The sequence below is a fragment of the Ursus arctos genome, unplaced genomic scaffold (assembly GCF_023065955.2).
Source record: "Ursus arctos isolate Adak ecotype North America unplaced genomic scaffold, UrsArc2.0 scaffold_15, whole genome shotgun sequence".
Classification (NCBI taxonomy): Eukaryota; Metazoa; Chordata; class Mammalia; order Carnivora; family Ursidae; genus Ursus; species Ursus arctos.
In genome coordinates, this window is record NW_026622819.1 from 27,210,371 (window position 1) to 27,354,549 (window position 144,179).

A 144,179-nucleotide genomic window follows, 5' to 3' on the forward strand; every position below is an offset into this window, starting at 1 on the left:
GGCTTTGAATGACACACTGGACAGGATGAATTTAACAGACATATTCAGAATATTTCATCCTAAAGCAGCAGAATACACATTCTTTTCGAGTGCACATGGAACATTCTCTGTAATAAATCACATACTGGGTCACAAATCAGCCCTAACAAGTACAAAAAGATTGAGATCATACCATGAATATTTTCAGACCCCAACACTATGCTACTTAAAGTCAGTCACAAGAAAAAATTTGGAAAGACCACAAATTCATGGAGGTTAAGGATATCTCACTAAAAAGAATGAATAGGTTAACCAGGAAATTGAAGACGAAATAAAAAGTACAGGGAAGCAAATACAAATGAAAACACAATAGTCCAAAATCTTTGAGATGCAACAAAGGTAGTCCTAAGAGGGAAGTATATTATAATACAGGCCTGGCTCAAGAAGCAAGAAAAGTCTCAAATATACAACCTAAACTTACATCTCAAGATGTAGAAAAGGAACAGAAAATAAAGCCTAAAGCCAACAGAAGAGAGAAAATAACAAATATTAGAGCAGAAATAAGCATAGAAACAACAACAACGACAAAACAGTAGAACAGATCAACAAAACTAAGAGCTGGTTCTTTGAAAGAATTCATAAAATTGATAACCCCCAGCCAGACTTATCAAAAAAAAAAAAAAATAGTGAGAGAAAGAGAAAGGACCCAAATAGATAAAATCACAAATGAAAAGGGAGAGATCCCAAATAACACCACAGAAATAGAATTATAAGGGGATATTACAAAAAACTATATGCCAACAGACTGGGAAATCTGGAAGAAATGAACAAATTCCTAGAAACTTACAAACTACTGAAGTTGAAACAGTAAGAAATGGAAAATTTGAACAGACCCATAACCAGCAAAGAAATTGAAACAGTAATCAAAAATCTCCCAAAAAACAAAATTCCAGGGCCAGATGGTTTCCCAGGGGAATTCTACCATACATTTAAAGAAGGGTTAATACCTATTCTTCTCAAACTGTTCCAAAAAACAGAAATGGAAGGAAAACTTAAAAACTCATTCAATGAGGCCAGCATTACCTTGATTCTAAAACCAAAAAAAGACCCCACTTAAAAGAAGAATAACAGGCCAATATCTCTAGTGAACATGGATGCAAAAATTCTCAACAAGATCCTAGCAAATTGGATTCAACGGTGCATTAAAAGAATTATACACCGGGGGATGGGCTAGATGGGTGATGTGCATTAAGGAGGGCACTTGTGTTGATCACTGGGTGTTGTATGTAAGTGATGAATCACTGAACTCTACTCCTGAAACCAAGATTACACTGGATGTTAACTAACAAGAATTTAAATAAAAATCTGAAGAAGAAAAAAAAAGACTCGGAAGACTTGGCACACAAATCATGTTTTGCAACTTGTGAGTGCCCTCAACTCAGCTTCACGGCATGGTAAATACTCATTTGTATGACTTAATAAGGAATCTTTTCTGAATTAAGGACAATAATAAGGAATATAACATTCTCCAAGCAGTATAATTTTATTGTTTACAATATCAAGGACACGTGTTTACAGGGGCTAGGATGACAAAAGTGTTTCCTGATCAAAGGACATTTTTCATAAGGTTGACTTTTTTTCCCATGAGCTAACATCCTTAAAATTACAATGAACCTTACAACTAATGTCATCTAGATTTTTGAATTGCAGTAAATAAGAACAACATCAAATTCACATATTAATGTTGTTGGTTCTAAAGCAATCGTAAGGACTCATCAAGTAAGTTGTGCTCATAATTATACCCTCTCAGCTTTCTTTGTGTTTTTTTAACCATGTGTTGCCCTAAGAAGTGTTTTATGCATTGATAGCAACTAATTAAACATCCCTCTGGGTTACCTAACTTGCTAGACTTCTAAAATACTTGATGCCACAGTAATGAAACTTGCTTTAAAGGCAATTTTTAACAGATATTGTCTGTTTCTATCCCGGCCTGGAGCCTGACTGGCTAGTCTTATAATTCTACCCAATTCCACTGAATGGATTGCAATTCATATTTCATTGTTTTGGAAAGAGGGGGCTTTGTAACCTCAATTTTTTTCTTCCTTGTTTTCAAATGATACATAGATGTGTATTGTGAGAGCTGAACTCCTTACACAAGTAGAATTGTGCTTAGCAGGACACTGACCTGACCTACTTTGATGAGAATGTGCTGCACAATTGTAAATCACTTACTGACACTGGCTGACCTATTTTCAATTATGTAAGTCTTCTCTGAAACACTTACTGAGAAGGAACATGAATTAAAATCATTATGGAATTGCCTCTTCAATCGGATCGGAGTAAATTACAAAAAAATACTACTACAAAATCCTATTCTTCTATGCTGTTCAGATAGCAACATCTTTTTCTGTGTTCTTCTTTTTAATCCTTGAGTGTTCTTAATTCATTAAAAATCATCCTTAAGAACCAAACTGCTCCTTTAGTCAATTCTTACCTTCTTTTAAGTGACCAGTTTAATTCATCTTACTAGAATAATGACTCAGATCTGAATAAAATTTTTTAAATCTCTGAAATAAAAAGCTCTTTGCAGGACTTGATCAAATTATCTGGGAAGTTTTTCTTTTTCTTTTTCTTTCCTTTTTTTTTTTTTTTTTTTTTGGAGTATCAGGTAAGACGTTGCCTGGATATCACATTTTTGATACTGAATATTGTTGCACGTTAAATATTCTTTACTGAGGACACATGGAAATACAACTCAACTCAAAATGGCACTAGATGAGATTTTGATGGGTCTAGTGTTTATAAGATCCAGAATTATCCAGAAGAGAAAACATCTATCCATTCATTTTTATACAATTACCAAAGTGCTAATTACATGTATTTTGGGTGTTCCCTTATTGGGGAAAATGTTTTTAACACCTGTAAACCACAAGCAGAGTGTCAGATTAAGCAAAGCCCTTTGTTCCCACAATTTGTTCAAGAACAATTTGTATCTGTAAGCAAAATTTGATATCAACACGGTTCTGGCCTGAAATGCTGACTGAGTCCATAAGTTGTCTAACAGCTTAAAAAGTAACAGGTTGATAGATACAAAAGGATTTAGGATGAACTGGGCTTCAGAAACCAAGCAGAACAGGGGTGCGGGGGATCCTTTTAACTTTCTTTCAAAATAGGCTTAAGATTTTTATTGTGTTTCTATTGTCTGGAAAAAAATCAAATCCTACTCATTTGAACACTCTTACGGCACACAGCTACTGCTAAGGGACTAAAACAAAATCAACTTCGGATGCATCACAAAAATAAAAGCCAGCGTGTCAAGATAGAACTATTGCCTTCACTAGGTAAACAGGAAAACCTAATCTCTCTAAAATTTCCTACCTGAGCACCTTTTTTTGTTGTTCAGCAAGCATGTTGGTAAATCACTGGGACACAGCAAGATTGCCTGCAATTGTTAAGATACTGCTTAGCACAGTAACTCACCACAAGATAACAAGGACAGAAATAGCTGTAGCCAACCAGAATGAGGCCAGCTGTTTGTTATTCGCCAAGAAAAAGGGGAAAGGGACCGAAGAGAAAGAAAGACGGGCAAAAACATATTTAAGACTACAGCTTGCTTTCGGGGCACCTGGGTGGCTCAGTCAGTTAAGCGGCCAACTCTTGATTTTGGCTCAGGTCATGATCTCAGGGTTGTGGGATCCAGCCCCTCCTCCAGCCCTGTGTGCAGCTCTGTGCTCAGCGAGGAACCTGCTTGAGATTTTCCTTCTTCCTCTCCCTCTGCCCCTCCCCCCACTCTCTCTCTCTTTCTCTCAAATAAGTAAATAAATCTTTTTTAGAAAGGACTACAGCTTGCTTTCATTGAGAATTGATCTTAACTAAACAGGAACAGGAAAACAGGGAGAGACACTGCAGAACCATTTTAGAGACTTTATAAAGGGCTGGGAGGTGGTGCAAGAATAAAAACATGGAGGATTTGAGATTTTCGTATGTCTTAGTAACGTTCTCCATGTATGTGAAGGCTTTTCTGCAAACCCACGAGTAGCAATTCTTGATGTCTACTGACTTCAGCAAAAGAAAATGAGGCTAGGGTCACCTGGGCGGCTCCATCGGTTAAGTGCCCCACTCCTGGTTTCAGTTCAGGTCCTGATCTCATGGCTGGTGAGCTCGAACTCTGCATCGGGCTCCACGCTCAGCAGAAGTCTGCTTGGAAATTCTCTCCCTCTGCCCGTTCTCAGTCTCTCTCTCTCTCTTTCAAATAAACAAATTAATTAATTAATTATTTTTAAAAAAGAAAATGAGCCTAAACTACTCCATGAATTAACTTAATTTTCAAGCTTCCCTTATTCAGCCAACTTAGAGAGGTACAGATGACATCAGAGAGAATTTATAGAAATGGTAGAGAGAACCTGGCTATGCAAGCCACTCCTCTGAATCTCAGTTTTCTAATTTTAAAAATGCATAAAAGAATGTTTTTGCAAAGAGATGAACCCTAAGGCATTTAGCAGGAACCTGACATATAACAGATATTCGGCAAATGGTGACAATTACTACTGGCTGGGCTCTCAGATCTGCTTTTTCTGTTGTCTTCTGCACCAGAAGTTGATTTTGCTACTTGGCTTCCTCTGTTTGATTCCATGCAAACCTGGACTCATTCTATGAAATCCACAGAGTCAGGTGATTTAAAATAAAAGCAGGCAAATTAATCTTCGGGGATCACATAATTCACTGAGCCTTTCCCTTTGCAGCCTTCTGGTCTATTGCTACATAGAGGCAGCCCTTGAGTGTTATCTCCCAAGTTAACCTGCTCCTAGGAGGATGGAGGAGATGGGTGGCCAGGGAAGAAGAAACAAAGTTGCCCACTCCCTGGAATGGTATTAAAAACTCACCATACTGATGAAAGGAGGCTGTAAGGTAAGCAGTCCTCACTACAGTTTGCATTTATTGCAACACTTTATGGTAGACAAATATTCCCTTCACTTGGCAAAAATAATAATAACGATAAATGTTTTTCATGGTCAGTTTTCTTGTACATAGACATCGGTCGTGTTTTTCCACACCCACCTTGTGTTCCCATCTATTTTTGTTCACTGCTGCATAGCACTATTTTTTTTCCTTTTTGGTCAACAAAATGATAATTCATCACTGGGTTTCACATTTCCAAATGAACTGAAAAATGAAATCCAAAAGTATATTTTGCAATATTTAAAATTATTGTTATTTGGAAATTTTTAATTTCATCACTTGGAAAATGAAATTTTAAAGTTTAGTCAAGATAATGGAAAAGGATGTTAGAAGTATATACTAAATGCTAACCACCAACTCCAGACAAAGACTTCATCAACACGAATCGTCTCATTTCTTCAAATGTTAGTCATAAGGCATCACTTTCAGTCTTTCTCTGATTAACACTGAAAAAAGAAACCACCCCTTTCCCTCAACTTTCTAGGTAGATGTTTTATAATTACAAGAAATGTTTGTTTATGAAGCAATTGAGGGAATGAATGATGCAAAATAAGAATCCTTTATGAATTCCAGCAGTTAATTAGGAATTGATACAATCATAATTGGGGGTGGAGGGGAGGAAAGAAGGAATCCTGAGAATTTTTATCAAAAGAAAAGTCTGAAAGTTCTGAGTGGTGAGTGAGAAAAAGCCCAAGTAGGAGAGAAAAATACAGCTCATAGTAAGAAAGCTACCAGTGAAAAGCAGTCCACTGAAGGGCTGCATTGTAGTGAGGGAAGGGCACTTCTGAATAGGCTTGAAATTAGCATTATCTCTGGAAAGAGCCAAGTGAGTAAATGCATATTCATGGGGCTCACTACCCTCCAGCATTATCATCACCACCACCGTTAATACATGCCGAACATCTTGTTTGATCTCATTTGATGATGACAACAACCTTATTTAGTAGGAAACTCAGACTTTGAGATGTTGAATACCCTCTCCAGGGTCACACTGCTGTGTTAAGAGCACAGATCTATAGGATTCCAAACCCATTGTAGTAACTGCTATACCAATCTGCCCCAAAGAATACAATTTAAAGTCGATATACCTTGGAAGGAGTCAAACTCTGAACATCTAACCACCATTCATTCAGCCACACATTAATCTTGTCCAATCTCTCAGACCCAAAAAGAACACCTCATGTCCTATTAGTCAAACATGCTTTCCACTACACTTGCAGCTACCATGAAATAAAATGCAGTTTCAAAGCAAGAGATTTCTGTGCTCTGTACATATCTGTGAGCTTATCACACAATGTGAAATAAGAGATTTTCAATCAGTCTCATTGGAATCCCACTAACAGCACACAATTCTTTAAATCACATCATCCGAACTATGAGTCATCTTTTCCTGTATTTGTACTATCGTTCTAGCTAACCATACTAAAATACTAAAGTATGACTCTTTTGTTAGTAATACTTTCCCTAACCAGATATGGGACTGTAAGGGATAGACTCACAAGGTATTGACCTCCCCTCTTCTCTCCATGATTTTCTTAAAAATATATACCTTGATTAATTAGACATTTGAAGAGATCAACAAAATTTACAAAAGCCTTTAAACTAAGAAAGAAAAAGATTCAAATTGCTAAATTCAGGAATGGAAGAGGAGATTATAATATATATATAATATATATATTATATATATATAATATATTATATATATATATATCATAATCTCTTACAATAATAAAAAGGATTTTAAGGGAATACTATCAACAACTGTTTGACAACAAATTAGATAATTGAGGCGATAAACAAATTCCCAGGAAGACACAAACTACCAAAACTGACTCAAAAAGAAATAGAAAATCTGAATAACCTTAAACAAATAAAGAGATTGAATTAGTAATTTTAAAACTTCCCACAATGAAAAGGCCTGGGTGGCTTCACTGATAAATCCTAGCAAACATTTAGAGAAGATCTAATGCTAATCCTTCACAAATTCTTCCAAAATATAAAAGAGCTTGGGAAACTTCCCAATTTATTCTAAGATGCCAGTATTACCCTGTGCCAAAACCAAATAAAGACATCGCAAGAAAAAACTACAGACCGATGTCCTGTATGAACACAGATGCAAAAATGCTCAACTAGCAAAATTGAATCCAGTAACATAACAAGGTCATGACCAAGGAAGAGAGGTTGGTTTAACATCTGAAAATTAGTACAAGTCATGTACCCTATTGGTAAAATAAAAGACAAAACATACATAATCACCTCAATAGATGCAAAAAGCATTTGACAAAATACACCACCTTTTCATGATGAAAATACTCGACAAAGTAGGGATAGGAAGGAAATTCCTCAACCTGATAAGAGGCAACTAACAAAAAACAACAGCTGATATCATGTTCAATGATAAATGGCTGAATGTTTTCCCCCTACGATCAGAAACAAGACAAGAGTGTCCTCTCTCACCAGTTCTACTTAGCATTGTGCTGGAAACTCTAACCAGGGGATTTAGTCAAGTAAAAGAATTAAAAGTATTCCAGATCAGAAAGAAAGAAGGAAAACTACCCCTCTTCAAAAATGACATGATTTATATACAGAAATTACTAATCAATCCATAAGGGAAAAAAAAGCTATTAGAACAAATGAGAAAGATTATAGGCTATAAGATCCATATTCTAAAAGCAACTGTATTATTATACCAGAGCAAATAATATGAAAAGGAAATTAAGAAGACAAGACCCTTTACAGGAGCAGCAAAGGGATTAAAATATCTAGGAATAAATGTAACAAAATAGAATGTGAGATGTGAAAACTGAAATCCATAAAACATTGCTGAAGAAATTAGTGAAAACCTTAGAAATGGAAAAATGCCCTGTATTGATGAATTGGAAGGCTTAATATTGTTTATATATGAATACTCCCAAAACCAATTTTCAGATTTCATGTAACCCTATCAAATTCCAGCTACCTTATATGCAGAAATTGGCAACCTGATCCTAAAATTCACAGAAATGCTAGGCACCCAAAATAGCCAAAACATTCTCGAGAAAAAGAACAAAGTTGGAGGACTCATACTTCCTGATTTCAAAACTTAACCTGGGTGGCTCAGTTGGTAAAGCAGCTATCTCCTGATTTCAGCTTGGGTCATGATCTCGGGGTCCTGGGATTGAGCCCTGCATTGGGCTCTGTGTTCAGGAGGAAGTCTGCTTGGGATTCTCTCTCTCCTTCTCCCTCTGCCCCTTCCCCCTCCTGTTCTTTCTCTCTTTCTCTTTCTGTTTCTCTCTGTCTCAAATAAATAAATAAATCTTTTTTAAAAAACTTAACTACAAGGCTATAGTAATACAGGCCGTGTAGTATTACCATGTACAGTAGTACCATCTCTATTCTACTCTCCAGTGCCCTAGAGGTTAAGGGAAACCTGTGGGATGGCTACCTCCCAGCATGCTGGTGAGAAGTGAAGCGCAGGTCCCCTCTACTCTTTCATCCCCCAAACCTATGTTAGGACCTTCTCCCTCACCTTGGATTTATATCTTAGTGCAGGGAGGTGTTAAGATGCTGGGGTCCACATCATGAGTGCTCACCAGCACTCGACTCTCTCTTTCCTACTCTAACTCCTGATTTCCCTCCCGTTCCTCAGTTAGAAGCTCTTTATCTAGTTATGAGAGAAAGAGAGGGAGAGAGGGGCATGGGTAGGAGTGGGTGTGTGTATCGAACTGGCTTCGGGTGAGGTAGGGAAAGGAGAACACGCCTTACCTGAAAAACAATTGTTCTAAATTTCCTCTACCTTTTAGAGTGTGGCTTTGACATTGAAAGCCAGAAATGTGAAGTCTCTGTTTTCTAGTATCACAATTTTCATTTGGGGCCAATAGAGACCTCCTGGGGGAGGGTTTCTGGGTAAAAGCTAATGACTGGAGAGACACATGGTTTAACATCGTACACCAGCTGCCACTTTTTTTACCCTCTTGATGAAAGCAAATGGTGGAGAAAGCTTGCCTGCACCAAATACTGAGGTGACAGGCACTGAAGCATGTACTTCAACCATAGAGTGACCCTCAGAATTAAATATTATTCCCCCATTTTGCTGATGAGAGGCATTTGCTGAAGTAGAATTACAGCCCAGGTGTGATTCCAAATCCATGCCCTATTCACTAGAATCTAGAGATTTTTAATTTTTACGTAATAGATCTCATTTTTTTTCCAAACAAAATCCTATACAGAAAGCTACATTATAAAACAGATTTTAAGCAGGAGGAAGGTTACTTTTCTCCTGGTTCAGAGTATTCTCTCATTGGTTCCTTCAGCCCCTCCCTCAAGTACAGTCTGTCCATGTTGGGAATAAGAAGAGAGAGGGATTTTCTTTTCCCTATTTCTAGCCCCATCTGAATGGCCATTCTCCTCCAGGACTTAGCAATTATATGACACTTTGTTGGGAGGGAAAGCCAGATCATATTAGAGCATTGTCCTCTTTGGGAAGTTGGAGGGGAAGTTGACAACTGTGGTGAAGTGAAGTCCTCACCATTTCCTGTGGGAAGGATGGCTGGCAGAGCCCTCAATTATGGCATTGTGTAGGGTCCCCCAGAGTGGAGAGAAGGGGCTCTGACTCACCTTGCAAGGAGATCCCAAGTGTTGGCATATGGTTTGCAGCTGTGGGCTCCATTCCTTCCCACCTGAGCTCTCCCAGGTGCTCCCTGTCGACCTAGGAATATGCCCTCTTTCCCCACCCTCTCTCTCCATTCTCCTCTCCCTCAATGTGGATACTCATCTAGACTGAGGGACGGAAAGAGTGGTATTTGAGGGGGCAGAGGAGTTGAGAATCCTCTCCTTTGTGACCCTATTTATGCCCCTCTTCTCTTTTTTTTTTTTTTTAAGATTTTATTTATTTATTTGACAGAGATAGAGACAGCCAGCCAGAGAGGGAACACAAGCAGGGAGAGTGGGAGAGGAAGAAGCAGGCTCATATCGGAGGAGCCTGATGTGGGGCTCTATCCCATAACGCCAGGATCACGCCCTGAGCCGAAGGCAGACGCCCAACCGCTGTGCCACCCAGGCGCCCCAACCCCTCTTCTCTTTTACTACCTCCAAAGCTCAGACTTTTGAATTCAAAACCCAGGAAGAGATGCTCTTCTTAAATGTTTTCAACTGGCACCTTTTTTCCCTGAGTGAAGAGTTCAGAATGTCTCGCTCTTGTATGAGGAGTGGGGGATGCGAAGAGCCAAAAAGGGAAGGAAACCCCATGGGTAGGAGCAGGGAGGAGACAGTGGTTAATATTTCCCAAATATCACCATGCAGGAGCTAGACCCACCACACGCTGGCTCAGCTTCCTCCTCTTCCTTCCTACATCCTCTGGTGGCCCTTAAGGCCTTGATGAAAGACACTGTGAAAATCTGGGCACAAAACACTGCCCAGAACACCTAAGATTTTACTTAAAATGGGATTTTGCCTTTCTGAAAGACATTGTAAAGTAACCAGCGCAGGCAAAATTCAGCTTCTCATAATAAACTGCAAAAATTGAGTCCTTTCAGTGAAAACACAAGTACAAGATGTCCGCTGGTAGAAAGTCTGAAGTTCCCTGCTTGCCCCTGCCACCTTTATTATTCTGCACTTACCCAAAATAAATCCCCTCCTTGCTGCTTCTAGTAATGGAAGAGAGTTTAGCTGAGAAAACACACAACTCGGGCTGAAGTTAGGGAATAGACGGTGCTGTTTGTAGAGAGGAAAACGGTTGCTTTGGAAAGTCCACAAGCAGGGCCTGGACAGAAGAAAATGGTGAGGGGCCTCCCCAGGAGTAAGGCCAACCCCCTTCCAGTCAGTGGGGGTAGAATAAGAAAGGACAGCCTTATCTGCTCCAGAGTAGGGAAGGTAGAGCCAGGACAAATATTCAATGTTTGTACTGTTAGACATACCTCCCCTCACCTGCCAAGACTGACGTGAGAGAAATAGCCAGGAAACTCAAATCAGGAGTCTCAGACCCAGCTGCCTGCGTCTCTACTGGTCCATGGTCCCCCTGAGGACAGCTCGGCTACTTTGTCATGGTGTCCCCCCTGGGTCAATGTACTGGATTTTAAAATTTTGTGTCACAGTCCTTTCTGAGGTTCTAATAAAAGAAAAAACCTTTTATCCTCATATATTGCTTAGAATTTCAAGAGATGCATGGAGTACCCAAATTTGGAACCCTAGCTTTACAGTTTTAATTTTCATTAAAGCCCCTTGGGATCAGAGACCTGAGATTCGAGAAAATGGGCCTGATATGAATATTAAAAGTCTTACTTCCGCAGGGGGCAAGTGCAAACTCCATCCTGCCCAGATCTAGGTCCATTCGCCTGATAAACCACTTCGCATTCTTTAATCCCGAGATCAATGCCTCCTCTCTCGTCCCGCAGATGGAGTGACTACTTCTGCCTGTGTTCTTCGTGATACGTACTTGTGCATAACTGCTGAGGATACAACCCTTGCAGAATCCATTTCCTCTCCCCAACATTCATTCTCCCCTTCTTCCTCCTACTAATAGATTTTCCAATTTAAGTTGTAGGCACAGTTACTGCTTTTCAGACTACATTTTCCTTTCTCTCTTGCAGCTAAAGCGGCCGTGGTGACTATTTTCTAGCCAGTAAGACAAGACTAGAAGTCATACATGCAATTTCCAGATCAAGTTCTTAAAAAGGACGCTGATTCCTCTTCACTTTCTTGATGTATCTGCTTCCCAAAGGCTGGAATAAGATCACGGTGCTGGTCAGCTGACCTTAAATACACAGACAAGAGCAACATCCTAGTAATTGAAAGAGTAGGCGGGGTGCCTAACTGAATGAACGCACGAAGCTGCCTAACTGCCGTGGAGCAGCTCCTCTGAGAGAGCATCTGCACCTTTGTTAGAGCCACTGTATTTCCAAGTCCCCTTGTTTCAGCAGAATAGCCCAACGAATACACACAGAAACAAACAAAAGTCCTATAGAAAATTCCACAGTCTCCTGAGACTGATCCCTAAAAGCATCAAAGTTTACATATCTGTAAGCATAGTAGGCAGTACTTATTTATTTTCTTGAGAAGTATCTGGAAGAAACTGTTGTATCTTAAATATGTAGTGCAGTCTCATATAATCTGCCAACAGACAGACGCCTTGCTCCTTCTTTTCCACGAACACCTGCCCACTCTATGTGGCATTTCCGTGAACAATATCACTCAGGGTCACTTTTCATGTTGACTTTGCTTATGTGGGTATTTAGCTTAGGAAATGATCAGACGCCAGTGCTGGTCTTGGGGACTTAATTTGCACAGGTGCTGGGTTCTGAGAGGGCAGGGAAGCCTGAGAAGTAGAATTGAGGGCCCTTACCAGTTTTCCCAGTTGTCTGGATTTGGATACAGGCGTGGCAGTCGGCACTGCAGGCCCTTGGAAAGTGTTCTGCAGGCACATAGGACCTTCCCTGCAAGGACCGCTGTACAGAGAGAGTCACAGGCCAGGGCCCAGGATGGTGTCACTTAATCCAGACTTTTCTGCAAAACACTACAAGGCATTGCCCCTAGAGCTGTGAGCAGGAGCCTTCTGTGACCTGTCAGTCGGGAAGGGCCCGAAGGGAGAGACAGACCCACACCTTGCCCCGGCTGCCCACAGAAGCACCAGGATCCGCAGCCATTGGGTACCACTTTCCCCGAGGATTGACACTCCGGTTCACGTTTTTATCAAAATTTGAGCATGTATTGACATCAAAACACCCTCTGGCAGACATGTCTTTAGCAAAGAGTGAAAAACGGGCACTCAAAGGCTCCGTTTTGGTTGTACCCAAAGACAGAGACTAAAACCTTGTCAGGGCGACACAGCTCTGACATTTCAAACTCCGCTCAGAACGAACTCGTTGCATGACATGACAGCAAGGTACAGGCTGAAGACACAGGGTAAGGAGGAAAGGGAAATGAAAGAAGAGCCACAACAAGGAAAACGCTGTGCTCCTGGAAATGAAACTTCACGATGTTGGGACTCCCCCTTAGAGCCCTAGGGACTGACTCAGCACACACCGATAAAATGCTAAAGACAATTCATTTAGGACTAGAGCAAGATTAGGTCTCCCTACAGTCATCCTCACCTACTTGACACCCCAGGGGGTTTTCCTCTTTTTCTTCATAGTTCCTGGGGGTCCCCCGTCACTCCACTGAGCTGGCCTGGATATCTTTCTTCGAGGAGAAGGCAGGTGCCCAAGACTGTTTCCCATCTTATGGATAACATCTTACTGTTAATTAAGGAAGGTAAGAACAGGGGGAGAAGCGCACTTTAACCGATTTCATAGAACGTGTTTTGGAACTTTCTGAGTATTTTTTAAACATCAGATTTTGCCCGGGATATTCCTATAGCAACATCTACTGCTTATTGTTAGCATTATAACTGCTGTTCCCTTTTATTGTCCTTCAATATCCAATCACAAGGTGAGTAGTTTTAAATCTTTCTCATTTGAGACAAATTACTAAATGTTAACAGCTATTTTATAAACTTCATACAAAAACTGACTCTGAGAAGTGCTTTTGTCTTGAAACAGTGTGTTTCCCAAGGGTGCTGAAAAAGATAGCGCATCGGTGCCTGGCACACTACATTTAGGTTTGCTGTCAGGGATGGAAATGAAATTTCTGGTCCTAAGAGATGAGTTCAGAGAGTGAGGATTAGTAATGAGATTCTCAGCCTGAATTTGCCCAGGAAAATCTTTGTCCTTACAGACTGGGACAAAGAGAGAAAACCTAGGGCTTCCTGGAGGGGATTTTTACCAAGAAAACAAACAACAAACAATCAAGTAAAAGGTGCACACACTCTTCTAACCCCACTATCCAGTAATCTCCAATCTGGCTAAAAGGTGAGTTGTCGGAGCTCTTCAAGACTCTACTTGTTATATACAAAGTTATACACATAACTTATTACAGTAGGAAAATAAAGGAAAATCATTCTTGCTTTCTCTGTTTAATAAATAGTCTGAATGATCACACACACACACACACACACACACACACACACACAAAGGAAGAAAAGAAAGTTGTGACCAATTGATACTGGGAGTCTTACAAGGTCATTGTGTTCTGCTTGTATATGAGAACAATAAAATGCCTTTCCTTTTCTATGATTCACCACATCATAGGAACGCATGAGACTAAAAGAAGACACCATATAAGAGAGGGAAGAGAGAAGGTAGTGATGGAAGGAAATGATGGGAGCAGAGAAGGGTGGACGTGTGCTGCAATCAGGATCTGCTTTGTCCTCAGTCCACTGCTGGGGTCCTGACTTTGCAGGTGAAGACTCAGGTGTCCTGAGCATCTCTCCTGATCTGCTTTCCTTAGCTCTCCACTTCTTTCACAGAGTAATGACAAAGCAACATAGTGAATGTCTCCCATCTGGGGCAGCAGGTGGAAGCAACTTCTTCCTAAGTTTCCAAAGGCCTGGGAAGACCTAGGTGAATAAAGTAGAGAAGGCGCCATTGCTCTCCCAGAATCTCTAGAAGGACTAGAGAGGCTTCTCTTTTCTTTGAGCTCCCCACACTATATCTAGGTTTCTCTCTAGGTCCTTCGGCATCTCCTGCCCCACCCAAAAAGAGTAAGTACACCAGTGGAAATCCCCTGAGCAAACTAGCACATGCTGTACCAAAATATTGTGTCTTGGCTTTGTTCTTTTACATCTTCACAACTAAAGGAAAGAGATACAATCAAAATGATAGTCCACTAAAATGATAAACAAGAGAATTTAAAGAGACACAACCCAATTACTCGCTCATGGAGTGAAAATCTGAGCAATTCATGAGACCTGTGTTGGTGGAAAGATATAATTCGTGATTCCTTCTCTAACACTTACTTAGTTTATGGGAATTTATAATTATATCTTCCTTGAAAGGATATTCAGCTCAATGCAAAAACATACCAATTTTTATGAATCAGACTCATGATTTTCTAACCAAGCTTTCAAGACAAGATTAGAAATGAGGGCACAAATTATTATCTGATGCACAAAGTTATCACTCTTTGAAATATGTTTGAAAATGCCAAAAGAGGGGCGCCTGGGTGGCGCAGTTGTTAAGCGTCTGCCTTCGGCCCAGGGCGTGATCCCGGCGTTCTGGGATCGAGTCCCACATCAGGCTCCTCCCCTGGGAGCCTGCTTCTTCCTCTCCCACTCCCCCTGCTTGTGTTCCCTCTCTCGCTGGCTGTCTCTGTCAAATAAATAAATAAAATCTTTTTAAAAAAATGCCAAAAGAAAACCTCAGCAGATGGAGGAGACAGACTATGTCCGTGCAGTTGGCTTCTTCCTCTGAATGTCCCTTGAGCTTGCAGTGCAGGATGCGATCTTATGGACAGGGCACCCTACCTCTGTCCCTGGATCTGCCTTGACAATGAAGACAGGCTTCCAGAGATTGGTACAGATGCCCCGCTTCTTCTTTTCTCATTTTATGAGATTGTCGCAATAACTGTAATGATGACATAAGTGAACTCGTGCCGCCATCAAAGACTCTGTTGTACGCTTCAGCGGTGTTGTTCATTTTTGCTAATTCAGCCATTTTTACAGCCCTGTAGGACCAGTATCTACCCAATGTCTGTGAATCAAACAGAAGTTCACTACTGGCCGTCCACTCGGCATCTCAGTACTCATCACTTTGTAATTTCAGTCTTATGGCTTTTTTCTAAAGAGAGTTGTGTGGTGTTTTAGAGCTCGAATCCAGGTGATTAGCAAGTGGAAGACCTGAGCAGATCTCTGTGTTTCATTTCGGAAGGAAAACATCGTCTGTCTGTTGATAACAGGATTGCTATCAACCTGCACCTTCATTTGAATACTAATAGTGGTTTAAAGAAAAAGACACAATTACCAGGAAGTCGGTTAGACTTAACAAATATGACTACTTTAACCCAGGGGCCATGTTGGGAGCAGTTTTGATTGGCAGACAATGTAGGGAACGTCTGAATTATCTTGGCCATTGTCCCAAGCTTCTGCTCCATATGTATAGGTAAGTACCAGTGGGGCTCGCAAACACTGCGTGTTCCTGAAATGTTGTGTGGCTATCCCATTTTCACAACTATAATCCTATTAAAAACACACTGAGAAAATAACTGTTTTATCCAATAAACAAGGGATCCACAGTTTTTTTTTGTGAAGGACCAGAGAGTAAGGACTTTACATTTTGTGTGCCCTACGGTTTCTGCTGTGGAGCCTCATCTCTGCTGTAACTGTGTTCCAAGAAAACTTTATTTCCAAGAATAGAGGGTGGGCCAGATTTTGCCCTTTGGCCATAGTTCGCCAACTCCTAGATTAAATAAATAATTCTTCAATGCCTACTTTGATGAGCAAGGTATAAGTAAGTACTAGGGATACACAGAAAACCAAACAAGATTGCGATTCTTATGAAGCTCTCTAGTGTGTATGTTCAGAGATTGGAGGTGAACTCTTCAAAATAACTTGCAATACATTACTTCATAAAGCGCAGAATCTTTCCTTAAAGAGAAACTCACCCCAGATAATCAACTGATCAGGTGTCTAAATTTAGAGTTTTGTCTTGTGATTTTTTTTTTTTCTTTTGACCCGAAGCGTATTCACACTCTGGTCTCAGGTAGTTTGGGGCTGGATTTGAATGTAGTACCTTACTCTGGAATAAGCAGAGTAAGTTTGGGGGCTGACATGTATGCCAAAGAGGTACAATAATTCAAAAGCTCTATCCCTTCATTTCCTCTACCTCTGCTTACAACAGCAATACTTTTACTCAGACTTCCTGTTTCTGGCCCTTGCCTTCTTTTTTGCTGTGTTTATACTTCCCCCTGTCTGTGGTTAAGTAAGTATAAAGTGCTAAAGCTGTAGATCTGTCTGTCCCTCTGTCACTGGTTCTCTCTCTCTCATTCATTCCTACACATAGGCTCACCCACCTCCTCTCTCCTTTCTTTCTCTCTCTCAGAATGACGATTCTGGGTACAGCTTTTGGTATGGTTTTCTATTTACTTCAAGCCGTTTCTGGAGAAAGTGGCTATGCACAGAATGGTGAGTCATTTCTACCTTTTCTTTAGGATTTCAAATTATCTCTAGCATATGCTTCAGGTTACCCAGATCCCTAACAGCCCTGATCTGGACACTGGGTTGGAATGGAGTTCGAGAACTTACCACATACTCAGTCATTCTGAGTGTTCTAACCACCAGGACAGGGGGTCTGGGATAATACTGTGGGTGGTTTATAAAGTCTTAGAATTGTCAGAAAGAATGCATTTGACCCTCTAAATGGGGATCTTAAATGTTGGTCAATGCCTGCACTTTTACAAAAAGAATACTCTGGTAGACACAACGGTTGAGCTTATTGGAGAATCTTCAAGGCAGTTTTACCTTGTTAAGAAAAAAGCTAGATTTGTTTTGCTTAGCTTTTTAGGAGGTTCCAAAAGCATGACTTTCATGATAAAATAATTTCTAGAAAGAACAGCTTTGTCTGCACTCACCAATGCCATATCTCTAGCACCTCAAAGAGTGCCTAGAACATAGTAGACATTCAATATTTGAATTGAGTATTTCAAAATTTCTTCAAAATACTTCAGTTTTGACAGATTTATGTGAGATTCTTAGTGAATAACTGAACAGAGAAAGAGCTGAAAGAGTTGTCTCATTGAAATATATTTAATTTTCTCCATATCGACAAATTTATCATCAGATAATAATTCTCTTTGGGATCCTTGAAATCTTTAGCACCTAGAAGCCGATGCTGCCTACTTAGTAAATACGTTGTGATTACAACAAAACTGTAGACAAAGGCAGAACAGCAGCAATAGGAGCCATCTGGGAATTTGGACCAGCCAGTTGTTCCTGATAATTAAGCCCTTTCACTTTAAGAATTAAAAAGGATTTTCTTATCAAGGTTATCAAACACATGTCTAATGATTCAGCTTAGATATGTTAAGTCATGTAATTACTAAGGGTGGAAATCCCTAGAATATTTTCACTAAGGGAATTGGCAGAGGGCTGACATTTTTCACAGTGTGACCATGTAAGAATCACTTTGTGGGGATGATTATTATTCGAAAGGGTTGCCTTATGTTTGCACAGATAGCTGGTTGGCAAGTAACACCTAATTCTTACTCTTCAGAGTGTAAACTATTCCCTCTATTTCTCCCTGGGGGACCATACTTTTTTTTTTTCAAAGAAATAAGAATTCTAACTGAAAGCTGAGTTTTCACTTCAACTTTTTAAATTTCAGATTGATTTAGGAGATCTAACCACTCATTCACATTGATCCACCTCAAAATACTTTTCAGTTTGGGATGTATAGTAATTAGCTGCTATTTGTTGAAAGATTAGTTCTTTGAAAACACAAGGATGAGCAAGAGAAGAAAGAGATGTTTTTTTAAAAGTCCAAGACATTTATACTTTTAATCAACTAATTCCTTTCAATGGGAATATTTCTAAACCACACAGCCTTGTCTATAATACATATTCTAAAAATTAAATTTTTATAGAAAAATATGCCTAGAGAGTGAGTGTCTAAAGAATAATACGTTAATTCACCATTCAAAAATTCTATGTAATTTCAAAGCCTTAGTAGTAATACCTTTGACATAGAATTCTTTTTCAAAGGAGTCCCAAAGGTTTCACATGTGTTTCAGAATTAGAATTCTTATTTTACCTTTCCATTACTTATTTCTCAAAAACAAAAAAAGACAATAGTGATAGCTAACCCTTCTTGGGTGCTTACTGTGTTCTAAGCTAAGCCTTGCACATATTTTGTTCAATGATTCCTCAAAATAATGTGAATTTCCATATTGAAACAATGAGGCATAAAGAGGGACCACAGCTAAAAAGTGTAACAGCAAGAATTTAAACCCACATCTGTCCAGTTCTGGCACTGGAGGTCTTAACCAATGTGTATATTACCCTTAACAAAGAATTTTTCAGCTTAGATCAAGTGTAATATTCTCTTTGTAAAATGCCTTGCAATTTTGCAAGTTGTTGAGGGGATCTTTTCTTAGTTACAAAGCAACTTTATTGGCTAAAGAGCCAATGACCTGCTTCTCAGAACATAGCCACTTTAATTGTATGACCAGTGCTTTGTATATTGTATGAAAATATACATCAGACTCGCTCCACCAGACTGGATGGCTAAGGGTGATGGGAGTGCTTTGTTCTACTGGTACACAGCATCTGCTAGACTGTGCTCTCTCTGGCTTATATTGTACGTTGAAGAATTTTGGAGACAAAGCTGATCCACGGAAGTCTGAATTCAAGTAGTAACATGGGTTCTGTTGTATAGGATTGCTTGAAGATTCAAAGAAGAGAAAACATCAAGACAGAGTGAGGACTGTTGAGTAAGGGCCGGCTAAAGCCACCTAGAACCGTTCCACTGAGAAAAGAGCCAGCTCTTAGGAGATAAGATCTTAGTCCTATAAGGTTAGGAATGAACATGCTTTAAAATGTGAGTCCTAAATGTGGGTTTCCCCCTCATTATTTATCCCCTGTCATCAGGAAGAGGGTTATACCCTACTGAAATTACATAAGAAGTCTTTGCCAGTGGCAGAATTGTGAACCTAGTGGGTTCTAGGAATGGTCAGAAAGAGCGGTGCCCACAGCTCTTATCTAGATCTAGCTTTTCAAGATTTGTGGCTTTGACTGAACCAACCTGTCACTCAGCTAGTCGGTCCACTCACAACCAGCTTTACTAACTTTCCCACAGACCTACTTAGTTATTTAAGAAAAGAAGATGCTGTTTCTACATTTCATTGCCTTCAGGACACTCAGCTGGGGTTTAATTTTAGTACATTCTATATCCAATTTAAAACCCTAGGAACTTCTAATTTCTAGTATTGACGGGTCAAAGTAATTTCTCATACTGATGGAACTGGAAGCCATCACAGGCTCACACTTGAGCACTCTGAAAATGGCTTCAGTTATGCTGCATTTTCTCAGGTCCCAGTCCAAGTATATTTGCTAACAATTTTTTTCTATTAAATATTGTGAAATAGATGTACAAAATGTCTACTTAATCCTAGGGGCCTCAACCCCATTTAAGAAATTGAATACATCTGTGACAGACTGTATTTCCCAAAAGTGGCTGAAAAAAAAATTCTGGTTCCCTACATAGGTCTAGAATTCTGATGTCTTTAAGATACAATATCTATAGAAGAAGGATCTCTTCAGGCAGAAGCAGTACCTATAGGATTCATGTGAAGGTGCACTAGATCTGAATCCTGGCAGATCTAATTTTTTCTAACCACATTTGCCTTAGTAGCCTAAGACAAATTGCTTTAAATAAATATTCACACAATGGAGGTAATCAATTGTGCTTTTCGTTGGGATGCCTATTAAGGCAAGAAAAAGCTATCCCTTAAAAAATGAACTTCTGACTGTAAGATAGTTCTCATCTTCCTTCATTCAAAAAAGAAATACTTGGGAGGAAATCAATGCAGATTAGTGATAAAGTCAAAGGCTAGATTAGGTAGCATTTGAATAATGGAGATAAAATATCTCTTACTCGAAATTACCAATTAACAGAAGAGATTAACAGTGTAAAAAAGAAAGTGTATTTAGTATCTTATTCTAGATCTCTAATGCACTAACGCAATGGCAGAAATATTTAGAAATATTTGGAGGTTATTTATTAATTGTGATGATTTTTTTTTTTCTGTTAGAAAATTCTGTGCTCATTAGACGTCGATTTGGTTTTGTTTGGGGTCTTTTCGGTTCGGGTTTTGGTGTTGGTTCTTCTGTCTTTTCCCTTGGGCTTTTCTTCTTAGATAACCTATAATCACTCTTTCATGTCTCCCCAAAGGCTGCCATTTCATTGATGTCATTCCAGGTTTCAAAAGGTTGCACTTGTTTGCTTCATTAACAGCTGCAGGTTTGTTCTTCCCTAGGAGAGTTTGAAGATGCCGAGCTGGATGACTATTCATTCTCTTGCTACAGTCAGTTGGAAGTGGATGGAACCCAGCACTTGCTGACCTGTGCTTTTGATGACCCGGACATCAACAGCACCAATCTGGAATTTGAAATATGGTGAGGAATGCTAGCTCCTATGGGTGCCTAGAAATCCTGCTCTCCTTTCATGTACTGCTCAGCAAAGGAGGGAGTGTGGGGCCTCATTATCAAGTACTAAAATGGAATGGATTCCAAAAACTTCCTGAAACTCCCCGTTCTTCACCAAAAGACTCCAGCAGAGATTCTCTCATGGGTTCATCTGTCAGGACTTGCTACTACAGCAAGCTGATGGTATGGAACTTGGAGACCTCACAATCCTTCTGACTTCATGGCAGAATTTAAATCTTGCTTTCCTAGGACTCCTCCCCCAGATTTCTTTGTCCAACATGAGACAATCTAGTGCCTTGTTGCACTCTGGAGCCCGGTTGCCTGGTTTCTAATCCCGATACTGCGTGGACTTGGATTTTTAACCTAAAGCAAGTAATGTAACTCATCTATGCCTCAGTTTCTTCACCTGTTAAATGACATGTACTCACTCATAGGGAGGTTGGATGATTAAATACTTTAATACTTAAATAATTTAATTAGAAGACACATCCAGTATATAATAAATAATGGGAAGAAGCATTAAAATAACGAAATCTATGAGTACAGGCCTAATTTCCACCGTCCTGACACAGTTTGATTTCACATGATATCCTCAGTATCAATTTTCCAAAAATCCACAGGAATAATCCAGCTCTTGGTTTCATGAGGTCGCAGAGAAAAGGCAAAGGAAAAAAGAAAGTTTCTCTCTGGTTTGAAAGTTTGGTGAAGACTTCAGAGAGTTTTCTTCTCCCTCCACAAACCATCTCTTGTTGCTGAGGGTTACTGTCTCTGATGACTGGAAAAAAATACTCCAACGTGAAATTGTAACTTAGGGCTATCTCCAAATTCATTATCAGATGACCTAATTAGTTTCCTCCTAAGAAAAGTGAGTCAAGATCAACCAGTCATAAAAGAGGACTTCTTAAACTCAGTAGAGCCTCAGCCAAGCCCGTCTAATACATAGTCTAGACAAGCTCTAAACCACACGCGTTACATTAAATTACAGGAATTTTCCCGCATCTGTCCATGCAGTGCTTCCTGACACAGTCATTGGAGAAGGATGGTCTTGGATTTGAATTCCATAGCACATTCTCACTCTGCCTCTGTAGGTTCACTTCCCTAACACACTTTCCAGAAATAAAACATTGGAAGAATAGGAATCTACGATGTCCAGAATCTATACGGCAACTAGACTATACCAACAGAGCCAAATATCTCATTCATACCACATTCTCATTTTGATGAACAGAACCCCCTCTAACAGAGGTTTGACTTTGGGTTCTCCACCCAGCTCTTTGGTGGACTGCAGTGCTCACGTAGTTTCTCCTTGGGAGGCTGACATGACCTTTCTGTCCACTTTCGCTCACACCACTTCCTTGCCCACTTGAACAAACTTGCCCACTTCCTTTTGCAAGTCTCTTGATTTTTCCTGTCATATTGTAATCTATTTGCAGCTTCTGTTGGGGGTTTTCAATTGGATTTAGATATTTCAGTTGGAAAAGGATTGTCTTAAGACACATTTTGGAGTGAAACAATAAATATGAGGAGGTTAAGGTGTTCCTGGAGAGCAGCTGTGTTTGTGAAAGTGTACCTCGAGGGGGATTTTCACGCAACGCCTAGGCCCAGGGGGGACATTGTTTCTCAAATCAAAGTCACCTAGTGTGCTATATTTGCTGGCAGGGCTCGATTGCTTTTCCAATAGAACTAGCTTTATTAGAACTTTCTGTCCCTTTAACATGTTTATAAAGAAGAAATTGGAAATGACTGAAAAATGTGCTTTCTGATGAAGTCTTTACACAGGTCAGATTGTTGATAGAAACCAGGTGCTATTTCCCAGCTTACTAGGGGCATTTTCCTAGGTGAGTTTATCACCTGCCGACCTGGCCACCATTCTCCCAGGGTTAGACACCAAATTACTTAGTGTTCAATGAGAGGATCCACCTCTCAGGAATGGACTTGGATTAGCCAGAATCACAGGATTGGATTTCCAGCATGCCAACTGATGATTTCGCATTGGTAGATACAATTACTATAGATACCCAGATATTCATGCTGGGCTCAGGACCTATGGGAGTCGGTGTTGGGGGAGAAGAGGAACAGAGCGGGCCAGTAGGGCGTATATTGATATAAATCCACTCGTACTGGGGAATCTGAAACTTTTTTATTCCCAGAACATTAATCAGCTCTCAGGTACCTGGAATTACAAAACAGAGGCACCGAAGTAGGCACCTGGGTTAGAAACCCAGTAGTAACACTTAAGGAGCTCCATGACTGAGGAATTTCTTAAGCTCTCTGATCAGAACAACTACCTTGCATTGGGGTAGTTGGCATATGGTCAGTACCTGTAAATGGTACTGAATTCTCAATGTAGACTGATTTTCATTAAAAATGTGGTCAAAAGGCTGTTTAGTAAATACAAAGCAAAACAAAGGGAGTTTGTTTGTTGACTTTAAGATGACGGTTATTTGGTTCAGATCTCAAAGTGCCTATTAATTTTGTAGGATTGGCTGCCAGCACTTCAACATGTAGGTGCTCTCTTTAAAAATCAGATTTGGTAACAGTGGTTCCATACAGCAAAAGTACCTGAACGGAATTCCAGCTGCTTCTGTGGGTAGACAATTAGATCTCAGTCCTGAAGTTAGGCGCACTTTCATAGACACCATAGGCACTTGAATTGGGAACCCTGCTTTTTAGATGTTTGTGTAAGTTCCAGAGTCAGCTCTCAGAAGATTTCCTTTGTTCCCACATTCTTGGGGGCACCATAGTCCCTCCCATGTGCTACCTACAGATATCACTTCACATATGTCATTCTTGGTTTCATCATTTACCACCCGTGTCACAGGCACCCTGCCAAATCTACCTCATGTTCTAGAATTACCTAGCAGTATCTGTCAGGTGTGATTAATTTAGTCCTTCTCCAGTAAACCATACTAACTTTCAAAGTTGTTAGATATTTTTGAGATAGATTCTTTCAAGGTCAAATGAGGAATAAAAGCTACAGCTTGTTTTTGTTTCTGTTTTTAATATATCCATGTAGATTCCTGTCTGTCCCATCAGGAGAAATGCATTTATCAAGCTAAACCAGACACAGTTGCAGGAAATATAGGAAGCTGGAGACAGGGTAAAGGAGCAGACGCTATGGTCTCCTCAGCAGTCTCTCCCTGTTTCCAGAAAAAGAGGGTTTGTGTCAGTGGCTTAGAGTTGATGTCCCCTGGGAAGGTCCTACAGGCCCAAATTTGTTAACCTGTAGTACTACTTGCGGTCAAAAGAACATTAAAAAAAAAAAAAAAAAAACCAGAAGAAAAGCCAGCAAATCACTGAAGTAGTAATTTGTGAAAGTTTATTGCGCATGTACCACAAAGACAGTTTGCAAACCAGGAGCACTTAAACTAAAATATGGAACAAGGCTTAGAGGTATGTTGTTATAAAGCAGCGGATATAGTGTAAAGGCAATGAGTGTTTATTCTTTACAGTGATTGGCTATAGTATTAGAATTGTCTCAACTGAAAGGAAATTGGTTAGTGGTTACCTCCTATCAATTTTGGCAAACGATTTAAGTTTTGCTTATGATTTTCAGAGGCATAAGCAAGAAGTCACCCAGGTTAAGTTGATCTTGCTTGTCTTGCAAAGTAAGCTCAAACATTTGCTTATATGACTAACTGATTTAGTCTGCCCAGGGAATTTTCAATTGTGATCTCTGTTTAATTTTAACACTGGCTACTTGCAGTGCTTTTTGTCTCCCCCTAAGATGCCCTAAAATGGCTCTATCCAATAGAAATACAGTGCAATCCACATTTATGTGTGAGCCATATACATAATTCTAAATTTTCTAGTAGCCACATCTAAAAGAAGGAAAAATAAGTAGATGAAATTAATTTAGTTTAAATTAGCATGCTTAATATAATAATATATTTAATTTAATAATATATTTTATTTAACCTAATATATCCAAAATAGTATCATTTCAACATGTAATCAACATGAACAAAAAATATTAATGAGATATTTTACATTCTTTTTTGCATGCTAAACCTTCAAAGTCTGTCGTACATTTCAGAGTTAGAGCACATCGCAGCTTGGCCATATTTCAAGGGTTCAATAACCACATACTGGGTAGCGGCTATTGTATTGGATGGAAATTAGAATATTTCTAATCTTGGCAGTACATATTTAGCAACCAAGTAAATTGTTTTAACTTAGTTAAGTTAGTTGAAATGAACTGGATTGACTTGAGTTGAACTACTCATGGGGAAGACACTAAGTTTCCTCCAATCACCTGAGCCCAGGGTCACCTGCACAAAGCAAGGTTGTCTATTATAGGCCACCGGTTTTTCTTAGCTCCTGGCATGATTTCCCCTCCATATAGGGCGGCCCCTGGAGTTTAGACCCCTTAAAAGGATGCCCAGGCTCACAAGCCAACCATATGGTGATCCTTTATATTTCATTGGGTATTAATCTCATTCTCCAAAAAGCGGGAGTGAACCAAGAATACCATTTTAGGTTCTTCTTAAACTTCCAACAATACCAAGACCTTGCTGCCTGTTAAGGATTTATAATTGAATATTCCACCATGCTTTACTTACAAATATATTCCAAACTCAAGGACTGAAATAAAAGCCATTATCTTTCTAATTTCTCCACATCATATGTCTTACCTAAAATTCAGAAATGGAATACTGCTCCAATTCTCTCCTTCTATCCTTACTCATCCAATTATGACATGTTGCCATCTTCAGAACTTTCCATGCGGTGCTGGTCGCAAGTTTGTCCCCTGATATCCATCTGACCTAACTTAAAAATTTGCTTTTAATATTTACTCCAATCCAAGGGGAAAAACCCACTTAGCCCAATGAGAGACACACTCTCTAGAAACTCCAACACACACACACGCACACACACACACACACACAAAACCAAAACAATTGCATACCCTAAAATATAACAGTTAACAAAAAAACTATAATTCAGGGTGAGACAATTTTAAGAAAGGTCTCACAAATAGTAAATATAGCTAGCCAATTAATAAACTTAAAATGTCTTCACCCATCTCTATCTTTGTTTGAATGCAGAAGAGTAACCAGTCACTCAAAGACCACAGCAGCCCAGAGCTGGGAGACTCTGCACGTAAAGCAGAGGATCCTCCTCAGATTTTAACCCCACATCCAGCTCACCTCTAACCATACACTTGTGCTTTCTGCTCAGAGTCCAGGAACAATCCTAGAAAGCACTTACTTGAGCACATGCCGAGAAAAATATACGCACGTCCAGTTTACCAAAGAAAACCAATACCTTCTGGATTGTAGGTTGTAAAGGACCTTTTTAGAACATATTCCTTATGATCTTTTTAAAAATGTCTGGTTAATGTGAAGAATTCTTTCCATGTAAGCAAACCTGTACAAAGCCTTTTTTTTTTCCACAATTCCCACTTTGAATTCGAGCCAGCTATCCCTCTTTTCAGGGCTATTTGGCTAGAAGAGCATGTAGGAAAAACAAATTGGTAATCATGTTTATCACAGGAGAGGGAAGTTAAATGGAGGGTTGAGAAAGGAAGAGAAGTGAGTGCTTTTATTTTTATTCTTCGTTGTTTAATTATTTTTACAATGAGAATACATACTTTGCTTTCTTCTTCAATACAGAACATTTCTTTCACCCTAGAAGGATGCCTCCTGCCCCCTTTCAGGCACTCATCCCCGGTGAGCAATCCATCACATCTTAGTTTTGCCAGTTTCCAATAGTTCTTATAAATGGAATAACACACTGTTTACTCTTTTCTAAATGAACTCTCTCACACACCAAATGTTTTCAAGAATTATCCATGTTGATGTGTGTCTCAGAGCTCATCTTTTCAACTGCTGACTATTAATTCCACTGAATGAATATATCACAAGCTTTGAATACTTTCTCCTTTTGATGGATACTGGAGTTTTTTCAAATTTGAGACTATTATTTTTTTAGTTGCTATTAAATTTTTTTTACTGATCTTTTTGTTAATACACACTTTCATTTCTCTGCAGTAAAAACCTCAGAGTGGAATCGCTGAATCATTAGGGTAGGTGTGTGTTTAACTTTATAAGAAACTGCCCAGCAGTTTTCCAAAGAGGTTATAGCCATTCTACTCTCCAACCAACAAAGTGTGAGAGTTACACATCATCTCTGACATTCGGCTTTGAAATAGTATCTCGTGATTTTTCTTTACATTTCTCAAATAACAAATAATGTTGACCACCTTTTTGAGTAGTTGCTGGCCATTTATATGCCTTCTTGTGACAGGTGTCTGTTAAAGCCTTTTGTCTTTTTTACTGAGTTATTTATCCTTTTATTGTTGATGGGTATGAATTCTTTATATGTTCTGGATACAATTCCTTTGTCAGATATATTCATTACAACTATTTTCTGCCAATGTGTAGCTTGCTATTTCATTTTCTTAATGGTGTATTTTAATGAGGAAGTTTTCACTTCAATGAAAGTCCAATATGTCTTTTTTTCCCTCTTTTATGTTTAATTTTTGTGTGTGTCATTACTATCTTTGTCCACTCCCAAAATCAGAAAGATATTTTCCTATGTTTTCTCCTAGATATTTTATAGTTGTGGATATTCCTGTTTTGTCCTTAGCAAAGGGGGAAAATGTTCACAATTTCACCATTAATATATTAACTATAGACTCTGTAAATTTCCTTTATCAGGTTGAGGTAGTGTTCTTTTAATTGTCTGCTGAGAGTTATTATCATAAGTGGGTGTTGAATTTTGTCATATGTCTATCTGTATTACTTGAGGTAATCAGATTATTTATGCCTTTTGTTCTTATAATATGGTGAATTGTATGATTGATCTCTGATTGCTGAATCTACCTTGATTTCCTGGGATGTGTAGTAACATCATCTCTCTTTCTCATAGTAGTAACATCAATGTGTTAATATTTTCTTGAGGAAATTTCAATATACATTCTAGGGGGACATTTTTCTGTAAATTTCTTTTCTGTAGTATTTTGCCGGCTTTTGGTACCAGGGTTGAGCTAACTTCATAAAATAAGTCAGATAGGGTCTATTTCTATTCTATTTTCTGAAGTAATTTGTGTAGAATTTACATTATTTCTTATATATTTGATAGAATTCACCAGCATGGAACTATCTGGCATAGAGTTTTCTCGACAGGGAAGTTTGTTGATAATAAATGTAATTCCTCTGAGAGAAATGAGCTATTGAGATATTCAATTTCTTCCTTATTTGTACTTTTGGGCAATATCTTTTTCTTAGTAATGCTCTAACAGTTACAATATTCAACCTTCTCATAGTTTACTTAGAATTAATATTGTACTATTTCATATATAAAATAGAAGAAACGTGCAACAATACAACAATATAGCTCCACTTATCACATCCTATCCTATGCACTATTGTCATATATTTTTACTTCTACCATACATTATAAATGCCACAATAATGTTATACTATTTGTTTTCAGCAATCATTTATCTTTAAATAATTTTAAAGAATGAAATATATATTGTCTTTTATATTTACCGAAGTGTAGCTTTTCTGGTATACCTGGTTGCCTCCTGTAGATCTGCAGCTCCACACGGTATCATTGCCCTCTGGTCTAAAGAAGTGTTTAAAACAAATTATCTCAATTTTTATACATCTGGAAATATCTTCACTTGACCTTCACTTCTGAAGAATATTTTGTGCATGTAAGAACTCAAGGTGAACATATTTTTTTCTCTCTTTCAGAGTTTTAAAGAGATTATTCCAGGGTCTTTTGTGCCCATAGTTTCTGATCAGAAGTGATATTTTTCTCTAGATGCTTTCGAAATTTTCTATTTGCCTTCGTTTTCAGCCATTTAACTGTGATGTGCCTAGGTGTGGTTTTCTTTGGATTGATCCTGCTTGGATTTGCTGAGTTTCTTAAACCTAAAAATAGACATTTTTGTTATATTTGGGAAATTTGGAGCCACTATTTTTTATCTATTTTTTAATCCAAATTTATCTTTTCTTATTCTGGAATTCTAATTATGTATTTATTTATCCCCTTGATATCATCGTATAGGTCACCGAGCATTTCTGTTATTTCAGACTGAAAACCTGCTATTGCTCTGTCTTCAAGTTCACTGACCCTTTCCCCTGCCATCTTCAATCTGCCATTAAGCCCATCCAATACAGTCTTTATATTTTACAAATTTTAGATTTACTTGTAGGTTACAGTATTTTCATCTTGTTCTCTTTTACAGTTTCCACTTCTCCACTAGCATTACACATCTATTCAATCATTATGGCCATATTCTTTGTTTAGCCCTTGAACATATTTACAAAAGCTGCTTTAAAGGCTTTTTCTGCTAATTCCAACATCTGCTTACTTTAGAGTGACTGCTTTACATTGATTGCTTTTTGTCTTGACTATGGGTCTCATTTTTCTTTCTTTAGTCATTTGTAGTAACTTTTGAATGTAGGAAAGAAACTACTGGTTATAAGTTTCCTGGAGTCTGTTAACTTCCTCTGCTGATTGTTAGTTTCAGCCCTGCTAGTTGGTTAACAGTACCACATTAATCTTCAAATTCTCTTTTCTTTTGAGACAGCGTGTAAATCTGCGCTCAGTTCTTTCTAGAGCCATCTAGCTATTGCTAGTCCATGGTTTCCTTACAGTCTCTTCCACATTTGACAATTAAAGGGACATATAATGATATGAGAAGAGTTTATATGCAGATCTGGTATCTTACATCTCCATAGATTCCTCATTTCTAGGCTTTTCCCCATTAAAAATATCTAGCCATGCAGGCGTCCCTCTAACTTCTCAAGACAATGAAATTGTGGCTTTCCATTAGATTCTAGATGCCTATCACAGTGTGACCTGAGGAATGACATCAAACAAAGAAAAAAAAGCAGAAACAAGGATCTCATCCACCTTTTTTTTAAAGGATAAAGTTCCCTGTCATTTCTGCATACTTTTGGTTACTCTCTAAAGCTTTTAAATAGGATTTCCAAAAAATAGTTTGTCCAAGGTTTATAACTGTTATATGTTAGAGGACTAGTATGATATAAGTTGTTCTGCTACTACTGGAACTCAAACTTTTACTTTTTATTTAAAAAGTACAATGTGGAGTTTTCTTAAAAAGATTTTATTTTTTTGAGAAAGTATGTGTGTGCATGAGTGGGGGGGGAGGGGCAGAGGGAGAGGGAGAAGCAGACTCCATGCTGAGCAGGGAGCCTGACACAGGGCTCAATCCCAGGACCCTGGGATCATGACCTAAGCCGAAGGCAGACGCTTAACCGACTGAGCTCCCCAGGTGCCCCAATGTGGAGCTTTTGATGTTAGTTGTACAGGAGGCAACAATCTCTCTTCCTCAGTTTCCTGAAAGTCTGATCCTAATTGGGGAGAGGAAGTGACAAAAGTGACAGAGTTCAATTCCTAGAGTATGGTTATTGTGTGTTAAGCTAGGGAACATGGGAAGAGGGTTGATTTTAAAGTCTGTTGATGAGGTAAAAGTGGAGCACAGTCAAAATTACCTTTGAAAAACCCATTAAGTATGTATGGTTTTATGTATACAATTCTTTAGACTATTGTATCATTTCCTTTATTTTTTTGGTCGATGTTTCTTTACACGTTTTATTTTCTCAATTTATTTCTGCAGGACATCAAAAAGCAATTAACTTCTCACCTAAACAAAGTATTTGTTTTTCAATGATTGATTATTAAAAAATAAGTATTTTCCATCTTTTTCATGAACATCCTCTGACCATTTCAGATTCAGGTGCATCTAATGCCTGAGATATCATCACTAGGTATGACGGTAGCAAGAAGACACATTATTTAATTCCCTCTCTCTCTCTCATAAGCACCTGGCCATCCACATACCTATGGACAGAGTTGAAGTCACACAACTGAAATGTAAATGTAATGCTATTCTATTTTGTACAGAAACTCCTACTTGATTAAGATGAATTCCCTTTTTGTTTCTACAGTGGAGCCCTTTTGAATGTAAAATGCCTGACTTTTGATAAACTGCAAGACATGTATGTCATTAAGACAAAGAAATTCTTACTCATTGGAGACAGCGAAATATATGTGAAGCTTGGAGGAAAGAACATAACTTCCAAGAAATTGAACATAGTCGAGATAGGTAAGAAGTTGTATATAGGTTTATGTTGCCATTTGGGGATATATGAGGACACTGATTCTTTCTGGATATAATGTTAAAAGTAGACAAATCTTGAAAGCTATTTTTAATAGAGAATAGCAAATTCCCTAATGGAAGGAATTTTCTAAAGAAATGAAAGTTGTGAAGCACAGGCCACTAATTCCTATTACAAGAGAATTCTGAGGGTCTTCAGACTCAACTATGAAAGATGATGATTGCAGGAGGAGTTCATCTGTGTGAAGCTGCACTGATTCTGAGCCTCTGTCCTCCACCAATGTATGTCCTTTCCTTCCTCATCTTACCTTCTCCTGAATTCCTTGTAGTCTTCTTCCCATGTACCCACCATATTCTGAGTGTGTTTTGTTAAATTATCAAGTTATTTTGAAAAGTAAATATGACTTCTGTATTGGAGTTCTCCAGAGGAAACAGAACCAATAGAAGAGATAGACAGATAGATAGATAGATAGATAATAGATAGATAGATCGATGATAGATAGATAGATAATAAATAGACAAAATATAGAGATGTACATAGAGATATAGATATGAAAGAGATTTATTTTAAGGAATTGCTCATATGATTGTGGAAGCTGGCAAGTCTGAAATCTATAGGGCAAGCCGGAGTGCTAGGAACTCAGGTAAGATTGGATACTGCAGTCTTGAGTCCAAACCTCACAGGGTAAGGTCATGGTCTGGAACCTCAAGCAGGGTATCTATATTGTAATCGTGAAGCAAAATTGCTTCTTTTCAGGATATCTCAGTCTTTGTTTTGGTTTTTTTTTTTAAGTTTATTTATGTATTTAAGTAATCTCTACACACAACATAGGCCTTGAACTCATGACCCCAAGATCAAGAGTGGTATGCTCTTCTGAGTGAGCCACCAAGGCACCCTCAGTCTTTGCTTTTAAAGCCTTCATCTGATGGCATGAGGAGCACCACCTTATGGAGGGTAATCTGTTTTATTCAAAGTGTACTGAGTTAAATGTTAATCAAGTCTTAAAAAAAGAAAAAAGATATTTTTAGACTGGTGTTTGACCAAACAAGTGGGCACCACAGCTTAACCAAGCTGACACATGAAATTACTATCACACCTTCCTAAGAGACTTGTTTTGAGAAGTGAGGCATAGCCAATCTAATTTGCCTGAGGATATTCATATTACAATTTGCCAAAAAAGATATAATAATTATATTTCAAATAAAATTATAATCTGAATTGATAAACTCATCTACATGTTTCCTTTGGCTCTATATAATGTCCATATACATAATAATATGAATTAGTAAATCCATTCAATTACCTGATTATAAGTTTATATTAATTACCAATTCACCATTTGGTTACCAGGCAAGTAAATCAAAGTAATCAGAAAGATTAGGAATATAGACACAAGAAGTTTTTTCCCCTTTACTTACAGATTATGACCCTGGAGTGAATAAAGTTCTTTCCAAAACCTCAGAGAGGCTCGGTGTAGGAGAACGTCTAAGCCAATTACAATGCATCAGTGCAATTATAAAACTACCCATATTTATTCTACCTATGGGATTCATAAATGAAACAATATACACAGGGGGGAAATTGGCTGAAGTGATTGAAGAGAGGCATTCTTTTGCTGGTTTTAAATACTATGGATTGCTCTCTCTCCCTATTCTCAATCCCTTCCTCAGCGCCCAAAAAGACAATTAAAGGTAAGAGAGAACTACTCATTAGAGAAAACAAGGAGGTGAGAAACTTTGAGTCTATCTCAGCTTTGCTTCACCAAATTGGTAAAATAAAGAGTAAAAGCAGAAGTTCTACCTGTGAATAATTATCCTGTAAAAAGGCAGAGATAGTGAAAAAGAGACATTAGGCAGAGGGTTGTGCATGGTGGCCACACAGCAATGTAGGCCACAATCTATGTAAGTGCTATCTAAGAAGGTGAGAACAACAACAAGGTAATTCTGATTACGGGACACAAGCAAGCTGGATTTTGTCATTTGTAGACTAGGCTGTTATGGTTGGATGGTCAGTCAGTGCACTGCACAAGAGCATGATATCTAAAGGTTTGCCACTGGAATTGCAAATATATATATTCACTTCTCTGAGAGCAGGTAGAGAGGACAGAGATTCTCAGTCTTCTGACAGACTCCTGGCATTTTAGAGAGTGAGCATGTTAATACTCAAGACTCCAGGTGGCACCCTGTCCATCTGAAACCCCAAATTATACCCAGTGCTCTCAGAGGCCCATTTTCTATACTCCAGCAGAAACATTTTCTATACTCCAGCAGAAACAAACCTAACAAGTCACATCTGAGGGGCAAAGGGGGAAAAGCAGTTGTGCTCACACCTGGTAGCATGGGCCTCTGTGAACTGGGAGTTATGAGCCTCTTGGGGCTTTGGAAAGCAACCATAAGCAAGCAGGATGAGAGGTAGTGGAGGCATGTGGCTCGGTAGTACTTTCTTCTGGTTCTTCAGGTGATATTTCATTGGCAGAACTGTCATTTAATTGAATTTAAACTGGAAGCCCCTGACTGAGCCCTAGGCCAGAGTTCTCCTGCAACCACCTGGCCCTCACTTACTTCCCCGTCTTTAGGTGTGGGCTCTCTGATAAGGCTAGAGGGGCAGCTTCCTCTCTTCCCAATTGTCTTGGTGATGTGAATCTCTGTTATTGTTCAGATTGTTTCCAGAATAAATTAACTTACAAAAATGTTGCTTGAGGAATGAATAAGCAAATTTTCTAATGTGCTCAAAGACACCCTTTGGGCCAGAGGCAGACCTATTTGGAGGACACCTGGACAAGCCAGTGTGAGATAATGGAGCACAGAAACAAAAGCCAAATAAAGAAGAGCGAGCCTCAGAATTGGACTGAATTGGATTTAAATACTATCAAACCATTTTATAGGAGCCTGAACTTAATTAAACTCTCTGAGACTCAGTTTCCTCATCAGTATAGCAGTACTAAGGGATCATTAGTGGAAGTTTGTGTAAGTAAAGCACTTGGAGCTTAGTAGGTGTATAATCAATATCAGTCCGTCCTTCCCTTAATTCTTCCATTGTTGGGAGTCCTTGGGAGATGGGAATGAGACAAGGAATCCAGTATCAGAGGTTTCGTTGAGAATGTGAATCTTAATCATTCCCTTGAATGAAGAGTAGGAACTGGCTTGGCAGGTGTAAAGGGTTGACAGTATTCTCTGTTGGTCCGTTTCTTTATACCCACCCTCCTTTCCCCTTATTCCCCCAGGGCACCTTCCCTTCCTGTAGTCATCTAAGAGTAAAAAAGAATAAAGTTCCTCTTTTACAAGACATTGAAGGGCAAAGAAGGAGACACTTCCTCTTTTTCAGGATCTCTGGGGCAATGCGAGAAACCCTTAGGTGGCTACCACTATGAGCAAGGGACTACAATAAGTGAGCCAAATTTCCCCTACATGAGTACACTTTACTGGGTCAGCAAGTTGGCCTTAAAAGCCCAAATCAGATAGCCTAGAATCCAGCTCAGTCTACAGAGTAAGAGTTTGATGAACACATACTCTCTCGTTAACAATAGGTTTAGCTTTGATTTTAGTCTACGTGCTCCCCATCTCTGTCTGAGATCAACCATGCAAAAAAGTGGCTGTCCCATCTTTAGACAACTAACATCCCAGCTTTTGGTTATAGAGCAGCTAAGAACCCAAGACAGGAAAGCCCCTGGACAATGGTGGGGAGGCTGCCTGACATGCATGCTTTTCAAGGAATGTAGTACCTTTCTCTGGGTTGGTTCTGCCTAGAATAAAACCTATCTCCCTCCAATACCATTTCATATATGATGTATGTAATTCTAAGAGGAACTTTGCATGGCAGGCAGGCAGAGGAAGAGACCAGAGAAGAATTTAGAGCTAATACAAACTAGACTGAAATCACAGTGGAAGTTATGAGCTTAGGGCCAGGATGCAGGCCCTCAACTTCTACGTAGCTGAGGTGAGGTACAAGGCTCCCAGCTTACAACCTGATTTTATAGGAATAATGAGGACTCCAAGTTTAAATACTCCTGTTTTGGGGCTAGTTAGTAGCAAGTTCTCTAGTATTCAAAAGGCAAAGAGAATATGATTTCGTGTTGAATTGGCACTAGCTGCTATAACAAATAAGCCCTAAGACATATGATATCTCAACAACCAAAAGTTTATTTCTTGCTCACTTAAGAGCCAAAATGGATATTTCCAATCTGTGGGTGAGGCTCCTCCGAACAATATTCAGAGCTCCTCCATCCTGTGGTTCCATTGTCTTCAACATATGACTCCAAGTGGTGGAAGGAGAATTAGCATAGGGCCATACATGTAAGGTTTCTGGGCCAGGATGGGAAGTGGTGCACATCAATTCCACCCACATTGCTCACAAGGCCACACCCAGCTGCCAGGGAGGCTGAAAAGTGTAGTCAGGCTGTGAACGAGGAAGAAGAAGAAATGGTTTTCTGAATTGTCGCCCAGTTACTGACCCAGAAAGAGAATGTGATTTACAGAATAGATGAATTTTAAAAAGCATAATTATTTTCTTGACTGCCCTATAGACTGACCTCCTTTCTTTTTCCTTTCCAGTTAAACCTGAGGCTCCTTTTGACATAAGAGTCATCTATCGCAAAGGAGCAAATGACTTTCTGGTGACATTTAACACATCTCACTCACAAAAGAAGTATGTGAAAGAATTAATGCATGAAGTAGCCTATCGCCAGGAAAAAAAGGAAAATGACTGGATGGTATGTAGATTAACTACATTTTTCCATTATGACATTCATAAAGAGAGATATATATAAATATACTTAGTAAGTAAATGTATATAAAATACACAAAATTACAAAATACTTATATAAAACTATAAAATAAAAACTTCTTAATGTTATAAACTTTATTGTCCCAGAGGTACATTTACCTGGGGAGGGCCCCTAGTAATTTTGTGTTCAAAAGATACCTTTTTCTGAAAGAAGGTCCCCAAAGTATAATAGTTCCAGGTTTCACAAAACCTCGATCTTCTCTGGGCCATCCCATTCTAGCTCTAATTTTTTTTTTTTGCTTTATTTTTTGTTTTTATAATGTTTCAAAATTAGGCTGTTGAATTAACAATATAGATTAAGACCAAATCAGTCCTCTTTATTTCGGGGTCTCAAAAAGTACACAACTCTCACAGCAAATCAGGCAAAAACCGTCACCAAGTCATAGCCACAGTTTGGTTCACAGGAAGCAGCCTGAAGTAAGGAGGGGAGTGGAATATTTTTCTTCATTTTTTTTTTAAGCCTGAGTTCTTCATCCTCAAAGTAACAAACTTCACTTGTATCATAATCTGAAGGATTAGTTAGACTCCATGTGTCACTGTCATTGGAATGGTCTGGCTGTCCCTGAAACCTGTCTGGGGGAAAAGATGGGAGAAATATAGGGTATCCCAGATTTGCAGGTTCCTCTGAGCCTATTGGCTTAACTTCTGTCCTTTTTGTACCACATGGGCAAAACCAGATGATGGCTTCTCCTTCTCAAGGTGAAAAGAGTGTCTACTTATCTATTCTGTTTCCTTTTGTCAGGCCAGGATTAGCCTTCATTGTCCATAGCATGCTGTCGTACAGTGCTTATATTAAGTGTAATGTCTGCCCTAAACAGCTTTCTCCCTGCTTCTAGCCATCCACCAAACAAACTAGGCTACCTTGATCCTGCCCTCTTGAGTCTTTATTTGAAAATTGCGCCAATGGAAAAGCAACTACAGTGGAGAAAGGAAGGATCTTGAATAAATGATATCAGGACAGTCAGTTCGTTGCTTGCGGAAAAAATTAAGTTAAATACCTAACTCGCTCCATAAAAAAATAAATAAATAAAAAGATGATTTAAGGAAATTATGTAAAAGTGAAACTCTAAACAAGATAGAAAAAATACAGGTAAATGTTTACATAATCTTGAGATGAAGAAGAATATTCTAAGCATAAAAGCAGTAAAATAAAAAGCAGAAGATGGATACGTGTGACTACATAAAAATAAAGGCTTATAAATGTCAGCACACACAATAATCAAAGTCATAATGCAAATTAGAAATTAGGATTAAATTGCCACACATACAACTGACAGATGGTTAATATCCTTCATATGTAAAGGGGATTTATAAATCATTAAGAAAAGGACAAATGTAACAACAGAAAAATTAGCAAGAAACTTGGAAATGTCTCATAAACTAGAAATATGTAAATTCAATAAATATATGAAAACTAATAACTGCATAAGTATAAATGTAAATAACAATGGAATATTAACTTTTTACCAATCAAACTGAAAGATGTTTTCTTTCTTAAGGGTAATACACATTTTTGAAGATACTGTTGTCTCTATATTGCTACTTACAATGTAGAATGGTATCTTTCTAGAGAGAAATTATTCCCACTCACTAATCTTACCATTCCCTTTTATTTCCCCTTGGAATGTGAAAGGGGAGAAAAGGGGGGGGGGCAGAAATTGAAGTGTGGAAAGGAAGGTAGGAGCCTGGGAGTGATTTATATCCTCCTGGAGTGGGAGAGCCCAGCTTACCTAAACAAAGACCCATGGTACTGTTGTCCTCCTTGACCACTGGTAGGAGCTCACACATTTAGGTGCTCACACATGGTCTTCCCCACGTCATAGCTCCTTTTCCTAATAAGAGTACCCATGTGACAAAAGGCACTCAATTTGAAATGATTCTGGGGATCTGGGCAGCACTTCTTTTTCAATCCTAAAAATGTAATGGCATGTTTTGCTCTTTAGCGTGTGAACTTATCCAGTACAAAGCTGACACTTCTACAGAGAAAGCTACAACCTGATGCAATGTATGAGATTAAAGTCCGGTCCATCCCTAATGCCAACTATTTTCAAGGCTTCTGGAGTGAATGGAGTCCAACCTTCCACTTCAGAACTCCAGAGATCACAGGTGGGAAGTGACTACAGAGTCTTTGTGCCCTGCATAGTGCTTTGCGTGTCAAAGTGTTGTGAAAGCAAGAGTGAAAGCCAGAGAGGTGAAATGAACCCACAAGTTAGGACTCCCCTGAGGGCATTCTTACACTGCTTTTGGAGAATGGCCTGCCATCTTTGCCCCTTTGGCGAAGAACAAGGACGTGGTGGGAGCAGTTGTTGATCAAATGACTCTACTGGTACCGTTAATGACTCTACTGACCTAGGTGCTCTTGGGAGCTGCTACTAATTCTGAACAAAATGCCCACCTGCTACCTCCACTTTACCAATTTAGACTGGAATCCCAATGGCTGGCCTCTGTAAAGCCCCTCCAGGGAACACCTTTGGTGATGGAAGACAGGCAAGCGAGCACTGCTCTTCCTTGCGTCCTTTTTCAGAATAACAAAGATATCCATGTGGTCTAGGAAGCAAGAATGGCCAGAGAAACCAAAGAACATGGCTCAGGCAGGCCCCTGAGGAACCAAAACACTGCACACATACCTTCTCTTTGAGGTATGAGGAGAACCGTTCTGCCACCCCAGCCTCCCATTCTCCCACTGGGACTTGCTGAGCCTGCGGCATACAGCACCCACCTCAGCATTCTCCTCCAGGGCTTCCTTCTCTTGGTGATGGGGGCTGGGGAGAGAGTGCTGCCAGCTTTAATGCCTGGTCACTTTTATATTTCAAGTGACAGATTTTCTAGACCTGGTCACCCAATTCAGTGCCACTTACTGAAGCCAAAATTCCTAGTGCATAAAGCTAGTACAACATCCTATTCACTGAAAAGCAAACTTTGAAGAAATAATAAATGGTCCTAAGTTCTAAATAAATTCAAAGCACCCTGAAAGCCTCCCCCACTGCATGGTTAATGATTGCTAACCAAGATCTATCCTTGCATTCCAGGGAGGATGGATCCTGTTTTACTAACTATTAGCATTCTGAGTTTCTTCTCTGTGGCTCTGATGGTCATCTTGGCCTGTGCATTATGGAAAAAAAGGTGAACATTAATCAAGAGGATGGTTACATGGGGTCCCAGACAGTTGAAGCTCTAATCCTATTTACTGATGAGAAAACTACAAAGGGGAATAAGGCATTTCAGGAATTATAGTGCCCACATTCCTCCCAGCCTAGGGCACTGTGAATTTCAACAGTTAATTTCATAAGGGGTGAAAATATGGAAATTGGACATATAAGGCAAACCCTCCTCCCAAACTTTTTCTCCTAAAGGAATAGGAACTATGCCTCCAAAATGTCTGGGCAACGGGGGCAGAATGTATTTGAAGCTTTGAATTTCAGCACACGACTTCATGGGACTTCTGTATTCTGCCCCATGACAGAGCCATATTTGCTTCATTATAAAAATGATGCTTTTGACACGTACCTTCAAGTTATTAATGCTCTAGGAAGATGCCCACAGCACAGTGCCGCATATTCTCATGAGACTCCAACTTGAAAAGGAACACCTTAAAACAATTTCCCTGGGTGACTTAGAAAATATTCCTTATCTCCACCAGAATAAGAGCAGAGGAGCTGCTGCCAGTAGAGAGGAGGAATAAGACGGCAACACCTATATTAGGAAAGGATGCACAGGGCAAGTGTTGGTTTCATAGCTACACCATTGCCAAACCTCACTGTTCCTCTTCCCCAGCACTCTCTCCCAGAGGTGTTCGCAAAGATGACTGACAATGACCCCTCTGTGAATTGATAGGATACTGAGGCCAGGGAAAGCAAGTCACTTGTCCAAGTTCACCCACCTAGTTGTGACAGATCCAAGACTAGAAATCTGCTCTTCTGATTTCTGGCTCAGAATGAGTGGAAAGACGTACTGTGCACGCTCCCTCACCATTCATTTCCTCTCTCTCAATGTCCTCTTATTTCAGAATTAAACCTATTGTGTGGCCCAGTCTCCCCGATCATAAGAAGACTCTGGAACAACTGTGCAAGAAACCAAAAAAGGTGAGTGCTTCTGGTGCTTCTACCACAATGTCGGAGGCATCCCAGTAGCCAAGGATGATATTGCAGGATAGGGAACCGCTGAACCACAAGTTTTGGTCTTTTGTGCATCCCATGACTAGGGTGCCTCATGAGATCCTGGCTGTACCTCCATAGAGGTCGGAAACTAAAATGAGTAGACAAGTCTCGGGAGTCTCCCAGGCTTCCCCAGGGCTGGAGGGCAGAGCCAGCCCCTTCAGACTCTGATGTATCAGAGTGTCTCCAGAGGCAGAGTCAACTGGAACATGTGGGTAATTCTCCGACATTCTCTGGTAGACCCTTGTCAGAAGGTTCTTTACATCCTTCCATGCACTGAACCTTTGCTCATGTGTTCCTCTGGAGCACTCTCAATGCTTTCTTTCTTTTTTGGTGCAGAATTTGAATGTGAGTTTCAATCCTGAAAGCTTCCTGGACTGCCAGATTCATAAGGTGGATGGCATTCAAGCTAGAGATGAAGCAGAAAGCTTTCTGCAAGACACTTCTCCACAACTAGATGAGTCTGAAAAGCAGAGACTTGGAGGGGGTACGCAGGGACCCACCTGGCCATCGGAGCATGCAGTCATCACCCCAAAAACTTTCAGAGGAGATTCACCCTTCGGATGCCTGGCTGGGAGCATCAGTATGTGTGAGGCCCTTGTGCAACCCTCATCCAGGTTCCCAGACTGTAGGGAAGGTGGCAAGAATGGGCCTCATGTGTACCAGGGCCTGCTGCCTGGCCCTGGAACTACAAACAGCACTGTGCCCGCTCCATTTCCTTTCCAGTCAGGAATCCTGACACTGAACCAAGCTGCCCAGGGACAGCCTGTGCTCACTTCCTTGGGATCAAGTCAGGAGGAAGCATATGTCACCATGTCCAGCTTCTACCAAAACCAGTGAATTGTCAGAAACGCAGTACTGGAACCATGATGACAGACAAAGATGAGTGAGCTCCTACTTACTTTCCCTTGCAGCACAAAGAAGACAAAATTAATGCCAGCCCTGCATGCAATCTACAGGATTCAGAAACATAGCTTGGACCACTCCTCCCTACTCCAGGGGCATTTGGCTTGAGGCAGAAGCACTCTGCTTCAGGCAACCCAAGTGATTCCATTATTTCAGAAAGAAAAAGAAGCAGGAAAGAATGAAATAAAAGATGAAGGAGAGGAGGGGTGCGGGAGGCAGGCAGAGGGTAAGGGAAGAGAGAGGGAAAGGAGAACAGGGGTGGTAGCTACCATTACTAGGACTCACTGTGTGTCCTGTGCTCTACACAGCTTGTCTCCCTGCATCCTCACGGTAATCCCGGGCACTGGCGCAATTGTTATTATTATTATTCTCCTTTCTAATAGATGATGAAACTGAGGCTTAGAGGCATTAAGTAACTTGTCCATTTTGTCCCCACTCAGCATGGGGTTTGATGGCCGGAGTCTAACTGTGCCCCCCCCCCAAGCCATGTGCCTTCCCCTTGACTAGGGGCTGTCCCATTCACAAGTGCCAAACCTCACTAATAATGAACGGAGATGGCTATATAATATATTGTCCAAATTGGGTCACTTTTGAACGTGAGAGGGAAGTTACGAATACTCATTCTAGGACAAGCAGCATAAGCCAGGAGTTTCCCAGACACATAAGGACATGGCCACCAAAACGAAAAGACTAAGAGAAAGAAAGGGTCCCATAGTACGTGAACTACCATGGCCAGCCATGTCTACAAAAACTGAAGAAGGCAAGAAAAAGCCACAAATTCCATCTGATTTTGTTTTTATGAAAAAGGAGAAGTCCACAATTTCTGCTGTTATCAAGAGCAGGATTCTTTTGCTACCACCACCCAGCGGCACCCATCAATAACAGAGAACCTGTTGCCAGCTCTGGACGCAGGTGCATTTGAGCAATAAGCCAGGAATAAACTTCCTGTGTGTGTAGAGATTGCCCCCAACCCAAATGTGTCTACAGACTGTCCTGAGTTTTATGGCCTTGTATCTTGCCATGAGCTTCAGGGAGAACCGTAAGCATGCGCAGTGAGGGAGCTGACTTGGCCGTGTTCTTGAAGATATAGAAGATTTGGCAGGTGTCCTTTTGCATTTCTTGGTCTAGATGAATTTCCAGTGACTCTCTCAAACCAAGGCAAGGCAGCTGAGCAATTGCAGCCCGGGAGAGCACAGCGGAGGCCTCTCCCTCAGGCCCCCAGCCCCTGGGTACATCAGAGCCACACAGGGCAGCCGAGGCGCAGGAAGTCAGGAAGGGCATAGGTTCAGGGCTTGGTTTGGTTTTGTTCAGGGGTTTATCACTGTTGTTGTTGCTGATATTTTTGTATCTTTTTGTTCTGTTTTTAGTTCGTTAGGGGGTGACATGTTTTTAATTTTCTTGTTTGTTTTGTTTTGGGATATCTGGGAAGGGGGTTTTAAATTTTATCGAACAGATCTTATCTGCTGACTTAGAGGTCTACTGATAATAAGATCATTTTTCTTCCCTTGGGCATTGTACTTTCCAAATCCTTTTCTCTGAATCAGTAGTGATGAATATAATCTCACCTTCCCTTAGATTTGTTTAGTGCTTTTGTGATTTTCAAAGCCTTTCCATAAGCATTACCCCTTTCATTTCCTTGACAAGTATTTATGGAAAGCCTGCTATGTCCCAACCACAGAGTTGGGCGTGGGGGAACTAAGACAAATAAAGTTGGGGGCCTCATAAAGTGGAAAATCTAATGAAAGTGGCAGCTTTGTAAACAAATGATGATAATCACACAAAGTGCCGCAATAGAGGCGTGTTCAAAGTGCCCTGTTGAAGAATATCAGGGAAAATGCCAAAAAAGTGGTACACATTTACATGGAGGAAAAACAGAATCTGCCTGGTGTGTCGACAGCAGAAGACATTTTCCACCAGGTGGACATGTGCTCTTTACCTTTTGTAGAAATGGGAACCAGATCTCAAAGAGGAGGTCATCACAGGAAACCTCATGCCAACCTAGTTCTCTTGTACCTTACCACAGAGGTCCGATGAAGTGTGTGGTTAGCTTTGACTTATGGGAAAATTGGGGCACAGAAAGGACAGGCAAGTTATTCCACCTTAGGTGCGAAGTCCGATCTGAAAGCCCGAAGTTTGTTTTCCTGACATAATAGACGATCTCTCGAAGAAATGAGGGGATAAGTCTGGAGGAAGATCCAAGTCACTCCAGCTCTAAAATCCCGTATTTCAGTATTGCTGGGCACAGACTATCGTTCGAATTTCGTGTGTGAATGTCTGTCTGTTACTGGAGGGATTTGAAATCCATGTATCATGCTCTTATAATCATAACTGCTGCTAAGGTGTGATCTTCTACTCAAGGACAAGGTATAATGTCAGATTACAAGTTTGTTCTGACCAACGTCCCTTTGGATTTCATTAAGAAAGAAACGCTGGCGAGAGACGACGCAGAAGGCGGAGATGTAAACAGCTAGTTCTACATGGCATGAAATGACAGCTGTTAAACAGGCAGCTCATTTGGCCAATTAAACAATCCTGGCTGGATCTAGGGAGGCTTGGCTTATTCGACTGATTTTCCACTAGCCTTCGCATCTCCCGTCATTCTGGTTTCCATGGAAACTGGCTTCAGAAAAGCTAAGTATAGGCTATTTCAGATGTGCACCCTTGTGTTTTCCCAGCACTTCTGGGGGGGCTGCAAGATGGAACTGGCCAGGAAGACGGTGAGACTATGTGATAAGACAACTGGAATGGTACAGATCAGATAGCATTGTGTTAGCTCAGTGGTTTTTCTTTGATGTTATTCTAAAAACTCTCCAGCATTCACTACAGCGAAGGTCTCTGATTTGACCGTGTACCTCCCACATGCATTACAAACATTTCGCAGAGCTGCTAAGTATATAAGTATCCAGTGTGTGTTACCATCTCATATTTAATAAAATGCTATGCACCTCTCTGCGCCTGTACTTGTCTTCTGTGAGGAATTCAGTCCTCAGCCACTGAACACATTCTGGTGTCATTTGCAGTCATTTCATATTTGGATTTTCAGGGGAAACTCACACAGCAATGAAGGAATGAATTCACAAATTAAGGAATTCACAGCAAATTGTTGAGTATCTGCTTTGCATTACTTTGTCCTATGCTAGGCACTGGGGTTACAGAGATGAGATGCACCATGTCCAGCTCACAATCACTGGGGACAAGGCCACATAGGAACAGTTACCATGTCACATCACAGCCTTGGAGGCAAAGTATCATCAGGATTCCCAGTTGAAGCAATCAAAACCAGTTTAGGCTGGGTTGAGCAGAAAAGGAATTTAAGAAAAGGCCGCTAGAGTCCTCCCAGAATATCGGAGAGGATCGAAGAACCAAACATGGAGTTCACTAAGCCATCCCTTCTCTCTAGCATTGGCAGCCCAGAAACTGAAGTCAGCCTCCTCCACGCCAGCCACCACCCACCCCAGAGCAGAGCTGGCAGCAGCGTCCGGCAGCTTCCCATCACTGGAGCCCGTGGTTTGGTGTAAGTACGCCTAGTTCAGAGGCCCGGGCTCGAGCAATGAGAAGCAGAGAAGAGAATAGCTAGCGTTTGCATCTTCTACAGTAAGAGGCTATGTTTCGTAGAGTGGGGCGGTCCCCAAATATAGGAATGAGCTGCTGCTGTGGGCTGAGGAAGGAAACAAACAAGCAAACCAGGAGAGGCAACGTGAAGGAAATCTCACTTGCTGTGGCTGTGCAGCGTAAGCAGGAATGTGCCAGATACAGGAGCCCAGAGGACAGTTCCTGGCAAAGGAAACTATTCTCAAAGTCATGGAGCTGTAACAGCACATGGGACACTGAGGGAGTTACAGATGCAATAGGTGATGTCTCCTTGTCTGCCTCCATTGGGCAGTAGGGTGTTGGTTGTTCCCAAGAGTCAGACACAGGGCCCTTTTATAATAAATAATACATTTCTGCCTAGAACATTTTATTTTAATTAAAAGCATCTGACTGTATGTCCATTCACCACTCATTTGTAACAAGGCCAAAGCTGCTCTTTTGGGTTGTGGGTTGTTGACCGTAACTTCACATCATCTTTCTTTGGTAAAGCACACTGCAACACATCGTCTGCTCTTTCTAGTTTTGCTTTCTTTAAGATGGATAAGGACTTTCAAACACTTAACCAAAAAAAAAAAAAAAAAATCTAAGTGTAGATGCCTAACTTGTTAAAGGCTTTCTCCAGCCCAATCTTGCGCCATCATGTTTTCAACCCTGTGGTAGTACATTCTTTCAACATGCCTTTGTCAGGTTTTTTCAAACCATTGAAGGTAGTTCTCTTGGATCCACATCAGTCTTTCTCTGCATACTCATACTTTATCAGCCTCACAATATGATCCCAGTAACAGGTCCAGTTGGCTTAAACAAGCCTGGAACAGGACTGACTTGGGTGAGTTTACGTCTCACTTGATGGGTACAGAGTGCACTAGAAGATAACCTGCTAGCAGCCAAGTCTCAGGGTAGGTGTCAATGTATCTCACAGAGAGAATGAAGAGTGCTGGTTCATTCGGCAGGTGGTGCAGTGGAAGCCATCCCAGGCAGAGAGTCTGCTGAGCAGTGGCTGAGATGGTACTCGGAAGTATTGGTGGGGATCAATGGTTAAGCGCTTGACACGCCAGTCTCAGAAGTTTTGATTTAGTCTTCAAGGGGTGGGAGTACCTGGGAGGATTTTCATCAGAGGTGTGGCATAATCAATTTCATGTGCGTATCAGGGTTTATGGAGGAATCCTATAACACCTTATGCTTACCTGTATTGTCACCACATTGATTTGTCATTACCTAATCTGACTCCCCTATGGGCTTCTAGGTACTCTGGCGGAGTGAACTATGACTTTTTGGGGTATATGTGTGCTGTTACACACAGTACCTAAGATCTAGAAGTTACTCAGTCCAACATGGAATGAATGAAGCGGCATGTTAGTGAATGATATGGTATTAGTCAATGTGCTTCCTCATCACCGTTCGGGTAGAATGATGCCAGGCTAGGATGCTCAGAGGCAGGCACTGCATCCCTGAGAGAGCAGCACATCTGGGCAGCCACGTGTAAGGAGTCGGTTGCCTTCCCCATCCACAGTTACCTCCCCAGCTGCACTCGTAACCACTGTAACCACAGAAGTGGGGAAACAATCGGGTGGGGGAGAGAATTTTCCAAAGCTTCATTCCTCTGATGAATATCTGCATTTAATTTTGTTTATTCGCTTATTTAGTTTATTTTTTGAGGCACGTTGAAGTCGAATCTAACTTCTACGTTTTAATGGCTTGTGGCATTTGTATGGGATTTGCGTAGGGCTCGCAACGAGGCAGCTGCTTAGGCAGAGAAAGCCTGATGAATGGAACCTGGTGGGTCAGAGGAATACGTTAACACCCATGAAGTGACTGGTGGAAACAAATGTGAAGCAAACAACACGTGAAGCCCCTGAGGTTTGAAAAATAAAATTTCAATGCCGAATTCTGCAGAAACATTGAGTTGATCTGGTGGACTCCTCAACTGTAAATTATGAGGGTCAATTCCTTCCTACTCTGCTAAAGGTTTCTCAATGAGGAGAGAAAACTCACAGAGGCTGAGAAGGACTTTTTCTTTTTTACGACAAATGAGTTGCTGCAAAGTGTGAATCGGACTAGTCATTAAACAAAAAGGATAAATAATCAGGAAACATTTTAATATTAAGTGAAAGATACTGTTACCCACTGATAACAGTGAAATATCACTTTTACGGTGTACGGAATAATTAGTTTAATTAGATAAAAGTTCAATAACTGCTATTCCATGAGACTGATGACTATGCTGTCAAGTCCCTTTTTTACACATCAGTGAACTTCCACGGATTTAAATGTGAGGCTACGGATGTAGATTTGAGTGATGCTTAGGATTAATTTTTTTTAGTAAAAAAAATCTTTAGTAAAATCAGAACAGACTATAAGCCAGATTCATGCTCAGTGGTGAAATATTAAAACTACTCCATTAAACTTGGAAATAAGACAGAAGAAATTCCGCTGCCCCCACATTTAACATTGTTCTTGAAATGCTAGAAAATGCAATTAGATAAAGAGAAAAGGTAAGAGGCATAAATATTAAACAGGAGGAAACTAAATGATTATTATTGGCAGATGAAATAGCCCAATCTCAACTCAAAGGGATCAAGTAAAAAAAATACACTAAAAGACAGAAAGACTTCATTAAGGTCTTTGATTATAATATTTCCATATGCTGAATTATTTCTTTAAGTCTTCATTGAATATTTATTATGAAACTCCTACTTGCTTGTTCCTCAAGATTCAAGAAACACAGACATATGTGACAAAACAAGTAAAAGATCTCATTCCCCAATCCCACTGCTCAGAAATAATCATATTTAATAAGCGATGTGTAGTCTTCCACATATATACATATGCTATTGTTTTAAATGTCGTGTGGAGAAATACGTGTTCAAGAAGAGCCTGCACAAATCTGGAAAAGAAAAGAATTGAGAAGAAATTAACTATATGAGTGATTTTGACATTTATTCATTTTTTAAAAACAATATAAATAACATTCATTGTACATTTAGAAATGACAAAATGATAATAATCATCAGTGCAAAAAGTTACAAGATTACTTGCCTAGAAATTATAGATATCCCTGGTTAGATTTTCCTTTTTTCTTTTTCTTTTCCTTTTTTTTCCTTTTTTGTTTTTTGACAATCATAGACATAGACATAGAGAACCTATGTGTCCAGATCTGGGTACTTATAAAAATTTCATTTACTCCTAATTAGTGGAGAAAAGGTAGATTATTTAATAGAGATTAGAACAATACACTAGCCATTTGTACATAAAGAGGGAAGTACTTACCAACTTCTTCTAAAATAAATCCAACATAGATCCAAGATATAAATAATTTTTAAAATGAAAACAAATATGCTAGAAAACATGGGCAAATCATTTTATACTTCTTGGATGTGAAAAGCATTTCTAAAAAAGGCACAAAACTCAGAAACCATAGAAGAAAAGGAGTGATACATTTGAGTACATAAAATTTAGAATATTGGTAATTTCTTTATTGAATTAAAAAATGCACAACAAAAAGATAAAAATAAACTGGAAAAATAGTAACTATAAGACAGACAAAGTGCTAATATCCTTAGTATCCAGAGTCTTACAAATCAATAAGTAAAAAATGAGTAATTTAAGAGAAATATGGACAAAGCAGATTACCAGAAGGCTCCCAAAAGTGAAATTTATTCTAAAAATATGAAGTATGCTCACTCTCATTCAGAATAAAAAGTACAAATAAAATAATGAGGTAAATTTTTTGCCTATTAAATTGTGAAAATTAAAAATATTGCTAACCTTCAATGCTGGGAAAGGCATATGAAAATAGGCTTTTTCATACACTTTTGGTAGGACTAGAAATCAGGGCAAACTTTTAAGAGGGTGCTTTACATAGCAAAAATCTAAATGGGTATATTCAGAAATTCCATTTTCAAGAATTTTCTACAGAAATAATCACAGAGGAGCTCAAAATACATGTACAAAAAATATCTATACAGCCCTATTTGTAATGGTGAAAAAACATAAATGTTCTAAATAAAATATGGTATATCCATACTATGGAACATTACCAAAGCCACTAAAAGAAATATGGTAGAGGTTCAGATAACTGATAAAGAAAAACATGTATGCCATTTTGTCAAAGGCTTCTAGGAAGAGGGAACTCTGCAGAGGTCTCTGCCTCTCTCTTATCCCCTTCTTCTAGCATATTCCCGCAGTGAGAAAACACCAGATTGAGCTGTGTATCTGTTAGCTGTTGCTGTATTGATGCCCAGTAAAAAACCATGCCGAAACTGAGTGGCTTTAAGCAGCATCACTTAGTGTCACAAATTGGCCCTTGTGTGGGAGTTGAATGACCTAGGCTGGGCTCCGCTGGATGGGTCTACCAGTATCAGCTGGCATGACTCGGCACCTGCAACAGAACAGAAGTCAGCTGACTTAGGCTGGGTTCAACTGGGAATACACTGATCCACCCATGAGGTGCCTGTCTTATCCTTGAGACTACCAGGCCAGTCAAGCTTATTCTTTTCATAGTAGAGGCCCAAGAGAGCAAGCAGAAACACAAAGCCCTTCTGAGGCTTAAGCCCAGAATGGGCACACCTGTCACTTGCACCTCATCCTATTGGCCAAAAAGGTCAAATGGCCAAACCCAGGCTCAAGGAGTGAAGAAATACTTCCTCTTGTGTGGGGACTCTGAATCATACGGTAAAGAAAGCAGGTGAATAGGAAAGGTATAAAGAGTTGAGCCACTAATGTAACCCTTCAGTCAGCTATGAGGACAGATATGAGGCCACATGTACAGGACAACACAAATGTTGTCCCTATCTGAGGAAGCTCTCCTGTCCCATCCATACAGCAGCAGGCCCACAGACACCTGGGAGAACACACACACACACACACACACACACTCCTCTCTTAAGTATGAAATTTAATTTTTTTCCTTCAGTCTGATTGACCCAGCTAAAGTCATGTGTGCATCCCTGGACCAATGACAGTCACTAGAGAATGCCATGCACTAAATGGCCTGGAAATGGCTCACTCTCTGGACCCGGGGATGAGATGGGTACCTAGCCAAAATAGGGGGGAGAGGAATGAAATAAAAGATATTAGAGAAGCAAGCAAAAGTGTCTGCTACAAAAGATTTTTTTTTAATTTTATTTATTTATTCATTCATTCATTCATTTATTTAAGAGAGAGAGAGAGACAGTGAGAGAGAAAGTCAGTGCACAAGCAGGGGGAGGGGCAGAAGGAGAGAGAGACTCTCAAGCAGACTCCCCGCTGAGGATGGTCCCAACACAGAGCTCCATCTCAAGGCCGAGCTCATGACCTGAGCTGAAACCAAGAGCCAGTCACTGAACAGACTGAGCCACCCAGATACCCTAAAAGATCTTTTTTAAAAGTAGAGAGAGAGAGAGACTATTAGAGTTAGAATATGCTTAGAAAAAACTCTGGAAAGCAAAGCTCCAAAACGTTTTCAGTGGTTATTATTAAGGAGAAGAATGGAATGATAGATGGGAATATAAAAGTAAGAGGCTTTTCAATTACTGTTTTTGTCTTCTTTTCCTTTTGGGAGGAAGTGTACATGTTTTATTATTATAACAAAAATAATTAAAAGAATAGAATGTTTCTCAATATAATTCTTACTTGGAATTAAAAATTTTTTTCTGTAAAGTTTCTTTCCAAAGTAACATTGATATTGACTTATTCAACTAAAAAATGAGATTCTGCTGTTCTAGAGTCATAATCTGATTTCTTCCTTGTGTTATGGGTCACACAACAGAGAACTTCAAGATTCCCTGTCCTTCCATCTTTTAAATAATTTCTGAATTCACCACACTTCTTCGAGCACCTCTTGGGTGTAAATTGCAGTGATAGATGCTATGGTACAAAATGAAATTGTAACAGGGGCCCAAGTGTGCAAGAGCACCTGTCTCCAGGGGTCCCAAATAGAACGGGTTCAGCCACTCACCACTGACAATAATCCAAAGGCAGAGAGATGACCAGTAGTGAAACAAGAAAAGAATTTATTTCAGCAAGGCCAACACTAGGAAAACAGAGGACTAGTCGCCCAAAGGCCATCTCCAAAGTGCTGAAAATACTTCTAGGTTTATATAAGGAAAATGCGGGACAAAAGTTGGTGGGTGTGTTTAGGTGAGCGGTAAAGATCAGGTCAGTCATTGCTCTGGGGTCAATCATGCAGGGTTTTGCTAGCATCAGGGCAGTTGTTATTGCTTGAGGGGTGGTTTCGGTTCCCATCATGGGATGCTTTGCCTGCCGGGTCTTTTGCCTGAGTTAAGAGATAAGTTGTAAAAAAGAACTTCATTAGTTAGAAAGTACAGATTAGGTCAAAATGGAGGTAAGTAAAGTCCTGTTTCAACATGATATGTCTCTATGGTTCACATCTCTTCTTCTTTACCTGATCTGCTAAACTGTCCTGGTGAAAATCTCATAATCCTGCCAAATGGTGTCCATATAAATTTGTGCCTTCCTTTACTGGTGCTTGGCAGTGCTCACTCCCCTCCAATGCCCCCCATGATTCCTGCCAAACCTCCACCTCTCCAAGTCCTCCCATTAAACCTCAGCCCTTCTCATTCTCAGCAGGTGTTTTTGCCTTTACTTTGAGAAAACTGGGCCACGACTCTTTTTCCTCTCTTCCTATTTCCATCTACAAACTCCCAAATTCCCATAAATCCCTACCAACTCTTTTCCCAGTCAATAAATGAGATGTCCCTCTGTCAGTAGAAGACCAAATCAACCATTACTGTCCTTTACTCTACCCTACCCTCCCACTCCAGAACTTTGCCCCTTTGGTTATATCTCCCATACCTTTGCTATTTTCATTACATTCATAGGCTTTTTACCTTCAAGATTTTCTTATCCATCCAGACCTACACCCTGAGCTTTAGAATCATGCCTACTAAGCTGAACTTCCATGAGTAAATATATCATATGTCTTTTGTTCAAGGTTAAGTTTCCAACACCTAGGACAGTACTCACTGATAGTACAGAATATTTGCTCAATAAATACTTGTTGGTTGAATGAATGAATACCCAACTGCCTATTAGATTTCTCACCTCGATATCCATAGATCTCTCAAAAGTGAGCTCTTCATCTACCCCATTAATTGTTTCTCAAATTTGTCATTTCCCAAGTATGGTAGAGAAGCTGTCATGATTCAATGGACTTAAGAGACCCTGAAAAGAAGGACAGTAGATGTCTCAAGGGTAGCCTTCCCTTCCCCTGCATGCCACATCTAAGAACCATAGAACAGGGGACACCTGCGTGGCTCAGTAGTTAAGGATCTGAATCTTCATTTCAGCTCACGTTATGATCTCAGGGTCATGGGATCAAGCCCAGCATCAGGCTCTGACCCTGGAAGAGACATATGGAAATATATAGGTCAGAACAAATTACGGAGGCCTTAAATGCCCTGCCATATGTCTGAACTCTTAAATGGGCTTGGGGAGTTACGGAATGTCTTTAAGAAATGAAGTGATGTGAGTGAACCTGAGGCTTAGGAAAAACCATCCTGGTATTAGCATAAAGGGTAGAGGAAAAGGTATAAGACTGTAGGCACACACTTACCTGGGGACTGTTTCTTTATTTGAAGTAGGAGGAACGCAACATGTGCAGTGCGGAAGGAAAGAAGGGACACCAAAAAAAAAAAAAAATCAGCTGACTCTAGAAGTGATGTAAGATAATAGCAAACCCTTCTACAGAGCTTATTTAGCACCAGCTAGAGTTCTAAGTGCTTGCCACATATTAACCCATTTAACCCTCACCCTATGTATAGTTACTATTATCCCCACTTAGCAGATGAGGAACTGAGTTGTGAGACATCAAGTAGTTTGCCTAAGCTTATAAAGCTAGAAGCCACACAGAGTCAGATTTTAAACCAGGCAGGCTGACTCTGGCATTTGTACTCTTACACTCTTGTACTCTTGTACCATTTCTTGGCAAGAGAGGGAACAAAGATCCTTGGGTTTCTACTCATGTGGCCGAAGACACAGACTGAGATAAAAGCATGCTCAGTGTAAGTAGAAGATGGGGCGGGATTAACGGAGGGCAGGGAAAGGAGTAATGAGTTTTCTTTCGGATCTGCTGATTTCAAGTGAACGTGAGCAACACGTGCTGATGTCTACCACCTGGGCTCTTGCAGCCGAAGAAAGTCCGGTCTCCCTTCCTGCCACTTTTGGTAGCTGGCATTATGTGTTAGAGCTAATAGCTTAATGATGTCCTGGTTTTTAACTCTACTTGATTCTCAAATTTGCCCTACAATTTCTATCTGTAATAATCATCCACTTTGTCAGTATACAACACTTGCAAACCCTGAAATCTTCCCATGATTTATTAAACTAGGATGATTAGTTATTCTGCTGAATTATTTCCAGAGAAGATCATTCTGATTTAATTTTTCCCCCTAATATGAAACACGAAAGTATCTGATGTCTGTGGTCACTCCACTGTGGCTTCAGTAAGGGACACTCCAAAGAGCATGGAAATAAGATAGCCCTCAGAGGAATTTTCTCTTTACTGTGATATTTTATACACAATTAATTAGAACAGAGGTATATAAAAGTACCCTACAGAGACTTACATTGCCCTCAAATGGGTGAGGCAGGCCTGATCCTGAGTGATTTCATTGACATGTCTAATTAATATATCTACAGTGAAAAATGTGTCCCTTCTATGGGTAGTTGCTCAGCAATGAAGCATTGAGAAAGAGAGAGGTCAGGCAGGGAATCTTTGTTAGTTCCCTCCAGGGATTGTTGTAAAAAGAATATTATGGTCTCACTGGCAAGATGAATGCAATAAACTGTCAGCCTAATTTCATTAAATATTCTAATATGCGTGCCCTTTGTTCTTATTCCAGTGACCAAATAACCTTATAATTATGTTTCCAACAAAAGATCTGCCTCTAGGGAAAACATTTTCTCATTTACTAATATGAATAACATGGTTCCATTACGCAAGATAGGACATAGCTACAACTCCCCACAGAATACTCCTGTGTGGATATAGATGGAAAATTCCTAGCTCCTATACCATAGAGGCAGATAAAGGATGAATTGCCTCAGTGTTGGCATAGCACGAATTTCAAGATCTGGAATAGGGCCATAAGGCCAAGTGACAAGACTGGCTAAGTGGGGAATCATTACCTGATATGCTTGTAGATGTTGTTTTCTTGGTTGCTAACATGGCTAAGGATAGAAAGACCTCCATTCAATACTCCTCCAACCTGGCAGATATCTTACCCCACATGAGTTAACAAGACCATCAAGCATGCCTCCCTAAGAAAATGGAAGGCGGGTGCACCTGGGTGGCTCAGTCGGTTAAGCATCTGCCTTCAGCTCAGGTCATGATCCCAGGGTCCTGGAATTGAGCCCCACCTTGGGCTCCCAGCTCAGTGGGGAGTCTGCTTCTCCCTCTCCCTCTGCCCTGCTCATTCTCTCTCTTAAAAAAAAAGAAAGAAAGAAAAGAAAAGAAAATGGAAGGCAATGGGAACTGTTATTTTAAGGCAGAAACAGCTAGTGATCCACTAAAATTTGTTGTCTCCTGCTATTAGATAGAGTTGCACTGGCAGGAAGAGTTCCTGACCGGGACTACACTTCCCAGCCTCCCTTGCCCTTAAATATAATCACGTGACTGGTTATCATCAAACAAAATGCAACCAGAAGAGATGTGTGTCTCTTCCAGACCATAGCTTTTCAGAAAGTTCTTCAGCCTTTTCTACACACTCTTCCCCTTCAGGCACCTAGGTATCAATGACTTCAGAGCCCTGGAAAACAGCAGAACCACAAAATGGAGGAATCCTGCAACTGGGAATCACCACCCTGAGGAAAGCTCTTCACTGACCACAAACAGCAAATACATAACACTGCTTCATGAATGAAAACAAAAATAGCTATTGTATGAGCTTTTATAAATTTTAGGGTTTGTTTACCACAACAAACATTACCCTAACATGCCATGTGTATGTCCTCTGCACTGCTTAATAGCATCTGAGAATAATCTGCTAAAAGTGACTGAACGGAGAGCCGCATTGTCACTCTCTCCCATCCTCAAACCCAGAGGAGGTTCTCTGAGCTGGCCTCAGCAAATGTGAGAATTGCATTCTCCATAGTAGATGAATGGCTTGGCAGTCCAGTTTTAGCATCAGTTGCTATAAGCTTGCTCAACATAGGTCTGTCTTAAGAGACGAACCTACTCTCGGTGGGCTGACACATTCAGATCCTTGAGGCTGGAAGGCTGCAGCACTCAGGCTGAGTCCTGTGAGAAATGCTCCCATCGAAACGCCTCCACACAAGACCTCTTGGTAGTGTTATTTCTCTCCTACACATGCCTAGGAGGCACATACATTTTCTTGGTACTTCCTTCATATTTTCAGGACTTAATGGGCAAGGAGAGGATGGCCCAGCAATCAAAAATCACAGATTATGATGGCCAACTAGAGATGGACAAATAATAATCCAAAAGCACTGGAAATATACAAGCTGGTATCTCTATCTCTTGCAACTTGAAGTGTTGTTACCTGAAGACCAGAGGCATCAACATCACAGGGAAGCTTGTTAGAAAGGCTAAAGTTCGAACCCCACTCCAGCCTTGTGAATCAGAATTAGCATTTTTAACAAGATCTTCCAGTGATTTGGGGGCTCATTAAAATTTGAAAAGCCCAACCTTTCATCTCCTCTCCCACCTCATTTCTCCAAGATGAAGGCCTGTAGTTATATGTGCAGTCAACTTCCAGCCACTTTTGTTTCCTGAGGGGCAAATATTAGAGGAAGAAAAATGGTTCAGGAAACCTTGTATTACCTGTCTTGTGGAGGAGCCTAAAAGTGGGTTCCAAAGATGAATTCCTAAAACAGTTTCAAAATCTTCCTCACTGGTGTACCCTAAAGCTCCAGAAAGCCCCTAAGGCTTCTCATAGATACTTCAATTTCTCTGCATACTGCTTTTTGTCCTGATAGACTGACCCAGGAAGTGATCTCACTCCATGAAAGCCTAGCCTTTTACCAAGAGGGCCAACTGAGCTCACCTTCCTTTTGTCACCAGAATCATTTATGTCCCCTGTTCATGCATGTGTAGGCATTTGTTGACTTTAAATCCCTGGACCAAAATATGAAGATAGGAAAAAAAAAAAGCCCATTAAATTTCAGAATAAAATACATTTTATTTGTATTCACCAAGAGACACATTAAAATAAGTAAGCTCAGGAAATTTTACAAAGTCAGATGTTCCTCCAATCTTTTTATCATCACCCCCTGCTAAGGACTACAAAGGCAGGGAACAAGTAAAGCTGTGGGGAAACATCTACATCCACCCCTGTAAGAAGAATGACTATAGCAAGAGGTACATTACTTCACCTAAGACCCACTTTTCAGTCTCACTTCATGGCTTCCTTCCTTCCTTCTGTTCTTCCTTTTCTTTCTGATTCAAAAAGATATCCTCAGGCATTTAAGCAAATGAATATGTTCCAGGCCATGAAGTAAGATGACTAAAGATCTATTGCTTTTAAAATCCTAGATCTTTCAGAAACTTTAGTTTACACAACATCAAAAATCTATAGCATTGGACTTCTTTCAAAGTCATTTCACTCTCCGAGAGTCCCCGATTTCCAAAAGAATTAATAGGCAGAAAGTCATAATCTCCAGGATTTTGTCATCATTAAAATGAAATAGGCATCGGTGTCAATAGAAGCACTAACACCAGCATAATAGTTCAAAAATTCTTCTTCCGAAACCTGAGAGGGATAAAAGGCGGGGGAAAGAAGGAAATGGTGTCAAAATATAGGAGTCATAGTAGAGCATTTTACATTCTCCCTGAAATGTTTTCTATGGAGTCTGATTTGCCACTGGCAATCAAGCAGAAGTCAGGTAACGGGGGATCAGGGAACCTGGCTTGCCTCTCCCCTCTGAGGCGGGGCCCTTGCAAGGTCTGCTTAAGACCCACCTGCCGGCTGACCGTCAGTTTTTGCACTGAGATAAAAACGTTTCGAGCTGTGCTATCCAATACTGTAGCCACTGACCACATATAGCTTTTTAAATTTTAAATTTGTTAAAATCAAACACAATGAAAAATCGAATTCCTCAGCTGCACCAGCCTCATTTCAATTGCTCACTAGCCATACGTGGCTGGTGGCCGACATCTTGGAGAACACAGCTGTAGAACATTTCCGTCATCACCGAAGGTCTTACGGGACGGCACTACTCTAGAGCATACTTCGTACGATTATGATCATTATTAATAGTTCAGAATAGAGACATTTATAGCATAAATGCACAGATTAAAAAAGCTCTTTAAGGAAAGAAAGTTTGGACCAATCACATAAATAGGGATAGAACTAGAGAATGGGGCATTCCCACGATCCTTGGATGCCCAGGAATCCACAAAGCCTGGATCTAATAGCAGGATGCAAGGCACTAGCCATAAGGGAGGAATGAGAAGGCAAACGTCTCGATTTGGTCAACATGTGTGTTCGTGTTTCATAGCTGTCCCTGTGCATCCTATAACGCGCAATGACATTAGAAGAGCAGGAATCAGCCCCTAGTTTCCATTTCTTTCTCCTCCCTCTTAACTTCCCCCGTTCCTTAATACCAGCACACAGAGTATTCTATTCCCCACAGTCCTGGGGCTACCACTCAGAGGCTTGGCATTGTGGGAACTTGCTTGGCCTGCTGGATGCGAGCAGTCCACTCCTGCGGGAAAAGGAATACTAACATCAAATTTTCAAACTCTCATTCTTGGTTGTCAAAATAATTGGGAGGGGGGTAAGTTACATTTTGTCCTTTTAAAAACACGAGCAATGCAATTTGAACAGGACCTTATCATTTTCAAAGAAGAAATGTCATCACTTTCAAGTGAAATATCACATAAGTAACATTTTTAAATGATCCAAAATCAGCATCTGGGAAGTAAACTTTTAGAGAAACATGATATGTAACGTGTTAGCTAGTAAGAAGAAAAATATTTTGGAAAGGCTTTAAAACAGAAACAAAAGCTAGATGAATTCTTTTAGTACAAGAGTTGTTAATGTTTCAAGCCTTCAGTTGAAGAAATTCTACTAAATTAGAAAATCATGTGAATGGCAAGGCACAATATGATAATGTGATAAGTTGACAAAGTCGGTATTAGATATTAAACCATATCTAACTTTGTAGCTCAAAAACTCCATTTCTGGTTCCTCAAAGCAATATCCTCACTGTTGCCACTATGACAAATTCTTGCTTTCAGTGCAGAGACAGCTTATCACTACAAGCATGTATAGCTTTTTAAACAAAATATTTGAAAATTTATAGCATAAATGTCACAGAAATTCCGCTTTATAAAATATTGTTTTTCAGCTTCACTTTCTATTAAAGATACTATCAGAATAGGATTTACATATAAGAACTCCTCACTGTCTAGAAAGCAGTTTGTGTCCCAGCTAAGTACATAAAGCATTGCCACTGAACTATTGGCCTAGAGCCGTTTTCAGATATGTGGGAACTTTTTATGACTAGCATATTAATTACATTTATGTGCAAATAGGTATCTCCAAGTACCTGTAGAGCACGTGCACATAGGCAGGCACAGCTCTTCTAACCTTTACATACTGACTTGCTTCACAGCCCAGTCTGTAGTATAGACGAAGCAGAGGTAAATTTTCCCTCAAACCCTACCTAAGGGAGCTCAATTAGAGGAGCCTACATCAATGGTGACTAACTACACTTACTGTGCGGCTTCAAAGATAATCTTAAATAATTGGATGTTGAAGGATACTGCTAAATGAGGTTTTAGGCATGACTAAGGAGGAAATCTGAAGAGCAGAGTTTATTCCTCAGTCCCCTTGGAAACTAAAAGAATGACCTGGGTTTCAGAAGGTAATGCCTGAGATTTGGTAATGCCCTGCGTCTGTGCTGCACTTTATCCCATCGAGGTGGAAGCACTCGAGGCTCACTAAACCCCCAGCAAGAGCAAACTACGCTGCCCTCTGTCATTTTCTCTCAATTACAGGTTCCTTTTCTGTTCTAAGGCTCTCTCAGAGCATGCGGCCTGAGTGTTTCTAGGAGACCAGCAACTCAGACCTTTCAAGTTTAAGATCAAGGTGTTCCCAGAATCAATACCAGTGTCTGAGTGCCAAGTGCTAGGGTTTGTAAAGAGAAAGTTACTCACGTCTGTCATGACAGGATTACAAACTACATACTCAGATCTTGCTTCAGTGCTCGAGCTCTGAGTCACAGGGTCCCTCTTACATTTATTACAGGGTCTCGTGCAGACTGAAACTGGAGGTGAATGATAGTTACATGGGCAGTGTAATGGGTGTGACCCTTTGCACCTCTGAGCTTCGTGCCACTTGTCCCCATGTTGGGAGTGAGAGTGGGAACAGGAAACTCGTGGTGCTCACAAGAACTTTGGTGAGACAGAACTTGTGTCAACCGTGTTCAGTGGCTGTTAGAATGTGTATCATACTCCAGAGAAATCATCCATAAATAAATTCCATTTATGAAGAGTAAGAAGAATCTGGAACAAAAGAAAATAGGCCAGTACATTTTGAGATTTTTCTTTCTCTGATACGATATACCTTTCTGGTTGTTGCAAGGTCCATTATCAAAACCTCAGCTACGGGTCAGTGGCTCATCTTTTCGGTGGGTTCACTCCTAAAGAGCACCTTTCACTCTATTCTGCTGAGGGAAGATACTGGCTTTGGCGAAGCAGGTGAGAAAATAAAACAAGAAGGTCATGCTATTCTCAGAGAGGAAGAGCTGCTGCACCACAAGCTTCTCACCGCACCACCTGAGGTGGCAAAAGAACTCTTCTCACACAGCAGTGTTCTCAGAACCCCCATCAATCATTTGTTTATGTTTCTTTCAACAGATTTCACCCGTCATCTGTTTTACAAGACATAATTTTGGGGGATTCATTTAGTGAGATTTTTTCTTTAATGACAAGGAAAAAACTAGTTGTCTCTATCAAGGTTATGCAGTTTCCACAACAGCAACTTGGAGGAGTAGAACCATGCTTAGAAACATTGGCTTTCCAAAGGATCAATTACGTGAAGATAACATTATATGACAACCTGTCAGATCCTTGGCACCTTTGTTTTCCCTTGAATCATAAGCATTTCTAAAATTTAAAACTTTGCTGCTTCTTTCAACAAGCACTTAATTTACAAGAACAGTCTTTAATTTCCCGGAAAGCAAGCTTGTTGACTGATCTGAGAAATTGGAATTTGTGGGGTTTTTCATTCTGTGCCCCAGAGAGTTGTGCATAAATCCAAAAAGGTATACCACTCAGAGGGTGTTAGTGGAATTTCATGAAGAAGGAGAAGGACACCCACACACCAGCCAAGAATAAGTATTTGGTTAATTTCATCTCTCCGCTTGATTAAACATCAGCAGAACAAATTGCATCTGTAGCTTGCCTAAAGAGGGTTGAATCATTACCGACTTGTACTCTCGCGGCTGAGTGAGGCAATCCACACTGGCCAAGAGAAGTGAAGGGCTGACATAATGATCTGCCTCCAAGAATAGAGGGGTGTTTTCCTGACAGTGTCTTGATAGATTGCCCACATTCATCAGGTTTACCACATGGTCCTACAGCACACTGCCGTAGAAAGGGTCCTAACTATCCTGGCTTGGGTGCCTATGCTTCCCCTCCTCTCTGATCGCTTAACTGTGGGCTATTAGTTTGGTTTCAAAGCCAGTGGTTTTATTTGCATTTATCCTAGCCCCTTCATCTATCCCCACAGCCTAGAGTAGAACAGGGCACCTAGCAGTGACTCAATAAATATTTATTATGGGATATATTCAGCCTAAAACTGTAATGTGACAAAAGCAATCCACGGAATATTTGGTGGGGACCCAGTTCTGTCTTAAAAGCTGCTCTTAGGGTATGAAGTGTTGCTCCATGCTGCCACCAAACCACAAAGAGCCATGCATCACGCTGCAGAGTGCCATTTGGGTCTGGGAAAAAATCCTATCAAGGTTTGAATGTCTATGAAAATTAGCCGTGCGGATGGGCTGAAAGAATTCTGCCTCAGGCTACGACACCAGTGCTTCTTGGATTTCTCACTTGCACTGTAAACGGAATTCAGGAAGGATGGGAACCAGCCCTTAAGAAGCTGGTTAGGGGCACACCTCCGTTCTTGCCTAGGTTGCCTTTGGGGGCAGTTAGAACCCGATTCAGTACTGATATTGGTGGCTTCTTCTGGCCAATCCTGATTCTCAGAATTTTTGCATACACTGTTTCTGTTTCATGAAAAGCTGCTAAGCTCATTCTCTCCTCTTTGGCTTGCTTGGTTACTTCGTATCTGGGGTCCAGGCCCCACAGGTAACGTGCTCCTAAGGGTTGGAGATATTTTATTGTGTTTGATCTTCTGATCTCAGTGTTTACTTTTTAAATTGCAAATGGAGTTATATTTAAATTGTGTAGGTTAAATAAACAGAAAATATACCCAGAAAAAGTGTTGTTAGCAAATGATTTTTTTTAATGACTCTTTGTTCCTCCCACGGCTACCAGAAGGAGTAAGAGTTAAATAATGAGTGAGTCCTGACTAGGCCAAAAATCACAGATAAGACTCAGAATAGGAGTGGAGTGATCCTTGACCATCAGGTTGTTAGATCTTGCTTACGGGCAGCGAGAGGACCTTTTGGAATCCTCGCTTGTGGGCCAGAACCTGACCTGCTGGAAGGTAAATGTGGCCAAATACACGCTGAGGTCGAGGTTATCTGAAATCTGAATGCTGTGCCCCAATTAGACAGGAAGCACAAGCATGACTGGGGAAGACGAAGCTGAGAGCTACAACCTAGTCCTTGTTCAGAATGCTAACTCTATGGCCCCAGTTAAGCAGAGGCATGAGTCATTCCCAAAATCAAAGACACAAATCTATCTAGAGCAGTAAGCTTGAAATCATGGCCAGGAAACCAGGGACCTCTCAACAGCCATAATCTGCAAGGTGCAGGTTACAGAAAACATGGATTTTTTTCCTACACATTCCATCATAATCTCTTCTGGATTTCTACCTCATTTGTACATACTTCTTCATAACCCTTGGCATCTTTTGGCCTGCCAATCTCTATATAAGCCTAGGTAATAAAGCCAGTGGAAAACCAGACTTGTGCAATTAATTTTTGAAGAACTAGCTTCCCATAATTTGGGGATGTTCTCATCCTCAAGAAAAAGGTCACTTGTCCAGGGTGTCATCAGAGTAAGTGGGAGATTAGCTTCTTGACAACAAATAAACTGCTATGATTCTCATCTGGAAACACCTGCTTTCACAAATTTTAAATCAATGGGTATCTTGATCTCCACTTCCACCTCTGTGAGATAAAAAGTAAACAAGCAAATTGGTATAAAATACAGCAATGTGTTTGATTGACCTTAAACCCAGAGTCACTTAAATACATGGGATCTTCAAGGGGACTATCATCCCAATCCATGTCCCAAACCAGGGGATGAATGCAGCCAGGGACAGAGGTGACAAAAAGGACTGTCCTTGAGTGACAAGGCAGGTGGTCATTATCTCCAGCACCATAGCCAAAGGGCTGGTCACTCTGCTTTTACCTCTGGCCCCAGACACAGAACACTACAGAGGGACAGTGGTGGATTCAATATCTTTTTGCTAGCAGCTGGGGCTGCCTTTGCTTGGAAGCCTTTCATGGGGAGATTCTCACACATGGACATTATGAAGCCAAAGCTTAGAGCTGGAAGGAGAACACTCTGGGCCATGAAGTGTCAAGATGGAAAACCGTCCTTGGAGTAGGCCTGCTATCCTAGTCTATGTCATTCTCCACCCTCTTGTACTGGTGGGAATATCAACATTATTGGCCCATGGCAGGGAGGGGGGGAGATGAACATTCCACCAGACAAAGGTTTGCTGATATGGTCTGCCCACTCAGACTCAGATTTTATGAGGTCCCACATAAAATCTGAGAGCACAGCCTAGCCTCAAACTTTAACCACACGGATGGTCCTAGCTTAACTGCTCAGGAAATGGCCTCTCACAGACAATTTAGATGACCCAAAAATGTCATTCTAAATCTATTCACCAAACTGAGGCTTCCCTAAACCACTGGCAGAGAAACTCAAGATTCAGGTATAAAAATTGAGGCTAACGTGTGGTTCGCTTCTGGTCCCCAATTTGGAGCTGAAGCACTTAAACATTTACAGCCAGTTATAAAAACAGGTGAATTCTCTCACCTAGAAATGGACCATGTAAAAGTGGAGAAAGACTGTGGGTGCATGGGTGGGGATTATAATTAAAATAGTCAAACTTCTATTACTGGCCAAGGAAGGCACCTGGGTTTATTAGACGTGTGTATGTATCCTAGAGCCTGGTTCTAGTAGCTTTTTGAATCTTATGTTAGTTAATTTCTCTAGTAGAGCTAAGAAAACAGCTTCAGAGAAGTGAAGTCATAGGGAACTACATACTGTCATTTCTGCCCTAGAAAATGCAGTGTGTGTCGACACTAAAGAAACACTGGGATGAACATGAAATCAAATGTGATCCTGGTTTGAGGCTGATGTTTAACCATTTGGAGCCATGTGGCTGTACCCAAGGCCCTGGTCCCCAGGTCCTACATTTAGAGCTTCCAGGCGGTTCTCATCATGACAATGAAATACACATCTGTGTCAATGGATGCGCTCACCCCTGCATAGTAGTTCATAAACTCCTCGGGGGTCACCTGCAGAGGAAAAGTCAGAAACAAAAACAAAACTTTGCTTCCCACCACTTCAGTGGAGGTCCATCTCCAGGACCTGTAAATGCGAGGGAAACTTTGGTCAAGGCTTTTTAGTGACACAGATCAAGAATAGATCTCAGACGAGAGGAAACAGTCACGTTGAGGACGGCCCTGAGGGGTAGCAGAGGGGAAGCTGGGTAGAAAGTCTTGAAAATTTCCAGACCTATCTAAATGGAAAGTGAGATACAGGTTCTCGCCTTTCTTTAACAGCAGGAGCCCATCTGCGTGGATATGTGCGACTGAAACTCAGAATAAGAAGTTTCTTTAGCAGTAGTTAGTACGGGCTTTCTGTGACACGTCAGAAATAGCACCACAGGTCCTGGGTCAGGGCAAGTAACGTTTCACCTTTCAGAAAGTGGGATTCTGTCCTGTGGATAAAGAAGTCGATTTCTAGTTAAATACTCTTTGGCTTCATGCTTTTTTAAGATAGAACTTACTCATTTCAAGGCACCAAGTGAGTAAAAATAAAAAAAAAAAAAGGCATCCCCTGCGCTATGCTTCCCTACACCACACTGGGTGGGTCCTCTCTCCATCCTGTGCCTGTAACTGTCTCTTGGGAACATCAACTGATGTGTTTACCTAGGCTAGAATTGTATATTACTTTCCTTCTAGAAGGAAGAAACCTTAGTTATCAATCTTATTTTTTTAATAGGTGCAGGCGATACGTACACTGCAGTGCAACCATACCAGCTGATGTGATCAGATCACTCAGGGAAAGAACTGTCTTCCTGTTTGAGCTCTGTACCGATCGACGTAACCCCCAAGTACAGCCCCGCTTACGTGCGAGGACACAGACACAGTGATGATGGCTGTTTAGGAAACGTATTGTTCTCTAGTTAGCCCTCAATTTTGAGTGTCACAAGGGATTAAAAACATCACAAAAAGTGAAACCCATAAGTAATTCAAAACCCCTCTTCCACAGAGTGCCCACCTGTATCTTCTAAGAATCGTTGGAACTGATTGACCCACTTGCCCTTTTTTGCTGCCATTATGAGTGAACGGAGAAAAAAAGTCACAGGATCCCTATTTCTCTCCCTGTACCCACCCCCCACACACCCCCAAATGGTAAAGTGCAGAAGAAAGAAACTCATTGGACTGAACTGATAGTTAAGCTGGGCTTTTCAGTGGCCTAGAAGTAGAAGGGAGTGTGTCCATAGCTTGTTTCTAAAACTAGGATATCTTTAACACTCTCCATTCTTCCATTTCTTTACCTACGTCCTCCTTTGCATTCCCCGTTATCTAGCATTAAACCTCATCTGAGAGTCAGGTTACATAAAACTGGACCTCAGAGCTAAGATATCTGATCACTTCAGAAAAGGCCATCAGTTATTCTTAGCGAGGTGTCTCCTTGTTTCCTTAGACGCAACTTATACTGAGAATAGCCTGAATCACAAATCCTGTGATTTCCCCACGTTTGCCCTCATCATAGTAAATCACTTCTCAGTAATAATAACTATGACTATTTAATTGTTTTGTTGGACATCAGTAAAAAGTAAGAAAGTGGACACCCCTGCTCCTCGTCAGCGTCTTGACTATGCTACCCTTAGTGGATAGAATATTTATCTTATAATGGAGAAGGTCCCAGATGGGAGCAATGGAAATATTCGAGTCATGATACAGAATACAGTACCCTTTTCTCTGTTTAAGACTGATTTTAAAAACTCATAAAATAAATTTAGGTTATTTATATACACTCCATAATATATTTAAAATAGTTTTAATCATTAAAAAATCTACAAGAAATAGACAACAAGACCCATATTCTCTCAAAGGCTCATCCACTTCTGAGAGATTTTTTTAAATATTTGTAATGGTAAAATAACATATATAAATGAAAACTTCCAAACCTAGATATTAAAAAAATGAGAAGGGGAAGTCTCACCCAACTAGGATAGAATAGGAGAGGGGGCAGTGCTTGGGTGGCTCAGTTGGTTAAGCGTCTGACTCTTGATTTTGGCTCAGGTAACGATCTCAGGGTCATGAGATTGAGGCCTACCTCGGGCTCCGTGCTCAGCGGGGAGTCTGCTTGAGATTCTCTCTCTCCCTCGGCCTGTACCCCTCCCCCTGCTCACACACACTATTTCTCTCTCTCTCTCAAATAAATAGATAAATCTTAAAAAAAAAAAAAAAAAAAAGAATCAGAGTGAAGAAGGTTCACTCCGTACATTATTCAGTTGCTTCCGTACCTCTACCCATACGGCGTCTGGTGCACAGGCTGCTCGGAGGGCTGGATGTGGGATTATTAGCACAGAATCCATTACACCGAGCTCCATGACTACTGTAAACCCCGGGAGCCTTTATGACTACTTGAGAGCTTAGCCCAGACGATTAAAAGTTGACAAATTTGAGCATCGTCCTTAGCTGAGCAGTACACTAAATTTCTTGCCTTGTGGTAAATTCTGTCTTACTTGGATATCAGCTATATTTTTTAACCATGAATGAGCGCACTGGCTTCAAACGTAGCTACGCTTCACCACAAGAAATCTTAATGTATAAGACAACTCAATTTGGAAAAGATAAGTTAAGAACTAATTATTCTCTTTATAAAAGAATTGACCACGGAGTTTCTTTACATCAACAGTTCCTTGCGCATTTAAAACATGATTCAACGTACAAAAGTCTGAATCACACTTTACCTTTCAGAAACATTTTCATTATGCCTTTTAGGTGAGACCTCCCTGGAAAACCCTTAGCACAATACCCAGTAGATAAGTACTCAATAAATGATTAGGATCTATAATCATGCCACGTGAGGTTCATGTGCGTATTATATGTAGTAATTACAAAGACGCACTTCCGAATCTTTCAGAGACAAGGATCTCAAATGTCAATGTGACTAAGACTTATCTGGGGCACTTACTAACCCTGCAAATCCTTGATCTCCACCCCAAAAAAATCAGACCCTGTAGTTCTGCGGTGCAGCCAGCAATGGGCATTCTTAATACGTCCCCAGCTGACGATCACGCAGCGTCAGCTGGGTATCAGTACAGGCTCTGTGATACTCAGGTCATACCAAACGCTGTAACTGCTAAAAACCCCAGGGACCTTTGTGAGTGCTTGAGAACTGAAGAGGGCTTGTTAAAGCAAACGTCAAAAGGGACAGGGGTGGGAACTTGAAATCAGCTGAATCATAACAACCGGCCACTTTGACTTGGGTTAGAGCAAAGGGCAGCTGAGGTTTCCCCTGGCAACGAGGAGGAGGAACCACCTGCAGGGGGAGGCCCTGGGATCTCACGCAGAGGTGGGCTAATTTGGGGAAATGGCAGTTGACAATTTTTCCACTGCCATTTCAGAGATCAAAGGCCAGCGATGTTGGAAGAAAACATGTGGCTCCGTTCTGTTATTTCTGCCCCTAAGCATTAGGTTGCCCTACAGAATCTAGCCCCCTCTCCCCCACCCCTGCTTTCTTTTAATCCACCTCTATAATCCCTTCAACTAAAACGAAGGGTATTTTTCTGTCTCCAACGGGAAAATGTCAGCAGGAAGGAAAGAAAGGTTGCTTTCCTAGTCCCCTAACCTCTTGCTAATAAGACTTACCATGAAATTCATAGAAAAACTTGGGGGAAATTCCCTTCAGAAGGGGAAGCCTTGTTTCCTACTCCTATCATTGCCATCTTTTCGTCCCGCCCAGTGCCCAACTAATCCTTCTTGTGTGACATGGGGGTGAGGAAGAACCCTCCCCAAGGTCCTGCTGCTCTGACTGTCAGCCAAGGAGAACACTCCCTTCCCTTCCCCATCATCAGAGCCTTCAAGACACCTGACAGCAGAACTGGGGCCAAGTTCAAAAGTCCACTTACAGCTTGATAAAAGACAGATGACACTGTCATCTCAGCCTGGACACCGTAGCAGAGATGCAACTCCTTACCCTCCCAAGCTATGCTTTTGTAACTTGAAGATACCGGTTAATGGAGGTGGGGTGGTTGCTTTTGTTTTTAAGCTCACTGTAGTTTCGCCATGCAAGTTCATCTCCAAGCTCGCTATCGATGAAATCAAAGTAAATCCTATTCCCTGGCATTTCCTTCACTGAAAGCCTCCCGTAAATGGCACTCCTACATAGCAAAGTGCAATGACAAACAATGTTGCGAGGATGAGTGTGAAAATCATTGCCACATCCTGAAATACCTTGTGAATCATGTCCCGAAAAATTAAATTATGGTTTCGTTTTGAACTTAAACAGATTTTGTTGTAGTCTAGTTCGTTGGAATGTGGCTGGCTAAGTATGCTAAGTATGGGAACCATGAAACAGAGTGTTCAGTCAAAATACCACATTCTCCCGATGACGGGTATTTAGCCGTATGTGGTTCCCTTACCAATACATGATTTGTATCTTATCACTTTCTCTCCCAACTTTCTAGGTAGTCTCTAAGGAAATATTTTACCTCTATTTATAAAGAATATGTTATATGTATTTTTTAAGGCTTTGGACCAATTTCCTAATTACAACTGGAAATTCGACAGAAGAAATTCTGCTTCAGCTCTTTTACTTACCAATCCATCTTTGTCATAGGGTGAATCAAAGTTATCCAGGAATTTCCTGAATACTTGCTCCTCGGTCCATTCTCCATTTTGGTACTTAGGATGGTGTTTCGCATTATACACCTCACGAAGATCTTCAATTGTTATAACTCCATCTCCGGTCTTATCTAACTTCCTAAAAGCTTGCATAATTACCTCTTTCCTGGCTCTAGACATTGGAGGCTAGATAAATAGAAAAAAAAAAACACATACACAGACAACACAAGTAAATGAGCTTGTTTCGTATCATACGTCATGAAATATCTACTTCCTCTCAATGGTATGAAATGGTTTGCGTGCCGTTGAACAGCATGCATGACAATTACTCCAAAAAGTCCCTAAACCTGTTATCATTCTCCTTCCCATCTCCTCCACAGTGCACTGACAACTTCTGAAAACAAAACTTCAAAATAGCCAACCCAAACCATGTGAAAGCCAAACGCAGCAGATACACTGATTCACGAGGCTGCTTACTCTTAATGTAAGAAGAAATTCATTGAAGTCTATTGTTCCGTTTCCATCTTTATCAAACCTCCGGAAGAGCTCTTCTGCCTCTTCCTTTTCCATGACCACGGCATAATCATTTAGCCCTTTCACAAATTCTTTGAAGTCAAGGGTTCGGTTGTTATTGTCATCCATAATTCGAAACACTCTAAAGAAAATACACAAAGACACAAAAAGAAAGAAAAAAAACCAAAACAAAACAGAGAACAAGGTGTAAGAATAAAGATTTAAAAATAAACCACTCTCAAGGTTTTTCGAAACAAAATGCAGAAGCCCTAGATTCTGCTCTGCACCCTCCTTCCAAAATTGGAGAGCCTCTTCCCAAGCATCTCATAAAATAAAATGTACTATGTGATTCTAATTCTATGATATTCTGAAAAAGGCAAAGCTATAGAGACAATAAAAAGACAAGGGAAAGGGGAGAAGAAAACAGGCAGAGCACAGGGGATTTTTAGGGCAGTGGAACTATTCTGTACGATTTTATAATGGTGTCTACATGAACCTATGCACTTACTAATATCCACAGAACTTCATAGGACAAAGAGTAAACCTTAATGTGTACAAATTTTTTAAAAATTGTTTAGGAGGTCAGGGGATCCCGGGAAGGAATGCAGACAGTGAGAAGAGAAACTAACTGTACTACAAAACTTTGAAACAATCTCACTGAAGGGGGGGTGGGGTATGCTGACGTAAGGAACTGTGGCAATGAGTAACGTCTGTGGGACTAAAGGCACAAGGAACCGCACATAAGCACTGGACTCTAGCTGATAGAGATCTTTCCCACGGAGATTTGAGTTAACAATTCCGACATGCTATAAGGTATACTGGAATTGAACAATTAAGTAAATAGATGGCAGGTGGTAGAAGCTAGGTGTATCACTGTTGAAATGGAAATTTAGATGAGCTAGGGGAGGAGGCTAGAACGGTCTGCTGCATGTGGCAATGGGCTAGAGTTGGAGACATTAACATGAACTCATGTTTAGCTTAATATAAACAAAGATGATGACATATAAAAATATCTATAGATATGTACATATATCATATATTTTCTTTTTCTGTCAGCTAAGAGAACCTAGAAGTAACACCCCAGGAACGAGCACATCTAGAGCCCAGATCTTGGTTTCCAATATAATTCTCCAATAAAAGGAATGGGGATTCTTGGAGAAATGTCTGATTCTAGGACTGGGGCATGAGATATGCAAGATGAGCTTGGAATATCTTATACCAGAAAGTAAGGAAGTCCTCAAAACAAACAAAACTATATTGATGGGGATCCATCAAAGGGACACAGGAGCCAACTGAAAGAGCTTTCAAGGCCCAAACTTCCACAATTTGAGCAACAAAATAGTGTTGAATTGTAACCCACAGTATAAACTAAATATTCATGAGTCCATTTTGGTTTAAATAGATGACTAAATAAAGAAATGAATAAATATTAGTTAGTAAAGACCAATTGCTCTTGCAGAAGTATTCCAAATAAATTATGCACATACTCCCCGACCTTAAGGAGGGAAGCGTACTCCCCACTCCCTAAGTGTGGCTCTGCATAGGGACCTCCTTCCAGAGAGTACAATACAGAAAGGGGGAGGAGGGGACAGTAACTTTACATTGGAGAAGCCAAATACACAGTCTCAGCCGGGTGATCCAGGTCAACATCAATAGTGATAAGTCACGTTGACAGTATGCAGCCCTGACATGAGGTGATGAAAAGTGCTTTACTTCTGTGGTCCCAAAAAACCATAACCCCATTCTAATCATGGGGGGAACAGAAGGGAGCAGCTTGCACTTGAGTTGAGTAGAGATTGAGGGAAGGGCAAAACCAGTGAAGGGGCAGAGGCAGAGGGCACATTGGAACAAATGGCCAAGGATGAGCCAATAGACTGGCTCACAGGGGAAGGGCTGATAGGGATTGGTCTGGGGGATGGGGGCATTGGCAGCAAGAGGGACCCAACTGAGTGGGTCAGTGAGTGAGAGAGAGGGCAGTGTTCCTGAGGGGTCTGCACCCAGGACAATGATGTGAGTCCAGGATGAAAGAGGGGAAGGTTGGAGGTTGGGGTGATACAGCATTGAAGGGAAGCGGGCCCGTCTTCCCACGCGACTGTGACCGCCTGGGCATCAGGGTGCACATGTCCACGGTCTGGGCTTCTGGCAGCGTGGGGCTTAGTCTGAGAATTTGAGATGGTTGAAGGTGACATCCCGGGTGCTCAGGAAATAGCTCGCTGGAGGAGAAGCCGTCCCTAAGCTCCACATGGGAGGCTGGGTCCCCCGCCGTGGCGCCCTGTGCTCTCTCACACACAACATCCACAGGGACTCTCACTGTCGTGACACTCAGTTGGCTCAGTCTGAGGCCTGCGTGGGGCTGGAGAAGCCCTGTCCACCCACCTGTTCACCAGGTACAAGCACCTGGCCCATGGCAGGCTCTCCCGTAGTCTGTCAAAAACAGATAACTGCAGGGGCGCCGGGGCGGCTCCATCCGTTAAGTGTCTGACCCTTGATTTTGGTTTGGTCATGATCTCACGGTGGTGGGATCGAGCCCCAAGTCAGCCTCTGCATTGAGTCTGCTTGTCCCTCTCCGTCCCCCCAACCCCCCGCATGGACTCTCTTTCTCTCAAGCAAGTAAATAAAGTCTTTTAAAAAGGAGAGAGAGAGAGAGAGAGAGAGAGAGAGAGAGAGAGAGAGAGAGAATGCACAGGCACTGCCCAGTGGAGGCTAACAACCTCTCTCTCCTTGGGTTTCCTGGTCTTGAGGTCAGAGGACAGACAGGCCCTACAGAGCTGGGAGAATCCCCTTGCAGTGACTATCCCACAGGCAATTCCCGTGGCCGCGGAGGTGAGCAAGACAGGACCGCTTGAGAGCAACCGCCCCTCTCCTCCACGCCGGCCCCTGCTGTCACGGCTGCTAGGAGTGCCTCTCCCCGGGTCCTGCTCGGTGTCTCTGGGACCTGCACATGCCTCTCCCTTCACTGCCAGTTGTTCCAGTAACTGTGCTCTCTTGTCACAGACACAGCCTTGCTGAAGCTGGGACGAAGAACTAAAAATTGTCACAAGGGCCTTGAGAGATCTATTCTTCCAAACTGCATTTCACAGCTAGGGAACGGAGACCCTAGAAGGCCAAGACTTGCTCAAGGTCACAGCCAGTAACAGCCTTGCCTGCCTGTGTGCTGCCTCTTCACTTCGTCCCCCTGCCACCCCTTTGGCCCAGATTGTACCTGCCAAGTCCTTTGATGCCTGCGGAGCCCCTGGCCAGGCACTGCAGTCGGAGTTTTTCGATGGGGTCGGTGGCCGTGGTGAGCTTTTTCTTGGCCTGGATTGCCATCTCTCGATCATGGCGTGCTGTCCCCGCCATCTGAGGGGAGAATTCACAGTCCCCTTAGCAGAGCTCAGGCCTCATCACCTGCTTCTGGCTGGGGAAGGGGACAGCAGCCTCTCCCAGAAGGAAAACACTCTCATCCACTTCTGGGAAAAGCCTCGAACGTCCCAGAATTCCCAACTTTTAGCTAGACCAACTCTATGCCTGGCATATCTCTTGCTTACTTATCTAGTCCTGAGGACACCTGATTTCTCCAGTCTGGACAACAGTTGTAAATAAACAGCCTTTCCCAGATACACTTTCATCTTGCCGAAACCCTCCTCCTGCCATAAAACGAGAAGTCCCACTTCCCTATACTCTCCTCTCTGAGCCACCCTTCTATGCTTTATTCTTGTATTTAGCATTCTACACCTTTGACTCCACATTTAATATGCTCCTCTTTGGTCTAAACATTAATTTTTATTGTTTCTGTCTTGACCGAGATTCTCTAGGCTGGGCCTTCATGATTCCCGCCCATAACTAGCATGTTTTGGTTAACAGTCTAGTGGTCATTAACAGCTGGATTCTTAGGACAGAAAATGGTAAATAGACACTATCTCTCTCCTGACAAACAGACATAATATCTTTTTTTGTCTACAGTTTGGCTTCTGTGTTTTAAATATTCAGAAGCAGGAAAGGGTGGGTGCAGAGAAGCTCCCTCCTGAGAGGTCCCCAAGCCACATACAAACTCCTTCAGTGAGCCTGGGTTTTCAGAACCTGCAGGACAGTGGGAAGCACCCTGGGCTGGGGGCCTGGAGACTCAGGGTCTAGTCCAGACTCCAACCCACTGCCAGAGACATCTGAGCAAATCTCCGGGCCTCTGGTTTCTCCTCCTCTGTCAAGTAAAAAGATCAGATTAATTATCTTACAATTTCTCCCTGTTCCAAAAGCAACTAGTCCTCCTATGAGCTCACTGACCCAGTAAATGAGGGATTCTAGAAATTACTTTTCTCAATGTGAGTTGTGAATGAAGGAGCAAGACAGTTGAGGGGTGTAGGCGGACACAGCATTCAAATGCAGGGAAGATGGGTTGGAGTGGATCTGCCCTGGGCTCAAGGGCCCCCCATCCCTGGCCAAGTGCTGGCACGTCTCCTGAGCGCCCCGCCAGGAGCGGATTCTTTTCATAGGGCGTGACAACCCTCAGATCCATGCTCTCTAGGGCTGCTCCTCTCCAATACAAGCTGTACGTTCTCCCCACAAAGATCTCGTTATTTAACTTTGGAGAGAGGAAGTCTCAGACTGAAAACTGAGACCAGAATAGATTAAGTCAGGGACGTGAATGCTCAACTCATCTCCCACCTAGAGCTTCCCCCCTTGACGTGCATTCTGGTTTCCACAACATGAACGCAAATGCGAGTAATTCTTCTCAGTTCTCTTGGACACCAGGGCAAGAAGGAGGTCTTTGTCTGTTAGGTCCTGGCAACTTTATTCCACATGAAGAAGTCTTCCAGAATTCCAGACAGCCACATGGCCACACCAAAAAGGCTACGCTTTTGGAGAACTCCCTCTCCGCTCCTAGCGGGCCTGTACAGACAGTGCTCAAACTCATCCCACAGTGTCACCCCCCGCTCAATCCCCTGCCGTCCTGGCAGCATTCTTAAAACTTGCACTTTCCTGTTACTATTTTGTCACCTGATGTCAAGCTGACAACTCATGGAGCTTGATCCCAGCTTCTGGCCCTAACGCCAACCCCACAGAAGGCTTCAGCCACAATCAGAACGCTGTGTTTCTGTACAAAAACCCCAGTTCCCTCTCGCCACCTCCTGCCCCCTTACGCAGCCAGCCTTGCCTGAGGCCCTTCCTAGCCCTGATCTTGGGCTGCTGATGGCCCCCGCCCCGGCCTCACCCCGCCCTCCCTCCCAGCAGCAATCCTGCGCCGTCCTCATTCTTAAACCCACCTCAGGGTCTGCTCCTTCCTGCCCCTCCCCCTCGCTCAGTGCTACCTGCCCAGCGGTTGTCTCCTGCCACTCACCAGCCTGTCCTCATTTCCACTACCTCTCCCCTACCTTTCTCACCCCGCCCTACCCACTCTGGTTTGCCACACCAGCCGCAGTGGCAGGCGGGGGGACGGAGAGACACACAGGCTAAAAACCAGTAATGGGGAGAAAATGAGATCTGGCTCCCGTGTGAGAGACAGCAGGAGGAAGAACCCATGTGGGGCCCTACTCACACACCTTCAAGATAAAATTAATGACATCAATCGTTCACGTTTATTGTGCCCAGTCCCCACAAAAACCCTAGGAGCCCAACTGAAAACAGAAACTCAAACAAACACACGTGAATCAGGTTCGCAGCAGCATTGCCCACAGCAGCCAAAAGGCAGAAACAGCCCGAATGTCCAGCCGCAGAGGAACAGAGGGACAGAATGTGGTTCCGCTTGTCCAAAGCCACCAGGTTTTCAGATGCACTACTTCTTGTGGACCCCGGTTTGGGAACAAAATAACACCGCATTGTCCTCTACTGCTCCCACGGGCCTGCCCGGTCCTTCCGTGTAGTCAGGGTAAACGTGACCCATGCCAGAAGGATCGACTCGTTCACTAACTCAACAGCTATTTGTTGGGTAGATACTGTCGGTCTGAGTCCGCGAGGTGCTAAGAACCCAAAGATGAACCAAGGTCTGTCCCTGCTCCTTGGGAGCCCAGATTCCACTAGTGGGTGGAGAAGGGGACGTACACAAGGGTTACTAGGGGAGAGGGAGAAAACGGCAAGATGAGAGCTTCAGCAGAGAGCCATGGGAATTGGGGAAGTGACCTCAGATCTGGGCCTGGAGGGGTGAGTAGCAAGGCAACAGACAGAGAGCAGGACAAAACCACTAATGAGAGAAGAAGCGCCATGCACACAGGCAAGAAGGTGAAGCCAAACAACAGAATAGCCTTCTGTTATAAAAAGGAGTGAGGCACCAACACATGCTACAATGTGAATGAGGCTCAAAGCCACCACGCTAGGTGACAGAAGCCAGACACAGAGTGTCGTACACTGTGCGATTCCATTTATAGGAAACATCCAGAACAGTCGAATGCACAGAGACAGAACACAGACTGGTTGTGGACAAGGCCCAGGGGAAGGCAGCAATGGGGAGTGACTGCTTACCAGGTATGGGGGGGTTTTTTTGGAATGTTTCGGAAACTGATATAGGTGGTGATTGCACAACATTATGAATGTATGGTATATTCATAAATGCCTAATTTCACGTTATGTAAATTTCATCTCAATGTTTTTTTTAAAAAAGCCCTATGAGCTAGTTACAGCTATGATTTCTCTCTCACAGATGAAGCAACTGGGGTGTCGTCGGTGTGGCTCCCAGGCCTTTGCACATTGTTAGGACGGTGAGATCGCCCCGTGCCCCTCCTCCTTCAGCGGACTGGGCAACTAAGGCGTGTACACAGAAAGCAACTTGCTCCCGAGTCGTGGCTGACACCCAAGCGTAGATCTTCTGACGTTCAAGCAGAGCTCTTCCTCCTTTACCACCTTCGTGAAACAAGATAAAAGAATCTCGAAGCACAGTTAGATGGTAACCACCCACAGGAGAGCAGGGCAGCGTCCGGGAAAGCATCCTGCGGGTTCTAGCTCCCGAGGCCGACCCTACACAGTGACCACGCACATGGTGACCCCTGGAGTTGACTTTGGTAGAGTCAGGAAAAAGAAGTCCATTCTCTCCTGCCACGATTCTTGAAATGTCCGTATGAGCTGTCCGCTTTCATCACTTAGTTACCCAGTTCATCAACAAACAGCTAATGTGTTCTGTGTGCTCTTTTCTAGTCACCAGCGTCGGAGAGGAAGGATGACTGCAAGGAGCAAGCCCTTGAGGAGCGTAGAGTCTTAAATTTGATTGGAGATTAACCGCTGAAGTCCCGTGGGGAAGCAGGGCAGGAAACAAAGTTTGGTAAGAGCTGGAGGGGTTCAAAGCAAGCACGATAGGGGAGGGTTTTGGTGAAGAAGGGCGACGCTTAGGGCTTCCAGAGTTTGCATTAAGGCTCCAGGCACCTTGGCGAGATTCTGACCCCAAACGTGTCACCGACATCACTGCAGGGCACAAAGCGTCCCTTGCCGGCAGAAGACCCTCCCTGAGCCTCTAGGATCCGGCCTGGTGACAACAGAGGTGGTCCAGCCCTGGCAGAACAGGGCCAGAAAGAGGATGGCCTCCCATGGGCGTGGCTGCAGCGCCACCTGGTGTTGACACTGCGTCTGAGCATTTCCCGGGGCCAGGAGCGCTGGGTCCCTTTCTCCAATAAATGTTTATTAAGGGCTTAGTTTAGAGCGGGTCACTGGGTTAGATTAGGGAAAAGGGAATAAGAAATACAGTGCTTCCGGAGGAGATGGGGGGAGAACAACCCACTACTCAGCCACTGCAAATCAGAAAAGGGTGGCTAACCCTGCCTTGGAGTGGGGCTTTCTGAAGACTTCTCAGAGAAGATGATGTCTAAGCCTTACTTCTAAAGGAAAGAGCTGTTTTCGAGGCTGGGGGGGGGGGGGGGGAAGGAAGGGCACTGTGCATTTCCCAAGTGCCAAGGCCCAAGCGAAAGAGAAAGTGGTATAATCACAGAAATGCAAATATTCTAGCATGATTGCAGTATGGTGGGCGGGTGGTGAGATGACGTGGTTGTTGGGATAGGGAGGGAATATGGAAAGGGGAGATTGGGAGAAAGAGGACACTGGGCAGGTAAGCAGACATCAGATCCCAAGGAGCCTGGGACACATGCTGGGCAGTTTAGATCCTGCACTGAGAGCAACAGGAGACCACAAGGGGCTTCAATGAGGGGGTAACAGTCTACGTTGTCAAAGAGCCCTCTGATTCAGTGTGGACAATGGGCGGGGAGGTGGCACAGACTGGGGACAGCCAGGTGAGAAGTCCCGCTGACTGGGTGGAGGTATTGGCAGCGGGGGCGGAAAAAGGAAAAGAGATCAGAGATGGAGAGTACTGGAATGTGCAGTGTGAAGGAGAGGGAGGGCTTGGGGGTGCAGCCAGAGCTCCTGCTCCCACACCCCACCCCCACCCGCACCACCTGCTGATGAGGAGAAACGTTCACGGAGCAGCAACAGGCAGAGACCTGGAGATGTGGGGCACAGGACGGGTGGAGCCTCCAGCAGCAAAGTCAAAGGAGACTTTGCAGCAACGGTCACCGGGTCTCCTTACAAGGGAGCTACTTAAGGCTCCCTCATCCCACTGTGTTGCCTGCCGCTGTCAAAGCGCTCTGCTTGTATTTCAAAAAAATCATTGTGGGACAGGATATGGAAAGGTAAAATTGCATGGAGGTCTGTCGCTTCATGAGTCTTAGTGAAAGTCTTTGCTGAGTTCAGGGACATATTTAAACTGAACCTTTGGCGGGGGGCGGGGGGGGGTCGGTAACAGCGCAAGCCCCAGCTTGTGGTCTTTGGTGCCCTCTCGTGGTAATAAGCTGAATTACAGCTCTCGTGGCAATGAGCTGAACTCTGTCTCTATTTCTGTCTCTCTCTCTCATGAATCTGCACCCAAAAACCTGCACACAGAGGTGGATCTTAAAACCAAAGAGACAGCCCCAGGAATCATTTATCCAGACATCCATAAAGAGAAAGCATCAAGATCTTCCACATCCTCTTTAATGCAAAATCCAAAAGAAACGTCTCACTCCACCCTCTAAAGCACACTACCCTCTTTGTTTTTTTGTGACACTACACTTCTGGTTTTCCTCTTTCATAAAAAAGAAGGTTCATGAAGACACAGAGGGAGCTGAAGCAGGTTTAGTCCGTCAGACAAACTTTAGAGAAGGGGAAAGTTAGTCTGTAAGAGTTGGGGGAAACAAGATTAGGGAAACACGGTAGGGGAAACAGAGGGGAGGTGGGCCGAGCGCCGAGCAGGAGGAGGGAGAGCAGGCTGGCCTCGCCTGGCTGGGCAGGCATGCGCTCCATGAGGATTGGACCTGGTTTTGCCTGGAGAGTGCTCCTTTGCACCCCACTGCTTGGGGCACTGGGACAGTGGGACAGCGTATTCTGTGAGGGAACTGTGAGGAAGTCACGCAAGCCCAGCCCCGTGAGAACAGTAACTGCCAGCAGAGCCATCCAGTCTCTCCAAAGACTTCTCCTGCCTCTTGATGCCATCAAGCCCGTTTTCCCTACAGCCAGGCCATGCAGTGTGCTTGGCCTTAAAAACATTTTAAGGCATTTCTGTAGCTGTTAAATACCTGTGCCGTTATATTAACCATTTCACTAGTAAGGGGCCCAGAATTGCTATAACAACTCCGTGTGATTTTAAACATTCTTCTATTTAGAGAAAAGAAACCAGTAAGGCAATGTCACGAGTAGGTAGCTGCTGCTTAAACTGTAGGGCTTCATGCTCATTCTTAGGAGGTGGAAGACATACTGGCCTTCTCTCAAGCCCACATCCCAGCCAAACCTTTCCCCATCTGCCAGCTCAGGCTTGACCCTAAGCATAAGGGCCATCCCCCTGGGGATGGAGGACATGCAGGGGTTTTTAGCCTTTCTCTACTTGGGAACGGGATGTAAAACTCAAATTTTGATTTAGACTCCGTACACCTTTTAATACTTGAAATGTCATCCAGGGATGGGGTGAGACATACAACAGATCGTGTTCGAAGGCAAAGGCTGGGAAATACTGAACAGCTCTACTGACTGCAGTCTGTTTGATAAACTCGTTACTGCTCCGTGGTAGATGGCAAGAGTTCCTCACGAGTTCCCCTGAGAAAATGCTCCTCTGGAGAAATTAGATCCCAGTGCTCAGAGTAGCCTAGCAGGTGGTTAGGAGCTGCCCCCTCTGAGACCGAAGTGAAAGACTCAGATGGTTTGAGGAAAGACCTGGTTTTGCAGTAGAGTCCTGGGAACCTGCCCCCACCCCGAGTATCATAACAGGTGTGGGTCATTGTTGACATCCTGGGGGACCCTTCACTGACCCCATCCAAGCTCAATTCAGCTAAACAGACCCTTAGCATCTCTAGCTACTAGCAACGGACTGTGCTAGTTGTTCAGGGGTTATTACAGAGCTGCGGTTCCAGCCAGGCATGATTTCACTGCCCCCCCCCCCCCCCGCCTTCCCTGTCCCCAGGGGATATTGGACAATGTTTGGAGACATGTTTGGTTGTCACAACAGGGGTTTGGGGTAATACCGGCATCTAGTGAGTAGAAGCCAGAGATGGCTGCTAAGCATCCTACGATGCACACGACAGCCCTTGCCCACCAGGAACCCTCCAGAATGCCAGTAGTCCCCAAGTTGTGCAGTCCTGCCGGAGAGAAAGAACTGGGAGCATCTGGGGCAATGAGAGCCCCAGAAGTGTGGTTGAAAAATAAACGTCCGTGCCCCACCCCAAGCACAGTAAGTTAGAATCTCTAGGTGTGAGCGCAGGGATCTGCATGGGGCTCAACACGGGGCTCAAACTCACGACCTTGCGATCAAGACCCTGAGATCAAGACCTGAGCTGAGATCAAGAGTCAGATGCGTAGCTAACTGAGCCACCCAGGGGCCCCTTCGGAGGGTTTTAACATGCACCAGGGTTTGAGAATATAAGCGACAAGAGCTACAAGGTCCCTCTAGTGGCAGGAGTGAGACCTGGAGGGAAGGGCTAGGGGAACAACGATAACGATAATGTAACACAGGATAAAGTTCAGGCATGGTGATGGGTAGTAAGGGGGGTACGTATTGCATGGTGCACTGGGTGTTATACGCAACTAATGAATCATCGAACTTTACATCGGAAACCGGGGATGTACTGTATGGTGACTAACATAATATAATAAAAAATCATTAAAAAATAAATAAATAAACAAGCAAATAAATAAATAAATAAATAAATAAAGAGATGAAAATTCTAAGCACCAAAGGAAAAAAAAAAGTTCAGGCATGAAGAGAAGTGGTGGTAACCACAATTCTAACCACTCCGGGGGCCACGCCCGAGGCTCGATGCTTTATACGTGTGAGCACACGGCCTCAGGCGGTGGGTTCTATCAAATACTGCCATCCTATTCCAGGAAGCCGGCACAGACCCAGAGAACCCGGGGCACTGGCCCAACAAAGTCCCAGAGGCAGTGACAGAGTCAGCCCGGAAACCTCAGTGCTCTGCCTACGTCCCCACGTTCAACAGCGACGCCATGGCTTGGGGAATTCAGGGAAGGTCCGTGAAATGAGAAGGAAAGCAAAAGCTTCAAGGAAGAGACTGCCTCGGAGGGCTGGAAGGCTCTCACTGCAGAGGAGGGGCGGGGACAGCAGCACAGAGCAAAGCCACGCACCGGCGCGTCCAAAATGCCACCCCTCTCCTTCGGCCTCAGGGCCCTTGCTCAGTTAGTAGAGGGATGGGCAAAGTGTTGGGTCTTTGTTTTTGTTTTTCTGAAATCTAAATTCAAAGCTACTGCAATGATTATCTTCCATTTTATTTACTCTTTTCCCACAAATTATTTTTAAAATTCTTCCACATCATATGAATACATGAAGCAGCTGGGTTTTGTTTGGATGGCCAACTTCCACATAGATCTAAAGTATGACAGTGTGTAATCTACATGTTAATGACATGAGCACACTGGAAATGAGATGTCACTGAAGTCTGGCCTCTTACCGGGTTCTCTCGGGGCCGAAATACATTTTTTCAAGATGTTTCAAATTCATGCTTTAGCTGTTGTCAATAGGCAGGTTTCTCTAGAGCCCATGTCTGCTCAATCATAGCCTTTATTTTTTTCTGCTGATCTTTGGGATGATTTAAGTCCTCGTGTTACTGTTTATGATATGGCATGATTGGAGAATAATGTTTTATAAATATCAGTGTTTAAAGTGTCTACTTCATACATCTGCTTGAAATTTCATTTTATTAATTCAATCAGGGCTGGGGTTCAGGCTCAGTAAGATAGGCGGCTAGGGTGCAATGTTTAAGGAGGCCCCCAATCTCAGGACTGTGCAAATGTCAACCGTGCACTTGCCCAAGCCTAAGAGTGAGTGCCTCCTTAAATATTGGGCCCTAGGTGCCTACTTTGCCTCGCCCTAGTCCTGGTCCTGAAGTCAACGTATGTTTATTGAACGCCTGTTATGTGCCACACAGTGGTAATGAATGAGACAGCCAAGGCCCCTTCCAGTTTACATTCCTCAGAGTAGTTTTAACTTTGTTGAATTTGAACTACAGCTGATTTTCCAGACATTGCCACTGGCTTGTTCTAAGGTCATTCCAATCTCCTTTGTCTGCTCCATTCTGCTTTCAGCTGGGTGGCCACATGAATGAGTTCTGGCCAGAGACTCCGCTGAAAGTACTGAGGGCTCTGGGAGAACTCTTCCATCTCATTTGCCTCTTCCTGCTTTAAACAAGAATGCAATATCTGGAGATGAGGCAGCCTTTGTGCAGTCATGAGGAAAAAGCCAGGGGAATCACAGAGATAACAACTTAGAGCCCTAATATCACGTGCTGCTGAACCAAGTCAGCATCCGTCACGTGAGGAACATGAGCCCCTATTTGCTGAATACACTGTCGGTCAGGTTCTCTATCACAGCCAAAAGTATTTCTAACTGAAACAATTGGCAAAGCTTATTTGTACAGAGCTTGGGTTGACCCTAGATATTGACATTTACCTGGGTAAAATAACTAGCAATCCAGGGTGAGGAGTGAAGCCCCCCCTGAGAAATGGGAGGGAAGATAAAGTAACTCCATTATAATCTGTTCTCTCCATAGAATGTTATCAGCATTTAGCAACCTCTGCAGCATTCTTGGCTACGAAGAGAGTGAGAAATACGGTTTAGCCTTGTATTCAAGGACCCATATAACTAACACAATGTGATACCAGGTTTACGAAAGCACGGAGGTCTCAGGGTTACGAGAGCTTTCTAATGAGCACCCCCGGGGAATCTCGGGAGGCAGGAGGCAGTGTGATAATACTCTCCTTGCTGTCTCCTTCTCCATCTTGCTCTGCCTTGAGTCTCTGGGGTTTTTACCAGGAACTTGCTTGCAATCTATTCTGGTTAGGCATCATGCCACAAGAAAGATCTTAAAGAAGCAGAGTAAGAAAAGATCTAAGCTAAACAAAAATAAGCAAAGATTTGGCTGGATTTGTGTACAAAATGCAAAAAAAAAAAAAAACAGGACAAAAGAAAAATAAAAGTTTTGTTCCAAACTCCCTGGTTTTCGTGACTATGCTCTTAGAACCAACCAGACAATGCTCCAATATCCCACTTTTCAGGTACCATGAGACCTTGGCCTCAGTGACTTCAAACCCACTGTGAAGACAAACCCCAACTGCGTATCTTCTACTAGTTCCGGATGGGAATAAAGGTCTGACTACCATTTGTATTTTTGCAACATTAGAAACCAAAATCACTTACTTAGTAACTACTTCATGTTCACTTACAATGCTTCCTTTGCAGTCATTTGTCTATGTAATGTTTACTTTGTAGCCACTTAGAAATCCAGCCAATGATTTGCGTCTTGCAGGCTCTTAACCGATACTTCCAGAAAACCAGGAAGTGTCGGTGGATAGAAATCCAATGTCAGAATGACAGCATCAGTGTAGACTGGCATATCAGACAGGAACTGTGTCCAGCTACTCACCACAGAAACAGGTGATTGTCTCTGAAAATGATAGAGGTTTATTTTCCTCTCATGTAAAGAAGTCTGGAGGCATTTCAGAGAGTCCATGTCCCAAGAAACTACGATCTTTCTACCTTACTATTGTTTCTACCCTCAGAGTTGCCTCAAGTTACACAACAACCATACCTGTTCCCACCATTACATCCGCACGCCAGGCAGCAGAGAAGAGCGAGGACAAGAAGAGCGCGCTTGCTGGCTGAGCCATCCCTCCTCAATGGCTCCCGCAGGACTCCACCCAGCTCCTTCCACTGAAATCTCATTGGCCAGTCCCGCAAAGGAGGCTGGTGCTATGGTCCGAATGTTTATGCCCTTCCAAAATTCATAAGTTGAAATCCTAACTCCCAGTAGTAGGAGGTGGGGACTTTGGCAGCGACTTAAATCATGGAGGTAGAGCCTTCATGACTGGGATTAGTGCCTCATCAAGGAGGCTCTGGAGAGACTCCAGCCCCTTCCAGCACCTGAGCAGTAGCAGGAAGATGACGGCTCTATACCAGGTAGAGGGCCCAGCCATGCTGGTGTCTTGGTCTGGGATTCCGCCAAATTATGAGAAATACATTTTTGTTTTTATGAGCTACCCAGTCTGAGGTATTTTGCTAGAGCAGCCCAAACAGATTAAGACAGCTGAGAAACCTAATTTGGGGCTGGGTACTTTGCCATCCTTCAGGTTGTGTTTATAAAGAAGAGGAAACTGGCAGCTGGCAGTTTCTGCCACAGTTGGCAGAAGAAATGGAGTCCTTCTAGAAAGTAAGTGTGTGAGCACATCCAGATCAGTTTGTTCCATGACATCATGAGAGGCAACCAGATCACCCTGATGGAGGAGACTAATAGGAATCCTGGAATCAGAAGTTAGCACATTGGTGATTTCTGGGCTCACAGCCTCTGTTCCCCCAAAGAAACTAAAATCCACCTTTCCCTGGGCAGTTATCAAGAAGACCCTGAGTTTACGCGAACATGACCTAAAATGATCTAGACCTGGGGACATCAAACCACAGCCCCTCCACCTACATTAGATTCCTCTTTCAATCTTCTCAACCTACGCCATTCTCCTGCACACCTTGTCGTGGAAATCACAGTAAAAATGGAGATGAACTCACTCCCATCACCTCCTGCAAGTCTGTAAAGGTATTTATCTCCAAAACCGTCCTGACTTTGTCCTCCCTTCCCCCCAAAGGAAGTGAGAACTGCCTCCCGTCTAAGCATAATCTCCACCAACAGCACAAACTTCAACCCCTCTTCGACCCTCGGCTGTCAGTTATGCCCTTACCTCCCCTCCACCAGCTCCTCTTCTTAGTTCATGAATCAGAGGTCCCTCCCGCAGTGGTCCCTCCATCCTAGACTGCCTCTAGCTCTCTCCCTTCAAAGCCCAGCTACCTGAAGGAGTCTCTCGTTTCTCCCCTTTCTCACGTTCCATTCATACTTCAGTCCACTGCAGTCTGGTCCCCACTGTCCCTCCACTGGGCACTGTCTCAGGAGGCACTGCCAACCCGGTTGCCAACTTCAACAGTCACTCCTAGTTTCTATCTCACTTTGCCCAGCAGTTGACTCTATGGATCATTCTTCCTTCTTAAAACTTCTCTCTCGATGTCTATGAACCTACTTTTTCCTCTGTCTCCCTTTCTCTCAGGTCTGACCTCTTTTGCCTCCTGCCTTCTGCCTGCTCTTTAAAATGCTCCTGTTTCCCAGGATTTGGTTATTTATCCTCATCATGCTCTCATGTCATCCCATGGCCATTCTAGCCACATCCACTGATGGCTCCCAAATCTTTATTGCAACTCATGCACTGTGCTAGCTTCGAGTCAGATTTCCAATTTCCCACAAAGTGTGTGCGCTTCAGTGACCTACAGGCACCTCAAGTTTAACGTTCCAGAACCAAGTTCATTATCTTTTCCTCCTGTTGCTTGCCTCAGGAAATGACACCACCATCTCCCCAGGTCATTCACTGAACATTATCCTAGACCCCTCCTCACCCTCTACGTCCAATCAACAGCCACTGTAGAATTCACCATCGTGACCCCCTTGCCTCTCTGTTCCCTCCCTCACCTCCGTTGCCATGGATACCACCTTAGTCCAACTGGTCATCTCCCATTTCCACTATTGCAATTGCCTCTTAGCTGATTCCTTGTCTGTAGTCTTCCCCCCTCCAACCATCCTCCAGACGACTGTCAAAGCAATCTTTAAAACTTGGAAATCTGAGCTTCACACTCTAATCAAAAACCCTTTTGTGGCTCCCCACTGTGGGCAGGTAAAGAGCAAACATGTTAGCATTTGAGGTATACACTGGCCCTGCCTGTCTCTCCAGCCTTGTTTCTAGTAATTCTCCACCCCTTTAAAATCTAGTCTGCATTTATACCCACTCACATTCCCCAAACACACTATGGTATTCTGTCCCTGTGCCTTCATACATGCAGTCCCGTGTTAAGGACTACCTGCCCTCACTTGTTGGCCTAGAGAAGTCCCATTCTTCCTTGTATGGTCACTATGGTGAAGCCTCACATTACCACGCTCCCCGGAGTGAAACAGCTGGCATCTTTCTTTGTATAGTCTGTGCAAAACCCAAATAGTGTCCATGTTGAACCATGATGTAACTCTTCACTTTCAGAACTGCGTCTCCTACTAGACTGTAAGGTTCTTAAGGGCAAAGGTTGTAAACTTTGCGTCTCTGGTCATGGTCATATCATCAGCATGTAGCATCCTGCTACTAGATTGCTATTGGAATTGAGCATTGCTATTGTTATTAGATCAATGCTATTTGAATAAAAATAGAAATGAATGTCCACAATTTAAATCTCAATATTTAAGATGCACAATTCCAAAATAAAGATATTTCTGTAGTAATAAGATTTTAGTAAAAAACAAAAAATAAGAGCTCTAAAAAGAGGAAACAATTTCATCTACTTAGTATGATTTAACTACACCCCAGACGGAAGGCAAGATAAACGGTATTGCTATTTAATAAGGTCCTTCTCAATTTTGTGATCAATCAAATCAACTCTACAATTTTTAGCAAGCTGTGCCCAGCCCACTTTAATACGAATTCTGTTTTTTTATTTAAGTGGTCAGTTCAGCAGGGTATGGCAGAAATAGCACATGTTCGAACATCAGAAAAACCAAGGTCTGAATCAAAGTTCAGTCTCTTAATTGTATTATGACTTGGAGATATTTAATCTTCTTGAAGCTCAGCTTTTTCAATGGTCATCCGGGCTAGTTGAAGCAATTCACCCAAACACGTCACACTTCGGTACCCTGTACATAGTGACTGCTCAATGATGTTTATTTCCTTCCCCTTTACAGAATAAAATTGATTTTTGTACCTTTTTATCTGAGCACTTCTTCACAAAGATGACAAATCCTCTCCCAGAACCACGCGATTTCCTCCCTAGACTGACAACCAGGAACTTTCATCAACTGCTGGTTTTCTCTCTAGAGAATAACACCTTTCGTCTTCTCTCTCTGTCTTTAGCTAAAACTAAACAAAGTGATCAAGTCAACATAATAGATCAAAACATTGATTTACCTTCAGTGCTAACCTGCTGCCACCAGTTGCTGGGAACTAAAACTATGGACGCTGTCCCCCGTGTGTGTCTGGGAGTGCTCAGCCCCTTGCGTCCATCCCCGGCGTCCTCCCGGTCACCTTCCCTTCCGCAGTCTTGCCGGCTGCCCTCTTGGCCCTATTGCACCGGCTTGGACTCACCGAAGCAGAGCCACAACCTGATTGGCTCAGCTCACTGTCAATCCCTACCCTGGCCCTGCCTTTTCTGAAGTTTACACTTTTGTTGCCTAGGAAACGCCATGGCTGTGAAAGCCCAGGCAGCTTCTCCGGGAGGGAAGCCAGCAGGAAGTATAGCTGGCAACTGTTTGGTTTCAAGGCCAGCATCAAAACTTGCCTCATATGTTGTATAAAATAATGTTCAGCAAATTGCCTTACTTCATTAGGCAACCCCTTCCTGCCCTTCTGTTGTCTCCAGATGGCACCTGCTAGGGCGTCCAATTATCTCTCAGGTGAGACTTAAAACCTCAACCCACAGGAGACACCACGTGTAATTCTAAGAGATTCAAAGTCCTCTCTCTTTCTCCACAAGCTCACATTGACAGGATGCCATTCCTTACTCTTTCTACCGTTAGTGTCCTCTTTTCTCCTTTCTTCTCTTCTCACTTCTCTTTTCACACTTGTTCCTTAGCAATGAGTTTGCCAGATTAGAAGCAGTCTAGTGCCCTGTTTAGAAAACAGTACCTAACTCATGCTCTCCTTCATTGTTGTACCCATGACATCCACCCTACCTCATCATTTCCACCGCTTCTCTTGCTTTGTAGCCCAAAGAAACTAGGACTGTAATGATGAAGACCGGGATTCCACATTCTGTTCTGCATTGTACGTTATACGGATTCGCGGGCAAGTGTGGTCATTGATTTCTACAGTCCCTACAGAGGACATTATATTTGTCTTGTCCACTTCTCACCCTCACCCTGGAGATCAAGGAGGTGATATTCTCTGTGGATTTTAATGAAGACTTGCCTTGGTTGAAGGAATGACCATTGGACTGTGATTTGAGGAACAAGAAGGGGCCACTTACAAAATAAGTCCTTTGTCTCTCTTTTAGGAGTAATGCTGTTTTCAGAAGGTCCCTCTTTATAATACATGACACCCACCAAGCAGTAGAAAGCTACTGACACTGGCAGAGTATTTGTTGTGCGACCCACCTCTACCCCAGGATAGTTCTGAGTGTCTTCCCTACACACCATTAGCTTTTCATCCAAAAACATCCCTTCTTACTGCAGCTGACCTCAAGGTACTAGCTGAATCATTTCATTTTCACTAAGTGAAATTACTAAGGTAAACTAACCACTGAGACAAGATGCACTGACAATGAGAGTTAAGTCTGTCTTGCGATTAATTAATCACTAAGACTGTGGAAAGCCAGGTGAGAGGACCAAGATACTCTGGATCATCTTTGCATCTTCCAGAGCTCCCAGCATGATGCCTTGTACAAACATGAAATCAGTCAGTGTTGGCTGAATCAAATTGTTGAACTGGGTGAAATGCACTCATATTAAGGACATCCAAAATATGAAATCTAGAAAGAGCTAGTTCCTTGGACTAAGTAGAAGTTGGCTTAAAACAACAAGTATTCCATTTACCTCCTTTTTCAAGGTAATTGGTTGACACTTAAACAAATAACCATCTCACAGTAGCCCGCAATTAGGATGTGATAAACCAAACGACAGAAGATTGACATGGGGAGAAATGACATCTATAGAGCATTTGCTGTAGGAACCAATACGTGATCATGGTTGGTGCTAATGTAGAAACAGGTAAGCAGAAGAATCCTTACGTAATGAAGGGAAACGTGAATGACAGATTGAACTCCACTTCAGCGTCTTAAAATGTACCTCCAAATACGTGTATTTTATATGTAGATACTGTGTGTCGTGTTTCATGCCCATTAAAGACCAACACATTAAATATTTTGCCTGTGTTTATCATTTCTCAAATACGTTATTTTAGGTTATAATTATGGAACGACCCCAGGTCCCACTCACAAAATAAATTTGCTTCGGTCGAACATGAACCCTTACTCTGTTTACCATTAGTCCTCTGATTCTTCAAGAAGTGACTCCAATTCTTACGCACATGTATCTTTTCTCTCTTCGAAACCGTATTAGCTCTACTACTTTAGAAATTATTAAAATGTTTGCATTTCTAATTATATTCAAATGCAACAATAATTCATGAATACTACATTTTAAGGGACTTAACAGAATGACCCTGAGAAACACATCTCACACATAGAGATTTTCAAATCAATTTTAAAGTATAATTTGTATACAACAAGCTGCATCCATTAAATGGATAAAATACAAATGTTCCCTCATTCACGTATTGATGGGCATGTCGTTTTTTCTTAGTCTGGGGTCATTATAAATAAAGCTGTTATGAACACTTGTGTACAGATTTCCAAGTGGACATAGGCTTTCATTAACTTGAGTAAACACCTTGAAGTAGAATAGCTGGGTCATGTGGCAAGTGTGTGCTGAACTGAGAAGCTGTGGAGTGATTTCGCTCTGTGGCCGCACCATTTCCTGCTCCCCTCAGCAATGGAATGGGTACGCGCTCCAGCAGTTCCATCTTCTTGCTAACTATTCATATGATCAGTCCTTTTAATTTTAATCATTCTAGTAGGTGATTTATGATACTGTGCTTTTATTTTGCATTTCTCTAATGACAGATGTGTCCAGTAATTCTTCATGTGATTATTGGCCCTTTGCATATCTTCTTTTGAGAAGTGTCTGCTCAAACCTTTCTGTTCATTTTTGTATTGGTTGTAAGATTTGTTTAGATATTCTAGATACAAGTTCTTTGAGAAATGTGCTGCAATATTTTCTCCCGGTTGATGGGTTATATTTGTCTTAAGAGTGGACGTTTTTCATTTTGACAAAATTCAATTTATCAAATGTCTTTCTTTTTGATTTGAGCTTGTGTGATCTGAATAATAAATCTGTGCTACCATGACACTACACTGACTTCTAGAATGTCCATAGCTTCAGTGTTTACATTTAGGTCAATGATACATTTTGAGGTCATTTTCGTGTATGGTACGCACTGACAGTCAATGCCCTTTTGTATATGTCATTTCGTAAAACTCAAAGGCCATTCAGATATCAGTTGTTCCAGCATAATCTGCTGAAGGGATTTTTTTTTCCCATTGACTTGTCTTTGCACCTTCTTCATAAATCAACTGAACATGTCTGTGTGGATCTATTTCAAAGTTTTCAAGATACACTTGGAGTGGAAGCAGAAATAAATTGCAGAGGCTTATATTCCATGCAATGAGAGCCAACAAAGGATCTGAACCAGGGAATGATGAGATCAGATGTCCACACCACCAAGGCCATGCTGACAGTCTGCCCAGTGAAGAAGGTTTCGATGGAGTAAGACTAGAGACATCAACTCAGCTCACTGGCTGCTGTTGATCAGATTCCCTGGATGGAAGTGGAACTTAGGAAGCAGCAGGCACAAAGTTGGCCTCCCTGAGTTATAAGTATTCAGGGAGGATGACATGGTGGGAGTGGGAACAGGAGTCATCAGCTGGCAGCCTCATCCCTTGGACCTTTTGTTCGTTATGAGGGGGGAAAATCTTGGTTATTCATTCTAATGACAACACAGAGAAAGCTTCAGGTCTGCCTTTCAGGAATTATTACCAGAGACCAATTTCAGAGATTTTATAAGAATTGCAGAAATAAGACCTTGAATTACACACACACACACACACACACACACATGTCCTCATGGGACATGCTTGTGGCTGTAGGTGACATTGTGCAGCAAGAGAATTCAGTAGACACCGGGCACCAGCTCTGCATTCTACCCAGAAAATCCTACCCTAACATTGTCAAGGGTGGACCTCTTTTCACTTCGGCAGGAAGTATTTGTAGTGGCTGCTTCATCATCCATTTGAATTATTCCAACATGTGGTCACAACTTTGAATCAGGCAATCAAAACCTGTGGTGTCTGGGGCCACCCCATATATCTACCGTTTTCTTCACTATGTTTCATATATAAGATACTGTACATTTGAAATGTTTAAGGATACATTGAATGCCACATGAAAACACAAAAGCAAATATGATGGCACAATCATAGGAAGGTAAAATATATTAGACGAGGAACCTACCAGAGAGGGAGCCTGGTGTCTAGTAAAGGAGATAGAAAAGTAAAAAAAAAAAAAAAAAGAGGGGGGAGCTATAGACAATCACATGGAGCCCCCACACCAGCCCTTTTCAGAGAATCAAACACGAAACATATAAAAACCCTGGTGGTTAAGACACACATATTTGGGTGTATTTTGTGAGGAACTGAATGCAATTCCTACACGTAGAGGGATATTCTATGCCGTATTTGGGGAGCAGACAGATGTTTCCTAAATCAATTAAGTCCTGGGAACTGCTGTGATCATGGGACCTGAGGTTCCAGGGCTTCATAGGGAGGTCCAGGATCTTCAAGTGAGGTCTTCATAACTATATTTTAAGAGGGGCAATCTTGAGAAGAGAACTGTGAGAAGTGAGAACCACAGCATTAGCTGTGACTCAAAGCAGGCTCCACGTCTGACCAGCAAAGGAGATGCTCTTCACAGGAGGAGACTCAGCACAGAGACCACAGGTGGAGTCCTGGGAAGGTCATCCCTGCCTAGCTACAGGGTGGAGACCAGACTTCCTGAGCTTGGAGGTGAAGTGAAAAGGAGATGCAAGAGGAAAACCCAACATGGAAGTACTGGCCAGTATCTTATATCATATCATGCAATGTGAGGATGGAGAAAGGGAAGAGAAACAGAGGTGTCAGACACTAAGGATGAAGTAAGCATGGCCCTATGTCTAGACACGGAGTAGGGAGGATGGTGGGGCTGTCTGCTGAAGGTTTGGGTCTGGTGAGGAGACCACTGGAGAGAGGCAAGTCAAGAAACCAAGATCAAACATAGACACAGAAAGTAGAACAGGAGTTGCCAGGGTATGGGGCTGGTGGTGGGGGCAGGCATATGAGGAATTACTATTTGATCAGCATGGAGTTTGAGTTTGGGAAGATGAAAACTGTTCTGGAATGGGTGGTGGTGATGTTTCCATGATAATGTCAATGTGCTCAATGCCACTGACTGTACAATTAATGGCTAAATGGTAAGTTTTATAAAATATATATTTTACCACAATTTGAAAAAATAATCCCAAGATTACCTCATAAGAATTTCCAAACAGAGGCAGAAACAGTGAGGAGATATTTCTGCACCACCCTCAAGTGCCAATATGGGGAAGACACCAGGGGTGTCCTATGCTGGGGAAAGCCTTCTACAACCTGTGGCTCCCCAAATACCCATCAAGACTGCACCTCCATCAGGCCTTCTTCAGCTTCCTGGCCCCACACACCCATCTGGCCACCATGCCCAGCAGCTTCCCACAGAGCCACAGGGTGCCCAGGGTGACCACCAGCAGGAACAAGACGACGTCCAGCAGGTACTGCTCATGCCACGGCTGCTGCAGGGCATGGGGTTTGAGGTGTGCCGCACCCCCTGTCTGGAGGATGTGGTCGATCCAGCCCACCAGCCGCTGGGCAGGAGTCAGGGGGTGGGAGTGCCTGATGATGCTGGCGGCTACAGCTGCTGACTTGTACCTGTTGGCAAAGGCAGAGGTGGGCGTTACTCATGTGGTCTTAGGAATCTTAGAGACCTTGTATCACACACACGCACACATTTTCATCCATATGCACAGAAGACTCAGTTTCAAGAAAAGTGGTTAGCCTGGTCTTATCACAGTCTAGCTGGGTCCCATTGAAAAGTTCTAACTGGTCTGTCCATGCAGAAATCCATGCTTAGGGCTAAGAGTGTTAAATTATAAAAAGGTGATTAAGCTATAAGGACAAGTCTCTACACAATGACACTTTTGGTACAAAAAAGGAAAATGTATATAGGAATATATGTGATGTAACATACACCTGATTCAGAGTAAATGTCCTTGAGACCCTAGTAAGATATTCAGTTCATCATGATTTTCACATCATTGTGCTGGATGGCAATTTACATAAGAGAACATGGGGCCTTTTACTGACTCACTTAACAGAAATTCATCACACCTTACTTTCTGACAGGCCCTGTGCTAGGCCCTGGGAACACAAGGAAAAACAAGAGATACACTTGGCCATCCAGGGGAGCTAACTTTCTACTTTCTAGGGTGAGGGACACACAATAAATTAAAACAGAAGGAAACGGGGTAGTTACTATTCCTGAGAAGGGTTAAGAAAAAATGAATAATGATTGAATGGGGGTGGGAGAAAGGAGTACATTTAAGACTGTCACACAAAGACCTCCTGCCTCTCTGAGGAGAGGACGTTGGAGATGAGTCCAACTGTCATGAGGGAACTAGGTCTGCAGAGAGAAGGGAAGGATGTCCTAGGGAGCAGCACTGACAAACGGTCTGAAGCAGGAAACACTGTGGCCTATTGGGAGACAGGAAGGTGACCTCCTGCTCAGTGTCCCAAAATATATCAGTAGCCCCAAAATATAAGACCTCTCATAGACCCTTTGTAAGTAGGTCAGAGTCCTCACCAGCCTTAGAGTAGAAATTGTTCTCAACACGTAACCTGAATTGCCTAGTCTTGTTCTCAGAGCAAACAGGTCATCTGTAAGCAGCACACACACGTTATTCCGTGTCCTGGAAGTTTCAGCTTTTATTGCAAAAAAAGTGCCACGCAGTGCCTTTTGTGTTGGATGTCTTCATTCAGCCTAAGTTACCACAAGCCCAGAAAGCTCCATACCTCTTGTCTTCTATGACTTCCTTCATCTTCAGAGCCAATGTCTCTGCCTTAACCTGCTTTAACTGGATAGAGACACCAAACTTTTTGGCTTCTACTCGGATCAAGTTTTCAGCCTGTTCTCCAAGGACAGGAATCCCTACCATGGGTACACCATGTTGGATGGCTTCCATTATGCTATTCAATCCACCATGGGTGACAAAAAGACGGATCTGTGGGTGAGCTGTTGCAAATCAGGAACAGAGCAGAATATTTCAGGGTGAACATTTTCAGAACATCTTTGAAAGTATCAAGGGCAGAAAAAAATACAAAGGGATCTCAAAGTATGTTGGAGAAAATGGATTTACTGAATTAGCTTAGGACACACTCAAGGGTGCATATTCCCCAAGATACAAAATTCTGGTCTTATCTCCATACAGAGATTCCTCTAAATCAATCCATCTAAGACTCAGAACCCAGGGGCAGCTGCTGAGAACAGTACTAAGCACAGCATTTTCATCCATCCATCCATCTATCCATCCATCCATCCATCCATCCATCCATCTATCCCTCCATTCATCCTTGTCTTTCCACTCTGTCTCTCCTTTTGCTTCTCTTATGTCTGTTATCTCACTATTACTTTCTCCCAGTGCCACTCCCTCTCTCTCTCTCTGTTTATCTGATTAACTATTTCTGTCTCTCTCTCTGTCTCTATTTCTTGCTCTCCAAGTCTCATGCTCTCCCTTTCACTGCCCATTCACTTCCCTCTAATCTGAAGGCTAACACTTTTACTGACATCACATCTCACGTGGCATCCATCAAACTTACAATGTATGTGGTTTCTCCTCAATTTCACAAGAAATCCTCTAAAGTAGGCAATGATGGACCACCCATCTCAGTATTTCTAGTTCCTGTGTGCTCATCCCACTCTAATTTAGAGAAAACTAAAACAAGTGCTAATAATGAAGAGTTTATCTCAAAACTGCCTCTCAGTAGGGATGTGCATCAGAATCTGTGTTTCTTTGAAAGCCAGAATCATTTTCCCTATACTATGCCTTGTGAATAAATGTGCAGAACCCTCTATCTTAAGTTCCCAATATTTTTGTAAGCCATAATCTTGAGGATGAATGTCTGATATAGTCAGTGGTTGTGGCACTGAGGGGCTCCAAAAAGTGGCACAAGGACAAAGGGGTGCGAGGAGCTCTCTGTTACCAGAGAATTTGATGGACAAATTAACCAGCTAAGGCTGAGAGGTTACTCAGCTTGACTCTCAGATATTTTAGCACGCCCTTCAGACATGGTCAGCAAAACTTTGTGAAAGTAAGAGTACACCTTTTGGGGCAAAGAAGAGTGACCCAATATGTGTGAGCATGTTTCTATAGTGGCTTGGGGCCTAATAGATGCTCAAGTGTTAAGGGAAAACAGTGGCAACATGTCCCATGGTATGTGATCTCAGAATCCATAAACTGTCTTTGACTAACTTTGGGTAACCTTGTTGAGTGCCAAATATGGTAAGGTCAAAACAGCCTGATGACAATATCACTTCTGGCGGCAGGTATCAGGACTGCAATAGAAAGAAAGAAGAAAACATGGCAGTTTTAGCCATTTGGGAAGCACAGCCTGATTTCCCAAGAACTCCAGCTGGCTGCTCCATTCCTGTCCTCTAAAGATTATCTTTAGCTACCAGCTGCCCTTTCTCATGCTAGTGGGATGGCCCAGTGGAAACCTAAAGATACATAAATGGAAAGAGAGAAGTAGATCTGTACAGTCCTTACCCAAGAGGTCATTCTGAGGAAGCCAGTCCACAATTTTCACATTTGCTGCCAATTTGACATCTTTGGGCCAATGAGAAGGATTACACTTCCATATCACCCCTTGAGACAGATGAGCAAAGGCACTGTTCATCTCTCTGACAACTTCCTGGGACTGGCAGATGCTCACCATGGAGCCCAGGGCCACAAGGACAAAACCAGAGTCTCCAAACTTGGCAATGAAATTCTCAAATTCCTGGAAAGAGGTAAGATAGGAAAGGAGGTGAACACAGTTGTTCATGAAAGCCTAGACAGCGCTGAAATGAAAGTCAGCTTTTTACTGAATACACCCTCCTGACAGTGCCTACAGCTTACTGTCTTGAAATGGTTCTCTTGGCCACTGGACAGCTGAGTGCCCTCTGCACTGTGCTCATATCCATGTGTCTGGCGGCCTTGAACTCATTCTTCTGAGACCTCAGGACACATCCTACCATATAAACATTTTCAATAATCACAAATGAATGTGAAGACAGCTGTAGGTGTCCAGCCACTCCCACAATAGCCCACACTGTCCTTGAGGCACTCAAAGCATACTGTAGCACCAACATCTAGATCCAGGACTTGCATGTATAGCAATGTTTTATAGAAGAGCAAAGTTGAGGTGGTGGGAATCTTTCTTCACTGAAAACATGGCCTCAGTACCAGGGTCATCCTCATCTCTCATTCTAGGTGTGGGGAGATATGGTCATTTAGGAGCATCCCAATGCCAGACCAGAGGAGTTAGTGCCTGGGAGAGTGCCAGTTGCTGTCCTGGCCCATTAGGAGGCAGCATGCCTTCTGGAGGCTGAGGTAGATGCTGGGGAAATGTCTCTATGGTGTGTCTCCTCCATATACTTATTAGCCATCTGTCTGTCTTCTTTGTTGAAGGATCTGGGAAGGTTTTTGCTCCATTTTTAAATTATTGGTTTTCTTATTGTTAATTTTAAGAGTTCTCTGTATACTGTATATATTTGTGTGTATAAAGCGTTGCATATTTTGAATAACAGTCTTGAACAGATAGGTCTGCTCCAAATATTTGCTCTTGTTCTGTGGCTCCTCTTTTTATTGTCTTGACAGTGCCTGCCCAGAACAGAATTTTTTTTTAAGATTTTTATCTATTTATTTGAGAGAAGAGAGAGAGTGCACGCAGGCACATATGAAAGACAGAGAGAGAGAGAGACAGAGAACACGAGCAAGGGGGAGGGACAGAGGGAGAAGCATGCTCCAGTTAGCAGGGAACCCGATGCAGGGCTTCATTCCAGGATCCTACGTTTACGACCTGAGCCTAACGAAGACACTTAGCTGACTGACACCCAAGTGTCCCCGCAACAGAAATTTTCAAGTTAGCACACTTTCAACTCCTTCTTTAAAAGAACATGACTTAGGTTTCACATTTAAAAAGTTTTCATCAAATCATAGATCATCCAGATTTTCTCCGATATAATGTTCTAAAATTTTTATAATTTTGCATTTTATATTTAGGCCTGTGGTCCATTTTGAGCTAATTTTCTTGCAGGGTGTACAGTCTGAGTAATTTATTCTGTGTGTGTGCACATATCCATTTTTCCAGCACCACTTTTTTGAAAGCCTATGTTTTCTCTGTCTTTACTCCTATGTGAAATATCAGTTCACTAAATCTGTGTGCATCTCTTTTGGGGTTCTATTGTGTTACATTTACGATTCATCTAATCTTTCGTCAATATCATACTGTCTTGATTACTGTAGCTTTATAGTAAGTCATGAAGTTGAAAATGTCAGTCCTCCAACTTTGTTCTTCATTTTCAATATTGTGTTGCCTCCCCATGCAAATTTTATAATCAGTTCATTAACATCTACAAAATAATTTGCTGAGATTTTGGTTGTGCTTGCATTGAACGTATAGATCAATTTGGAGAGAACAAATTCTTGACAATATTGAGTCTTCCTATCCATGAACATGGACTTTCTCTCCACTTAGTTCTTTAATTTCCTTCATTAGAGTTTTGTAGTTTTCCTCATATAAATCTTTACATATTTTTTTATTTATTCCTAAGATCACATTTTTGTTGGTACTAATGTAAATGGCATAGTGTTTTTAATTTCACATTCCCCCATGCATTGCTAATATATAAGAAAAATATTGATTTTATACCTTAAACTTGTATCCTGTGAGATTGCTATGATTGCTTTCTATTCCAGGAATTTTTATTTTTTATTTTTTGGCTTTTTCAGATTTTCAAGATGGACCATCATGTCATCTGCAAACACAACAGTTTTATTGCTTTCTTCCTAATCTATATGCCTTTTATTCTGGGGTGTTTTTGTGTTTGTTTGTTTGTCTCACTACTTTTGTTACGACAACCAGTATGAGGCTAAAAGGTGGCAGTGAGAGGACATACTTGCCTTGTATCTAATAGGTTGTCCTCTCATTTTCTATATAACATCCTTAGATATGGAGAAGTTTTTAATCCTGATGAAGTCCAATTTATCTATTTTTTGTTACTTATCTTCTCAATGTCATATCTACAAATTCATTGCCAAATAAGTCCATGCAGATTTATCCCTTTCTTTTCTTCTAAATATTTTATGGCTTTTAGCTCTTTAATTATGCCATTTATCTATTTTGAGTTAATTTTGGTATGTGGTATGAGAAGGGCTCAAAATACATTTTCTTTCAGATGAAAATCCAGTGGGCTCAGCACCATTTGTTGAAGACACTATTCTTTCCTTCCTTGAATGGTTTTGACATCCCTGTCAAAAATGAATTAATCACAGATGTATGAGTCATACAATTGTGTTCTTTTTCATATTGTTTTGGTTATTCAGGGTCTCTTACATTTCCATATGAATTTGAAAATTGGCTTTTTCATTTCTATAAAAGGAAGAGGCCATTGAACTGTTGATAGGATTAGATCAAATCTGTAGATCACTTTGAGCAGAACTGCTCCCTTAACAAGATTAAGCATCACAATCCATGGTCTGGAGATGTCTTTCTATTTATTTAGGTCTTCCTGAATTTCTTTCAGCAAATTTTAGTGTCCAGTGTACATGTCTTTCAACTGTTGAAAGTTTAATTTGATCCTGTTGCAAATAGTTTTCTTAACTTCATTTACAGATTGTTTAATTTGATCCTGTTGCAAATAGTTTTCTTAACTTCATTTACAGATTGTTCATACTTGCTGTATGGAAACACAAATCATATTTGCATATTGATATTTTCCCCTGCAACTTTGCTAGATTTGCTTATTAAAACTAATAGTTTCTTTTTGGTGTACAAATTTTTTGGTATTTTCTACATGGAGAATTATGGCATATGAAAATCAAACTATTTCTACATGGTCCATTCCAATTTGGATGCCTTTTCTTTCTTTTTCTTGCCTACTTGCTCTGTCAAGGGCATATTTGAATAGCAGTGATATAAGTGGGCATCTTAGACTACTGATCTTAAGCAGCACAATTGCTGCCTATCATAACAAGTATGATCTTAGCTGGGAGTGTTGCATATACCCTTTATCATGTTCAAGAAGTACATTTACACTCCTAGTTTTGTGAGTGTTTTTATCAAGAAAGTGTGTTAGTTTTGTCAAATAACTTTTCTGCATCTCCTGACATGATGTGTTTTTTTTCTCCCCTTCATTCTAATAATGTGTTGTATACATTAATTGATTTTGTTATATTAAACCATTTATAAAATATCCTTCATCTCCTGCAAAAGTTATGATTTAAGTTTATATTGTGTGTTATTAATTAGTATAGAGCCACCCCTAGATGAATCTTAAGAAGTTTCTGATTTAATCCCCTAAAAATGAGTGTTGATACACTTTTGTCAGTTCTTCAAAAACATTAATTTCTTCTTCTTCTGCATTGTTTGGTTGTCCCTAGCTCAAAGCCTTTACTCTATTATTCAATCTGGCTCTATTTGACTCTATCCAACACTACACCATAAGACCTACCATCCCAGGAGACCACTTAAAATCAGCTTTGCTGTCTTTTGATAACTAAGATTAATGTAAATCTATTATTTAAAATTTAAAAGAGCAGAGTATGACATCAGAATAAAAGGCTCCCTGCTCTCATTCCTTAAAAGAAACACGAAAGAAAGAAAGAAAGAAAGAAAGAAAGAAAGAAAGAAAGAAAAACTAAAGATGGACAACACCTCAGGGAAATATGTAACCAGTCTCATCAAGGCCAGCAAATAGTTATGAAAACACCCTCTCACCAGAATCCCTACCCCCAGCATGTGGATATCCACATGAACAAGTATAAAATTCGATCCTCAATTTATACCATACAACAACTCAACTCAAAATCGATTAAAGATTTAAACATAACACCTGAAACTACAGAGCTCTTTGAAGAAAATACTGGGAGAAAATTTCATGATATTGGTCTTGGCAATGATTTCAGTGATATTGCACAATGCACAAGAAAATGAAATATCAAACTCAAAACTAACCAACACTGAAACAACAATAACAATGAAACCAGTTGGTACTACATTAAACTAAAAAGCTTCTGCACAGGAAAAGAAATGATCAACAGAGAAACAGACAACCTACAGAATGGAAAATATCTACAAACTGTATTCCTGATAAGAGATTAATCTCCAAAATGTATAGGAAAAACCAACACCTCAATAGCAAAGAAGAAGAAGAAGAAGAAGGAGAAGAAGAAGAGGAAGACGAAGGAGGAGGAGGAGGAGGAGGAGGAGGAGGAGGAGGAGGAGGAGGAGGAGGAGAAGGAGAAGAAAAAGAAAGATCTTATAACCCCATTAAAAATAGGCTAAGTTCTGGAATAGACATTCATCCAAAGACAACATGCAAATGGCAAACAGATATATGAAAAAATGTTCAGCAACACTAGTCATCAGGGAAATGCAAGTCAATTCCATAATGAGATGTCAATTCATACCTATTATTATGGTTATTATTAAAAAACAGAAGACAACTTTTGAGGATATGGAGAAAGTAACTCTTACCTACTATTGTTGGGAATGAAAAATGGTGAAAGCACTACGGAAAACAGTATGGAAATTCCCCCCCAAATTAAAAATAGAACCACCATATGATGGAGCAATCTGATTTCTCTTTCTGTACCTAAGAAAATGGAAAACAGGATCTCAAAGAGATATCTGCATTCCCATATTTATTGAAGAACTATTCACAAACCCAAGATATGGTAATAACCAAAATATCCATTCAAAAGATGAATGGTTAAATTGTATATTATATATATTATATATATATAATATTACATATATAAAAAGAAAGAAATTTTGCAATATGGGAAAACATGGATGAACCTTGAGGACATAATGCTAGGTGACATAAGCCAGAAAGGCAAATACTGCATAAATTAACTTACCTGAAGCATCTAAAATAGTCAAATTCATAGAATCAAAAGTGAAAGTTGGCTTCCAAGGTTGGGGGAGGGGGAGCAATGAGGGAAAAAGGTAGCTATTATTCCATGGAGGAAGAGTTACAGGTAAATGAGATGAGTAAGATCTAGAGACCTAGGGTACGACATGGTACCAAAGTCAATAATTATATATTGTACTATCAAACACTTGATAAGGAGCTAAGTCTAATATTAAGTGCTTTTTACCACATAAAATAAAATTTAAAATAGAATACAATAGACTAGAAAAATAAAAATAAATTAAATTAAATTAAATTAAAAAATAAAAATGTATACCCTCATTGTTTTGCCTGTCTCACCACACTACCAATTCTGCACTGAAGAGCTCTGCATGAAGTCCACATTGAGACCTAAAGTTTTACTTACTTGTGGCACTGGTTTAACAGGTCTGGCCAGTAAGCCTCCAACATACACGGTGTTGGGAAGCAGGGGCCGAGCAAACTCAAGGGCAAAGTCAGAGTTAATAAACCACAGCTCTGCTTTCTTTAGAAGATGAGACAAAACTGGCCTAGGTCCTTTTGGAAAGTGTTCCTTGATGGTGTTGTCAAATGTAGACTGGATTCGCTGTTTCTTCATGGAGAAATCAAAGAACATCAGAAAATTCTTCACTCTGCCCCAGAAGTCCATGTGGTTGGTTAGCCAGGAACGGAATACTGGAATATAAGACACGGGGATTGGTAGCCCATGGTCCACACTGCCAAACTGGGTGGGAAGAATTGACACAAACTGCTTCCCAAGCTTCTCAGCAACCAGGAAAGAACAGAAGTCAAATGCTTCAACAAATAGCAGGTCAAAGTTCTCATTTTTTAAGAAATCCATGATATCTCCTCTCCTTAGCAAATCACTGCATCGAATCCCCAGTTGTCCCATTACCTTTACAAAGTTGTCGAATGTATCTCTGTTTAAAACAAAAGTAATGACAAATATTCATTGAAGGTGTTAATGTCACAATACTTAGGAGAATCTTTGGCTCGAAGAAAAAAACCCTGGTAAGTAAGACCATATCTGGCAGCAGCCCACCTATGTTACCAGTGTTCAATGAACGCTCTGCTCTAGTCACTCTGCTCTGGATGTTTCTGCTTCCTAAAATGTTCTCACCTCCTCCCCTCCCCTTTCTCTGGCCAATCCATATGCACCCACTAGCAAAGCTAATTTAGGTGCTCCTGCATTGAAAGTGTTCTCTGACACTAGTAGATCTCAGAGTTCCATGTCTAGTTGATACATTCTGTGATGTTCTGTTTAACCTTCATTTGTATACTGACCCTTTCTGAGTGACTGTGCTGTTTCCTAACCAAACTGTGGAACTAACTTCATGGTATCAATTATTCATGATGTAGCCCTTTTATTTGAAATTAAGTATATCCTGAATTTGACCGCCTCATACAAGGAACTTCCTGATGGTAATATTAGATTCCAGCTTCTAAGCTGAACATGAGATTTACATCTTCCTACCTGAAAAGATTAACATTTAAAACAAACAAAATAAAATCCTATTTGCAGTTAACTACTACCCTTCCACTTCATGCCAGCTGGAGTTCATTCACAAAAGTTCATGCTAAAAGTTTATCAACATCTATTAAGACTCTTGCCAACGGCACTATTCCAGGAACTATTCTCTCAATGTTTTCCCATCAGTGCCTGCAAAGAAAATGATCCTTTTCATACAGCACATGAGCAACAGATGAGAATATTCCTGACCAGGGGTTATAGGTCAGGTGCTTTGGAGACCCATGGGCTTCCTACTTGAATGAAGGACTGAGAGAATCAACAGCCTGGCAAACCTATAACCTGTACAACATTCCAGCATGTCAGCCCACTGAAAGAAGACCCACAGGTGAGAGCGCATCAGCAATATGAAGATGCCTACACATGCTATAGAATCAACTAAAAGTGACAACAGATGATTAGCAGATGAAATTATCCTCTGTTATATTTTAAAAGATTTTCATAAAGAATGATTGCTAAATATGATTGACAAATTCAGGATATGAAGTACAATTTCCTCTAAAGTAGAGCATGAATCATACTGAAATTAAGGTGATAAATTGAAAAATACAGGAAAGCACTGTGCTCAGTATATTGCGCCATATTTAACATGCATGTGAAACCAGTCTTTGAGGGGCACCTGGGTGGCTCAGTTGGTTAAGCATCCGACCCAGATCTAGGCTCAGATCTTGATCTCAGGGTTATGAGTTCTAGCCCTTTATTGGAATCCATGCTGGGCATGGAGCCTACTTAAAAACAAAAACTGAACAAAAAAAAACTAGTCTTTGACATAATAAAGCTGAGGGAGAAGAGATGAGACATATAATTCAAAAATACATGAATAACAACATAAGATAAAATAGACAAAGTTTCAAATGAGTACTTTAGATTAGATCTCTTACAGATGAGAGAATTTGGTCTTCTAGTTTGACTAAGGAATTGGGCTTTACAGAAAAAGCCAGATTTTAGGACCACCTAGTAGCAAACAGAATTTCTTCATTTTTTAAAGATTTTATATACTTATTGGAGAGCTAGAGAGCACAAGTGAAGGAAAAGGCAGAGATACAAGCAGACTTCCCACTGAGCAGGAGCAGTAGGCTCAATCCCAGGACTCTGAGATCATGACCTGAGCCAAAGTCGGACATTTAACCAACTGAGCCAACCAGGTGCCCTGCAAATAGAATTTCTAAGGAAAAAAGTGGGATGGACATTAGGCCTGTGTATTAACCAAGCAAGGGATAAATTTGTGTCTTTACCCTCTAATGTCAAAGATGAAGAACTTTCTGTACATCTCGGATAATGACAAAATCCCTCAGGTTACTCGCTGATTATATATCGCCAAGATATTTGTTTTTTTTTAATGAGTTTAAAAGGCAGTGGTTCAGGGTATTAAATAACAATATTCATAAGAATCTTTCTATTCTTGAATTTATGTGAGGAAAAGGTAGGAAAAATAAGTATAACCTGATGTTTCTCATTGCCTACCAACAATGAGAAATTAAGTTGTCTATCCCAACTTCTCTGTTATGGAGAATATATATGCAAATACTGTAGATGAAATGTTGCAAGGAAGATCCAGAGGAACAGTCCCCCTCACAATACAAAAATACATTCATGCTTTCACTCTGGACTCTGGGAAACAAACTGAGGATTTTAGAGGGGAGGGGATGGGGGGATGCGCTAGCCCGGTGATGGGTATTAAGGAGGGCACATATTGCATGGAACACTGGGTGTTATACGCAAACAATGAACCATGGAGCACTACATCAAAAACTAATGATGTACTGTATGGTGACTAACATATCATAATAAAAAAAAACCATAAAAAACATTCATGCTTTCAATGGAAGAGCCACAGTATACACAGACTGGATGATTGGTAGTGCAAAACTCATCTACTCCATCCATCCATCCATCCATCCATTCATCCATCCATCTATCCATCCATCTCTCTTAAACTCACAGCAAGTATCCATGCATGCAACCTCCTATCACTAAAATGACAAGTCTTTCATTCAGAGAATAAAAGAAATTACCTGCCATGCAAAGCTTCTGTCACAAAGAAATCAAAAGTGTTATTAAAATCTTTTCTATGATCTTCAGGCGGAAGCCAACTGATAACTTTGTATGAAATTTCATTCTTTTCTAAAAAAAAAAAAAAACAATAAAAAGATAAAACACCAGTAAGGAAATGTTTAATTACACCATACAACCTAAATTAACATTAACATGCTGATATCATGGTTTCTTTATTCCAAGGTTTGTACATATATTCAAATGTTTGCTTTTTGACCTTGGGTTTGGTTTGGTTTTTCTGCTTTCTCATTTCTTCAGTCATGCAACCTGCTAAACTTTATTGAGAACCACATAATGATACAGTCACTTTTATTCATTTTAAAGTACTGGAAGTTTCTATTTAAATTTTACACTTAAAGGTGTAATTATTCACCATTTTTAGGTGAGAAAGGAGTACCAGATAATTTGTCAAGAGTGCACATACAGTGAATGGTACACTTTGTAACTAAATACATATCTTATTTTATCCCAGCTCCCCAGTCATTTCCCATTTAGAAAAAGAAATCATTTTTATTAAAATTAAAAGTGACACATGCACAGGTTTTTCAATCAGCCAAAAAACTACCAACACCTTAATTTTAAAAAGTAGTCCTCTGTAGCCCTACTTCACATCCTAGCATTTCCCCCATAACTCATGTGTAAAAAAGTCTGACACCATTTTTGAAGTTGGACTGATGACAGCTTTCAAGCTCCATCTCCCCCTTAACCTTCTGTGACATACCTTGGCAAACAGAGAAGAAAGCCTCGGCATGCCCTCCCTTCTGTGAGCAAGAGTTTCAAGCCAAGCAAGTCAGAGACCCAAGTAAGAGAATCCTCACCTCCACCCTACTCAGAAGCTTCCGTAATTGGCATTTAGAGACAAAAGTATGGGTTTAGCTTTTCAGTGGCCCTGGGTCATGTGTCTCATACAAACCTGTTTTCTGTGTCAGCTTGGATTATGCTTCTGAATCCCAGCATGAGCCATGATTGATACAAGGCTAGGGAGAACCCTGTGACCAATAATTGTGTATCTCAAGGACTGCCCCCATTATAAACAGTGCTCTGGGTAAGACTGATTCCAGTTTACAAGCCCACAGAATGTTTGAAGAAGGGTGGTCACTATGTCATATGATGAGATTCACACCCATAAAAGTAGAAGGCGCACTACAACCTTAGAAAATGCCTTTGCTACTGCTGCTGATTATAACTCTGCAGCTAAAAGAAAACCGTGACTAACATTATAATATGGTAAAACACTGATGACATGCCCATGGAGTTAATTCAAGGAGTTCAATCAAACTCAGGTTAATTTCATGTCTCTCAAAATTACAACCAGTGAGGCCCCTAGCCTTGATGACACTAATTGGGATATTCTGAAGAAGAAACTTACAAATATGAGCAGGTTAGAATGGACATCATCCCCAAAATACATCTAATAACAACCCAAAGAAAGAGGAAAGAGAAGGGCAAGGCAGGGTGGGAGAGTGAGGAAAGAAATTATAAAATAGTTCTCAGTTTTTATTAATGTGGAATGTAACATTACTTTTAAAAAAGTTTGTAACAGAAGAAAGACACAGATAGGCTTTTGTGCCTCTAAATCAGAGCTTATAAATACTTTTAACATCAGATGAGTTGAGCCACCAACAAACTTTAATAGTCTTAATCAATACCGGGGCAAAAATAACAGATATATGAGAAGAATCCACTAAATATATCTGGAAATTTTCAGTACTCTTAGGAGTCAAAAAAGATAGATGACAAATTTGCATGCCCTGTCTTAGCTACTGGGATTAAATAACCCATTGTCATAACAGCCATTTTTTTACATTATTTCCTAGTGGCTATAATTGCTCTTGATAGGTAACAAGTCAAAAATTAAAATAAAATTAAAGTTGGGGCATTTACGGTCAGCTTGACAAAAAGGGACCCTTTGGATCTGCTCAACATATTAAAACTGTTAATACAACCCATAAACAATGCCTGTAAGGATTAAATCCCATTATAAAAGATCTATTAAGCAAAGGAGTGATTATCTACACTGGTTTTCCATTTAATGGCCCAGTTTAGACTATTCTTAAACCAGGAAAGAAGTAACGCTGCCTTGCAGCGGATTACTATAACCTTATTGTGCCATGACACATCCTATTAAGACCCCTAGTTTCCAATGTTATTGAAGTTGGTGACTGTATCTAAGTACTAACAGACACTTTGCAAGCATAGATTTGGTAATATGTTCTGTTCACTTCCTATTTCCACAAGCTCTCAGCTGCAGTGTCTCTTCACCTTCATCTTGGCAGGACACACATCACTTGTAACTGGCTTCTCATGGACTACCTCAACAGCCCTGCTCACAAGCTTTGCCGGCAAGATCTTAACCACCTGCAACTTTCTCCAGAAGCACATGTGTGACACTGCATGGAGGACAACCTCCTTTCGCAGAGATTTGTCCAGTGTACGCATGCAGGACACAAACATTCACACAGGAGCTCGCAAGAGGGATGTGCTGCTGGCCCACACAAAGCACAAGCCATGGCACCTCAGTTGAATCCCTGAGAACAATTACTTGTCAGTGGAAGGTCTTTCCATCCCTGACACCATCAAGAAACAACTATTGTGGGTCCACTTCCACCAGGAGTGTATAAGGAGCTTTCCTGGACACACATTCAAACAGAAACTGGTGAAAGTTTTCTTTTATATATACACACACATATTCAAATATATATATATATATATATATATATATATATATATATATATATATATATATATTCAACTATATATATATATATTCAACTATATATAAATATATTCAACTATATATATATATTCAACTATATATATATTCAACTATATATATATATTCAACTATATATATATATTCAACTATATATATATATATATATATATATATATATATATATATATATATAGCAAAAGATAAGTCAAAAAGTAGTAGTGAAGATTCTGGGAAGATGGCAGAGCACCAGAAATCTGTCTCCCCACCAAGATAACAATTGACTGGCAGAATTTGTCTAAAATATCTATTTGGAACCTTGCAGTCAACTTCCAGGGAAGGCTTTAACTGTAAAGTGCAGATAATTTTAGTTAATTTCAGTTATTTTAGCTCTGATCACAACACCAGCTACCCATCCCCCACACACATCTCATGGCAGGCAGCTGAACATGTGTTCATAAAGCAGCCTGCACATAGGTTTCAGGAGCCAGAGTGGGTAAGAAGGACCTTCTCCAGATCTCAGGTATCTGTGCTGTGACTGTGGATTGCTGCTTCTGATCACAGAGGTGCAGACAAAGAGTAGGCAGCAATGTTTTTGCATCATGCTCTTTTTTTCTCAAGCACATTCCATTCTGGCTGAATGGACTTCTAAGGGTCTTAAAAGACTGATGTTCTTTTTTTCTCACTGATTTTTCTGTTTTTCCTCTTACGGGAGACAAACTTTAAGGTCTGGGACATCAGACAAAAACTACATATATGATGAAAATTAGAAAGTGTCCATGTCCAGGAAAAGGCTAAGAAAAGACCTACGAAAACCAAAATTTACACCTCATATTGATACTCACCCAAAGGCACCCTAAAACAATCACAAAATAAAAACAATAAACCAAATTAATTTTTTTAAAAATCTGCAAACCCTGAAGAAGGGAAGAGTCTCATCTCCAGATTTAACACATTGTTAAATTCAACTGGTCAGTGATCAACAAAAAACTCAAGACACACCGAACAACAGGAAACTGACCCTATTCAGAGGAAAATAATAAATCAACAAACTGTCCCTGAGAAAGACCTGATGGCAGATATATCGGACTATGATTTTAAAATAACTACCATAATAACTGCCATAAATTCCTTTGGTTCTCAGAGAACCAAAGGAAGATGTAAAGAAGGTCAAGAAAAAAGTGTATGCAAAATAGAAATGTCAATAAAGGCACAGAAGGGGCGCCTGGGTGGCACAGCGGTTAAGCGTCTGCCTTCAGCTCAGGGCGTGATCCCGGCGTTATGGGATCGAGCCCCACATCAGGCTCCTCCGCTATGAGCCTGCTTCTTCCTCTCCCACTCCCCCTGCTTGTGTTCCCTCTCTCGCTGGCTGTCTCTATCTCTGTCAAATAAATAAATAAAATCTTTAAAAAAATGAATAAAGGCACAGAAAATCTAAAAGGAACCAAAAATAAAATTTAGAACTGAAAAATGCAGTAAATGAAATGAAAATTTCACTAGAGGGATTCAAAGGCAGATTTGAACAAGCAGAAGAAATAATCAGTGAACCTGGAGATAAGACCATGGAAATTATGAAGTGTGAAGAACAGAAAGTTAAAACATTGAAGAAAAGAGGACACAGCCTAAGGGAACAAAATATGCATTGTGGATGCTCAGAAGGCAAAGAGAGAAATAGAAGGATAGAAAGAATATTTTACATGATAATTCCCAAAAACCTTCCAAACTGGATGAAAGATATGAATATAAACATCCAAGAAGCTCAACAAACTCTAAGGAAAATGAACTCAAACACACACATTATAATCAAACTTTAGAAAGATAAAGAGAGAATATTAAAAGCAGCAAGAGAAAAGAGACTTATCATATACAAGTGATTGTCAATGAGATGATCAATAGATTTCTAAGCAGAAATTTTGGAGACCATAAGGCAATGGGCTAATATATTCAAAACGTTAAAAGAAAAAAATGAGCAACAAAAAATTCTGTGTCTGACAATACCGTATTTCAAAAGTGAGGGTGAAATTCAGATATTCCCAGATAAACAAAAGCTAAGGTAGGTCATTACCACTAGATCTATCCTGACAGAAATGTTCAAAGGAGCCCTCCAGAAAAAATGAAAGGATACCAGATAGTAACTCAAAGGTGTATGGAAAAATAAAGATTTTAATAGAGGTAAATGCATAAGAAATTATAAAGTTAGTATCATAGCAATGTTTTCTAATTGCACTTGTGGTTTCTACATGATTTATGAAACTAGTACATTTTTTAAAACCATCCAAGTCTCAACATCCAAACCTAACTTTGAGGTGGGAAGAGACAGCCTGTCTCTCAGGGTGGCTAAAACAATTTATGAAGAAAAATACTAATTCTTTTTTTTTTTAAGATTTTATCTATTTATTTGACAGAGAAAGAGAGAAAGAGCATGTGCACAAGCAGGGATAGAGGGAGAAGGAGAAGCAGGCTTCCCATTGAGCAGGGAGCCCCATGTGGGGCTTGATCCCAGGACCCTAGGATCATGACCAGAGCTGAAGGCAGACGCTCAACCAGCTGAGCCATTCAGGCACCCCAGAAAAATACTAATCCTAACTAAACTCTTCAAGAAATTGAAAGAGGAACACTACCTAATTATTTTATCAGGAAAGTATTGCACTGACATCACTGCCAGGAAAATATAAATAAATTACATAATGAAGGGAAGAATGACGAGGGGGTAAACAGAAGGGGAAATGAATCATGAGAGACTGTGGACTCTGGGAAACAAACTGAGGGCTTCAGAGGGGAGGGGGTGGCGGAATGGGATAGGCTGGTGATGGGTAGTAAGGAGGGCACGTATTGCATGGTGCACTGGGTGTTATACGCAACTAATGAATCATGGAACATTGCATCAAAAACTGGGGATGCACTGTATGGTGACTAATATAACAAAATAAAATTATCAAAAAAAAAAGAAAGAAAGAAATCACATAATGATGGCCCAAAGGGACACAGATACAAAATTTTAAACCAAAATTTAAACAAACTAGGGGCGCCTAGATGGCTCAGTCTTTTTAAGTGTCTGCCTTCAGCTCAGGTCATGATCTCAGGGTCCTGGTATCCAGCCCTGCATCAGACTTCCTTCTCAGTGGGGAGTCTGCTTCTCTATCCCTCTACCTCTGCCGCTCCCCCTGCTTGTGTTCTCTCACTCTCTCAAATAAATAAAATCTTTAAAAAAAAAATTTAAGCAAACTACATCTAAAATTACAATAAAAGAGAAAATACATCTTGACCAAGTGGTATTGTTCCCACAATACAATGTTAATTTAACATTTGAAAATCAATTAGTGACTCTCATCCTTTTGACAGAATCAGAAAAAAAATTATATATTCATACCAATACATGTAGTGAAAACGTGAAATGACACTTCAGCAAGTTAAAAATCATGCTCTTCAAAAGACACTGGTAAAAGTGAAAAAATAAGTCATGAACTGGTAAAGAATATTTGCAGAACTTGCATCTGATAAAATACTTATATCCTAAATATATATATCAAGAACTCTGAAGACTCTATAATAAGAAAACAAATGACCCAATTTAAAAATGGGCAAAATTTGGGAAACGCTTCATCCGTGAAGATAATATGGTTGACAAATAACCACATGAAAAAATGCTTAGCATCATTAATAATAAAGGAAATGCATACAAAAACTACCATGAAATACATCTAAACACCCACAGAACGATGGCTAAAAGTAAAAAGACGAACCATACCAAGAATTGACAAGGATGTGGTGTGCATAGAACCTGCAGTAACTTCTGGTGAGAATGAAGAATGTTAGTGTCTTGAGAAACACTGTGACCGTTTCTTAAAAACTTAAACATATACCAAAACTATGGTTCGGCCACTGTACGCCTACCACTCAATTCAGAGAAAAGATAGTACATATTCATACAAAAACTTGTACATAAATCTTCACAGCAGGTTTGTTCAGAGTAGCTCAAAACAGGAGACAACCCAAATGCCCATCAACACGCAACTAAATAAACACACTGATAATCCATACATAGAACACTATTCAGCAATAAAAGGGAATGAACTATGCATACACACGCTATAAAGGAAACCCAAAATATTTTTGGCTGATGGACCCCTGGGACGCTCAGGCAGTTAAGCGTCTGCCTTTGGCTCAGGTCATCATCTCAGCATCCTGGGATGGAGCCCCACATCTGGCTCCCTGCTCAGCAAGAGTCTACTTCTCCCTCTCTCCCTCTTCCTCAGTCCCTCCTCCACCTTGTGCTCTCTCTCTGTCATATATGAGCTCTTTCTCTCTCTCTAAAATGAATAAAAACTTTAAAGAAAAATAAATTTTAAAAATTAAAAGATATATATTTTTTTTGCTGAGCATAATGAACCAAAATAACGGTACAAAATTGTGATCCCATTTATCTAAAGTCTACGTGATGTACTCTAACACACGGTGACATATTAAGGATTGACTTGCAATGGGAACAGAAAGGTGGGAGGGCCTGGAGGGGAGATTGCAAAAGGACATTAGAAATTTTCTGGTGGAGGAACAAATATATGTTATCTTGATTATGTTGATGGTTTCACAGGTGTATACAGACATGTGTACATATGTATATCTCAGCATATGTATATGTCCAAATATATCAACTTGTATATTTTAAATATATGCAGTTTATTATATGCCAATATTACTTAAACACAATGGTTTAAATAATGACGATAAGGAACTTCAGTCTGTGGCCATAAGAAGGTGACAGGACCATATTAAATTTTTACTTTAAACAACTAAATAAAACCAGGCCAAACATATGTTAAAATGGTTTTTAGACATGGCACCCCAGGTAGCACACAACATTCATGGATGGCTGGAGAAAACTTCCAAGATACAGCTCAAGGAGGAGGACCCAGATGTGGCCTGGGCATCTCCCTGAGGGGAGCACTGCAGATCTGGGGGAGGACATGGCAGCTAGAATTCACAGGGCAGAATACCGGAATTCCACTAGAAAGCTGTAGGGAGGAAAAGCTCTGGGGTTGGGGTCTTCCTGAGAACAGTCAATGCAAACACGGGAGGCACCATAAAGAATAAACAGAACAAAACCCGGAGGTTATACAGAGCCTCTTCTCAAGCCACTACTCAGCCTTGGCAGTTGAAGATGTAAAGGAAAGCTCCAAATCAGCTAGCTAAAGGTGATTTTGATCTAACTCCTATAACCTTCTCTCAATAGGTTCTAAAATGCAGAGGGAAAGGTGGTTGTAATTTATTAAACTCTATAAACTCCAGTATTAAGATTTGACCCGGGAGCACCTGGGTGGCTCAGTTAGTTAAGCGTCCAACTGTTGGTGTCAGCTCAGGTCATGATTTCAGGTTCCTGAGATGAAGCCTGGCATCAGCTCCATGCTCAGCAGAGTCAGCTTGGGATTCTCCCCCTCCCCCTCTGCATATCCCCTTCACTGGCGCTCTCGCTCTCTCTCAAATAAATAAATAATTAAAAAAAAAAAAAAGGAGAGAAAGAAAGAAATCGACCTCACCCTGATAACAGCAGACTAAGATACTAAGATACTCACCCAGGGTAAATGTGAGCACTACTTGATAGGTTATCTGAGGAGCCCATGAGTCCCCTGAATTCCAACATAGGGCTTTCTTACATTAGCTGCTGCTCTGCTCTCCTACCTCCATACCCAACAAAAGCAGAACTAACTAGCTGAAAGGGGTAGAACTGTCTAGTCCCCATAATGTACCTCCAGGCAGAACTTCACTTGAGTGTTTGTAGGCAATCCTCTGAGAATCAATGATGTAACTGCACAGACCCGCAAAACAAAGAAGACCTGTCACCTGGGGAATGTCTGCCTGGTAGACAGAGAGGTACAGCAAGCTCTCTTAGGAAAAGGAAAATGCAGACAATTAAATCTTCTGTAGGGTGGCATCTTATCCTTGTGATTTCAGTTACTGATTGAAATAATCTTATGACTCAGTATTAGAAACTGAGGTTACTTCAATATTTCTGAAGTCATTTGTTCATTAAAGTTGTAAATAAAAACCCTATAGGGAAGTTATCAAAGCAGGTAGTTAATACAGTTTCAAAAGTTTCAATATTGAGTGTTGAATCAGGTCAACAAAAATAATCCAATCACATGTTTCCTTATTTGCAGACCTCTACCAAAGTCTATTGCTGAAGAGAAAAATAAATAATCCATTTCAAAACCTCAGAAATTCCCAGTGAATGGTAAATATTGCAAGAAACTCTGGACTATTAAAACTTGGAACCAAGAACAAAACTAAGGGAATCCATGGGTCCTCTGAATGGTTTGTAGTTTTGAGTGTGGGTATGTGTGTTAAAGAAGTAGAGGGTCTAAAGCTTTCAGCAGTACCTCAATCGCTGGGACCCACCAAAATGAAAGGATCATGGACTACAACACCACGGTTGGCAGTCAAGGCAAGTACACAGACTGACAAGGCAGATACAAAGGGGTGTCTACAGAAAGGATATGCAGTGAACAATACAGAACCTGATCTAGAGGGTGATTAAACAGCAACAGGGCCTGAAGTTCATCTTCAGAATTTCATAACTGCTCAGACTTGTTTTTCATCAGAAATGATTAGTTTTGGATTTTTTTAAATTGAAATTTTAGCAATTCTGAATGAGACTCCCAGAGCTTGAATTTCCAGATCCACCCATGAAATGATTAACCCGCTGTGTGGAGTTAAATGAATCTTTTGAGCTCTCTGGGCCTCTGGGCCTCTGGGCCCTTGTCTGACCTGACAAGGTTGATGAGCTTCATCTTAGCTACACATTTTTTGGATTTTTTAAAATTAAAATTCATTAGCCGATATACAATACATCGTTGGTTTTTGATGTAATGGTCAATGATTCAGTAGTTGCATATCACACCTCACACCAGTCAGAATGGCTAAAATTAACAAGATTGGGAACAACAAATGTTGGCAAAGATGCAGAGAAAGGCGAACCTCTTACACTGTTGGTGGGATGCAAGCTGGTGCAGCCGCTCTGGAAAACAGTATGGGTGTTCCTCAAGAAGTTAAACACAGAACCACCCTATGACTCAGCAGTTGCACTACTGGTTATTTACCCCAAGGACTCAAGAACTTCTGACATCACTCTGCACAAGTCATGGGCAGCCAGGGACGCCTCAAGAATATAGCATCATCTCATTGATAGATCTGATCCTAGGACATGGTTAAAAAGCTTTCTTAAAGTTCAGGTCTCATAACAGAAGTAGAAAGTAACCTATAAAACAGGAAGAGCAGCTCTCCTTACATAACAGAAACTATAAATATGGCTGAACACTTTCGTTCAACACAATTAAAGGCACATCATAGAGTAGTAGTTATCAAAATGATCAAAATGATACACGAAGCTTTGCTTAAATGAAGTGACACCTAACTGAGGGGGTAAAACATGGAGTTATGGCACGTGGAGGCAGGTCTACAGATCTTAATATGATAGCCAGCAGGTAACATAAACACACACGCACACATTTCTCCCCTTCACTCAAAATAGAGAGATTCAAACGGAATTTGTGCTAAGCAGTGCTATACAGAAGACATTGTCTCTCTGGGATAGAATTCAATGATTACAAACAAACAAACAAAAGCCCCACACACCTGGGATTAAAAATTCTTCTCCATAAAGAAGCATAGTGACATTATGACCATGATCTTGAAGAATCTGAGATACCCGGTCCAGCAGTAGATAATGGCTTCCACCTAGGAAAAATACGAAATTTCATTTTGTAAAGATGAGAACAGAGGGTCTGAAATTGATGTGGTGGATAGAGAAATCCAAGGTAAGAGGGCAGAGAGTTGACTCTGAGCAGAGGAAGATGAGTTTCTTCAGTTCCCCTGTCTCACTTTGGGTAAGCAGCAGCCAAGACACTTACACAGTGTCTGCCCAAATCTTAACCTGTGGAAGTCCTCCATCAAGATTTCCTTTTGTGACTCATGGTCTCCATGTCAGTGTGACAAGCTTCTCTTCTTAGGCCTTAGGAGTTCCTGATCCTAGGTACATACTGATTTTAGCCAGCCCTTATGGGGACACAGTGGAAATTAGTCACAGTACTGCGTATGCGAGTGGGAAGCATTCCTATTGACAATTGGTCAGAGCTCTTTATGGAGTCCTTCCCTTAGGAAATTCATGTTAGAGTCAGACCCAGAAAATGGAAATGTGAATATCAGTCCAGGAAATAGCTATTGGAGCAGAAGGAGGTAGACCCACCACTTAGAATCAAAATCCTTGAGATTGAAAAATATTTGGTAGGATGTTTCCAGTTGGAGCTTGAAAATTGCTGAACATCAAATTAAGGCATTCAGGATAACTGTAGGCACTTGGGTAGAACTGCAGGATCCTGCACATGACAGACTGGGATATCTTCATCCTATGATTCCTGAGATTCTAAGGAAAAAGAAGCTCGATCCTCTGTGAGGTATAGGTTCCATCAGTGCAATGACTCTGTAAGACCATAAGCCATCATAGAGATTTTTGTTGAATCTATGGGTCTCAGCAGCAGAGAAAGTCAGAATAGGAGGAAAGCAATAGAATTTGCCCACGTGGGAAGTGAGGATTATTTGTAAGATGAAGATCTCCCGATGATTGGGTCTGCAAAAGTGCTTCACTGTCCTTCAAATCCTTCCAGCAGCAAGGGCAAAAGGGAGAGGGGTTTTCAAGAACTTGATTGTCTCGGGGCCCCCTCCTCTGCCCTGTCAGTCCTCCAGGTGTCCTATTAATGAAAGATTTTCGGTCTGTGCTGCCTCCCCCAGGAGTCCCTGTCCTTGGCCTCCAAGAGCCCAAAACTGACCTCAAATTCCACTTTCTACTGGCATCTACTCCGCATCCCCAGATTTTTAGGGTGTGCCTCTGAAAGTATCCTCCTTCATTGGAGTAAATGGCTTAAGGTCTCCAGGTCGGCACTGGATCTAAACACTGGCGCCAGCCATGCACAATGGGAAGCACCTCCAGAGCAGATAAAATGAGAGGAAAGCACACCGCTGATTTCTCCACAACTAACTTCCCTACCCCCAGCAGTAGGGACCCCACTCTGCCACTCCAGGCCCGCTCCCTTTTCTCCCTCCTCTAACCCGTTACCCAAGCCTTATAAGGAGAACCACATAGAATGACCCTCTGACCCATGGGTGTGTGCCTGAGCACAGCAGCAGGTGCCTGGGATTCACCTGACTCTAATTCCCCTGACAAACACTCACCCAGTGAGGAGGCAGTCAGAATTTTGGTGGCCTCTGAGAGCAGGAACCCAGGCAGAAGGAAGCCTGTTAGCAACAACATTCCCTTCCCCGCCATCTAGCTCCAGTACCAGCTGTGTCACCCAGCCCTGTGCCCAGAGCCCTGTGCCCTGCACAGTGACCTGTGGGCTCTGGGGACACGTGCTGCACTGGCAGCCAAGGAAATGGGCTGGCAGGAAGCTGGGGAAGAGGAGAGGGGTGGATCCCGCCTGTTTTCTCTTGGGTTTGTCACTTCTGGCCCTTCGGCTCCTCCTCCCAGAGTGTTTGCTCTACTGGTCAATCTGTCCTCACCCTCCCTAACTTGGAGCAGTGGGAAGGAGGAGTTAGTGAGCTCTCCTTAACCCCTCTCTGTCCCTGATAACACCACTCTCTCCATAGAGAAGATTCTCTGAACCAGGAATGGTAGGAACCTTAGGAAGTCACTTCCAAGATAGTTCCACCTCCAGGTGACCCAGTTCTATCTCCATTTTAAGAAACTTCTTATGAATTTTCCACCTCCTAACTGCTCTGTTGACCTCATTGTGACATCCTCATGCCCCATTTCCCCAGGTACCTGCTTAAAATCTTTGCTGGTATTCCAATCTCAAGATCCCAAGAGCTGATTTCCAAAGAAAAATTACCTACACTTATTGCTCAGAGAGATTCTTTGGAAAGTAACCTACTGTTGACAAGTGTCAGTGTCCACTAAGTGTTAAGCCCTGCTGGAGGGCCAGTTCTTGACCTGAAACACTGAACCTCTAAAGGTCAGTCTATCATTTGAATGGCCATGACAAAATGGGACTGGATGGTCGGCACCAAGAAGGTCTAGTCTTATGTTTGAACTTATTAGAAAGGTTGTAAAACTGTCCCAACATAATTCCACTTTTCCCTTATACTATAGGATTGCATGCACGTGCATTCACAATTACCATCTGCTCAGGTATTCTTGTCTTCCCAACGAAAAAATTAATCTGCATTAGGAAGGCACCATTTAATATTTATCTAATCACAGTACTTTATCTACAAACCTTATTCCAATCCCTCCAATTATCCGATTAATATCCTATGACTTGATATGAATTTGCTGGTGCAGGAACCAATCCAGGATCACACATTGCATCTATTCATCTCCTTTAGTGAGGATTGGTTCTCAGCCCTTCTTTGTCTTTCATGTCATTGATATTTTAAAGAGTACAAGCTGCTTATTTTGTATGATGGATCTCAAGTTGGGCTTGCCTGATGTTTTCCCATCAGACTTCAGGTTACTAGGGAGTTTGGTGGGAATACTACAAAGGTGGTGTTGATTCCATCTCAGTGAATCACAATGGGAAGCACATGATGTCAGATGGTCCTGTTATTAGAGATGATAACTCTTTCCCTTGTTTAAGGTGGTGTTCACCAAGATTCTCTGCTGTAAAGTTGCTATTTTTTACCCTACAATTAGGAAGTAAAGAGTGGGGAGACACTCTGAAGCTGTGTAAACATTTTGTTCCTACCAAATTTCACTCACTCATTTTATCATCTTTCATATTTCTTACCTAAACCAATCATTACTATTATGGTGGCCACGTAATGATTTTAACTGCATTTTTCTTTCTTTTTTTCATGTAGCACGGTATTGTTAAAAACAAATCTATCTAGTTTTGCCCCATCTATCTAGTTATCAGCCTATCCACCCATCCACCCATCCATCAACTTATTTACCTATCATCTATCTGTACCAGTTTATCATTATTTATTCATCGATTTATATTTATTCAGTGGTCTATCATCGCCTACTCTCATCATGGATCGGATTACACCTGCTTAACCTCAACCATGTGGAACTTTTTCTTTATTTCTTGCACACAATTTCCAGACTCCTCTTGTTCTTTCTTGTCTGTCTTAACTTCTTCCATTTCTCAAGAAAACCTTTTAATAAAGAATAGTATTTAGAAACCTGGATATGGTTGGCAGAAGTGTTCATTGCTAACGAAGCTCCGCTGTTTATAATCACTTTCCAGTGGACAGAGTTATTAAATATAGATATGGATATAAATATTACATATGTACATTGCCCTGTTTGTATTTGTTTGTGAAAAATTGTGAATTCATACTGATACCTTCCACTCCAATACACCACCCCAGAGGTAATTTTAAGCCTCTCCATTTCCACATTAGTAATTCCCCTTCTAAGATTAAGAAATCTCCTTTCAACATCTTTGGTATATTTACTCATTTGCTCAATCATGCTATGCACTAAAAAAAGGTCACCATATACTCATCCACCAACTGTGAACATCAGCCCTACCCAACAGACTACTCAAAAAATAGTCTTCTCAACAATAGGCTTGTTGCAGTTCTCTTTTTCTTTAGATTGACAAGACAGATTTTCAAACTACTATGTTCAAAATGCAATTGTGTTCACTCATTGTTTTTTGGTACAGTGCACTTATGTCACACATTTGAAAACATTTTTAGGGGTACCTAGGTGACTTAGTTGGTTAAGAGTCTGCCTTCAGGGGCGCCTGGGTGGCACAGCGGTTAAGCGTCTGCCTTCGGCTCAGGGCGTGATCCCGGCGTTATGGGATCGGGCCCCACATCAGGCTCCTCCACTATGAGCCTGCTTCTTCCTCTCCCACTCCCCCTGCTTGTGTTCCGTCTCTCGCTGGCTGTCTCTATCTCTGTCAGATAAATAAATAAAATCTTAAAAAAAAAAAAAAAGAGTCTGCCTTCAGCTCAGGTCATTATCTCAGCATCCTGTGATCAAGCAAGCATCAGGCTTCCTGCTCAGCAGGGAGTCTGCTTCTCTCTCTCTCTCTCTCTCTCCCTTTGCCCCTCCCCACCACTCATTCTCTCTGTCTCAAATAAATAAAATGTTTAAAGATAAAAAAAGAAACCTTTTGAATTCTCTTCTTTCTGTTTGTATTCCATTTTAGAGTTTTCTTCTCCATTATTTAAATTTTTTTATGTTAAATACTAACATGCTTTGGAAAACCAAACTATATAAACACAGAAATCCATAGACCTGCATTTGTTTCCCTGACCTTCATGATACTCAAAAATAGCCTTATAGATACTCTATCACATTATTCTGTTTTTTCCTTCCTCTGTTTTTTTATTGCAAAGGAAAACAGATTTATATTTTTACTCTCTCCCCCTGTTCTCTTGCCTTAAAAATAAAAGTTAGCTTACTATATTTATCTTTAGACCAGAGTCTTTCTGAGTAAGATAATTGGTTGACACTTAAACAACCATCTTTGATTAGGATGTGATAAACCAAACAACAGACGATTGACAGGGGGGGGAAATCACATCCACTGAGCATTTAGCGCAGCTCGGCACACAAGGAACCAATACGTGGCCATGGCTTGTGCTAATGTAGAAACAGATAAGCAGAAGAATCACTACATAATGAAGGGAAAGATATTTGACAGATTGAACTCCATTTCAGCATCTTAAAATATACCTCCAAATACATGTATTTTATGTATAGTTCCTTCCAGCGTGTCATCTTTCATGCCCATGAAAGAGCAACACATTAAATATTTTGCCTGTGTTTATCATTTCTCAAATGTGTTGTTTTAGGTTATAATTATGGAAAGACTTCAGGTCGCACTCACAAAATAAACTTGCATTAAGTTGAACATGAACCCTTACTCTGTTTACCAGCAGTTCTCTAATTCTCCAGGAAGTAACTCCTATTGTTATACACACATATCTCCTCCCTCATCAAAACCGTACTAGTTCTACTATTTTTGAAATTATTGGGACGCCTGGGTGGCTCAGGTGGTTGAGCTTCAGACTTCTGGTTTTGGCTCAGGTCATAATCTCAGGGGCCTGGGCTGGAGCCAGTGCCAGGCTTCCCACTCAGATGGAAATCTTCTTGTGGATTCTCTGTCTCCCCTCTGCCTCTGCCCCTCTCCCCATTCATGAATGCACTCTCTCTCATTCTCTCTGGAATAAATAAATCTTTTTTTAAAAAGAAAAAAATTATTAAAATGTATTTTATTTCCAATTATATTCAAATGCAGCAATAAATCATGACTACTACATTTTTAAGGACGCAAAGAGAGACACTGAGAAACACATCTCACATATAAAGATTTTCAAATCAATTTTAAAGTATAATTTGTATACAACAAACTGCATCCATTAAACTGCATCCATTAAATGGATATAATACAATCCATTAATCCATTAAATGGATATAATACAAATGTTACTCCATTCACCTATTGATGGGCATATAGTTGGTTTTTTTTTTTTTAGTCGGTGTTATTATAAAGAAAGCTCTTATGAACATTCGTGTACAGATTTCCATGCGGACATAGGCTTTCATTAACTTGAGTAAATACCTCGAAGTGGAATAGCTGGGTCATGTGGCAAGTGTGTGCTGAACCAAGAAACTGCAGAGCAATTTTCCTGCGTGAGTGAACCATTTTCATGCCCAAACTCAGCAATGGAATGGGTGTGAGTCCAGGTAGCTCTGTCTTCTTGCTAACTATTCATATGATCAGTCTTTTAAATTTTAGTCATCCTAGTAGATGTGCCATGATACTAGGTTTTCTTTTGTGGTTTTATTTTGCATTTCTCTAATGATTAATCTGTTAAGTAATTTTTCAAGTGATTATTGGCCATTTGCATATCTTCTTTTGTGAAGTGTCTGTTCAACATTTTTCATCCATTTTTGTGCTGGGTGTAAGATTTGTTTAGATATTCTAGATACAAGTTTTTTGAGAAATGTGTTGCAATATTTTCTCCTAGTTGATGGTTTAATTTTTGTCTTCTCGTGTATACCTTTAGAAGATTGAAAGTTTTTCCTTTTGATAAGATCCAATTTATCCAATGTCTTTCTCTATGATTTGAGCTTGTATGATCTGAATAGTAAATCTCTGCAACAATAAGATTACAATGACTTTCCTTTAGAATGTTCGTAGCTTCAATGTTCACATTTAGGTCAATGATATACTGTGAGTTAAGCTCTGTGTATGGTACGCAATAATGGTCAATTTCTTTTGGTGTATGTCATTAAGTAAAAATCAAAGACCGTTCTAGCACAATTTGCTGAAGAGATTTTTCTTTTCTCACTGACTGGTCTTTCACCTTCTTCATAAATCAACTGAACATGTCTGTGTGGATCTATTTCAGAGTTTTCAAGATACACTTGGAGTGGTAGCAGAAATAAATTGCAGAGGGCTTGTATTCCAGGCAATGAGGGCCAACAAAGGATCTGAACCAGTGAATGATGAGATCAGATGTCCATACTATCAAGGCCATGCTGACGGTCTGCCCCATGGAGAAGGTTTTGATGGAACAAGGCAGCAGGCATCATCCTGGCTCACTGGCTGCCTCCAATCAGATTCCCCGGATGGGAACGTAGAACAAGAATCAGCAGGCACAGAGTTGGCCTCACTGAGTTACAAGTGTTCAGAGAGGATGACATGGTGAGAACAGGAATGAGACTCATCAGCTGGAAGCTATCCCTTTGTTGGTTATGAGGGGGGAAAAAATCTCAGCTATTCATTCTAATGACAACACAGAGAACACTTCAGGTCTGCCTCCCAAGGAACTATTGCCAGAGACCATCTTCAGAGATCTCATAAGAACTGCAGAAATAAAACCTCAATTACACACACACACACACACACACACACACACACACACTGTACTCGTGTAGTATGCTTGTGGCTGTAGGTGACATTGTAAACATGAGAACTCACAGAACTCAGTAGACACCTGGCACCAGCCCTGCATCCTACCCAGAAAATCCTATCTTGACATGAGCAAGAGTGGCCCCTTTCCACTTCTTCAGGGAGTATTTGTAGTGGCTGCTTCATCCTCCATTTGCATTATTTCAAGATGTGGTCATAATCCCAGATTAAGCAATCAAAAACCAGGGTGTCTAGAGCCGCCCACTGTATCCACCATTTTCATCACCATGTTTTAAAACACAAGATACCATACATTTGAAACTTCTAAGGAGACACGGAATTCCACGTGAAAATGAAAATTAAATGTGAAGACACAATCATGGGAAGGTAAAACATATTATACAAGGAAACTGCCTGAGAATGAGCCTGGTGTCTAGTAGAGGAGATAGAACAGTCAAAAAAATCTAATTAATTTTAGAAAGAGGAGGGAGCTACAGACAATAGGATGGAGCCACCACACCGGTGAGCCCTTATAAATAAACAAAGCAAACAAACAAAAACCCTGGTGGTTAAGGCATACTTTTGAGGTAAGTCACTAGGAACTGAATATAATTCCTAACGGTTCACCACATACAGGGATACCCTCTGCCACAACTGGGGGGCAGATAGGTGTTTCCTAAATCAACAAAGCCCTGGGAACTGCTGTAGACACTGGACCATGAGGCCTCAAAACTCATGCAGAGGCCCGGGTTCTGCACGTGAGGTCTCCATGACTAGATTTTGAAGACTGGAGATCTTGAGACAAGAACTGTGAAAAGTGAAAACCAGAGCAACACATGTGACCCAAAGGCAGGCTGCAGGCCTACCCTGCAAAGGAAATGCTCTTCACAGGAGGAGACAGCACTGTGACCACAGAGGGAGTCCTGGGGGACCATGCCTGCCTAACTGCAGGACAGAGACCAGGCTTCCTGTGCTTGCAGGTGAAGTGAAAAAGAGATACAGGAGAAGGCCCAAAATAGAAGAACTGGCCAGTATCTTCTATCATTCCATAAAAAAGTGAGGTTGGAGAAAGGGAAGAGAGAATGAGAAGTGTCTAGGCACCCAAGATGCAATAAGCAGGGCCTTGTGTCTAGCAACAGGGAGTGGGGAGGAAGGTGGAGCTGTCTGCTGAACGTCTGGGTCTCAGTAAGGCATCCATTCACGAGGGGCAAATCAGGAAACCACGATTTAATTCACAGATGCAGAACGTAGAACCAGGGTGGCCTGGAGCTTGCTGAGTTGGGAGTGGGGGAAGGGATATGAGGAATTACTGTTTGATCAACAGGGTGTTTGAGTTTGGGAGGATGAAACGGTTCTGGAATTGGTGGCAGTGATGTCTGCAGAATAACGTCAATGTGCTCAATGCCACTGACTTCACTAAATGGTTAAAATGGTAAATTTCATGTAATATATATTTTAACACAATTTTAAAGAAGAATCCCAAGAGTGCTTCACAAGAATTCTTAAACACAGGCAGAAAATAGTGAAAAGCAATTTTGCAAGTGCCAATATGGGGAAGACACCACGGGTGTCCTATGCTGGGGAAATCTTTCTACATCCAGTGGCTCCCCGAATACCTTTCATGGATGCACCTCCATCAGGCCTTCTTCAGCTTCCTGGCCCCACACACCCATCTGGCCACCATGCCCAGCAGCTTCCCACAGAGCCACAGGGTGCCCAGGGTGACCACCAGCAGGAACAAGACGACGTCCAGCAGGTACTGCTCATGCCACGGCTGCTGCAGGGCACGGGGCTTGAGGTGTGCCGCACCCCCTGTCTGGAGGATGTGGTCGATCCAGCCCACCAGCCTCTGGGCAGGAGTCAGGGGGTGGGAGCGCCTGATGATGCTGGCAGCCACGGCTGCTGACTTGTACCTGTTGGCAGAGGCAGAGGTGGGCGTTACTCATGTGGTCTTAGGAGTCTTAGAGACCTTGCATCACACACACGCACACACACACACACTTTCATCCATATGCACCAAAGACTCAGTTTCAAGGAAAAGTCGTTGGCCTGGCCTTGTCATAGTCCAGCTGGATCCCATTGAAAAGTTCAACCTGGTTTCTCCATGCAAAGATCCATGCCTCATGCTAAAAGTGCTAAATTATAAAAAAGGGACTAAATGTAAGGATGAGTCTCTACCCAAGGAGCTTACGGAAGGCTAAAGGACAGAGTATATATGAATATATGTGATATAACATACACCCAAATCAGGGTAAATGACCTTGAGACCCTAATAAGATATTCAGTTCATCATGATAACCACATGCTTGTGCTGGATGGGAATTAACCTAAGACAACATGGACCCTTTTACTAATTCACTTAACAGAAATCCATCCCAAATTATTTTCTGGTAGGCCCTGTGCTAGGCCTTGGCAACACAAGGAAAAACAAGAGACACTAGGCTGTCCAGGGGAGTTAACTCTCTACTTTCTAGTATGAGGGACACACAACGAATTAAAACAGAAAGAAATGGGGTAGTGACTGATCCTGAGAAGTGTTAAGAGAGAAAAATGAGTTATGATTAAAAGCTGTGGGAGACTATCAGACCAAGACTGCCTGCCTCTCTGAGAAGACATTGAAGATGAGTTCGATGGTCGTGAAGGAGCCAGCCCTGTGAAGAGAAGGGCAGTATGTTCTACAACTGACAAAGGGCTTGAGGCAGGAAACAGTGTGGCATATTGGGGGACAGGAAGGCTACATCCTGCGTCACTGTAATTCTACTATAACCACTCCCAAAATATAAGACCTCTCAGAGACCCTGTGTAAATAATTCGGGGTGGTCACAACCCTTATAGAAGAAGTTGTTCTCAACATCTAACCTGAATTGCCTAGTCTTGTTCTCAGACAGGTCAGGTGTTAGCATCACACACATAAAATTCCATGTCTGGAAGTTTCAGCTTTTATAACAAAAAAGAGCCATACAGTGCACTTTGTGTCTGATGTTTTATTTCAGCCAAAGTGACCACAAGCCCAGAGAGCTCCATACCTCTTGTCTTCTATGACTTCCTTCATCTTCAGAGCCAATGTCTCTGCCTTCATCTGCTTTAGCTGGATAGAGACACCAAACTTTTTGGCTTCCACTCGGATTAGATTTTCAACCTGTTCCAAAAACACAGGTGTCCCTACCATGGGTACACCATGTTGGATGGCTTCCATTATGCTATTCAATCCACCATGGGTGACAAAGAGACGAATGCGTGGGTGAGCTGTTGAAAATCAGGAACAGAGCAGAGTATTTCAGGGTGAAAATTTTCAGAACACCAGGTAAAGTTCCAAGGACAGAAAAAATTACAAAGAGATCTCAAATTATTTTGTTAACTTGTATTTATTGATTTAGCTTAGGGTACACTCAATGGTATGTATTCCAAGATATAAAATTCTGGCCTCGTCTCTGTACAGAGATTCCTCTAAATCTATCCGTCTAAGAGGCAGAACCCAGGGAAAGCTTCAGAGAACAGTGCTAAGCAAGACATATCCTTCCTTCCGTCCATCCTAGCATCCATCCGTCCATCTCTCCACCCTGTTTCTCTCCTCTTATCTCTGTCCTCTCTTAGTCTCTCCCAGTGTAACTCTGTCTGTATCTTCTCTGATTTCTATCTCTGACTCTGTATGTGTCTCTTCCGCTCCAGGCCTCATGCTTTCCTCCATTCACTTCCCTCTTATCTGAAAGGTTAACACTTTTATTGACATCACATCTCATACGGCATTCATCAAACTTACGCTGTATGTGCTTTCTCCTCGACTTCATAAGAAATCTTCTAAAGTAGGCAACGATGGACCACCCAACTCAGTATTTCTAGTTCCTGTGCGCTCACTCCACGCTTATTTAGAGAAAACTAAACCAAGTGTTGATACTGAAGCGTTCATCTCAAACGCTGCCTCTCAACGGGGATGTGCATCAGAATCTATTTTTGTTTCTTTGACAATCAGAATCCTTTTTACCCACACCAAGTCTTGTGAAAAATTGTGCCGAACCCTCCATCTTAAGTTCCAATATCTTTATGAGCCATAATCTGAGGATGAACCTCTGTTGTGGGCAGTGGTAGTGGTACTGAAGAGCTCCAAAAAGTGACACAAAGGACAAGGAAAATGTATTGGGTTTTACGGAACTCTCTGTTATCAAAGAATTCGATGGAGCAAATAACCATCTGACAGGTTACTCAGCCTGACACTCAGATATTTGGCACACCCCTAGGAAACCATCAGCATCAATTTTGTGGAACCATGAGTACACCTTTTGCAGGGTAGGAGAATGTACTAAGATGTGTGGGAGTGTGTGTCTCTAATGGCATATGGCCTACAAGATACTCAAGAGGCTAGGAACGAGCAATACGACCCCCCGTGTGTGTTCTCTGAGTGCACACACTGTCTTCAACTGTGTCTGGGCTACCTTGGTCTGTGCCAAGTATGGTAAGGTCAAAACAACCTGACAACAGTATCACTTCTGGCGGCAGGTATCAGGACTGCAATAGAAAGAAAGAAGAAAACATGGCAGTTTTAGCCATTTGGGAAGCACAGCCTGATTTCCCAAGAACTCCAGCTGGCTGCTCCATTCCTGTCCTCTAAAGATTACCTTTAGCTACCAGCTGCCCTTTCTCATGCTGGTGGGGTTGCCCAGTGGAAACGTAAAGATACATAAATGGAAAGGTCCTTACCCAAGAGGTCATTCTGAGGAAGCCAGTCCACAATTTTCACATTTGTTGCCAATTTGATGTCTTTGGGCCAATGAGAAGGATTATACTTCCATATCACCCCTTGAGACAGATGAGCAAAGGCACTGTTCATCTCCCTGAGAACTTCCTGGGACTGATATTTGTTCACCATGGAGCCCAGGGCCACAAGGACAAAACCAGAGTCTCCAAACTTGGCAATGAAATTCTCAAATTCCTAGAGAGAGGTAAGAAAGGAAAAGAGGTGAACAGAGTTGCTCATGAAAGCCTAGACAGCCTTGAAATAAAAGTTAGCTATTTACTGACTACACCCTCCTGTCAGTGCCTAGAGCTCACTAGGGTCTCCGAGCCCCTGGACAGCTCAGTGCCCTCTGCACTCTGCTCATATCCATTGTGTCTGATGGCCCCGAAGTCATTTTTCTGAGACCTCAGGACACATCCTACCATTTTAACACTTTCAATAATCACAAATGAGTGAGAAGACAGCTGTAGGCGTCCAGCCACTACCACAATAGTCCAAGTTACCCTTGAGGCACTCAAAGCATACTGTAGCACCAACATCTAGATCTAGGACTTGTGTGTCTAACAATGTTTTATAGAAGAGGAAGGTTGAGGTGGTGGGAATCTCTTTCTTCATTGAAAACATGGCCCCAGTACCTCCTCCCTCGTTCTAGGTGTGGGGAGATTTGGTCATTTAGGAATGTTCCAATGCCAGACCAGAGATGCTAGTGCCTGGGAGAGTGCCAGTTGCTGTGCTGGCCCAGGAGGGGGCAGCATGCCTTCTGGAGGCTGAGGTAGATGCTGGGGAAATGTCTCCTTCATATACTTATTAGCCATCTGCCTGTCTTCTTTGTTGAGGGGTTAGCCCATTTTTAAATTATTGGTTTTCTTACTGTTAAATTCTAAGAGTTCTTGTATACTGTGTATATTTGTGTATATAAAGAGCTTATTGGCGTATGTGACTAACGCTCTTTTTAAAAGATAGGTCTCTACCAAATGCTCGCTCTTGTTCTGTGGCTCCTCTTTTTATTCTCTTGGCAGAATTTCTGTCCGGAACAGAAATTTTAATTTCGACTTCACACACTTGTCAACATCTTTTTCTTTATAGAACACGACTTAGGTTTTGCACTTAAAAAGTTTTCAACAAACACTAGCTCATCTAGATTTTCTCTGATATCATATTCTAAAAGATTTATACATTTGTGTTTGCATTTTATATTTAGGTCTGTGGTCTATTTTGAGTTAATTTTCTTGAAGGGTGTATGGTCTGGGTCTAAGTGTGTGTGTGTGTGTGTGTGTGTGTGTATGTGCAGATATCCATTTTTCCTGTACGATTCTTTGAAAGTCTGTGTTTTCTCCATACAATTGTCCTTAGTTCTTTAGTGAAACATCACTGTACTAAATTTGTATGAGTCTGTTTTTGGGTTCTTTATTCTGTTACATTGACTACTTTCCTAATCTTCTGCCAATATCATTCCATCTTGATTATTGTAGCTTAGAGTAAGTCATGAAGTTGACAATGTCAGCCCTTCAACTTTGTTCTTCATCTTCAACGTTGTGTTGGAACTTCAGGATTTGGGCTCTCCATGAACATTTTAGTACCAGTTCATAATTGTCAACAAAATAAATTGGTGAGATTTTGACTGTGATTGTGTTGAACGTATTGATCAATTTGGAGAGAACTAAATACTCAACAATATTGACTCTTCCTATCTATGAACATGGACTTTCTCTCCACTTATTTAGTTCTTTGATTTCCTTCATTAAAGATTTGTCGTTTTCCACATAGGAATCTTGCACATATTTTGTTAGATTTATTCCCAAGATCACAATTTTGGTGGTGCTAATGTAAATGGAATATTGTTTTTAATTTCACATTCTTCTGTGAATTGCTTATATATAAGATAAGATTGGCTTTATAAATTAAACTTGTTTCCTGTGACATTGCACTAATTGCTTACTAGTTACAGGAATTTTTTTTTTCACATTTTTGGATTGCACCATCATGTCATCTGTGAACAAAAACAGTTTTATTGATTCCTTCCTAATCTATATGCCTATTATTCCTCTTTCTTGTCTTATTATGTACCTAGAACCTTCAGTATGAGGCTAAGAGGTAGTAGTAAGAGGACATACTTGTCTTGTACCTGGTAGGTTGTCCTTTCATTTTCTATACAATGCCCTTTGATACAGAGCAGGTTTTAATCCTGATGAAGTCCTATTTACCTATTTTTTCCTTTATTACTCATGCTTTTGGTGTCACATCTGCAAATTCATTACCAAATACAAGTCCATGCCAATTTATCTCTTTCCTTTCTTCTGAGATTTTTATGGCTTTTACCTCTTTATTTAGGCCATCAATCCACTTTGAGTTAATTTTGGTATGTGGTGTGCGGAAGCCTCAAAATACATTCTCTTTCATGTGAAAGTACAGTGGGCTCAGCACCATTTGTTGAAGACACTATTTTTTCCTTCATTGAATGGTGTTGGCACCCTTGTCAAAAATGAATTGGTCACAGATGTATGAGTCATACAACTGTGTCCTTGTCACATTGTTTTGGTTATTCAGGGTCTCTTACATTTCCATATGATTTTGAAAATTGGCTTTTTCATTTCTATAAAAGGAAGAGGCCATTGAACTGTTGATAAGAATTAGATCAAATCGGCAGATCACTTTGAGTAGTACTGCCCCCTTAACAAGATTAAGTCTCACAATCCATGGTCTAGAGATGTCTTTCTATTTATTTAGGTCTTCCTGAATTTCTTTCAGCAAATTTTAGTGTCCAGTGCACATGTCTTTCAACCCCTCAGTTTAATTGGATCCTCTTGAAATACAATAATTTACTTAATTTTATTTTCAGATTGTTCAAGCGGCTAAGAGGAAACACAACTCATAATTGCACATTGCTATTTCTCCCTGCAACTTTGCTGGATTCTTTTATTACATCTAGTAGTTTCTTTTTGGTGCATGAATTCTTTGGGATTGTCTATACAGAGAATTATGTCATATGAAAATCAAACTATTTCTACATTGTCCTATTTGGATGCCTTTTCTTTCTTTTTCTTGTCTACTTGCTCTGTCAAGGGCATATCTGAATAGCAGGGATGTAAGTGCGCATCTCAGACTACTGGCTCAGGCAGCACGATTGCATTCTATCATGACAAGTGTGTTGCTAGCTAGAGTGTCCCATATACTCTTTATCATGTTCAAGAAGTACCTTCTTACCCCTAGCTTTGTAAGTATTCTTAGCGTAAAAGGGAGTTGATTTTGTGAAAAATTTTTTCTGCATCTCTTGACATGATGTATTTTTTCTCCCATTCATGCTAATAATATGTTATATTACATTGACTGATTTTGTTATATTAAACCATTAATAAAATATCTATCTCCTGCAAAAGTTATGACATAAGTCTATTTTGTGTGGTATTAATTGGTAGAGAGCCACCCTTAGATGAATCTTAAAGTTTCTGATTTAATCCCCTAAAAATGAGTGTTCATACACTTTTGTCAATTCTTCAAAACATTCGTTCCTTCTTCCTCTGCATTGTTTGGTTGTCCCTAGCTCACAGCCTTACTCCATTGTTCAGTCTGGCTCTATTTGAGTCCATCGTTCACTACACCGTAAGATCTACCATCCGAGGGGACCACATAAAATCTGCTTTGCTGTCTTTTGATAACTATAAGATTAATGTAAATCTATTACTTAAAATTGAAAAGAGTAGAGCATGACATCAGAATAAGAGGCTACTTGCTTTCACTCCCTAACAGAAACATTAAAAATATAGATATAAAAAGAACCGAAGATGGACTGCATCCCAGGCCAATGTGTAACCAGTCTCACCAAAGCCAGCAAATAGCTTTGAAAACACTGTCTCACCAGAATCCCCAGCCTCAGCATGTGGATATCCACATGAACAAGAGTAAAATCGACCGTCACCTTACACCATACAAAAATCTCAACTCAAAATGGATTAAAGATTTAAACATAAGACCTGAAACTACAAAGCTCTTAGAAGAAAACATAGGGGAAAGTTTCATGGCATTGGTCTTAGCAATGATTTCAGTGATATAGCACAATGCAAAAGAAAACAAAATATCAAATTCAAAATGAACAAACACCGAAACAAACAACCACCACCACAAAACCAACTGGGACTACATTAAACTGAAGAGCTTCTGCACAGGAAAAGAAACAATCAACAGAGTAACACACAACCTACAGAACAGAAAACACCTGCAAACTGTATTCCTGATAAGAGATTAAACTCCAAAATGTATAGGAAAGGCCTACAACTCCATAGCAAAAAATAAAAAATCTTCTAACCCCATTAAAAACTAGGCTAAGGACTAGAATAGACATTCATCCAAAGACAACATGCAGATGGCAAACGGATACATGAAAAAATGCTCAGCAACACTAGTCATCAAGGAAATACAAATCAATTCCACAATGAGATATCAATTCACACCTACTGGTATGATTATTAAAAATGGAAGGCATGTGCTGAGGATATGCTCTTTCTCAACAACCATTACATACTATGGTTGGGAATGGAAAATGGTGAAGACACTATGGGAAACAGTATGGAAATTCCCCCAAAAGTTAAAAATAGAACCACCATATGATGGAGCAATCTGATTTCTCTTTCTGTACCTAAGAAAATGGAAAACAGGATCTCAAAAGAGATATCTGCATCCCCATATTTAGTGAAGCACTATTCACAATAGCCAAGATGTGGCAACAAATAAAATATGCGTTCAAAAGATCAATGGTTAAAGAATCATATCACAGTATAATGGAATACTACTTATTGCTTACCCTTAAAGGAGGAAATTTTCTAATATGGGAAAACGGATGCATCTTAAAGACATTATGCTAAGTGACATAAGCCAGAATAGCAAATACTGCATGAATTAACTTATAGAAAGCATCAAATATAGTCACATTTTATTTTTTTTAATATTTTTTATTATATTATGTTAGTCACCATACAGTACATCCCTGGTTTTTGATGTAAAGTTCGATGATTCATTAGTTGCGTATAACACCCAGTGCACCATGCAATATGTGCCCTCCTTACTACCCATCACCAGCCTATCCCATTCCCTCACCCCCCTCCCCTCTGAAGCCCTCAGTCACAGTCACATTTTAGAATCAAAAGTGGTAGCTGGTTTCCAAGCGTGAGGGGGGTAAGGGAAGATGGTAGTTGTTATTCCATGAAGGAACAGTTTCAGTAAGCAAGATGAATAATATCTACAGCTGTGAGACACAACATGGTACCTACAGTCAATAATTATGTTTTGTACTGTTAAATATTTGATAAGGGTGTAGATCTCATATTAAGTGTTTTGACCACAATAAAATAAAATTTGAAATAGAATCAAATACCAAAAAAAAATGGCTAGAAAAAAAAAACAATAAAATAAAATAAAAATATATATCCTCATTGTTTGTCTGTCTCACACTACATCACCCCCAGTTCCCACTGGCAGGGAGCCACCAATTCTGCACTGAAGAGCTCTGCATGAAGTCCATATTGACACTTAAGGTTTTACTTACTTGTGGTACTGGTTTAACAGGTCTGGCCAGTAAGCCTCCAACATACACAGTGTTGGGAAGCAGGGGCCGAGCAAACTCAAGGGCAAAGTCAGAGTTAATAAACCACAGCTCTGCTTTCTTTAGAAGATGAGACAAAACCGGCCTAGAACCTTCTGGGAAATGTTCCTTGATGGTATTGTCAATTGTAGACTGTAATTGCCGTTGCTTCATGTAGAAATCAAAGAACATCAGAAAATTCTTCACTCTGCCCCAGAAGTCCATGTGGTCAGTTAGCAAAGATCGGGATACCGGAACATAAGACACAGGGCTTGGTAGCCCATGGTCCACACTGCCAAACTGGGTGGGAAGAATTGACACAAACTGCTTCCCAAGCTTCTCAGTAACCAGGAAAGAACAGAAGTCAGAGATATCAACAAATATCAGGTCAAAGTTCTCATTTTTTAAGGAACCCATGATATCAGCTCTCCTTAGCAAATCACTGCATCGAATTCCCAGTTGTTCCATTAACTTTACAAAGTTGTCAAATGTTTCTCTGTAAAAACAAAAACAGTAATGACAAATATTCATTGGGGTTATTAATTTTATAATACTTAAGAGAGTCTTTGGCATGAAGAAAGACCATATCTGGCAGCAGTCCACCTATTTTATCAGTGTCCAAGGAACACTCTGCTCTTGCCACTCTGCTCTGGGTGTTTCTGCTTCCTAAAATGTTCTCACCTCCTCCCCTCCCCTTTCTCTGGCCAATCCATATGCACCCACTAGCAAAGCTAATTTATGGTCTAGAATTTCTAGTTTGTCTTTGCGTTTTGTTTTCCTTTGCTTTTTTTGAGATCATTCTACATTGAAAACATTCCTGTCACTAGTAGATCTCAGGGTTCCATGTCTAGTTGATACCTTTTCTGATGCTCTGTTGAACTTTCATTTGTATAATGATCTTTTATAAGACAGGATAGTCTTTTATACGTGACTATCCTGTTTCCTAACCAAACTGTGGAAGTGGCATCAATATTCATGATGTAGCCCTTTTATCTGAAACTGGGTATATCCTGAATTTGACAGACCCTCACACAAGGAACTTTCCAATAGTCATACTAGAATCTAAACTCTAAGCTGAACATGAGCCTTACATCTTCCTACCTGAAAATATTAACATTTTAAACAAACAAAAATAAAAGCCTTTTTGAAGCTAATCACTATTCTTCCACTTCATGCCAGCTGGAGTATTCACAAAAGTTCATGCTAAAATTCTACCAATATCTATTAAGACTCTTGTCTATGGGCACTATTCCAGGAACTATTCTTTCAATGTTTTCCCATCAATGCCTGCAGGGAAAATGACCCTTTTTATACAGCATACGGACGATAGGTGAGAATATTCTTGACAAAAGGTTACAGGTCAGGTGCTTTGGAGACCCATGGGCCTCCTAGTTGAATGAAGGACTGAGAGAATCAAGGCCCAGCAAACCTGTAACCTGTGCAACATTCCACCATATCAGCCCACTTAAAGAAGGAACATAGGTGAGAGCTCATTAGCAATATGCAGATGTCCACCTGGGGTTTAAAATCACCTTCATGTGACAACAGGTGATGAGCTGAGATTATTCTCTATTACATTTAAAAACATTTTACATAAAGAAATATTGGTTAATATTGTTGAAAATTCAAGATACGAAGTACAAATTCTTCAAAAGTAGAGCATTAATCATGTTGGAAATTAAGTTAATCAATTGAAGAAATACAGAAAGCACTGTGCTTCCCATATTATACCATATTTAGTATGTGTGTAAAACTGGTCTTTGAAATAAGCAAGTGAGGGAGAAGAGACAAGACATACAATTTTAAAATATGTGAGTAACAACACAAGATGAAATAGACAAAGTTTCAAATGAGAACTTTAGACCAGAACTCTTACAGATGAGAGAATTTGGTCTTCTAGTCTGACTAAGGATAAAGGCTTTATGGAAAAAGCCAGATTTTAGAACCACCTTGTAGCAAGTAGAATTTCTACAGAAAGAAGGGAGATAGACATTAGGCCACTGTATTAACCCAGCAAGGAATGAGTTTGGGCCTTTTCCCTCCAAAGTGAAAAGTGACAACTTTCTATATATCCCAGCTAATGACAACATCTCTCAGGTTGCTCACTCATTTTGTATCACCAAGATAGTTGGTTTTTTAGAGTTTAAAAGACAGTGGTTCAAGGTATTAAAAAAATCAATATTCATAAGCATCTTTCTATTCTTGAATTTATGTGAGGATAAGGGACGAAAAATAAGTATAACGTGGTAGGCCTCACTCGCCTGCCAACAATGGGAAATTAAGTTGTCTGAACCGCCTTCTTTGCTGTGGAGTATACATACGCAAATATCTGGCAAAATGTTGCCTGGAAGATCCAGAAGGAACAGTCCCCTCACTACATACATGCTTGCGGTGGAATATAACAGTACAAAGACTGAATGACTGGGAGTGCAAAATTCATCTACTCCATCCACCCACTGCCTCCATCCTTGATCTCCCCATCCATCCACTCATCCATCTATCCATCCATTTCTCTTAAACTCACACCAACTATCCATGCATTCAACCATTCATTCCTATCACTAAAATGTCAAGTCTTTCATTCAGAGAATAAAAGAAATTACCTGCCACGCAAAGCTTCCCTCATAAAGAAATCAAAATATTCCTTAAATTCTTTTCTGTGACCTTCGGGTGAAAGCCAATTGATAACATTGTATGAAATGTCATTCTTTTCTAAAAAAATAAAATAAAAAGATAAAACACCAATAGGGAAATGTTTACTTATACCATACAACCTAAATTAACATCGACATGAGGATATCATGGTTTCTTTCTTCCAACCATATCCCTGGTTTCTTTATTCTTTATTCTCTGCTTTCTCATTTCTTCAATCGTGCAACCTGCTAAACTTTATTGAGAACCATATAATGATACAGTCACTTTTATTCATTTTAAAGTACTGGAAGTTTCTATTTAAATTTTACACTTAAAGGTATAACTATTCACCATTTTTAAGTGAGAAAGGAGTGCCAGATAATTTTTCAAGAGTGCGCATACAGTGAATGGTACACTTTGTAACTAAATACGTATCTTATTTTATCCCAGCTCCCCAGTCATTTCCCACTTAAAAAATCATTTTTATTAAAATTAAAAGTGATACATGCACAGATTTCTCAATCAGCCAAAAAACTACCAACACCTAAATGTAAAACAGTAGTCCTCTGCAGCCCTACTTCACATCTTGGCATTTCCCCCATAACTCATGTGTAAAAAAGTCTGACACCATTTTTGAAGTTGGACTGATGACAGCTTTCAAGCTCCATCTCCCCCTTAACCTTCTGTGACATATCTTGGCAAACAGAGAAGAAAGCCTCGACATGCCCTCCCTTCTGTGAGCAAGAGTTTCAAGGCAAGCAAGCCAGAGACCCTCACTTCCATCCTATTCAGAAGCTTCCGTAATTGGCATTTTGGGACAAAAGTATAGGTGTAGTGTTTCAGTGGTCCTGGCCATGTGTCTCCCACAAACCTATTTTCTGTGTCAGCTTGGACCATGCTTCTGAATCCCAGCATGAGCTGTAATTACTCTACGCTAGGTAGAACTCTGTAACCAATAGCTGTGCATCTCAAGGACTGCCCCCAATATAAACAGTGCTCTGGGCAAGACTGATTCCAGTTTACAAGCCCACAGAATGGTTGAAGAAGGGTGGTCACTATGTCATATGATGAGATCCACACCCATAAAAGTAGAAGGTGCACTACAACCTTAGAAAATGCCCTTGCTACTGCTGCTGATTATAACTCTGCAGCTAAAAGAAAACTTTGATTAAAAGAGGAATAGGGAAAAACACCGATGACACCCCCATGGAGTTAATTCAAGGGGTTCATTCAAACCCAATCTCAGGTCTCTCAAAGTCACCAGTAGGGAGGTCCCTAGGCTTGATGACACTAATTGGGGCATTCGAGGAAAAAATTGATAAATATGAGCAGGTTAGAACAAACTGTTCCCCAAAACACATCTAATAACAGCCCAAAGGATGAGGAAATACAGGGGGAAATCAGGGTGGGAGAGTCAGGAAAGAAATTAAAACAGAGTCCTCAATTTTGATACATGTGGAATTTAACATTACTCTAGAAAAAAACAACCTTTATAACAGAAGAAAAGCACAGAATGGTTTTTGTCCTCTACACCAAAGCTTCTAAATTACTTTCAACATCGAATGAGATGTACCAATGACAAACCTTAATGGTCTTAATCAATACTTGGGCAAAAATAACAGGTATATGAGAAGAGGCCACTGAATTTATCAAAGAAATTTCTGTACTCCGAGGAGTCAAAAATATTAGTTATAGAAGACAGATTTGCTTGCCCTGTCTTAACTACTGCGATTAAATATCCCATAGTCATAACAGCCATTTTTTACATTATCTCCTAGTGGGTATGTTTGCTCTCATATAGCAAGTCACTAATAAAAATAAAATTAAGGTTATAGCATTTACAGTCAGCTTGACAAAAAAGGCACCTTTGGATCTGCCCAACATATTAAAACTGTTAAAACATCCAAATATATATTAAAACAGTACCTTTAAGGATTATAATGTATTAAGCAAAGAGTGATTATCTCCACTGGCTCTCTAATTTATAACAATTATAATAGCCTAATTTAGACTATTCTTAAACCAGCAAAGAAGTAAAGATGACTTGCAGTGGATTACTATAAAGCTATGGACATGACCGATCATACTAAGCCCCCACCCCATTTCCAATATTACTGAAGTTGGTGACTGTATCTAAGTACTAACAGACACTTTGCAAGCATAGATTTGGTAATATGTTCTGTTCACTTCCTATTTCCACAAGCTCTCAGCTGCAGTGTCTCTTCACCTTCATCTTGGCAGGACACACATCACTTGTAACTGGCTTCTCATGGACTACCTCAACAGCCCTGCTCACAAGCTTTGCCGGCAAGATCTTAACCACCTGCAACTTTCTCCAGAAGTACATGTGTGACACTGCGTGGAGGACAACCTCCTTTCGCAGAGATTCGTCCAGCGCACGCATGCAGGACACAAACATTCACACAGGAGCTCGCAGGAGGGATGTGCTGCTGGCCCCACACAAAGCACAAGCCATGGCATTTCAGTTGAATCCCTGAGAAGAATTACGTGTCAGATGAAGGCCGTTCCGCCCCTGACACCATCAAGAAACAACTATTGTGGGTCCACTTCCACCAGGAGTGTATAAGGAGCTTTCCTGGACACACATTCAAACAGAAACTGGTGAAAATGTTCTTTTATATACACACACACATATTCAACTATATATGCATAAATTCTGAAAACAAAAGTTGGCCAGGAGGTAGTAGTGAGGATTCTCATCATAAGATGACGGAGTACCAGGAATCTGTCTCTACACCTAGATAACCATTGCACTGGTAGGATCTGTCTAAATCTTCTGTCCCGGAACCTTGCAGTCAACATCTGTGGAAGGCTATATCTATAAATTGCAGGCATTTTTAGTTAATTTCAGTTATTTCAGCTCTGATCACAGTACCAGCTACCTAAAACTCACCCCCATCTCATGGCAGGCAGCTGAACATGTCTTCATAAAGCAGCTTGTACACAGCTTTCATGAGCTAGAGTGGGCAAAAAATGACCTGCTCCTCCAAACCTCAGGTATCTGTGCTGTGATTGCTGACTGCTGCTTCTGATCACAGAGGTACAAAGAAGTAGGCAGCAACGTTCGTGCATCACACTGTATTATTACAACCACCCACCCTCTGGCTGAATGGGCTTCAAGGGATATAAGAGACTGATCCCCTTTTCCCCCATCATTTTTCTCTTTGTCCTCTTTTGGGAGGGAAACAGTAAAGGCTAGGACATGACAACACAACTGCATATACCAGCAATATTAGAAAGTGTCCATTCATGCCCAGGAAAAGGCTCAGAAAATATCTGAAAATACCAAAATTTATACCTCAGGTTGATCCTCACCACAAGGGCAGCCTAAAACAATCACAAAACAAAAACAATAAACAAATTAATAGCAAAAATCTGCACACTCTGGAGAAGGGAGGAGGGTCTCATCTCCAGATTTAACACATTGTTAAAGTCAACTGGTCAGTTTTCCACAAAAATCACAAGACACACCAAAAACAGGAACCTGAGGTCTATTCAGAGATAAATAATAAATCAACAGAAACTGTCCCTGAGAAAGACCTGATGGCAGATATACTAGACGATGACTTTAAAATAACTGCCTTAAAGATTTTCAAAGAACTAAAGGAAGGTAGAGAGAAAGTTAAGGAAAAAGTGTATGCAAAACAGAAATATCAATAAAGATATAGGAACTCTAAAAAGAAACCAAAAACAAATTTTGGAACTGAAAAATGCAATAAATGAAATGATAATTTCACTAGAGGGATTCAAAGGCAGATTTCAGCAACCAGAAGAAATAATCTGTGAACCTGAAGGTAAGACCATGGAAATTATCCAACGTGAAGAGCAGAAAGTTAAGACACTGAAGAAAAGAATGAGCCTAAGGGACGTACATATGCATTGTGGATGCTCATCAGAGGAGAGAGAAAGAAAGAAAGGAATGGAGAGACTATTTTAAGTAATAATGGTGAAACCCCCTAATCTGGATGAAAGATATGAATATAAACATCCAGGAAGCTCAACAAACTCCAAGGAAAATGAACTCAGACACCCACATCAGGGCACATTATAATCAAAATTTAGAAAGATAAAGAGAGAATAGTAAAAGCAGCAAGAGAAGACACGTGAAATGATGAGCACTGATTGTTATATACAACTGATGAATTATTGAATGCTGTATCTGAAACTAATGACGTTGGCTAGTTGAATTTAAATAAAAAAGTAAAAATAATAAAAGCAGCAAGAGAAAAGTGACTCATCGCATTCAAATGATTGATTTACTCAACAAAATTGTTTGCCGGAGAACATCAAGGAGATGATGAATAGATTTCTTTTGGGGGTGGGGGGATGGGCATCCAAAGAAAGAGAGAGAGAGAATCTCATGCAGTTTCCTTGCCAACATGGAGCCAGCCACAGGGATGGACCTCACAACCCTGAGATCACTACCTGAGCCAAAATCAAGTGTCACATGCTTAATCAACTAAGCCACCCCAGGTGCCCCTAAGATTGACAATAGATTTGTAATCAAAATTTTGGTGGCCAGAAGGCAGTGGGCTAATATATTCCAAGTGCTAAGAAAAAAATGATCAACAAAAAATTCAGTGTCTGGGGCGCCTGGGTGGCTCAGTCGTTAAGCGTCTGCCTTCGGCTCAGGGCGTGATCCCGGTGTTCCGGGATCAAGTCCCACATCGGGCTCCTCTGCTGGGAGCCTGCTTCTTCCTCTCCCACTCCCCTGCTGTGTTCCCTCTCTCGCTGGCTTTCTCTCTGTCACATAAATAAATAAAATCTTAAAAAAAAAAAAAAAAAATTCAGTGTCTGGCAACACTTCAAAAGTGAGGGTGAAATTAACACATTCCTGGTAAACAAAAGCTAAAGTAGGTTGTTACCCCTAGGCCTACACTGACAGTAATGTTCAAGGGAGCCTTCCAGGGAAAAAGGAGGCCACCAGGTCGTAACTCAAAGGGTATGGGAAAATAGATATTTTAATACAGGTAAATGCATAGGGAAATAGAAAGCTAGTACTATGGCAATGCTTTCTAACTCAGCTTGTGGTTTCTACATGTTTTTTGAAACGAGCATATTTTTTAAAATGTATTATTAGTTTGAAAATAAGTCTTACTTAAACTTTGTTTGTAACTCCAATCAAGTTTTCTCTGTAGTTTAATGTACTAACACATTTAAATTAATGATAGTTTATGTTTGGGGGCACACAAAGTAAAAAAAAATGTAATTTTGCGATGTCAACAATGCAAGGGGTTCGGGATGAAAAAAGCACTATATGAGGAGGATTTTTGAATTTTAATAAACTGAAACTGTTATAAATTAAAATGTGAGTGACACAGATTTAGCATGTTAAACTAAATTCCCATGGTAACACACATAAAAAATAGCTATAGATACACACAAAAGGAAATGACGAAGGAATTTAACATTACACAAGAAGCAACTAGACACAAAACAAGCAGTAATACAGAAAGTGAGGAACAAGAACCCTATAAGGCATGTAGGCAACAAATAGCAAAAGGACAGATAAAAGTTTCTCCTCATCAGTAATTACATTCAATGTACATGGATTAAACTCTCCAATGAAAAGACAGATATTGGCACAATGGATAAAAATACATGATCCAACTGTAATAGCCTTGTATGGTGACAGATGGCAGCTACACTTGTGGTGAGGACATCGTAACATGTACAGTTGGCAAATCAATATGTCCCACAGCTGAAACTAACGTGACATTGTGTATCAACTACACTTCAATAAAAAGTAACACTTTCAAAAATTTTGTAAAAATGGGATTGACAATGGAGGAAAGAGGATGGAGGTGTATGGGAGCTTCCTGTACCACCTTTGCCACTTTTCTGTAAATCGACAGTTATTCCAAAGTAACAAAATGTATTTTAAAAATAAATACAAAAACAAGAAGCTCAAACACACAAAGAAAACCATGATCCAAATATACATACTGTGTTCAAGAGACTCACTGTAGAGCCAATGAGAAAGACAGAAAGCGAAACGACGGAAAAAGATATCCCAAGCAAGGAATAAGCAAAAGAAAGCAGATGAGCAGATACCAATCACAACAGACTTGAAATCAAATAAGATTGCAAGAGACAAAGAAGGACATCACATATTAATAAAGGTTCCACACAGCAAGAAGATATAACTATTACAAACACATACGCACCTAATGAGAGGCCATCAAAATAGCTAAAGCAATAACTGGCACAAAAGAGGGAGAAACATTCACTTCTATATAATCACTGGACATCTCAACGCCCACTCTCAGCAATGGATAGAAAAACCAGAAGAAGATCCGTAAGGAGACAGAAGACTTACACACATTGATCCACTAGGTGTAACGGACATATACAGAACACTCTACCCAACACAACAGCATACACATTCTTCTCAAGGGTACATAGGACATTTTCCAGCGGACACCCTATGTTCAGCCACAAATGAGTCTCAACAGATGTTAAAACATGCTTCTCAAAGACTATCTGACCACACCACGATGAAGTTAGAAATCAACAACAGAAGGAAAACTGGAAAACTCAGAAATTATGGAAATTAAACAACACCCTTTTAAATAATCCATGTATCAAAAACAAATCACAAAGGAAATCATAAAATACATAGAGATAAATAGAACTGAGTATAAAACATACCAAAACTTACGGGATGCACCAAAAGCAGCAGTTAAAAGGAAATTTACAGCTTTCAATGCCTACATTAAAAAGGAAGTCATCAAATTAATAACCTATTCTGCCACCTGAAGACACTGGGGGAGAAAGTGTACTAAACCTAAAACAGAACTAAGATTGGGGGCAAACTAATAAAATTGGAAATAGAAAACCAATAGGAATCAATGAAAGCAGAGCCCGTTCTTTGAAAAGATCAAGAAAATTCACAAACAAGAAAGATACAAATTATTAGGACCAGAAATGAAAGAAGGAACACCACTAATGACCACACAGAAATGAAACGGACTATAGGCGAATTCTATGAACTTGAGATGGCAATAAATCAGGCAACAGATGATATGGACAAATTCTTAGAAAGACAGAAACTACCAAAGTTAACTTAAAGAAGAAAAACACATTCCAAAGAGACCCATAAAGAGGAAAGGTTGTTCCCTTTGGGGAAAGAGCACAGAATCTCTTGCCATTGAGATATCCAAACTATAAATGAAGGTTACACACGTGTCTCCACACACCAAAGGCACAATACACAGCCTCGAGCAAGGTTCCTTATCCTCTACAGATTTTTCAGACATTACTGATCATGACCAAGATGCTGATTCACTTCTCTACATGCACAACGCTGGTCTTTTGAACAAGACATTCAGTGAAACATTCACCTCCCTCACCAGCCTCAGGCAGCAGGTCTCATAAAATGTCATAATGACTGACTTATACAAGTTCAAATGGAAATAAGTGAAACACAGAACGTTCTGGTCATCCGTCAAACATGAAGGGAAACGCCTATTCCAGTCCCAAGACTGACCACCATAAAAGCCCAAACAAACCCTCCTTTTCCTGCTCTCTGAGTGTACGTTTGGACCAGACTGAGACTTGCCTTACTCTCTCCATGAAGCCTGATTATGTTATTAATAAGCCTTTGTGTATTTTTAAAGATTTTAGGTTTAAGTAATCTCTGCATCCAAAGTGGGGTCTCAAACCCACAATCCCGAGATTGCAAGTTGCATGCTTTACCCACTGAACCAGCCAGGAGCCTCTAATAAGCCATTTAATAACTTCCTTGTGTGTATATAAGGCCGTAAGTCTGAACATCCAAACCTAACTTTGGAGTGGGGAGAGACAGCCTGTCTCTTAGAGTGGCTACAACAATTTAGGAAGAAACAACACTAATTTTACCCAAACTTTTCCAGAAAAGTGAAAGAGGAACACTACCCAATTCATTTCATCAGGAAAATATTGCACTAATAACATTGCCAGAAAAAAAGAAAGAAAAAATCCCAAGCAAATCAGAGAATCGTGACCCACAGGGACACAGATATAAAATGGAAACCAAAATTTAAGCAAATTACATATAAAATTACATAAAAGGGAAAATACATCTTGACCAAGTGGAACTTGTTCCGAGACTACAAGGTTAGTTCAACATTTGTAAATCAATCAATGCCATTCATTATTTTGACAAAATAAGCAAAAAAAAAAAAAAAACAACCATATACTCATACCAATACATGTCACAAAAGCATGAAATTACACTTCAGCAAATTAAATATTGTGCTCTTCAAAAGATACTGCTAAGAGAGTGAAAGATAAGTCATGGACTGGGAAAGAATATTTGCAGATTTATATCTGATAAGATACTTATATGCAAAATACCTGAAGACTCACTAATAAGAACAAATAACGTAATTTACAAATGGCAAATTTGGCAAACAGTTACCGGTGAAGATATATGAACGGCAAATAAGCACCTGAAAAAATGCTTAGCATCATTAGTAATAAAGGAAATGCATATAAAAATCACCATGAAATACAACTAAACACTCACACAACAATGGCTAGAAGTAAAGACTAACCATACCAAGTATTGACAAGGCTGTGGTGTGCATGGAACTTGCAGATGTTAAAATTCCTACTTTAAACAACTAAATAAAACCAGGCCAAACATATGTTAAAATGGTTTTTAGACATGGCACCCCAGGTAGCGCACAGCATTCATGGACGGCTGGAGAAAACTTCCAAGATACAGCTCATAGAGGAGGACCCAGATGTGGCCTGACCATCAACCTGAGGGGAGCACTTCAGATTTGGGGGAGGACTTGGCAGCTAGAATTCACAAGGCAGAATACCGGAATACCACTAGAGAGCTGTAGGGAGAGAAAGCTCTGGGGTTGGGGTCTTCCTGAGAACAGTCAATGCAAACATGTGATGAAATTTCCCCAGGAACCATAAAGAATAAACAGAACAAAACCCAGAGGTTATACAGAGCCTCTTCTCAAGCCGCTACTCAGCCTTGACAGTTGAAGATCTAAAGGAAAGCTCCCCGATCAGCTAGCTAAAGATGCATTTTGATCTAACTCCTGTAACTTTCTCTCGACAGGTACTAAAATTCAGAGGGAAAGGTGGTTGTAATTTATTAAAGTCTATAAACCCCAGCAATAAGAAACTGATCTCACCTTGATAACAGCAGACTAAGATACTGGGTTTTTTAACCCAGGGCTAAGGTGAGCCCAACTTGATAGATAAACTAAGGAGCCCGTGAGTCTAATCAAAGCCTGAATTCCAACATAGGGCTACCCCACATTACAGGCTGATCTGCTCTCCTACTTCCATACCCAAAGAAAGCTGGACTAAATGGCTCAAGGCGTGGATGTCTGGTCAGGACCATGTCCCTCCAGACAGAAGTTTGCTTCAGGCAAGCCCCTGAGAACCAAGATGTAATTGCACAGACCCGCAAAACAAAGAAGAACTGTCACCTGGGGGATGTCTACCTGGCAGAAGGAGAGGTACAGCAAGCTCTTTTAGGAAAAGGAAGACTCCGAACTGCAGACAATTAAGGCCACTGGAAGGTAGCATCTTATACTTGTGATCCCAGGTACTGATCAGAGCAATCCTACATCTCGGCATTAGAAACGGGATCTAATTCCATTTTTCTGCAATCATGTATTCATTAAAGATGTAAATAAAAACCCCACAGGGAAGTTACCCAAGCAGGTAGTTAATACAGATTCAAAAGGTTCAACACTGAGTATTGAATCAGGTCAACAAAAATGATCCAGTCATGTGTTCCCTTATTTGCAGACCTCTACCAAGTTCTACTGCTAAAGAGAAAATAAATGAACCTCGGAAATCTCCAGTGAATGGTAAATATCGCAAGAAACTCTGGTCTCTTAAAACTTGGAACCAAGAATAAAACTAAGGGAATCCATGGGTGCCCTGAATGGTTTGTACTCTTGAGTGTGGGTATGTGTGTTAAAGAGATAGAGAGTCTAAAGCTTTCAGGGAACCACCAAAATGAAAGGATCATGGACTACAACTGCCATGGTTGGCAGTCAAGGCAAGTACACAATTGGACTGACGATCAAGGCGGACGCAAAGGGATGTGTATGGAAGGGTATGCAGTGAACTAAACAGAACCCGATCTAGGTGATTAAACAGTAACAGAGCGTGAAGTTCATCTCCAGATTTTCATAATTGCTCTGACTTGGTTTTCATTAAAAATGATTAATTTTGGAATTTTTCTAAAGTAAAGTTTCAGCAGTTCTGAATGAGAAACCCAGAGTTAAAGTTCCAGATCCACCCAACTCTATTATTAACCTGCTGTGCGAACATGAACAAATCTTTTTGAGTTCTCTGCTCCTCTGTGTCCTTGTATGTCAACAGAGAAGCCTTGGCAAGATTGATGAGCTTCATCTTAGCTACAAATTGTTTGGATTCAGTGACTCAAGAACATCTGACATCACTAGGCACAAGTCATGGGCAGCCAGAGATGCCTCGAGAGTGTAGGATCATCTCATTGAGAGATTCTGATCCTAGGACATGACTAAAAGACATCCTTTGAAGAAGCTTTCTTAAAGTGCCCCTCTCCTAA

At 41.0% G+C, this 144,179-nt stretch overlaps 4 protein-coding genes across 5 annotated transcripts in view; 1 reads left to right on the top strand and 3 right to left on the bottom strand.

Moving 5' to 3' along the window:
* The first annotated feature begins 16,728 nt into the window (after positions 1–16,728).
* Positions 16,729–43,819, top strand: IL7R (interleukin 7 receptor). Of its 2 annotated transcripts, XM_026506797.3 has the most exons (8): positions 16,729–16,909; positions 20,758–20,896; positions 30,859–31,016; positions 35,580–35,737; positions 37,755–37,917; positions 38,841–38,934; positions 39,818–39,893; positions 40,305–43,819. In XM_026506797.3, the coding sequence occupies exons 1-8, from the start codon at positions 16,828–16,830 to the stop codon at positions 40,803–40,805; spliced, it is 1,371 nt and encodes a 456-aa protein (XP_026362582.2). In that variant the 5' UTR covers positions 16,729–16,827; the 3' UTR covers positions 40,806–43,819. The 2 variants fall into 2 exon arrangements, with proteins under 2 accessions (XP_026362582.2, XP_057168180.1); XM_057312197.1 differs by lacking the exons at positions 38,841–38,934; positions 40,305–43,819 and having other exon boundaries at positions 16,758–16,909; positions 39,818–39,897.
* Positions 43,820–55,618: 11,799 nt separating this feature from the next.
* On the bottom strand, positions 55,619–85,784 carry CAPSL (calcyphosine like). Its single transcript, XM_026506799.4, has 6 exons — positions 85,578–85,784; positions 71,377–71,513; positions 68,139–68,316; positions 67,638–67,847; positions 62,989–63,092; positions 55,619–56,170 (listed from the first exon to the last, which is right to left on the bottom strand). Exons 2-5 carry the CDS (start codon positions 71,511–71,513, stop codon positions 62,991–62,993), a joined length of 627 nt encoding a protein of 208 aa, XP_026362584.1. The 5' UTR covers positions 85,578–85,784; the 3' UTR covers positions 55,619–56,170; positions 62,989–62,990.
* A 4,945-nt stretch (positions 85,785–90,729) lies between these two features.
* Positions 90,730–115,265, bottom strand: LOC113260891 (UDP-glucuronosyltransferase 3A2-like). The gene is made up of 7 exons (XM_026506815.4): positions 115,018–115,265; positions 113,425–113,526; positions 103,043–103,151; positions 99,888–100,419; positions 94,110–94,341; positions 92,359–92,578; positions 90,730–91,218 (listed from the first exon to the last, which is right to left on the bottom strand). Exons 1-7 carry the CDS (start codon positions 115,109–115,111, stop codon positions 90,942–90,944), a joined length of 1,566 nt encoding a protein of 521 aa, XP_026362600.2. The 5' UTR covers positions 115,112–115,265; the 3' UTR covers positions 90,730–90,941.
* A 4,311-nt stretch (positions 115,266–119,576) lies between these two features.
* The window catches only part of LOC113260888 (UDP-glucuronosyltransferase 3A1-like), a 27,490-nt gene continuing 2,887 nt past the window's right edge, over positions 119,577–144,179 (bottom strand). Inside the window, exons 3-8 of the mRNA XM_044387031.3 lie at positions 133,576–133,684; positions 130,937–131,468; positions 125,361–125,592; positions 123,692–123,911; positions 122,282–122,578; positions 119,577–119,906 (exon numbers count right to left, since the gene is read on the bottom strand). Coding sequence (XP_044242966.2) covers positions 122,302–122,578; positions 123,692–123,911; positions 125,361–125,592; positions 130,937–131,468; positions 133,576–133,684 — 1,370 coding nt within the window. The 3' untranslated portion in view covers positions 119,577–119,906; positions 122,282–122,301. The remainder of the gene's footprint in view (positions 119,907–122,281; positions 122,579–123,691; positions 123,912–125,360; positions 125,593–130,936; positions 131,469–133,575; positions 133,685–144,179) is intronic.

What these genes read in the sequence shown, in the direction of transcription:
- IL7R (XM_026506797.3), top strand. Translation starts at nt 16,828, where the DNA reads ATGACGATTCTGGGTACAGCTTTTGGTATGGTTTTCTATTTACTTCAA. An exon ending in AAGTGGCTATGCACAGAATG is followed by an intron (nt 16,910 to 20,757) that starts GTGAGTCATTTC and finishes GTTCTTCCCTAG; the next exon opens with GAGAGTTTGAAGATGCCGAG. An exon ending in AAAAGGAAAATGACTGGATG is followed by an intron (nt 35,738 to 37,754) that starts GTATGTAGATTA and finishes TTTGCTCTTTAG; the next exon opens with CGTGTGAACTTATCCAGTAC.
- CAPSL (XM_026506799.4), bottom strand. Translation starts at nt 71,513, where the DNA reads ATGGCGGGGACAGCACGCCATGATCGAGAGATGGCAATCCAGGCCAAG. An exon ending in AATTTCTTCTTACATTAAGA is followed by an intron (nt 67,848 to 68,138) that starts GTAAGCAGCCTC and finishes CTATTTATCTAG; the next exon opens with CCTCCAATGTCTAGAGCCAG. An exon ending in CCTATGACAAAGATGGATTG is followed by an intron (nt 63,093 to 67,637) that starts GTAAGTAAAAGA and finishes TTTCCTCTGCAG; the next exon opens with GTGACCCCCGAGGAGTTTAT.
- LOC113260891 (XM_026506815.4), bottom strand. Translation starts at nt 115,111, where the DNA reads ATGGCGGGGAAGGGAATGTTGTTGCTAACAGGCTTCCTTCTGCCTGGG. An exon ending in TCTGACTGCCTCCTCACTGG is followed by an intron (nt 113,527 to 115,017) that starts GTGAGTGTTTGT and finishes TATTTTTCCTAG; the next exon opens with GTGGAAGCCATTATCTACTG. An exon ending in ACAGAAGCTTTGCATGGCAG is followed by an intron (nt 100,420 to 103,042) that starts GTAATTTCTTTT and finishes TGTTTTAAACAG; the next exon opens with AGATACATTCGACAACTTTG.